This window comes from Centruroides vittatus, unplaced genomic scaffold (assembly GCF_030686945.1).
Source record: "Centruroides vittatus isolate TY-2023 unplaced genomic scaffold, ASM3068694v2 contig_990, whole genome shotgun sequence".
Classification (NCBI taxonomy): Eukaryota; Metazoa; Arthropoda; class Arachnida; order Scorpiones; family Buthidae; genus Centruroides; species Centruroides vittatus.
In genome coordinates, this window is record NW_027122659.1 from 95,866 (window position 1) to 212,504 (window position 116,639).

The following is a 116,639-nucleotide window of genomic DNA, read 5'->3' on the forward strand; positions in this document are numbered from 1 at the left end:
CAAAGGTGCTGGTAGCGCCCACTTTGGGAATCACTGGTCTAGAACTTCTAGACACTAATAGAGGAACACTACAACTTTTAGATACTAGTAGACGAACGCTACAATTTCTAGATTTAACAAACGAGCGCCACACTTTAATCTAGCGGAAATTCCTCGTATAGGTTAAATTGCCACACACAATATAGAGGAGAATATTAAGTACTCGTAACAGCTCAACACTGAAATTATCAAGATACACTTTAAAGCCGGCGATGATAAATTACCTAAAGCAGAGATTTGTCATGAAGTCGTGAATCATAATTACTGCCAGGGAATTCAATCAAAAAGCATGCAATTATTTTTAATAATGAAGTTGCGTAATATCCCGTTCTTTCACCCTTCAGAAAGAGAAAATTTCGTCCATGCTTTGTTATTTACGAAATGTCATCCAAATATTTTCCTTTCTCTTACCTGCTTTTATTGGTGACGTAGTGATACGATTTGGTGTCACAATGACAAGAATAGTAACTTGGAGATGACAACCGTGACGTCAAATTGTAGTGTTATTAAGCCTACAAGACGTAGTATTCTAATAAAGTGACTTTTATCAGATAAAACAATAACAATATCATCCTGCATTCCATTCGAATATAACGTTAAAACTTTTTACTTTCATATACAGTACTGTACTTACACTTGATACATTTCTAATTCGTCTTCCAGTCAGCAGATGGCTGTAGTATCTTTTTAAAATGAATTTACTATTTTTTTTGTGATTTATTTTAAAACTTGATATACGCATTAAATACTCTAATTTTTAAAAATTATATTTAATTAAACAAAATTTTTAATTATATATCTGAAAAACTAAAAAATTTAGACAAATTGTAAGGTGTCGCCATCTGTTGATGACATTAGGAAATAATAAAATTTTGTTTATTACTGGTAATCATGTACAATAAATGAATTTTTTTATTTACTCATTTATAATTAATAATAAAATTTTTTTGTTTTTAAATTATTAAATTTTAAAAATAAAATTTTGCTGTTTCCAAAATCGTGTTCTTCTATTGGCGCTCGTTAGCACGTGAGTGGTTCAATTTTTGGAAAGTGAATGATTATACTCTTAGTTTGATAAAGACTCGGACAGAAAATTTATAAAAAAATTTTTAAAATGTATTTTTTATTAATCTATGAGAAATTTTACATTATTTTTTTAATAACAGATTCTATTTATAGTTATAGATGAGCAACAGATTTTTCCACGAACACGGAGAAAACTTAGGGGCTCGTAGTGGTTCCTATCCATATAAAATTAATGCTATTTTTTACTAAAAGAAAATAAGCCTTATAAGATTATTTTTTTTATTAATAAAGAAACATTTTACGTATTTTATTCGTTCAAGCTAAAGGGGCCCACTAACAAGAGGCAAAGGAGCCCACTAACAAGCAAGAAGCCAAAAAGAAATGGGATAATTCGGGCCCCATACAAGCTGCCAATGGCACAATCTAATTTTTCTTCCTCCTCTTCCTTTATTCAAATTTTTATTTTAAGATTCAAATTTTCCGAAATTTAGGCATTCTATATCCATTTGACATTAGTTAATTAATTAATCTAATATTTTTTAAATTATTTCAATAAATATAAAACTTCATCGTGCATTAAAAAATGTATATTTGCTGAAATAAAAAAGACTTTTTATAAAATATAACATTTTAATATTTTTGATTTTCTTTTTAATTTAAGAAAATTAGGAATAAAAATTTATAAAAATGACTTAAAAAAATTAAATTTTGTATTTAAAAATTACATCGAAATTAAATTTAATAAATATTAATTAAATAATTTTTTATGTTTGTAAGGTGTTTATTATTATTATTATTTATTAAATACATATATAATCATTGGTACTATACGATTTATGTAATTATGTAAATATTATTTTATTTTTAAAAAATTAATAATAATAATCAAATGTATGTCATTATGGCATCGTCACAATGCCAGGCATTGTGACGATGCCATAATGACATACATTCGACCATTTTTTATCATATTTTAATTTAAAAATCACGTGACTTCCGGTCCAGACCAAAAATTGGTATATAGTTAATCGAGGTCTCCAGCCATTAATCTTTATATATTTTCTTTCCGTTTTCGTTCATTTAACTGTACATATCTGCTCTCGATTTTCATCTAATAAACTCCATTCTCGAGAGTAACGAAGGACAGACTGACAGACGGACGAAAGTGGGAATTTATAGGTTTGCAATTTGAAAATTGTAGTCCAATAATAATAATAATAATAATGAATATTTTACTAATTAAATTATTAAATTAAAGTTAAAGTTTTAATTATAATTAAAAGGATTTTTTCTCATATAAATTATACTATAAAAAATATTATAAATAAAAGTTTTAGATGAGAAATAACTAGTTTAAAAGTTGTTTTATCAAATTATTCAAATATTTCCCGAGGTGAGAGAAGTCATCTCAACCTGAATATTTGATTTGTTCTCTTTTTTTCTTCCCTATTTACCTTTTCTTCTCTACTTTTTCCCTGTTCGTAAGTGATTCCTGCTCCCTTCTTTTAATAGAAAAAATTCTCCCAGATTAAAAGAAAATATTGATCCAAACTCAAACTCTTGTTATCTTTGCTTTTATCTTATTACAGATTTTTTATTATTATTAAATACATTTTATTTAACAGAATTAAATCTATAAATTATTTATTTATTGGTACTTCTCCCTCTTACATTAATTTGCTTTTATTGTTTTAATTTAAATATATTAATAAATAAATTGTTTAATGGTTTATCTTCCATTCGCTAGATGGAGATAGACGTTTACACTGGTGTTAAGGTGTAAAATCTGTCATTAATTAAGGGTTTAACAAAAGGAATAACCTAGAAAACGTGAACTAGATTTAAAATATACTTAGTCGAGACGAGTTCATTTTATTCATTCGAGAGTCTACTTAAATATAATTAAATCCGGAAGACAAGTAAAAATTCCCATTACTACTCGATATTCAGCGAAGTATTGTTATTCGTAGTGTGTAATACACACGAATACAATAGCTTGATACACAGGAAATACGAATTGTTTTTCTGATTAATCACTTTTTTATGTGGAAAACTTTATTAGAATGCTCGTGAAGTTGTATTTAATTTAATTATACACTTTGACTTAATTTTATTCAAGAAAACGAACTTGATGTGTAACATACGTTAAAGGTCAAAGTGAAATCGGAATGTCAGAGTTCGGATTACTTTTTTTCTACCCAAGAGAATAGTAATTTTTCTCTCGTGTGAATGCCCCACATCTCGTGAATTAAAATATTTACATTATTTTAATTTGTACATAGACTGGGAGTTAAAAGATCGCCATTTTTTATATAACACTAACATAAATTTTAACATCCATGGCGGCATAATTCAATAAATTTTTATATTTTATAACTTTTTCGTGTGTATCAGAATGAAATTTATTTTTATAAGTCAAATATAATTGAGCTGCAATTTTCAAATTGCATACTTATACGTTTCCATTGTCGTCCGTCTGTCAGTCCGTTCGTCCTTCGTTAATCACGAGAATCGTGTTAGTTAGTTGAAAATCGAGACCAGATACAGATTATAGGGCGGAGGCCCGATTAACTCTATACTAACTTCCGGTCCAGCCCGGAAGTCACGTGGTTTCAATTCAAAGTCTTTATTCTAGTATATTTTAATGTAAATTTGAATAAGTTCTAATTAAATATTTGAGAAATAAGAATTTAATTTTATTTATTTGAAAGCTTGCACAAGCAAATGGAATTTCTATATTTTAAAATTATTATTATTACAAATCGCAGCTTAGAAGTTAATAGCTTCCGTTTAAAGATTGGAGTCACATTAACTTAAAATAATCCTAAAATATTAATTCTAATGACAATTTACTGGTATAAGCATTAAATTCTAGATCAATTATATTTAATCACCTGTAAAGATGAAAGAGGAGGGTGACGTCGTTTTTACATTCCATTAACTCTTCCCCCACTTAATTTTATGTCTAATCTACTCTTATATTTCATAGTTAATGGAAAAATTGTTAAGACGAGAGGCATTCTAATAGATGACACGGAATAAATAAACCAAACTTGGGGTGTAGAAGAGTAACACTTCATTAAAATGAAAACAGGTGTCTTGAATGGATGCAAAATATCTGGTAGTATGCAGTATAATCTTATTCTGGGATAGAGTATGAGAAAAGATATGTGCCAGTTAGCTAAGTTCTTGCCAATTAGGCCAGGTTACAAATCTACCTAAGAGTAAATATGGCAAATTTCCAGATACGATCCGAAACAAGGGATAATTTCAATTGAAGTAGGGCCATAACCCAAGATCAATGGCTGTACATAGTGAAGATGAAATTCGAGATACGGGTGTGTAACTGATACTCTTTTCTTTTCTTCCGGATACACGTAGAATAGGGGAGGGAAAAAATTTGAGATTTATTAACACGTGTGTAAACCCCCCCGAGCACTATTGCCAAAATTTGAACAATGAGTCATAAGATAGAGATTTGTTTTGAGATAGGCGCAGGTTATACAAAATGAAGTAGAAGTCTTTCTTTAAAAATATAAAGAATTACGAAAGATAAGAATGCGCTTCTATTTTTGTTCTTTTGCCTATTGTTTTATTCCGACAGGAGAAAATAACAATTTATTTTGCAATGCTTTGAGCCTTCGAGTTTCGAATTTTTTTTTTTTTTTCCTTTTATTTTTGCATATAAATCCGTTACGAAAAATTCACGCCGTTAAATCATCATAGAGGAAGAAGTATTATTCACTTTATACGAGAAGATCAGCAGCTAACAATACTTGCCGGAAGAAAGTATTTGAGGTTCTGGAAGTGGCAGAACGTTGAGCGAATGAAGAAATAAAAATAAATTCCGACTAAAATTAAGCAGTTTTTGTATATAGACGATTTCCATACTAACCATTATATAAACTACAAAAATACTTCTATAATTCCCCTTGCGTTGAATTGACAGTGATAGCTTCTACTTGTTAATAATCTTGCCAAAAAAAATAAACCGAAAGCTGTTCTTCTTTTTTGACTTCCTGTCTGGAGTTGACGATCTCATTCAATTATTTCCAAAAAAATTCTTTCGTTTTAACCATCAAAACACACGAAATTGTTAAATATTTCGTATAGAATACTCAGTTTAAAGTATATGTATTTAATGTTTGTATAATTCATCATTTACTTCGACACGAATAATTTAATTTCGTGCATTTTATAAGCACAATTAAGGTAAATTCCCGTTCTGCCCTTCGTCATAATGAAGCTATTGGCGATAATAAACCTTACTTTTTATAAAAAAAATTCACGAAAATCGAAGGTGATAAAACGGTATTCTCATATTTCCACATGTAATCCAGCATCTACTATTGTCCACGATATTCTAAATTTAGTTGTCTTGTTCCAATTCCGAAATGGGGTTGAGAAAGAAATTCTTTCTGGGGATCATCTTCGTATTCTCATTGGTTATTTGTTAAACCTTAAATGTCGTTTGAGCCAAATCCCTTTGTCCTATTGGATAGATCAGATTACGTCATACCACGTGATATTAACTACTTCAGTTGTTGAAAATCGGACTTGGTGCTGATCCGTTCCTGGACTATTCTCAACTCCTTCGTTCAGTACAGACGCGCCTAACCTTACAACATGGTGAGTAGCGAACGAACTTTGACCTCGTATTTGTCTAGACGGTGCATGTTAAAGGCACATGCTTTAAACTTCCTCTTCTCTCCTTCCTGTTTCTTTAAATTCTAGTTTTAATTCTTAACTTTTGTTGATAATTTAGTTTCAGAGGGATGAAAGTTGACTTTTGCCTTCGGGCTTCGATGCATTGTAAAAAAGTTTACGTGTAAATTGAAAAATGTCCTTCTAGTCTTTTAATTTTTTTTTTTCTTTTAATTAATTACGACAGAAAGTTTTAACAAAGTTAACTTAAAACAGAGAGAAAATTCAATTCTGGTAATTGGACCTTATAGAATTTCTTGGAAAAGGCAAATTACAGATTTATCAATTCCCGAATTTAATTTTTGAAGGGAAAAATCTGATACTTCCTGTTATTCAGACAAGTCTATCATCGATATAACTTATATAAATTTAGTTTATTCATAGAAAAGTTCAAGAGAATTACAGAAATCATTGTTAGCAATGGGTAAGAATCTCAGAAAAAATTCTTACTCTCATCTTTTAGAAATTAACCGCAAAAAAAGATTTATTTTCAGGTTAATTCAACTATAATTTGCCTCGGTTAGCATTAATTTAAAGTATTTTGAATCTGAAAATAATCAATTAAAGTATTGAGAAAGTTAAGAAAAAACGATCCACAACAGAAGTTACATCAGATTTTCGCTTTAAAATTGAAAGCAAATCTCTTGAAAAAAAAAAATATATATATATATATATATATATATATATATATATATATACATAATACTGTAGAATATATCGTTTAAATTTATAATATTACATGTTTTAATATAAATATTTAAATCATCAGAAGGCAAAGAGCAAAAATGTAAGCAGTAATCAGGCAGTAAATATTCTATGCTAAGAATTAACCTTTATAGTTCTTATTTATAATTATAATTAAGAAAAAAATGATTATTTATTAAGTAAATAATATATTTAATCCCCAAATAATCATTATTTTTAATTATAAAGATGCATATCCGTGTTATATCTTGAAGCTCGTTACAAGTTAGTAAATTCTAACTAAATCAATATTTTTCTTAATAAATAATAAAAGTATAACTTGCTGGATTAGAAAAATGGAAAAATATCAAGATAAAATAGTTAATTAATATAAAAATCGTAGCTTTACAGGGATAAAAATGATCAGGATTCATCAAAACAGATGAAGTGATAAGTTATCAGCATCCATCCCTGAGGTCTAATTACATAATTTACTAACTGGTACAATAATAAATCATCGTAATGTTATACAAATCACGCTTTTCACAAACTTGCTAAGTTGAAAATTAATTATGAAATATCAACACCTACGTATAAGATACGTTAGATGTTGCAGATCTGGATAAATCTGTGTTCCACTTAGTTAATTACTGGCTTTTTGCCATATTTTTCGAATTTACCTTAACATTCATTAATGCATTTATACCGACGATGTCATGTAAATTTTCCATTTAAAAGAAAAATCATTGTCGAAAATGCCATTGTTACAATTATTTTTAAAGTTTTGGAAAGGCCTACGTTGTATGATTCATTAGTGAAAAACTCGAGACACTCTATAAGGAAGACCTTAAGAATGGTGACTTATATTTAGCTCCGTACTGACTTAATAGATAACAAAGGAGATGGGGATGCAGTCGAGCTGAGCTGAATGTTTAAAAATAACTTGGAGTGTGCTGAGTCCGAGGAATGATTCGCACGCCATTTTGGGTGATGCCTGAATTAGATCAAATAGGATCCTGCCTAGAACAGAGTATTTATGGTAGTCTGCCTTTCAACCTCCTGACTTTCACATTCTCTTGTTTTTCTCGACAGAAAATTTGAATTATTATATTTTTAAAAATGTAAAATTATTTTTTATTTTAATAATACTTATTTTAGACTTTTTTTCTATATTTTTAAATTAATGAATTTGACAATTGACACGGTTTTATTTTTACTTGAAACAAGAAGTGGGTGAGGAAAGAATAGATGGAGTTAGAGATAAAACAAATGAAAATTATTAAATATTTAATAATAAAAGTTGTTAAACTGGTTGCCCTTAGATTTAATATACCAGTTACAAGTAGAATATTCTTCTATCTAAATATAGAATCCTTACAATTTCCGTTGGATGTCGCTTTGGTAATTCGACACCCTGTCCCAGCTTCCTCCTCCTTAACATCTACAACAAATATAGGTTTTTTTATTTTTAAACTTTATTCTCTATTTCGCTTATTAATAATCATAAGAATATCCAAATTATAATTAAAACTTTTCAATTATAAAAATCTAAACTTATCCTCCTTCAACCGTTTTCGTTTACGGTAATCCAATTCCTTCTTTATAAAACAGTATTTCACGTTTATTTTGGACCCACAAATATTTGTTTATTTGAAAATTAACTTTTAAAATATTTTAGAGTTTTCACTACTTTATTTCTTTGGAGATATATTCGCAATTTATTAAAACAAGAACATTTCAAATTGCATTTAACTAGCGAGAAAAAGGAGAGGGGGAAATATTAATTAAAATAAAATAAAATATATTTAAATTTTATATTTAATTTAATTTAATTTTAATTTTGTTTTCCTTTTTTTTCAGGGAGACGACGACAAAAAGGAAAAGAAGAAGAAGAGCAAGAAGAAGTCAGAGGAGGAGGAAGCTCCAGCACCAGCAGCGCCCGCTAAAGCATCAACAAAGAAGCGAGCACAGAGATCAACATCAAATGTGTTTGCTATGTTTACACAACATCAAGTCCAGGAATTCAAAGAAGTTAGTTATTTTTCATAGTTTTTTTTTTCCCACCATTATATTATTTCTAGTAACTTAACACGTGTCTATTCATATTCAGGCTTTCCAATTGATCGACCAAGACAAAGATGGTTTTATCTCCAAAAATGACATCAGAGCTACTTTTGATTCGTTAGGTAAATCATTTCATTATGTTATTTTCAAATATTAAAAGGTTTATTTGTCGTCAGAAGTGTTCTTTCTTAATTAAAAATCAAACTGTTAATGTATTCAATTTGATAAAGTAAAACTGAATGTGTTAAGGTTCAGGGTTGTAGAATTACTGTAAATTAAAGTAAAAATATATAAGTGACGATTCTTACCTTTAAAAAATTAACTTTATTATTTCAGGTCGTCTCTGTACTGATCAGGAGTTGGAGTCAATGATTTCTGAAGCTCCCGGTCCCATCAACTTCACCATGTTCCTGACCATTTTCGGTGACAGAATTTCAGGTAAAAATAGAATTAATTATATTAAATTTATTAATAGATATAATATATATTACACATCAAAAATATCAACGATATTACTAATGAATAAAATACTTATATAACAGGTAGCGATGAAGATGAAGTTATCATCAAGGCATTTAATCTGTACGATGAAGGAGATGGAAAGATGAAGGAAGACAAGTATGTAATTGAATTCGTTTTAAATCCCTTAATACAACTGTAAATAAATAATTATAATTAATCATATTCTTATAACGTTACAGGTTACGGCACGATCTGACAACGTGGGGTGAGAAGCTTACACAAGATGAGGTAAATTTTGACGATTTACTCAATTAACTATAATTAAAAGTAAATTAATTCATAATTAAAAATATATTTTTACTTTTTACAGATGGACGATGCCTTGAGTGAAGCTCCCGTTGACAGCAAAGGTTACATTGACATCAAAAAATTCACTGCTCTTCTCACAGGTAGTGCGAAGGACGAAGAAGAGGGTGCATAATTTCCATCACTGTGGTAATTTCCAAATAATACATAACAATTTTTATAAAAAGTTAATTAAAAATAGAAAATTTAATTAAAATTTAAATGTATTTAATTTGTAGAATCGACACCGAGAGCTGCTGAATACATTGTACCATGGAAAATGTCATCCGAAGGCTCCGTCATTGATCATCATGTGGCACATAATATAACTGTCTTCCTATGTACTATCGAGTCTTTTTAAAGTGTAGATTCCTTTTCTTTCTCTTTGTACATGATTCCTTGCACTCTTATGGCGAGCCTTAATGAGTGGTTCATGTAAGCAATGGGTGCCGAAATTTTCTTTTGAATTTTTTTTTTTTTTTTTCTTTCGTTCTTTTCTCCGAAAGACTTTCTGAAAAGCTTAATTTCTTTTACGGCAGATGAATAAAAAATGTTTAAAACTTGAATGTTTTTGTATGTAAATCTTTAAAAATAAAAAAGAGTACACAAACTTTAACAAATAAAAATCAAGAATTTATATATTAATATCAAAACATAATTCAGAATTTAAAAAAACAATTATTATGATTATATTTGAAAATAATAAATAAATAATAATTATTATTATTAAATTACCTTTTCTCTATCAATTTAAAATTCAAAATTTCCTTTGTAAACACTTAACACAATGTCAATTTGAAAATATAATTTTAATGGCGACACAACGGCTTGTGAGTAATACATAAAAATTTACTGTATTTGATATATAAATAATACAGAATATATTTTAAGATTTTAAAGAAATAAATATAAATTCTTTAAACGTTTTAAACCGTTAAAGAATCCAATATTTTGGATTTAAGCCAGAGAGGTCATCCTTGAAATCCTACTCTTTCCTTGCGAAAAAGCTAGCGAAAAAACAAGAATTTAAATTATTAATTATTAAAATACCTGCAAAATTTAAAAATTAATTTTTAGTTTACTCGTTTTAATTCGTTTCTAGAAATGTCTTATTTGGAATATTTAGAATTTAAATCGGTAAAAGAGAATATAAAAATAAATTTATTGTCGGTATTCAGTTTCGTTGACTAAATAAGGAGTTCGATACGTCAAAATGATTACTTCTAGAGCAGAAATCTAATCATTTCGTTTATTTCTAAACCAAATGAACGACAGGAATAGAAGGATAAATATTTGTTTTTATTTTATTTTTGACTCCTTCCTCCTGCGGGCACTAAAGAGGGCCTTTTTTAGTCAAACCCATCGTGGGTTCGGCTAAGTTTATGATGGAGGCAACAGAGGCCTAACGTTTCAGGAAATTCGCGTAGATAGTAAAGAATTTAAGTGAAATTCTTTTAATATTAATTTTATTATTATTATTCAGCGAATTTCTGAAAAATTTTTATTTATATTTAAGAATAGCTACGTGATATGTAAATAAAAAAATAATAATAATTAGTTTACTGATTCCAGAGCAGCTTTTTCTGTAAACCAGTTTAGATCCAAGATGGAAAAATTTATGGTTAAAGTCGGGTTGTAACTCGACACACCCATAAATAGTTGTTTTAAAATGTAATTTCTCCTTTCTTTTAAATTTTACAATAAAATCTTTGTCAAAATATACAGAATAATATTGAATTATCATAAAATTAATTCATTTATAAAACCTGCAAGCATTGGTGTATTCTTGTGTTTCTTATATTCAATATATTAAAAAATTAAATTAAATAATGTTCAATCGTGTGGTCATAGAAGCCTTATAATTTACTCATGAGAAGTTTTGGGTGGTTAGTCTCGAGTTACGTGAGTATTGAGAATACCACGTGGCACTTATCGAGAAGACAACAGTATGGCGTGTTCGGTGTGACCAATCACCGAACGAGTTCCAGACACGTGATATTCTCAACATTCGTATTGTACTCACATAATCACATTATTAATAATAATGGGCAGATTTCAAGCCTTTATATCCACAATGTGGTAATATATAGGAAAATAGGAAATTATAATTTATGGATTATGGATGTGTTAACATCAAGTGGTTGAAAAAAATACGGTTATAAGAACACAGAAAAAGAATAAGATGATAAAATTTTTTAGAGAAAACCAAATCTGTGAATTTTATCATTGAACATATAAATATATTTACATTGAAAAAATTGGGTTTAGAAAATGGCAGCTGGGCACGTTAACAAGCCATGTGACAACTTTCAAGATTACAGTATTTGGCAATGTAAAACTTTTAATATTATCCAGATGTGTTATTAATATCTCTGTGTAGCTAAAGTGTTATTTTTTTATTAATTGTTTGTATTTTCATCACAATAAACCGATATATAAGCTTAATTTTTTAATGTTATTGAATCGAATAGAAATTTAATGTTTATATATAATGTGCCTATTTAATGTGTCTGAGATATCCGAGATTTAAAGAAACTTTTAGCTCGAATATTTTTACACTGTGTGAACACAAGGAAAACTTACTTGCACGGGTTATTACAGGGTCAGATAATGAGAAACAGGAACCGCGAAAATTCCGGATTCTCAGAGATTTTTCATGGGTAGGTTACTCCATAGCCACCTGGCCATCCCGTTTTGGGCCTGGCTAAACCCACAATAGAACAGTGACGCGTTAACACGTGGATAGAAAGGGCAATTGTCTGAGTGCCCCACTAACAGGGGGCCCCCAAACTAATCTTTGACAAGAAAATATTTTCCAAAATTTCCCCCGAATTAAAAAGGCTGAAGTCAACACTGCACGTGGAGCACCTAATTCAATTTTTCCGGGGGCCCCATAAAGTTATAACGCGCCACTGCAATGGAATGGATTAAAATAAACTGTCAGTTTATCTTAAAATTCAAGCTAGGGGTAATCAAGGTTTCAAATTTTATTTTAGATTTTACGTTAGTAACACCTAAATATGAACCAGTTTTCCTTACAAAGTCTTCTCGGGGAGCATCCCCTCGGCAGATCGCCCACTTTGAAATTGTCGTAAACAAATAAACCAAATAAATCAAACCTGTACTTAATGTTTCATTAAAGAAGCCTACTGAATGACTGATTAAACGCCAGACAACAGTATATTCAGGCTAACCCATAAAACACATTTTATTGGTCAGTCTCGGCTCTGCAGAGTATTTCTGAATTATACAATATATAAAATAATTGCATTGGAAAAGACCGTAGAGCAAGATAAGAAATGCGCAATTTAGCCTACAGGGTCATCAGTTAACCGGTAGGCCGGCAATTCTGCCAATTATAGGCAAACGTAGCTCAAAATGGAATCAGTTAGCATGAATTATGAAATGGATTGACCCGTAGACTGATACTTTTTCGTGCCATCATCTGGTTAATTGGCTTCTGAATTAATCGAGTAGAAGAAAATAATTTATTCATGGAAGCAAAGTTAAATCAATTTTACCAAGTCGATTATCTTTTATTCATTCTTAAATTCGCATCACGCAATACTTTCTGACAATCTAACTTTTTTCATGTAAAACATATGGCAAGGCAGTGCCGTCCAGAGGGGGAAGATAGGGAATTTTTTCCCTAAAGCTGAAAAAATTTTAGATGCTCACAATGGTTCCTATATCTATAAAATTTATGTTATTTTTACTAACTAGAAACAAAATGGCTAAAGGGGCAAAAAGAGTCTGCTCTACTTCGGGACCCATACAAGCTCTCGACAGCTTTGAAGAAAAAATAAAAACATTAAAACTATACAATGATATGGCAGCCATTTCGCCAAATAAAGTATAAAAAGACGTTTGCCATAAAATTAAATCACTAGCCTGTCAATGCAAGAAGACTTTCTTTTCTTTCGAATGATTCGGCATATTAAATCAAAATGGCAAGAGAATAAACTGAAGATCAAGTTTTCTTGTTTAATAAGAGAAATATAATAATTAAAATATGGTACAATTAGATAATACATTAAATACTTCCGACTAAATCTCAAAACCTGGCCAAACCTTCGATGTAAAATGCCCTCTTAGAGCCCATAGAATGAAAAATGTTTAAAAAACAATCGGTGATTTGATTTCATAAGTGGTATTACTAAATTAAATTAACATGATAAATAAAATTTAATAGTGTAGAAATAAAAATATTTGCTATTAAGTAAAATTTGAAAATGCTTAATCTTTTAACAGGTCGTTAAACATTGAAATCTGTAGGCGTGTCTCTCGTGTCTTGTTCTCTGTCAACATACGAGAAATATCTATCATTAGATGATAATTCTTTCGTTCCTGTAGAGGATATTAACCGAAATGTGCGCTAATTTCTCTTATATCGAGCATTGCACCTTCTTATATTTGTTTTTTTTTCATTAATATTATATACTACATACATAAACATGCTTTGTTATTCTGGAATGACATCATTTATTATTGTTTTATATATTTTTTTCTTTAAAAACCGTTCCTAATGAAGGAAATTCCTTCAAATATTCAGATAAACTCTGACGGCGTTTAAAATATATTTTTTTAAAACTCTTTCCACCCTATAGGCACAAAGTGGGCCTTTTTAGCATGCCCATTATGGGTTCGGCAGATCTACAAATGGAGCGGCAGAGTGATGAGGAATGGAACCCGAAATATCCGGAAAGACCAACCCCAAAATTTCTGGGGTTATTCGACACTCTCGGATTCTATTCCGGGTGCACAGAACGGTAGGTTGCCACCTTAACAATTCAGCCATCGTGGCAGTCGTGATTTTTGTCCATCTGACATAGTACTCGAGAAAATTTTGAACTGAAATCACGTGAATTCCCGTTTAGCCCGGAAATTTGTATGTAGTTAATCAGACAATGGTAATTTATAGATCTAGAATTTGAAAATTGCAACCCTATATTAAAAGCAATGTGAATTATAAGAACTTTTCTTTATTCGCTTGTCACTCATTCAAAATTATACGTGAGATAAACCAGAACTATAAAAAAAAAGTGATGTAATGAATCACTAACTGAAAGTGAAATGAAAAAATGACGTATAAGATTCAGTTATAAACTGTGCCAAATTGAAGAGAATCTAATCCAAAAGACGTGTATTTTCGGAAAAAGAAAATTTCAATATTAATCTAATTACATATAATTTTTTTAAAAATTACAAATTATATTAATTTTATTAAAAATAATTACACGGAAATTAAATCGAAATATTTTTGACTTCATACAATTTATTTATATTAAATTTCTTTATGGTTTCTTCTACTTTTACGGCCCAAATTCAAGTGTTAATAGAAGAATATGAAAGAGAATTTAATAATAAAATTTATATCTTATTTTAGAATTTATTTTATCGACATTTTATTATAATTTTCTTAATCAAAACCGCGAATAAATTAAGAATAAAATTTCATTACTGGTTTAGAATCTTTTAGAAAAAAGTCCAGCAAAGAATTGTGTAACTTTCCCAGCAAAAAAGTTAAAATTGTGTATGGCGCCATCTGTTACGAGATTTTATTTAAAAACTTTTTATATTATTATTATTATACAACGGTTAAAATCTTAATTTTTAGTGTAGAGATGAATTTTATAAAAAATTCTAAATGCTAAATTCTTCAATAAGACTCACCACACTAGAAATACGAGAGGAGACATGCCTCTATTTCCTCATCCCCTCAACCTTTCACCACCAAAATTTAATGGTTTTAATGGCTCTAATACACAAACTTCCCTTCAAAATTTCAGAAATTTTCGACACAACGCAAAGGAGTTATTAAGCTTCAAATAGGGTGAAAAAAATCATATTACCCACCCACACACACAATATCCACACATACAGAAACCCCCCTACTATTTTGCCATTTCTCAAAATTTTAAGGTCCCCCAAGTCCAAAAAGATCGCAATAATGCAAGGAAAAGTCGAAAGGATAAATATATATAAGGCTATACAGACAAATAAGTAAGATATTTTTAGACATAATGGATAAATAGGGTAGCTTAATATTTCTCCAATAAACCATTAATCTCCTTTATCTACATATAAGGAAAGACCAAAATTTTCCCAGCGCATTATCTAAACGATATACTATTGAACTGAATATACATTATATTGTATTATTACGAAATAAGAATAAAAATCTCACCTAAAAGAAAATATCCACTTTTCTAATTTCTCAATCCAAGCATTCCTTATAATAAAATTCAGCTTTTATCAACCACAAATAAAAATTTAAATTCGAATGATGTAGAATCCTAATGAATGTCTCTTATCATTACGCATCCCTGCAACTAGAAGTGTGTAATTAAATACAAAATTTTTAAGTTTCTCACTAAAATATCAGTCGCCCACACTTTAAAATACTTAAAAAATATGTTACATCTGCACTAAATCGCATTGGTTAGGCAAAAATCCCAAAAATTATTTAAAAAAAAGAAGGGGGGGGTCCTCGAGTGAATCAGAAAATTTATAAATAAATTAAATAAATTCGGTCGTTTTGAGTGAAAATCTGGCTAATTTACTAGGATTTAAACTTCATCTTCCATTGCATTATTAAATTTTAATTCGTTATCCCATTTTTAAAAAAGTATTTAAAATACCTACTGTAAGAATTAATTAAAATTTAATTCCATTCTATTTTTATTTAATTAAATAATATTATAGATTAACAACTCTCGATAGCTGTAATTAATTAATAGAATACGTAGAGGTTTAACGTTATAGCTTTTAGATACTTTTTCTAGCTCTTTTTGTCCTGGGGCCCACTAAGAAGGCCTTTTTAATCATACTCATCGATGGCAGCCAATCTTTCTAAAGACCCACTCTAAAACCCCAACGTGGGCCTGGCTCAACTCATAATGGCTTGCTAAAAAGAGCCCTCTTAGTGCCCACGGGACGAAAAGAGTTCGAAAAAAATCGATTATCCGGCTGCCACATTTCTTTTTATATGTTACGATTTTAGTGAATATAAAGTTTCAAAGAAGTAAAACAAGTAGAAAATTAAATTTAAAATAATCAAATAAAAAAAAAACTTAAAAAAATAATTAGATTTAAATTGTAATTTTTCGCAATTATAATTAAATCGCTTTATAAAATTATAATAAAAATAAAAAATTAAATTACTGTAATTTTCATTATCTTAATTTGGTATAACATAATAATTGCAATTTAAATCTATTTAAAAAAAACCATAAAAATAGCCACAGAAAAATCAGAAATATATTTATTAATAATATTTGTAATTTTAAACCTGTCCAAAACGGAAACCTGCCAAAGCAGAAAACAATATTCGGTACCTTGCGATTCCGGTTTATACAGGTTTACTGTATTTAATAAAATTTAAAAATTAATCGACTGAAGTAACGTCTGTTGAACTAAGACATTGACATCACACTGATGTATTGTTTTACTTTTATTTATTTGTTATTATTATTATTTGTATTTTCAACGTTCCGCATAATAGAATTTACAACTCTATCATTACATTAAACAATTTCCGAAAGCATGCGAGTGTATAGATTGATTTTCAATTTGATGGATAATGTTCTCACGTGACAACTCGTCCTTTGCAAGAAAATCAAAACTAAATTGTTAAAAATTGAGGAAAGAACCTTTCATGCGGAAATTATTACACCGATATAGGAAATTTTGAGACCGAAATAACAAAGGAATTCTATGTCATAATACCGAAATTCTTCGATATATAAAAGGGAAAAGAAAAATAATCTTACCATTAAAAAAGAAACTATTGAATCTTCGTTCCTACGTGCATTTACTAATGAACCTAACACGAAACTTTGACAGAATAAGTATGGTTCTTTCTTGCAGAGTCTTTACACATATAATTGTTATTTGAGTTGGTAAATTTTCCGAATAGTTCATGTTCAATTTTATTCCCGAAAATGTCTGCTTCAGCTGAATTGAAGACATTGAAAATATAAACATAACAGTCGAAAAGTAAAATAAACTCATAAAAGGTGAATATTTATTCTTTCTAAACTAAATTCTTTGATCTTTGCCAAAATAATTCGTGTTTAAAACATATTAGAAATAATAATCGATGTAAAATAAGTGCAAAAAATAAAATAAATTTTGTTGTTTTGGCACTCATTAGTTTCCGTTACAATCACAATATTCTTTCGGGAGCGCGGAATTTTTGACGTCACCCACGGACTAGCCAATGATGTGAACGGAAACAATGATTTTAGAACGTAAATTTCATTTAACAAACGACTTTTAACTCCATATTCGGCAATCGGGGTGTTGTATCAAATGATCTCGTTCGGTACACTCACCGGAAGAAGCGATGAAGCGACCTCTGTTCTTTCACTTAACAAATTCATTTTGGTGGTGGTCAGACGAATACCGGAGCCATGGTACGTACTAAACCTTATATTACATATATTTCAATTAAATTTTCTACCAAAAGCCTACTGTTTCGGACATCTTAATGCCAAATTCGTATTGTCACTAAACTCTTTAAATGTATTTAATCAAATTTCTTGTGTGTATTGTTGGATGAACCGAGTCAATTTTATACCAGTTATACTAAATTATTTTAATATTTAAACGTCAAATATTCGATTAGATGTAGAGCCGTTGCTTTAAACATGTAAACAAAGTTTTGTTTATATGACTCGGTGCTAACTGATGACCGATGAAAATTTCTATAAATAAACTTTTCTCTGTAAATTTGATGTTTTTAACATGTTTTTCTGACTTGTTTATTCAGTTAAAATTCCAGTTTCATTTAAAATGACTATTTTTTTCTTTTATAAAAGTCTCAGAAGACCAAGAGTAAGGGAGAATCTCAGAAAAAGAAGGCTCAAAGAGCAACATCCAACGTATTTGCAATGTTTGAACAGAATCAAATAGTCGAATTTAAAGAGGTACTTATAAAAAAAATGTATTTATATTTTATATAAAATCTCTGGGGGTGATCCATAAAAATAAAAATAAAATATTTATTTATTTTTTTATAAATTTTATTCCTAAAGCCTCTGAGGATCCAACACCCAGATCAACCACCATAAGTACGCCACAGTATTAAATGCTGATAAAATATAAATGAAACTATAAATGTAATGAAATAATGTAGATGTAAAGAGAAAATTTATTCTTCTTAATAAATCATTTTTTTTAAATTAGGATTTTCAGAAATTGGTATGAATGAAAATGCCATCTGGAAATGACATATATTAGCCATACAGTTGCGTGATCTCATCTATTAAAACACCGTTTTTATTGGGTCAAGGGCAGTTCCTGGTTAATAGTGTTATTACTGTATTTAGAGATTTATTCGTGAATATTAATCGCTAATAAAACGGGATTTTAATTATTTATTAAGTAATGTTTTATGTAATTTCATAAATTTTAAAAACAGTTTTTTAATTATTCTAATTTGGGTACGTTAATACGTGTGTCTGAGTCGTTTATTTTAATCTTTAGTGACGCTATCTGATTGAATTTTGGCCTAATTTCTAGCAAAATGTAGGACTTCTATACATTTAGAATAATAAATAGTATTGTGCTCATTCAAACGTGGGCATTGCCATCTTTGTTTAACTTAAGAGATTTGTATTTTCAGGCCTTCCAGCTTATTGATTCCAACAAAGATGGGTTTATTGATAAAAATGACTTAAGAGCAACATTCGATTCTCTCGGTACGAATCAATATGTTAATTAGATTATAAAATTTAAAATTTAATTCAAAATATAAATATTTTTATCCAATAATCTCCAGGAAGAATAGTGAAAGAGGATGATTTGGATGGAATGATAGCAGAAGCAACAGGACCTATTAACTTTACCATGTTCTTAACTATCTTTGGAGAACGTGTTTCAGGTTATAGAATATTATTTTAAATTAAATCTAAATATTTATACACAAAAAATATAATAGTAAAACGATTTTACTGGTATAAATTAGGTTCTGATCCCGAAGACGTGGTTAAACAAGCATTTAAAACATTTGAAACACCCGAAACAGGAAAAGTATCAGAAAATAAGTATGTAAATATAATTATTGTCTTTAGAAATAAGTTAATTTACTCTAACAATAATTAAATATTAGCACTTACGATAAGATTAATTATGATGTAAACAAATGTTTATCATAGTTAAATAATAGGGTCTAAGTATTGATAAGGCATGTTTGCTAGTGTACTGTACATTAGTTAAATTATAGTTAAATATAAACTCTTTGAATATTTAAAGTAAAGAAAGTACAAATTATACTTCGTATCAATCATACAACTGACTAAGATTTATGGCTTATACCTAGGAAATATATATCATCTTACACACACGTAACCTTGTTTCAGTTGAACTTAGTCTCTAGAAGTGAAAAAAAGTTACATTGACTTTGACATTTGATATTTTTTACTGGATAATAACTTCATTATTTCGTAGAACATAAAACATCTCTTGTTGAGGTAATGCATTTCGAGATATAAGTGCTGTAAATGTCAAAGATATACAATTAAACTTTATTTTGAAGTAAAGTCTACTTGAAAAGAAAAGTTAGTAGCTATACCACGTATTTCCTGAATAAAAAATTGTTACATTTTATTATTTTCCACATGTTATATAACAGAGGGAGTGTATGGGGATGGGTCAAAAAACGACCCCCAAGGTTTTTGGACTTAAAACACCTGAAACGTCGAGAAATGAAAAGAAATTCAGGGGTTTTGTCTGCATGTGTGTGTGGGGGGTACGATTTTGTCCACCCACTTTAAAGCTTAATAACTCTTGTGTGTTTTGTCGCAATTTTCTGAAATTTTGCGAGGAAGTTTGGGTATTAGGGGAATTGATTCTATTAAATTCTGAAGGTTAAAGGTCATGAAGAGAGTGCTAAAGAAAAGTCGCTTGTCGTATCTCGAGTAAAGTCGGATTTAATGACGATTTTACTCGTTATTAGCATTTACAAGTTTTATAAAACCCATCCCTACCTCCAAAATTAAGCTTTTTGAAATTTTATAATAATTAAGAATATAAAAATTTCTAAAATAAAATATCATAGTAGTTTTAATGTTTTTGCCAGGAAAATTATACAATTAGTTGCTGTATGTTTTTTTTTTTTTTTTTTTTAATTTTAGAACAATATTAAATTCATTTAATTTTATATTACACTAAATAATCTCGACTAATTATAAACTAAATTATATCAAATAGAGAAAATAAAGTATGAATACACGGGAAAAAATGTTTAATTTCCGTTAATTTATATAATAAAAATTTTAATTAGTTTCGAAATTTTATCTTTGTATAAAAATTAAAGAATTAATGTGCAAAAAATTATTATTTTTCGTTCAAATAGATTAAGAAAAGCTTTAACTACTTGGGGAGAAAAATTATTAGACGAAGAAGTAATTAATTTTTTCTTTTTCTTCTTACAAATTAAAATATTATGGCTTTTTTTCCCTGCATTTTTAAAAGAAATTTCCCTTCTTCATCAGGTTGACGAAGTGTTTCGAGAGGCACCGATTGATAGAAATGGATTAATTGATATCGATTCGTATGTCAAATTAATTTGTGGTTCGGCTCAAGACGAGGAAGAAGCAGCATGAAGTCATTTATGTCATAAATAAATCGAATAATTGTTTAATATGAATTTAATCTTGCAGTGCTCCTGTTATAAAACGTGAAGCTTTGCCAACAAATATTAATTTAATTTTTAAATTATATATTTATTTTTAAGCATTGTTAAATGCTTTTATTACGTTTATATCACTAATATACTTGAATAAATTGAGTTATAAATAAATTAAACCTATATTTACTAATAAAACGAATTTATTTTATCATTTAAATGCACTATAATCTGTATTACGGTGCATCTAAATTATACTGTATTTGGTTTGTAATTTTATTAAATTAACCCAAATATATTACATTTACAATCCTAATAATAAGATAAAAATTAGTATCCGGGTCAAAGGTCATTTCGGGGTTATAAATATTACACTGTATACTAGTAGCGTAACTAGAAGGGTCCGAATTAGAACGTGCGAGCCTAATTCATCCCTGTACCATTACTGTTGTAGATGAATGGTAAACTCGTAGATATTGTTTGTACAGTACATGTATATAAGTTCATTTATCACATACAAATATTTTTCTTGTACTTATTTAATGTTTTCTTCGTTTATTTATATACAAAGGTGCTTTAGCCTCCTCCTAGTTATGTTAACGTCGTGGGCTCCATATCCTTGATTTTGAATAAAAAATATTCTTAATAAATTCTAAATTTAGTATATATTTTTCTCTTAGTGTTCCCATTCTCATAATTTATTCGGCTCTATTAGATCTGAGTACTATGAGCATGATTTATGTTGTCCTAAATCAAGTCTACGATTACGGATTAAACAGTATATCAAACAGTAACTGGAAAATTTCAAGTCTTTCAAAATTAATTATCTTGATAAAGATTATTATACCTTATCACGCCATCAAATTAAAAAGAAAATTCTAAATATAATATACTATATTTAAAGGGAGATTTAGGGATTAAAACTCCAATTACTGAGAGTTTCTCAAATTATTCTATGAATTTATAATCGTTTGTTTCTTAAAACTTTGTAATTAATAATAAATGGAAGTAATAATTCATAAATATTTGGTTTTCATAATTGTAAAGATGTTTAACATAAAAAAAAATACTTTGCAAACTCTTAGAAATAGGGTAGGAAAGAATAAGCACCCTTTATAAATAGTTCCTAAGTTGTAACTGTACTTGTCCTGTAATAGGGAAAATAGTTTTCAGATGAATTATTTGTACTTCTTTTACATTAATAAAAGATAACACGGGCTTTACCACAGTCTAATTTTTTCAAATTTTCCAATTACTAGATTAGAAAATTTGGGAGAATCGGGTAGCAAGTTCATTATCCTGATGAAAAAGTTGATGTTTTATAAAATAAGTTCTAGTTTAGACAGGATAAGTTAATAAACGAGTATTGAAATTGTGTGTTATTGATTTTACATTGAAAGAAAATTCTTGAGATAAAATGGTATGGAATCAAATAGTATTCAAATAGCTTGAAAACGTAAAGTAATTCTTTTTTAAATCGAAATTTTCGAAATTTCTTTTGTGAAAAATACTTTTCTGTCACTTTTCTCTCTTAAAATCTCCCATTATTTACGGCTGAATAACTAGCAAACATAGATTTAACATTTTTCTCAATGATGTCTAAGAGTATGCATCATCAAATCCACTTGAGAGTACGTGCGTACTCTTGAATGCATCTGTCATAATTCAGAAAAAAAAAATCATAGTTTGCAGCACAGCATACTCCAGCAAATCCCTCCAAAACCTAACTAACAAAACAGTTTTCTACCACCAAATAAAACCACATCTTCTACTTTACAGATTAAAGCACGATAAATACAGTCACCCTCTGAACAACGGCCATTGACGGAAACATAAAAAATAGCCGTTGTTAGGAGGTGGTCGTTACTGAAGGTTCGACTGTATTTGAAATGTGCAAGAAAATGTGCAAGAAATGGAAAATATTAAAACAGTATTTTGTAAATTATGTTTACTTCTAAACTGAAACTTTACTTTCAAACAGTATCAGATTAATTTCATTAATAAAATTTTAATAATTTTTAGTACATCCATATTTTATAAAATATATAATAAGAAAAAAATAATAATTTCTATATTTTTAAATATTTCTAACAGAGAATTATATTTTACTGAAACTGAATACAAAATGAATATACAAATTTGCATGGTTCTTTCTACAAACATTTTTCTCTATACAAATTATATTCATGTATAAAATAATAAAGTGTTGCACGTATATATTTATTTGTGATATAGATTATATGCATCTAAAATAAACAAAAAATAGTACAATAAATTATCTAAGAATAATATGCTTTGCATACACTAATATTTTTAAACATTTTTTTACTGAATTAATTCTATAAAACGGAAACCTGTGAATACGGAAAATTTTGACCAGTGTTTTCACTGGGCGCATTAACCTAGTAAATCAGCTAAATGCATAGGCAGACAAATAGCATAGTCCGTTTCATTTGAAACGAACTATGCTATTGAATATATGTAACTATAGTTTATATTAATAAAAATTATATTCTCCACTTATCAATGTTGATAGAAACTATGTTCATAGAAACTACATACTTTATCGACCGAACTCCCAGCCCTACACTAAGAAGGCTTTTTCCATACCCAGGCCCACAATGGGGACGACCAGGGCCTGACAAATTCGGGAGGACAGACCACCTCGATAAATTCCTGGGATGTTCTGACTATCCGGATTCGATTCCGGATCCCTCAGCGCAGTAGTTTGGCTCCTTTCCTCTTCGGCCATTCGACTGTTACTGTATGGAGCCCAGAATATAGTGGGCCTTATTAACATTTACACACGAATCTGTAAACGAGTCATTAAAAAATATCGCGAAGAAAAATTCATTTTTCAATTAAAATATTCGAGAGATAAATGAAGGCATTCATCTAATCAACCTAATCAAGTTACTAGTAACAGTAATAAATTTTCTGAATTGCTTTTATACATTGGCTAAATTAACGTCAACTTGTACTCGGTGTCAATTTGTTACTTAAACAGGATTAAATTGATTTATTCATTAAAAATTGTCAAATTGCACAACCAAGCATTATATAATTCAGTTTTTAAACTTTCGTGTTAATAAAAACACAGCTGTATATATAAACATGTACTGTACAGTAAAACCTGTGTAAACCGGAATCGTACTGTTCCGAATATTTTTTTCTGTTTAGGCAAGTTTCCGTTTTATTCAGGTTTTACTGTATATTCATTGTCTATATATTCATGATAAACAATGGCATGGGCGTCGCAGAAAAGTTTCCAGGGAGGAGTGCAAAGTTTGGAGACATAATTACATCAATACAGTTTTATTTAATTATTTAATTTTGGGAGGGGTTTTAAGACAGACAAAGCCTTACGTGGTCAAAGGTGAAAGTATACATCACGATCACTTTCACGATTACAATTTATGGAACGTTTTACTCAATCCTAAGGGGAGTAAGTGTCCCATTTTTCCCTTCTACGGACCCCATGAATAATGGTAATTAATCACACTTTTCATATATATCCATTATTTAAAGATTTCCTCGTTATATTTTTATGTTTATCAATTTATAAAATTATATAATTTATTTTTATTACTGATTAAAACTTTATACTTTTATTGATGCTGGAGACAAAGTGAAAATGTCATTAATTATTGTATTTCTCATAATTCTTTTTCACAGCATTAAATATATTATAACTCAGTTAATATACAGCGTTTTACAGTTGTAATATGTAATACATTTTACATAGTATACCTATAGATGTGATCTTCGAGAGAAGCTGAGGATTTTATCAGTGGATAATTATCCAATAGGAGCACTAGAAGCGCGCTTAGGGCCTCAAAAATTACAGTAAAAAGATAATATCCCTGTAAACATTTAGTGAACGTTGAAAAACTATAATTTTGCACCCCAGCAAGAACAGTGACGTAACTTGATTTTATTGTCTTTTTTATATTAAAAAAATCACTTTTACATAAAGGGCTTTATAATAAAATTGCGCCTAAGGCCTCAAAGAACATAACCCTCTACTGGATTTTTATGTATTTGTTTAGAAATGAATAGCAAAAAAGCCCTATACACTATGACCCGTACAAACTCTCGAAGGCCCTGTCTATAGAACTTAGGAATCGCATGAAGAAAGATAGAAAACAAAGATTTATTATTATTTTATTTTGCTAACCTCGAAGTTAAGATAGAAATTGCAGTAATTCACATTGCAGTGATGATTGAATGTAGGTTGACAGGTCAATATAGTATTTGCATCATAATATAGGAGAGTTTGGAAGTCGATATTAATTTTAAATTAATAATAATAATAATAATAAAAAGAATTGAAATTTCCCACGAACTTATCACGCTTTCATTAATTTTATTAAATAATAAATAAAATCCGCATATTTCTAAACGACTTTTTCGCTATCTCAATTGTATAATATCGATTGAAAGACACGAAATCCGATAGAAATGTCTGAAATTCGAGATGAATATTTTTGTCCTTGATCTTTTCAAGACATATTCCATCTGAGGATTAAATATACATGGCGTAACAAGACATTTCCTTTTGGAATATTTCTATTTAAACAATTAAACTTTTTTTTTAAGTGTAAATTATATAAAATGGAATAAGTCAAGTTATATATACAATATAAATTCAATTATAAATATATAAATATAATTAAGTATAAATGAGATGCGCGATTATATTTACATAGCAAACATTGATCAAACGGGATGAATTTATATTACGTGTCATTCGATCAAAAATAAGTATTTTAAATATTTAACATACGCGTGAATATAATTTATTAAAGATAAAATTTAATAATTAAATAAAAATTACATTTTCCACGCTTAAAAATCATTTATTTATCTAACTTATTCGTCGCTGGTTCCTCGTTATAAAGGTGAATACATCAATAAATTTTGTGTAATTTTAACGCGAAATTTTATTTTTTGGTAAAATAAATTTAAATATATTTACATAATTAAGTTATAAACCTATTTAAAATTTTAAAATAAGTTTTTTTTTTAAATAAAAAGAAAAAAAAAAGGACAATTGCGTATACGATTTTTTAAATAGTAAATTTAATAGAAATTTCAGTTCAGTATAAAAAAAACCATTTAAATAAATATAAAATTTTAATTTAATTATTTAAAAATTAATATACTACCCCATAAAAACAGGTTTGACTGTACTTTAATAGGGAAGAAGTGACGTCATTTATGGAAAATCACTTATGTCTATGGTACGATAAATTCAATTTTCTTATATATTTAGGTAAATAAATATCTATAAATACTCAGAAATTAATATAAAATGTTTAAAAATTTTTGTCGTATCGATTAAAATTCGCTACCGGATTTTAAATTAATTAATAAAAAAAATATGGAAGAACGGAAAGCCAAGTAAATAAATTTCTATAGATACAGTACTATCTTTAGTTTACACGCGTAAAAAAATTTAGTAACATACTTGAACAGACATAAAAAACATATATAATAATAATAAATAAACGTTCGGAAAGCATCTCGACCTCGACGAAACTTTAATAATTTAACCTTCGACGGTCGCGCCTCAAGAGGCTTTTGCGCGAATTATCAAACCATCAACAAAGATGGAGGAAGGGGTGTTGTTTCCTGTGGTTATCACAATCATTCTTAACTAAAACGGCATATTTATTGATATAAAGTGATAAATGGTCCTTTTGAAGTTTTCTGTTATCGTTCATATCATTAGCGGTGTCTGTGGGGAGAGGTATTTATTACGTTTTCCTATTATAAAACCTTATATCTATAGTAATTAATTAATCATTATTTTTAACTTTTTTATTGTGATTATTCTTCTCTAATAATTGTTTTAAGTGATTTTCGAGTGTTTTAAGTTTATTTTATAATTTTTTTCTTGAGAATTACTCCACACTCGTTCAAATTTTTTGACCTCTGACCCCTGAAATTAATATAAATGATATTTAATTGTGTGGAGTAATTCTTGTTTCCTTTAATGAGAGGAATCGAAACCATTTTAATTGCATTTTATCAGCTGATTTTTAAATTAGTCCATTTCATTTTGTGTTTATCATGTCTATTACAAGTCTCTTGTGTCTATATACTGAAATTATTTCAGTTTTAATTGATTTTTAATCTCCATAATTATTATAAATTAAACTTTTGGAAGTTTATGATGGAGAGTAAAAATTATATAAATGTAAAAAGAATTTGTTTTTTTTACTCTTTCACAAATGTATGATTAAAATTTGTTTCAAATCTCAATTTTTGTTTACATTTTTAACAGTTATCTCGCAGTTTATCGCCTGTGATGTAATTATTTTGTCAGATTTGGTTATTTATTTCTATATAAACTGCATAAACTAACTGTGAATGTAAAAATATAAAAAATTTTTAAAGTAATTTAAGTTCAAAGAGTACGTTAAATGTTTCTCGGTTATTATCTTTAAATTTTTAAATTAGTTCCTTTTTTTTATAAAGTTGAGCAGATGTAATATATCCCTATACAGAATTTGCAATAAATTTTTATTATAATCTGGGTTAATAAAAAGATAGTTTCTTTGTGTTAAATTCTGTTGTAGTATGTTCCGTTTGTATATACATTACTTTATAACTTAAATTTTTATGTTTATATATTTGTTTGATGCTATAGAAGTATTTATAATTTGCAATATTTGGTAAACTTGATGAAACTTTAATAATTTAACTAAAATTTACATATTATTTTTAATATTTTTGGGTTAACCTCAATTTATCAACAAATTAATGTAGAAACAAACAAAATAAATTCATCAAAAAAATACAGAATTGTCAAAGTATTGAACAAATAAAGATAAACAGTACAAATTTAAAAAAAAACTGAACATAAAGATAAAAATAAAAGCTGTTCAGACTCTCCAAAATGTCTTTTTAATGTACAGTACATCAATTTTTATAATATTTAAGTTAAAATAGAACTTTATTTTAAAGAATATAATATTTATAGAATAGATAAAAATATCGATCACAAAGTTTAATAAATTAAGAATTTCAATAAAATATTTTCAGCAATTACTTAAAGAAAAGCATAAAAGAATATTAAGATTAATAATGATTAGTAAATTTTTTTTGAAATTGCTGAAATAACTACAGCATATGGATTCAATTTAAATAAAAGTAGAAGATAATTAAGAAACTTGATACAAATTAGATTTCATAAAAAGAAAAATTATATTATATGAATAGGAATGAGAGAGACAAGAGATTACATGTGTGAATTAGAATAAATTTGTGAAGTGGAATTATTGAGAAATATAGATATATTTGTTTAGATTATTTGCAACTGTGTAATGGCAAATTTGGCTATAGGATTTAATGCTGCTACAAAATATATGATGTGCTTATCTTTAGTTCCAACAAAGTAATCAGATAACGTCTTGACATTTTTAATTAAAAAGCAAATATTTTTGTTACTTTTTTATTTACTTTTCCAGTTTATAAAAATAAATGCATTCTATAATATCTCGTATTTATAATAATTTGAAAAAAAGCATGAAAACTTGTCTCGTAATATTTATATGTTATAGCAGCAATATACATGGTTATTTTTTATTAAAGAGATATGATGGTTTTTAATTTTTTTTGTACAATGCATCAAAACTTTAGTAGTGTTATTTAATAGAAACAATTTTTGAGAAAAACTGCAAAATCACAAGTTATAGAAAAATTGAATTGGATCAGACTGTATGAAGTATTCAACTGTGACAGTTTATTTTGTTGTCGTAAAATGTGTTCAGAAGAATTATTTTATAAATTGAGAAGTATTCTCTAATGTGAAGTTGTATATTGTTTAAATATTTACATCAACGAAGATTCTGTAGTAATGTTATTTAAGTAATTCATAATATTTAACCACAGCAAAATATTAAGGAAGGTATGTAGAAAATAATTTATACTTCAGTCTGCTGAAATCTATACAAAATGTCAGTTTTGAAGATATTAAAATGTCTTGTAACATATTAGAATTTTCAGTTTTCCAGATGCCACTATAGATGGAAATATCTATGATAGACTTATGAATATGATTGTCACTCTTGATAGATCAAAGGAAAAAAATATAGTAGTAAGTAAAGTTTATTGTAATAGGGTATACCTGTTACAAGGGGGAGAATCAGTTGATACCAACATAGTTGATTTTGTTATTTAATAATTATAAAATATTGACGTCTTATAATAATATCTAATTTGTTCAACATTGATATATATTTGCAATACTGCAAACGTATGTATTTGATATATTATATCACATTACATAACTACAAAAATTTTTTTTAAAAATTATACAAATTATCATCAAATTATAATTTTTTCCATGTACAAAATGCTTAGTTAGTATTTCATTGTTGATCTTGTTCGTCGCACGGAGGTTATATCTATTTCGTAACACTAGTGCCTTGCTATAAAACGACACTTATAATTTTTGGGGGATAAAAACCCCTACATCTAGAATAGCACCAACTGCAAGATAATAATTATTATTATTGAATTATCTTCTTATTATTGAATCTTAGCCAGGTGGGGAAATTTAGTGGTAAAAAATTCTGAAACATATCAGTTGCTATATAAGGTTCTGAAATTATATTATACCACACAAGATTTTGACAGATTAGAACAATCTTAAGATAGGCAGAATTCAGAAGAAATATATCAATTATGTACTTGATATAATGACTTCGGTGGTGGAATAGTTGATATTTTTTCGAGCCCCTAACTTAGAAAAAACTTTAATAATGATTATCATAAGGAATAAGTGTAGGTCAAATTTGTTTCAATTTTTCTATTACCATAGTTTTAGCATTTAAACATTCAAACTAACTAAATAAAAAATAAATAAAAATAAATAAAAACTTAATAATAAATAAACTTAAAAAATAAATAAAAACTTTTTTTCAAAAATATTAAGTCACTGCTTTCTTTCTATATGAAAATTAAATATCATCAGTATTATTAATAGTGAAGAAATATACATATTTGTACTCTTAATAGGAATAATAATAATTCTTTTATATAAAATGGCATAGAATATTGTTGAATCCAAAAAAAAATTTATATTCTTTTGTTACCTTGCATTTAATGAAAGCAGCAACATATTTCATACAGATAAAATACATTATTTTGATAAGGAACTGCTCTATTCTTTCAATTTTTATAAAAATTATCAATTAGTTATTGTTGGTAAATGTATTCCATGCTTATCTTCTTAATGAATGGACTGAAAGGAGTTTTAAAAATTTTATTAGAAGCATACCTGCATATAATTAGGTGAGTCACCCTATTGTAATTCCCTATTGTTATATATAACAATAGGGATATGTGTATGTATATGCATATACATACATATATCCTTTATTAATCCATTAGTCAGAATGAAGTTTGCAGGTGGAGATGTGTGTTTTTGTGTCTCATTTCCATAAGGAATTCAGCAAAATTCACGATTTCCATTGCATGCAGTTGATTTGCATAATTTTCTAGATGATTATTCTATATATGAAGCATTTTTATATCTATCAATGACCTTCTGAGATTACTTTTTCTTCTCATAATCATTTTATATGTTCTAACTACAAGTTGAGAAAATGTTTTTTATTTTTTGGGTGTCAAAACAAAAGAATAAAATTTCTAATTTTCAAAATGTGTAAAAATGATTCCATAATGTTAAACTTGAAAAATAATCTATATATTTTTTGAAGAAATCAAAACAGTTTAATATTTCAATGCTTGCTACAATGTAAGGGTCATATTAAGAGGGTATTATATCCAGATATATTTCTACACAGTATATGTAATATAGATTCATATAACAATATAAACAATGCAGAAATGTTTATATATTCATTAACTCAAATTTTAATTAAAATCAAATGCTCTATTGGATTATTGGATTGTTTTAAGGCTAATTTTACTTTTTATTTAATTATTAAAATTAGCCTTAAAAAGTTAGCTCAATAATCCAGTAAATCATTTGGCTTCAATACAGAAATATAAGTATTTTTAGTTTCTGACAAATGTAATTATGTAACAATTGAAAAACTATATGCTGTTTTTGTATATGTTTACATAATTATTCTGAAGATTGAGGTTCCTTTCCAAAAATATATAAAGTAAATATTAAATTTGTTTTACTTTGATTTGTCTTTGAAAAAGTCTGAACCTTATTATCCTTTTATTTTGATCATTCTTTACAATCCATTAAAATATAGCAATTCAACAATATAAAACAGTTTTCAATAAATTTTTCATGTTATCATCAATATTATTTTGTAATTTGATTTTAACTCATTACAAATTCATCAAACAATTTTTTCTTAATCTAAAGTCACCAAGAGTGTGTTTAGAAAATTGAAAGTTTTTACACATCGCACGCACATTGTCATCACAGCTTTTTGCAAAACCATCAGACGTGTGCACACATGCCTTGACTTTTGTTCATCAATCAAGGCTTTAATTGATGTTGTTATAAACTTCTACTTGAACTTTGATCTTAAATGCTGATAAGTTTTCTATAATTTTCTGATTTTGATATAATTATTCTCAGATAACTATTTAGAAAGTTTGGTTTAGAAGCTAAGCAGTTAACTGTTGAAGCATTGACATTAAAATTTTTAAATTTAATTTTTAAAAATTTATTTTAGCATATTATTATTATTACTATTGTGGTGTTCCTAAAGTATATCCTACTTGGTTTATCTACTGGTGCCTAATGCTATGCCAAACCAGGATCAAGGCATAGCTACAGAACATGCTGTTTGTATATGTATTTGTTTATATTTAATTTCTTGACTGTGACATCCGTTTGAATGGCAGCCTTTTGTAGTGTGATGCATGTGCTGTTGTGAAGCCTTAATGTTTCTGGACTTTTGTCTAATGTATGTAGTATTATGTTTGTGCAAAAAGGACTGCAGGTACAATAAATATCTCATTCACTCTCCACAGATACCTTATTTCTTGTGTGAGTTCTATTAACTTTTTCAGTGTGTGTATTTTGTATGTTGTGATTGTTTAGTACAGCTATGTCTATGATGTATGTGATTGTGTTTTGTTTGTTTATGAATGTGATATCTAATCTGTTGTGATGATTTGTTTTGTCTGTGATTATGACATGGTCATAGTGTATTTTCTGTGTTGTTTTCTATGATTGTTTTCTATGACCTGAGGTGTATTTGTAGTATTGTTCCTAGATATATACTAGTTTGTGTTTGTGCGCAAGCTTTTGATGTAGGTTGTTCAAAATGTAGGATGCATCATACTTTTTGAATTCAAAATGCATTCAAAAAGTAAAGCCAATTTATTGAATCTGAAATAACATACAGCAACAGCAATGAAATGAAAAAACAGAAAAATTTTACCAAATTTCACATTTCACATGCATATTACAAGTGCTTAATGTGGGTGCCATTGGTAACATGGTAGATGTCAAAATGGTCAAGTTCACCCATATACATCCTAGTATTTCCATGATATTGATTCCACTGTTTTGGAGATGTATTGTTTCTGGTCATCCAGGTGATATGGTATTCGGGCTAATATACGATGTTCTTGATATATTCCCACAGAAAGAAGTGACAGGGTAATAAATCTGGGGATTATGGAGACCAAAACAGCATTGGGAAATCATCACTTTTGGCATGGCCAGTCTAATGTCCTGGTAGGATGACATTCAAGTTTTGACAAACATCCAAGTGGAATTGTGACCTGCTGAAAGACTTCATTGGGAAGTGCTTTTCCTCCATCTGAGGCATAGGTCATTCTGTTATCATGTCCAGGTAGATGTGGTCAGAGATGATAGGCTCCATAAAAAAGAGGGGAAATGTGCACTTTGCATCTACTCATTGCACGAAAAACATTTACTTTTGGTAAGTCTTGCATGCTCCACAATGGCATATGGGTTTTGTGTGTCCCATATCCTGACACTGACTATTAAGTTTCTGCTCAGGTGGAAAGTAGCCTGTCAATGAAGCTATTCAGTTCTTGTAACTTGTCCTGCATTTCAAAATGCAAAAGTTTTGGCATTTTAGCTTGTTGTCTGGTGTAAGTATCTGCAGGAGCTGTGGTCTGTATTGCTTACATTGTAGACACTTTCATAAGATTTGCCATATTATAGGTTGTGGCACCTGCAGTTGTACACTAGCCCATGTTGTCAATTTTCTGGGACTCCATTCTTATATGGCTTGAATTCTATCTACTGTTTCTTCTGAAAAGTCTGTGGACAGTGTAGATTTTTCCTGGCCATAAGTAGCCAGTGGATCTAACTACTTCCCCCAATACACAATGTGAAGTGCACATTTGCTGAATTTGATCTGAAAGTATTACTGTATATCATGACAGCTATAGTTTGTGTGAATTCTATCACACAAAATTCATTCTCTTGCTTTGATGTTCATATTTTGCACATCTTTCACACCAGCAAAGCATTTCTAAATGAAGCACTATCATGTAGCAAACCATTTCTAAACACTTGCTACAAGGGGTTGCTTCAGCAAAAATAAAGCAGCTTTTATGTCCGCTACATATGCAAAGCAAAAATGGATGCTTGTATGTATAATGTGATATTATGCTGTGAAAATAGAAAAGTTGAAGTGACTGTCGATAAAAACATTATGGAAAGATTAAGAAGGATTAAATTTTCTAAAATGACTCATCTAAAAAATAGGAAAATACTATATCTTAAACATTATTATCCATCTTCTGTCTCTACTTTGTTCATATTTTCAGAAAGAGAAATATTTAATTCTTTATCTTTCTTGTTTTGTTATATAGTAGTTCTTTAACTAAAACACTACTTTTGGCTGTAACAGGAATTAAAGAATAGATTACTTACATATTTACATATTTAGCTCGGCAGAAATCATTCTAAACTATAATTCAGTGACATGTAGTGATAGCTGTTCATGACATCATTTTTGTTACATTCTTGCTATGTAAAGAAATGCAGCTGCAGTTTTGTACCTGATATGACATATAGTTTTGTATAATATTTATGACAAGATCATAAATACAAGAAACTATAGGAAGCATGTTTTGAGACAACACTTGAAGATGATTCTTGTAGGAAAGTCTTGTGTGACAATCTTGAATCCTTCTATTTCTTTGAAGAGGCATCCATGAGTTAGCCAGCAGTTTGACACAGTTCTGTCAATTTGATCTTGGCTGAGATTATTCTTGAACACAGACCTGTTACCTGGACAATATCTGATTTAGTATCATACTGTGAATGTGTAACAACCATTTTCATTTTTTACACCGAAGTAGGTATGTTTATATTTATCATTTAATATACTGGTGGGGGCTTTTAATCTCTTAAAAAAAAAATAATAGACCACTGAAGGAAAATTGAGGAGTGTCACTAGTGCTTAAAAAAAAGAGAATCCAAATGGATAAGACTACCTGATCTGCACACACAAATGCTAAGGAATCTCATTAGCAAATCCGCAAAAGTGGCAAAAAAGCTGAGGAGCAAAGTTTCAAACATGATTCTTGTAAAAATTCAAGAAATCTTTAGTTTACCCAGATAGCAGGCTAGGAAGAAATGTGTTGCTCTGCTTTAAATGAAGAGTAAATCTACCATGCTTGGGATGATTGGAGGTACTCCAATTATGTCTAATGCGATGGGAATAGTTTTGATGATGATAATTCACACTTAAATGAACATAGAATAACCACAATGGAATAGCCATTAAGTTTTTTTTGATTGAAACTAAATCTCCTTCAACTGAGTATTGTCTATATTTTTTCTTTGGCAGTCAAACTTACCTGATATCTGTAGATTGACCACAGTTGCTAAAGAAAACATAGTAATTGCAACTTTCTTGGGTATCCACTTTTTTATGATGCAAAGCACAAGACTGCTATTACTAGCATAATCATTGTTATTGGTATTAGTCAGTGCTAATATTGCAATTTCATATAAAATTTATTGCATTTAATTTGTTTTTCTATTAGGTATACTTTTAAAATTTTTAAATTTAAATGGAATAAAGGTTATAAAAAGGAGTTTATGCAATACTATAAGAATTGATGACCTTTCCATCTGGAATCTGCCAATGTTAATTATATATTTTATGATTCAAAAACAATTTATGGGCTTGTTAATGTGAAGTATAATATGTAACTAAACTGTTTTCTATAATTTCATTCATTTTCTATAATTCTTAATGTTTTCATATCAGGCTTTTCAGTTCAATACTTAAATTTTTATCTTTGGGTCTAATTACCTTGGGGTCACACTGTTAAAATGTTTGAATACCATTGCTATAGAATTATAATATCTAAGAAGATAGTATAAAACATTAACACTCTGGTTATTAGGTTAATGCAAGTAGATATTTATTATAATTCTTTGCAAAATTTACCGGTAATTTTTGAATGCAATTTTATTAATGGTTAAAGAATTTTGCAATGCTTTTAGCTGTAATTTTATGAAAATGGGTAAATAACCAAATCAGTAATATGTAAAGAATGAAAGGAGTACTTTCAAATATTTGTAAAATTAAATAATTTCTTGCATATTATCAATTTGGTTAGTTTATTCATTATAATATTTATATGTAGTAAATAATTTTATTATTAAACATAATTTTTAAAATAGTTATTATGTATATATATATATATATATATATATATATATTTACAATACATTAAGATGCAAAAATTGTCAGTTTTGAGATTTAATCAAATGATACAAGGTTGATAAGATATACAAATTAATCCTTTGAGGTCTCATCTTCCATTTGTAAATAAATGAATAATAGGTGAACTTATGCAATCACATATGTTATCCATATTTCATAAGTTTATTTGTTCTTAGTTTTGTGTTGCCAATGACTGAATAATGAGTAAAATTGTCATTAAGAGCAACCTTACTTGAGATATAACACATGATCCCCCTTTATCTTCCCACCCTATTGATCTTTAACCACCAAAATTTTATAGAATCAGTCCCCCTAATACACAAACCACCCTGCGAAATTTCAGAAATTTTCAACAAAAAGCACAGGAGTTAAGTCTCAAAGAAGGAGAACAAAATACACAAATAAACATCCATACATACAGAAAAAATCTTTGAATTATTTTGCATTTCTCAACATTTCAAGGTCCGAGTCCAACAATGTGAAAATCTTGGGGTCATTTTTTGATTGTTTGCCATACTTTCCCTCTGTTATATATAACAGAGCCAGGAAAGTATAAATGTTAGAGCTTTTTATATGCATTTATATATTACATATATCAATTCTTTTCTACCTAAAATATAAGAAACTATTTAAATCAGTGATGAACAACTATTTCTATATGCTGGACACAAAGAAATTTTATAGGTTTCCAGTGAACTTAGTACTGTGGTTGTATGCCTTATTTTGTATATTGTTGTATATATTATTCTTAGTATTTATTCCATTTTCTTCCTCTTCATTATTTCTTTTGTCTATCACTTCCTAGAAACTTCTTTCTTCCCTAACCCTTCCCTGTTCAAATGGTGGTGACCTAATTAAAAGACAAAGAAAAGGTGGTAGCCTGAGGGCTAAGTGTAGGACAAGAGGTCACTTTTTGGCTTGGACGTTGGACAGATAGGACCAGGGCTGGATTATCGAATAGGCAAAGTAGACAAATGTCTAGGGCCCGTAATTCGGAGGGGCCCGGCTTCAGTGCAGAAGATTTCTCTGTTTGAAAACGAGTTAAAAATTATTTAAGAAATTCGACAGGACAGAAAAGGCTGTATTTAACAATTCTTTGGGGATACTATAGATTACTATCTATGGAATTTCGGGACATTGAATATATATCTGAACTGAGGGGATCGAGACGAGTTCAACGATACCCTACTTTTGGACCGGAGACGAAAAATAACAAAGTTATCATACTTTTTTCCAGCGATCGTGCGATGATAGCGAGTCGCGTCGCTTGCCATTAAAATTGCCTTTAGTAGACGTTTCCCCCTTTTTTTACTTTGTTCAATAATTACCGTGAATCAATAACTAGTGACATTTAGCACATGGCGGCCTGCCGGCGGCTCCCCTCCGGGAGGTCAGTCGGGAGCACGAACAGTTGGAACGGCTGCCATGTTTGCTGCCATAAGTAACATTAACCGAAATGGCAATCGCGCGATGATCAGAAGTCGCGTCGCTCTCTCCACTCTCGTATCGCGTGTTTAACTCTACTGGAGATGACCGTAGTCCGACGTCATGGTTTGCAGACTTTACCGCAAGATGGCAGTACTAGCAACTATGGTGCCGTCTTCGTGAGTGCATTAAAAAAGTATGGTAAGTGAAAAGGTATGATAACTTTTTTATTTTTCGTCTCCGGTCCAAAAATAGGGTACCGTTGAACTCGTCTCGGTCCCCTGAGTTCCAATATATAATCAAAGTTCTGAAATTCCATACATAGTAATCTATAGTACACCCAATTCTTTTCTTACTAAGCTCCACTCGACTAGCCATTACCTGAAAAAAAAAGTCAACAGCCACCCGTGTGTCAGAAGTAATGTACAGTACGCGACGGGATCTCTCGCACCATCTAGAAATATTCCTAGGGCCACGTCTCGTGGTAGTACTGGTGTATGGATGGTTATGATTTTTTTTCTAAATCTAAACTTATACGTCGCGACATCGCATATTCCATATAGCGTTCAAGTTGCTCGAGTGCGAAGATATTACAATTCAATTGTGTTTTATAAAAGAGTTAAAAAGGGTGACACTACAGTGTGACTTGGGGTGACACCACGATATCTGCACCGGGTGTCACCCATGCTAGCTACGCTAATGTCACATTATATAAGATTTGTTTAGAAGCAACTTATTTAAATGGGGCCCCAATTTAAATTTTGTCTAGGGCTCGCTAGAGGCTTAATCCGGCGCTGGATAGGACGTGTTGTGAACACCTCCAGTTTGTTCTGGCATCAACTGGGGGACAAAGGAGACAACAAGCCTAAGCTAGCATTCAAGAGGAATCTGAAATATATCCCGATATAGGGACCTCAAGAAGCTTATTCAGAGAATCGGATAGATGTCTACAATCAACAATTTCTGCAATTCGGAAAGTTGATAATCTAGCAAGCGCCACTATCATCCCAAGATGTTGACACTTTGGATACCCATTCTTTTCTATTATCATATATCCAACTATCCTATTGTCTATCTTTTCTTCTCTCTTTTTTATTTGTATAAGTAGTTTTAAGTATTTAGTCGTAGTTCCTTATTTTTGTACCACGATGAATATTTTTTTGTCGCAAGGTTGCTTAACGATTCTACCCGAGTATCTGCAGGAATTATATGTTAACGGGAAGAACGAGGAGTGTCAGAATTATAAAAGAATCCTGTAAAGAAAATAAACACGGGTGATGAGAACATATGTGTGTTATATTCTCTTGTTGAATCACTCACCACGTGCGTATCTTACAGTACCAACATACTCAGTAAACCAAGTACTAAAACAATCTTTTCACTGGTCAAGTTCAGTTTGAATGTTTATCATCATGAATGTCAGCTTACTTAGGGTCGCATAATAGCACAAGACAGAAAATAGGAAAATAAAATTGTTGCCAAAACCCTAGAGACTGCATATCAGTATCCTGTGAGCTGCAGGTTGTTCATGACTGATCTAAATCACTTTTTTTTATAGTTAACTGTCAGGGTCTGATGCTATTAATCACTATTAAAGTCCATTTAAATGATCAAATGTAGACAAAGAATGGCAGTGACTTCTTTGTTATAGAGCATGTAAACAACTCTAAAACCATTTACATATAAAAATAAATTGGTTCATTGGTACCTTTATCTTTATCATCCATCTGAAACAAAGAGACTCCCCATCATGTAGTGGAATCCTGACCTTTTGGTTGGTTGGGACATTCAACTTAAAAAGAAGGAATCATGAGAAGGAAAAAGAAGACACAATGGGATGAAATGATAAAAGGACTTTCCCAAGTGATTAGTTGTATAGCTCCATGTATGCATGAGTGCTATACAACTAATTAATACAACTAATATTTCCTGTAAATATTCAATCTAAATAAATGAAGTTAGAAGTATAGACTTTTGATTTAGTTGATGTCAGCTCTGCCAAGAGTAGTGTTGCCACCAGTTCAGTTTTCACCTGGACAAGCCGGTTTTTAGATTCGTGGTCCAGATTGATTATTACTTTGTCTGGTTTTTGTAGAAATTGTAAAATTATGATAAGACAAAATAAATTTATAAAAATATTTGCAAGTATTTTATTTTAACAGTTAAACACTTTGACTTCACACCCCCATACTTAGGCTAAGAGTGATAGAAAATGTACTTTTAAAATTCTAACTTGCAAATATTAGGTCTACCAACACAAGTCCCTAACTGGTTTAAAACTGGCATGTGCATTAATCAGTTCTTGGCTGTAAAATGACATTGTGCCAGCCTCGCGTTGTTTCAAATTCAAACCAGTCAAGGACTTGTGTTGGAACAAACCTATTGTCTGGGTGAGCAATTTTGAAAGGTAGCAACATAGCCAAGAGGTAGAGATGTCTAAACTCTTTTGGAAAGAGGGCCAAAATAGGAAGTGTGAAGTCAATCAACCAATTTCCAGAACCTTAAGAAAGACACAATAGAGACAAGGCCAGAAAAACTGCAGAAAGAGCTTTGAGGAAAAACAACATCCTTAGGGGCTGTCCATAAATTACCTAAGGTATTTTGGGGTGGGTGGGGGTCAAGGATTTCTTACAATTTCTTACTCAGGGGTAGGGGGTAATAGATCTTGTCTTACGTAATATATTGTTTTTATTTTTTGATCTTGTTGAGTGGTGGAGTTTTGAATTTGGCTTTAATTTGGTGGTTTCTATTAAGAATGCTCGTTATACTGACACCATCAGATGTGATGTGATAGAATAATAACATTAGCAGACTCACTCTCTACACATTTTTTATCATGGGAGAAAGGCCATACAGGGGTTTCTCACTGTTTTTTTTTATTTGAATAAGTGCACCACTCCTATGGATATATAACACTAAGAATACATAAACCAAAATATATGATACAAAGTAAACAAAAATTAGTATTCGATTTTTAGTGAAAACTAAAATGTAAAACTAGAAATTAGAAATTATAAATAATCTTCTCTTCCATATTTTTTGAACATAATTGTAAAAAGTATCAAACAGTGGCTTCTGAACAAGCTTATCGAGTGGATATGGCCACCTGAAACCAAGTGTAAATATTCCTAATTTCAGAATAAGTCTAACTTCATCATAAATCGGACAATGATAGATCATATGGTGGACGGTGTCTAGGTTTTCTGTACAGCAAACGCAAGAGGCAGTTTCTGTCCGGTTATACATGCTCAGTAAGTAGTTGAGCAGTAGCAAACGTTAAATCTCTAAGTGGTGATGAGAACCTGCATTCAACACTAGTAAAATAATCTTATTCTACCAGTTTTACTGCTCAACTATTGTTGATTTCACTTTTGCATAGCGTTGTCATAAATATAATTTTTAAGGCTGCTGCGTGAGAGAGGGTTTTCGAACACAAACGTTTTCGAAATCGTAATTATATGTGATAACGCACCGTTCTTGGTTTTTTTGTGTGACGTTATTGTTTATTCAGCGCGGTGTGTGATTGATGAGTAAATTTTTATATTTTTAAATTTGTTCACATAGTCTTTTATAAATAATAGTATATATTAATTAACTAATTAATAATTATATATGTTGGACCTAAAGTTTTTAGGGTTTTATTAAAATAATTTATTTTTGTTAAAATCTTTCTATAAAATTATGCCTGAATATTATGTAAGATTGGGAAGGGAAGGGGGGGGATCAAAGAAAATATTACGGTTTCTTACACAGGGGTGGGTGGGAGTCTAGAATGGCCAAAATCGCCCTTACGTAATTTATGGACGGCCCCTTAGTAAATGGAATGGGAATTGTACATGATATGAACTTGAGTTGTTAAATCTTTTTAAAAAAAATTAATAATCTTAAGAACTTTATTCATTAATCATAAAATGAATTTCTTATCCTACCTTGTTAGAAAAATCCTCTGAAAAACTTTGTAGATGAAAATCAAAATCCAGCTTGGAAAACTTTGTTGTAATGTTTTATTTTTATAGAAGAAATATGTAGAAACTAATATGGGAAATTCCATGAAAATAATAGAAAAATATTATTATTTACTATGAAGATAATTTTTTAATCTTCCATACAATAGACAGGCAGTATAAAAAAGTAAATAAGACATTTTAAAAGATTATCATAATCCTTCATTATTTTTAAATTAATATATTGATCTAAAATATATATTATAAATTTATAGATAATGCCAAACAATTGCCAGATTACATCAGGCTATAGTAATACTACTAATTTTTAATTAAAAGTCAAGTACAGTGTAATTTAGCCTAGAGATAGGTGTTAGGTGCCATCTCTTGACATATTTAATAATGGAAGAAAAGAATTGGCTGAAAGTGGAACTGGAATCTGTAACTCCCACTTACTGTGTAGATGTGTTGCCAGTTTTCCAACCCAGATCTCTGTCCAATCTTTATTTCCAGAACTATTAATTTAGATATAACCATACAGGTTACTCATGGCTCCAACTGAAGATGACTCCAGCACCCATAGTCTGTATCTCACTATGGCACTCAGTCTGCTATCTTTTTACCCCAACATGGTGTGTATAGGAAATCCTCATTTATTTGAACTCAGATAGTTTGAAATCATTAGTCTGTAACTGTATTATTTTTCACAGCCAAGATATAGAGATTTACATGTTAAGGAATTTGGTTAGTTCAAAATATGGCTACTTTGAAATTCAAAGTAAAAATTCCATCCAAACCGTGTTATCTCATAAAATATGGCTGGTTTTTGGGATTGCAAGATTTGGCTACAAGAAACAGATTGAGATATTTGTAGGGCTGTAAGCTACAGATATTTCAATCTGATGTTTGGGCAACTTACTATTTTTTGAAAAGTTTAAAAAAAATTTAGGCTACATTTTGAGGAATTCTGATTCTCTTTATAAAACCTATATGGCAACTTGTTAGGTTCTCACCAGACACATGCTGTTTACCTGCAATTTATTTACATTATTATTGTTAATTAATGAAAATAATGTTCGGCATACATAGCTGTATTTTGTTTGCTTAATATATTACATTAGTTATATGGCTTTTGGCATATGTATAAAAATATGTAAATCTTGGATAATTCTAAACTCGATAATTTGAAGTCACAATTTTTTCATCCCTTGAATTTTAAACTAATGAGGATTTTCTGTATATACAATTATAAACATCCAATAATGCCTAGCTCTAGATCAAATTACTTGACTTTTAATTAATAATTAGTAGCATTATTCTAAACCTATGTAATCTCGCAATTGTTTGGCATTAAACTAAAAATTGGGTTATTGGATGTTTATATTTGTATTATTTTATAGGTTAAAATTTTAATGTTTTAAATTACAGAGCATTATTTTATTTTTTTAATAAATTGCAAAATAGCATCAGTAAGCAAAATTTATAAGTATTATTGTCTTATCTACAGATAATCTGTTAAAAAATGATAAGTTACTATAGGTCTGTTTTTGAATACATCAGTACAATCAGATTTAAAGTGTACATAAGATAGAATTATTTTCTGGTTATCTTAAACTTTTTATTTTAGATAAAGAATAATAAAGTTGAGTATTTTTTAATACTGAGATAAGATAAGACTAACAATAAACTTATTTTGTCAAGAATATTGTCAATTTTATGAATAATCTATGAATAGAAGTTACATTTAAAGTGAAATATTCAAGATAAATATCAATTTTATTTGTCATATAATTTCAATATTGTATATTTTTATAGATATAAAATGACAAAGTAATCATTTCATGTAGCATAAATATCTGAGAAAATGTATAAAATTAGATTATTTACAGAAGCATTTTACAATTATCATTATGGCTTTTTATTTAATTATTGTAATTTATTTTATTAAATAAAAGATTTATTTATTTAGTCATTTGTTTTCAGTACTTTATTAAAACATTTTACAGTTAATATTAAATTTTTTTTCTTAATTTTAATACTGTTAAAATGTTCTATTAATAAAATACTTTTGTAGGCTAAGTTTATTTGACACTTGAATTTTCAATTTAATAAAAATAGAATCAAGATAAAACAGTAATTTGATATTGATTCTGGGAAAATTGTTTAAATTGACATACATTTTTAATGTAATTGCTCATAATTGTTATTTTGAAATACTTAAATCTTTAGTTGATATGTTTTATGAGTAAATGACATAAAAAGAACACCTGTGAGCACTTTTCTAACCAAGTTTTATACTTATGACAACCTTACTGAAAAAGTGCGTGCTTTTACGTCATTTAAACAGTTTTCTGAGTTTGATTCTATTAAACTTTTTATGAATATTTATGTAAAAGAAATAAAATATAATCTCATATCGTTTTCATGATAAAATAGAAAAGTTTTATTAAATCTTTTTTTCTTCCTCTGAAAGTGTAGCTGATTAAGAATGATATAATTTTTGTTTTCACTGAAATATGATCAACACTACTGATTAGAAATGCAAAATATAAAATAAACCAAATTTACATTTGGAATTTGTTGTTCTTTCAATTTTACATTAAAATATATATAAATAATTACTAATCCGGTTGTTAATATTTAAATATCTAATTATTGGATTATTCAGGCTATATTTAGACTAGAAACTGATTAAACATATGAAATAATTTTGCATAAAGTTGGCAGTTAGGTTCTGATATTGTACAAAATAGCTTTAATCAAAAGTAGTTTAAAAGTATCTGAAAGAACATTTGACCTAATTTGATTAAACTGTCTACCTTTAGGCCAAATTACTTCATGCAGTCAATTATTAGCCTAAGTGTAATCCATAAACTCAGCAACTAGTTACAATTATATTTAACTTTAGAATTATTACACTTGTATCTTTTTAAATAAAGCAATACTAGTACCATATCTCCTTTTGTAAAATTGTACATGATTTTATAATATGCAACAATAAGAACTGGAGAAACAAATAAATAAAACAAATACCTCTCAACACCCCAGCAATAATTTAATGTAAATAATGTTTTGATTCAGCTTAATGGCTCTTCTTCAGTTGCTCAAATAGAATATAAAGAATGTATTAGGAAATATACAAAATTTACATTAAAAATTATTGACAGAATAGAATATGCTTCATTTAACTGTGGCATTGCAAGAAAAATCTACAAAACAATCAAAAATTGCATGTTAAAATGATATCAAAGTTATCTAAAAATAAAAATACTTAGATTTGACTTATTTGCAAATTAAAAACATTTTACATCATACAATGTCACATTTTGTGTAACAATTTCCATGTACTGGACAATGAATTCACATTCCAATAGACAACACATTCATGGTCTGTGTTTCCTTTGTAAATCTCAAGAATTTCCAATTGTTTTAGGCTAAACACATTATTCACTGGTCTAATGATCTTAGTGTTGTCCAAAATGATCTTCACATTGGATTCCTTAATGTATACTTATTGACAAGTGTTTAGATTGAGGATTCTTAACCAGGGGTCCATGAGCTTAGACTGGAAAAAATTAACTCATTATCTTTATTCTCCCTAACCTTTTACTAAAATCTAATGTTTGTTTCACTTATAAATGTATGTAATAAATGACAGCAGTATTAGCTGTATATGTGGTCACCAATAAAAACAACAGCTATTTTTATATCATATTATAGTTGTTGCATTTCTCAAAATTTGGCATGAAAATTGAAACATGGATCTGTAATCCTTTTTTTTCTGATATAAACTGTATTGCAGATTCTGACTTAACCAAAAATGAACTTATTGATCTGAGGACAAAAAAACTTACTACAGTTAGAGTTTAACTCAAAAATCCTTGGAGATGCACCAAATCCAACTTGCTACACTTTCTTGAAAAGATTAATGACAGACTACAAATATGTAAGACTGCAATTACAATTAGAACAAGAAAACCATACGGAAGTCTACTTTTTAGACATCATCATCACTTTTATAAGGAGTGAAATCCATGCCAGCAAATATCAGAAACTCACTTATCACCCTATTTTTATTTCACACATTTTCAATTGGCTCTTTCAAATTACCTTCTGATCATTAATAGAAAGGTCATTTACATATAGCATGAATATGCATGATACCTTAAAGGAACTTAATTACATTAGGAAATTTGTGTTCCAATATGGATATTGTAACAAATTGATAAATAGTTTGATTGATGCTTTTAAAACATGCAAGATGAAGGAAAGACCACATAAAATATAAAAGAGATTGCATATAACAACAAGGCAGTTTATTCAATACAAATTACTGATGAGAGGCCATAAAATGAAAGTTGCCTGAAATGCATATAACAATCTGTATGTAATCAACCAAAATAAATAAAATTTTACATTTTGGATCATTGAATTACCAATAGAGTTCCTATACAGTTGCAGTTGCTGGATTACAGAATTTTCATTATTTAATAGTCTGAGCCTTGCCTGTAAGTGTAACTCAATATTTTTCAGATTTTACTCAATGACAAGAACCCATGACATTTCCAATTCTTCAGACATTTATTTTATATCTATACAGGACCACCAATTCAACACTAAATTGAAATATATTGGCACATCCACACAGAACCTCAATCATGTTAAGGAACATAAATAGACTAAGAAGAAAGATCTTGACGACATTGCTCTGTTGGCATATGCTAAGGAAGCTAACATGGAGATTGCTTGGGACAATACTGTGATCATTAGACCAGTAAATGATGTAAGTTAGTTGGCCTAAAACAATTGGAAATTCTTAATATTTAGAAAACAAGTGGAAACCATAGATGTGTGATCTCATTATCCACTGCATGGGAAACCATTATACAAAAATGTAACATTGTACAACAAAGTGCAATGTTTTTAATTAGCAAATGTGTATCTTTAGGTATTTTTATTTCATTTTAACATCCAGTTTTGGGTGTTTTGTGGGTTTTTCTTATGATTGCACAGTTAAATGTGGCATATTCTATTCTGTCAAAATTTTTAAAATTTAAATTTTATGTATATTCTAATATGTTCTTTTTTTGTATTCTATTTGAGCAGCTGAAGAACATCCATTAAGCTAGATTGAAAACATTATTGATTACATTAATTGCTGGAGTGTTATAAGGTATTTGTATCATTTATTTATACATTTATCTTAGTTTACAAATAAATGTAAAAATGTACAGTACATTTATTTGTCTTCTGTCATAATCATATATATTGACTTTAGAAATGATTTAATATATTATTGGTTTGTATTTTAATTGAATTATTTTATTAATACTTTATAATCAGTTACAATATGGCCTGTATGTTGGGTTGCCAGGTACCTTCTTATTTCAATGGACTATCCTTTATTTTCACTTTTCATTGCCTTTGTTTTGTAATGGCTGTGATAGATTTCCCCACAGTCATATGCCTAGCTTTTTATATTAATCCATATCTTTTCTCAACAAAGCTATGATTTAGCATTAAATATTTTAAATTCTAAATTAAACTAAAATTTGCAAATATTTATATTCAACATAAAAACTAATTTTTGTTGGTAAATCAAATTCTAAAAATATAAATAGAATGTTTGTTTATTAACTAAAAAATTATTCAGGTTTTTTTTTTGGTAGAACAGCATAGATGAAAGTTGGAGAATGGTAACATTAAATCATTTTTTAAGTGTCCTTTAATCCAACCATAGAATTTTGGCAATTGTATCTCTATATATCACGAATCTCTCATTCACTTATGCTGTCTGGTTAACAGAATGAATACATAATCATTTAAATTAAATCTGTTTATGCATATCTTTAATACATTTAATACTTTCCTTTGTAGAATTTTTTGCATTCATATTTAGTAATTTTCAGTTTTTAAAAATATCTTAGTTTTAAAGTATAGTTTAAACTGAACTCTTTTATTTTTGTTTTGGTGTCAGGACTTGGCGAATTTATAGACATTTGGCAAATTCATCTAGGTAATCCATAATCTTTACAGAGATGCATTTCGGGCTTACGAACTCTTTTAAATAAATCTTTAAGAAATTATGAGTTTTTTGAATAACTCTTTATTTTAAAAAAGTTATAAAATGTTTTATGAACAGATCTGAAAATGCTTATGTAATAATTTCTTTTAACACGTAAAAACACGTAAACAGATAATGAAAATCTTCTTTACTCGCCATGTCCAATCACCAGGAACAAACTATTCCCCACGGCGGAGATGACCTTTCTTTAGAGGCTACACCTTTGCCAAATTATGGCGAGTAAAGAAGATTTTCATTATCTGTTTGTGTGTTTTTACGTGTTAATACTGTATTTCTGCCAGCCCTATTTTATGAACAAAATAATTTCTTTCATTATGTATTGCATTGACTTAAAACTTTTTTGTTTGTTTTTGCACTATAGAAAGTTTAAAGCTCAAAATGTATATTTCAATAAGATGGACATTTAAAAACATATATATATGTAATGAAATCAATTAGTTTTAATAAACAGTTTTAACTACATATATACAGAATACAGGAAAGAACATCATATTTGGCTTCTGTTAGTTATTTCTGGTTAATGAATATTGTATCTGACAAAGAAGAACATGATTGCTTCCTAAATCTATTTTACACCCTTGATTTTGTCTTTACAGATTATAAACTATAACTTAATGTGTAACACACAATGTTATAAGCTTTATCAATGTCCCAAGAACCCAATGTATTGATAATTATTCAACCATCAACTAAATTAATCAGGCAGAATTGTCGTTCTAATCATGTAATTTCTATTTAATATTTGTAGCATAATTTCTACCTGATTCATTTGGCTGATGGTTGGATGGTTATAAGCTATTTTATTAATTAAAATTACAGATAAGTTATAAAATCTGTACCAAAAATTTGATTCATTTTTGACTACCACCACATATATTCAGTAGATTCTTGATAATTCTAACTCAGTTAATTTGAATTTCCACTTAATTGGAACTGGACGCTAGTCCCCATCTGATTTCTATTTAAATCAATGTAAAATTCTCTTGTTAATTTGAACTCGATAGTCTGCCTTTTGTTTATTTGAATCAAGAATGCGTGTTAGCAGATTAACATTTTTCCACTTTTGAAATTTAAAATTAATAAATTAATTTTGAAAAAATCAATTTACAAATAAGTTAATAAATTAAACTTTATTTCAAATCAGTTAGCACACAATTAGGATGGTTTACAGTCATCCTTTAGTGCTTGCTTATCATGGATTCTTGTGATTTTCTTTATTCAATTGAGTGCTCTACTGTATCTTTGTTCTATATTTCTCATTGATTAAACATTATTCTGTTTCCATGTAGTGTTAATGTCTTGTTAAAATCATTTCTTATTTTGCTCTGTTCTATAGCATGTGAAAAACAGTCTCTTTTTAATTCAAACTGTTTAGGTCATCCCTCTGAGTTCAAATTTACAAGTTACTCTATACACACACACACACACACACAACTTTCAAAGTTAATATTTTCAATACTTTAATGTTTTTAGTGTTGTTTATTAATATAATAGATTAGTATCATATAATCATAGATGTAATCTTGATGGATTGTTTTATTTTTATGATTGTTGATTGAAATTTTCAGAATAGAAAAATATTTAAGATGAAAAGCTTTTTTTTATATCTTTTGATTATTTTAATTTAAAACTTCCATAATATTTATGAACTGTTAAAAGAGATATATATTTAATAATGCATCTGATAGCATTCAATCTAAAAACAGTTTTCAATCAATTTTATAAAGACTGTGATAGATACAATTTGCATGATCAACCATTCATTAATTCAGAATTCTTAAGGATATAAAATATAAAAATTATTGTAAATTTATGATTGGTTTTTTTTTTTAAATATTGTTATATCATTGGCATCTGATTTTTAATTTTCTAAATAGAAAATTTTAAAAAGATTAAATTTCTATTGTATATGCACAATTTGTATATTGTATTTTAAATTCTGTTATTTTTTTAAGTTGGAAATAAACAAAGAATAAAGTTAGTTGTAGAACTTTAATTCTGACTAATAAAAATTTTGTGTTACAAGAAACTGGATTTTTCCAATGACTTTTTTACTTTCATCATTATTTTCTGGAAGCATGAAATTTTGTTAATTTTTTTCATTTTCATGTAAAATACTACAAAAATATTTGATTCAATACAACAGCTAATCCACTAATTTGTATCTCAGATATAACTTAATACAGTTATATCTTTATCTTTAAACTGTATGATAACAGAGAATGTCTATTTTTATATGTAATGCTGCTACATATTTTATAATTTGTTTAAGAAGGGATAAATTAGATTTGAAACTTACAATCTAATTTATATTGTAAGTAACTATATTTTATTTTGAATTGATGTTCCTGATGATGTGATGACGACTATATATTATTTGAAAGATTTTTTTGTTTTTCCTGTTATGTTAAAGCACTTCTTATTATTCATTATTTTGGATAGAGAATCTTATACAGTATAACTTCTGATTTCCTGCTATTCAAGACTGCTTTTTAAAAAGATAAATATATTTTAATCAGAGTGAAAGTGTGTTCTTATTCATCAGAATGTAACTGAATGATATCAATATTTGAAGTGAAAAAAAAATTTGTACTAATAAATTTGAATACTTTTTTGAAAGATTATATTTGCATTTTTTATGTTTTATTAGGTCATGATATCAATTTTTAAAGATGCTCTTAAATTTTTGTTTTTGTTTAAATAATTAGATATGGACTAGTGCTTAAAGGAAATGATTTATTTGCAGAATTTTAATCGTTTATGTCATAAGTAGGTTAAAGAAGAATAAATTATTAGAATTTTCTAAGATTAGAAGAAAATGTGTGCAGTAAAATACATAATTAAATATTTTCATTTGATTATCTTAAAAGAAGAGAAAAAATTGAATTTTTACAGTATTATTTGAACCTTAATCTAAAATTATAATTATAACACACCACTGAATTTTAACTTTAAACAGAACTTTAAATCTGACGTTTTAGGAATCCAAGTTTTTAGGTTTAAAATATTTGTCATCTTTAATAAATTCAATAATTGATTTTGTGTTGTCTTTTATTATAAAATTAAATAATTATTATATATGTTAAAGATGACACAAATTTTAAATAGAATGTTAAAAGGGTGTAGCATTATATTTGCAAGTTTATAAATCTGATTTTTAAGCGGTTGAAGTACGTTTGTTTCTTTACCCTTTGCCAAATTGTGACAAGATAAAGTCATACTATAATAGATTTTTCTCAGAATTTAAAACTGATATCAAAAGATCTTATTATAAATAATACATTTATCTTATAAAATGATCAAAATTGGTTAAATTCAGAATCAAATTTTTAAGTTCTAAAAAGAAAATAAATTTTATTTTCATAAGTAGCTATGAGTAAAGGAGAAATGTTATCAGATTTTTATTTCGATCAGCTTCAGCTATCATGAGCTGAAGTTTGAAATTGTTTCAATGTTATCATGAACATTTAAAACAATGACAAGATGCAGTGTTCCTGAATTGGTCTGAGTAAAGATCCAAAAACATTTAAGCTTTAGTTTTCTTAAATAGCTATATTTTCTTGAAACACAAAATAGTACCAAGCCTTACAGGAATTCCTTATCAACTTTTTTATAAATATTTTCTAGGCATTTACTGTTAAATTATTCAGTAGAAGAATATGATTGTGAATATGACTGACTGATTGATTGATTAATTATAATTAAATAAATTTCTTTTTTCTTATATTTGATTTATTATTATAAATATTTTATTTGTACTAAGACAAGTCTTGTTGCAGGGGGTTATTACATGAGTGATTTATAAATTTACAACAGTTGGTTAACAATTATTCCAATTCACATTATTTTTCTTGAATACAATAAATAAAATTACATTAAATATACAGTAATTCATATAAATTTTTGTTTACATTTAAATATTTTGTTTTGTTTAGTTAGATATATGATTAACAATATTTTATATCAATTAATTTCATAAATACATAAGTTATTAGTTATTTGATTAAAGAAGTTATTTATTCTATATGTTTGATTTATCATTAGATTATTTAATTTAGCTGTATAATTTTGATTTGTGCGTACTATTTTCATCATATCATATTTTTGACGGTATTTTGCAAATCTATAGCAATCCTTTAAAAGATCGATCAATGAATATTCTTCAGAGTTATACCCATTAACATTGGTTCTTAGAAAAGTCCATATAGGTATTATTAATAAACAATGAATATTCATTAAGTCTAATTCGAATTAATGGTCTTTTTATTTTCATATTAGTATTTGCAGTTATAATAGTTGAAACTGAAGGAATATTTAACGTATTTATATACCATGGATGGTAAGAAAATTGAGTAAAAGATTTTGGTCCTTAATTATGGATTGAGAGAAAGCATATTTCATCATTAATGTATATCCATGTTCCAGTCTGCTTCTAAGTTATCAAATATTTTACTTGAAATTCCAAATATTTGCAATAAATTATTGAATTTATTTTGCCACAGATTTTTATTATTTCTTGAGTCATTATTTTGTTTTAACATAGCTTGACGAATAAATCTGATATTGTCTTCATTAACATTTTTAAATCTATAATTGAATTTGATTAGTCTCTTTAAATAGAACAGAAATAGTTGATATCTATTTATTTTACTTCGTAATGCATAGCCTGGAACAGTTCTTTCTACTTTAAACAATTTGCATAGAAAAATGACATGAAATTTTTCTAAATTGTATAACAAATCCATAGCCCATATAGGGCTAGTGTAATATATTGACAGGATTATTAAAGAATTAAAAAGTTTCATATGTAGTTTTAGATTAGAGATTTTTAATGATGAACATAAATAAATAGCATTATCTATTAAAGTATTTATTTTGATAGATAGATTTTTCAAGTGCTGTTGAAAATTACAATTCCAGTTAAATGTTACTCCTAAATATTTTATATCGTTTACTAACATAAGAGGTTGTTCATTTAAGAAAAATGACTATACAGTCAAACCTGTTTTTATGCGGGGGATAGGGACCGCATTAAAAAAAACGCATTAAAAAAAAACCTCACGAAACTTCACGAATGGCTGTAAATAATAGTTTTCGCGACACAATTAAAAAATATTTTTTTATGCGGTCAACAGGGACCGCATAAAAAAAAGTCTCACATAGAAAATAACTCAAAACCGTACGAAATAAAATTTATTGACAACAGATGTCAGCACTTGACTGCATCGTCTGGTCTATCGTCTGTTTTACATATTTTTGTCCAGGTGGTGTTTTGTTGACTTAAAAAGTAAATTATTTCATTTTTCGCATATTCATGCAATAATATTACTATAATAAGTGCATTTTATGCTATAATAAGTTTATTTAGCTATAATAAGTCAACGTAAGACATGACGAATCGCACGAGACTAGTCGCCAACTATACCGCACAAATTAAAAATTCGCATTAAAAAAATCGCACATAAAAAGAGCGCATAAAAACAGGTTTGACTGTATTTGGTTTATTACTGTATGTGTATTAATGTCTTCCATTCAGTGGCGTAGCGCAGTGGGGGTGGCAGGGGCGGCCCGCCCCGGGCGGCACTTTTAGGGGGCAGCATTTTTTTACAATGAATAATAATAATATCTTGTAAAAATTTGAACCATTTCATTTCATATTTTTGTCGCACCTACGATTCAGACTGATTAAAATGAGCACGGAATTTTTCATTACGTATTCTGTGACGAAACTCAGGAATCCCCTTTTTTAAATGAATGTATAATAATGACATCTTGCTCATTGTAGCGACTGACAACACCATCTGTACTGACTTGTAGGGATTCCCCGTATTTTATTTAAGGGGGCTGCAAAATTTTCCTTTGCCCCGGGCAGCTGACACTCACGCTACGCCACTGCTTCCATTAATCTGTGTAATCTCTAATTCTAGAAATATTGTTAAGTTTTTTGAAAACTATTAATCATATCTAGATATATAAAATTTTTATCAAAGGAAAGATTTTTATTTTCTTTCACTTATGAAATTAGAAACTCTAAAGATATAATATTCTTATTAGTGATTTATGCAATTACATCAATTGTATTTTTGTAAACTTCTTCCGAATTTAACTCTTTACATATATGTTTTCAATGAAAATTACTTTATGTGTATTGTTTTGTGACAAATACAATTTTTTAATAAGTTTATAAATTTAAAAATTAGAGTAAAATTATAATAGTTTCTTTTTTATGATAGTATTATAATTTCTTTATTTTTAATTTTAGGTCTGCAGACTCTGAAACATAAAAATGATCAATGCCTGCTTCTGTTGTTGAAGTGGAATCATTGCCAAAAACGTTACCATCAAATAAAAGTTCATCAGTAACATCTATAAATGTAAATAATTTACAGAGTAATTCTCTTGATAAAAAATGCTCTGAAAGCACTTATAAGGCCACTGAATGCAATAATGCTAGTGCAGCAATACCACATCAAATTTACGAAGTTTCTCCAGATGGTAAATCTACTCTTGATAATGTTTTAGATAGTATACCATTAGTTTATAATCCTTCCACAAGACAAATACATTTACAAGATAGCTGTGTTGTTAGCAATGGGCATTTCTCCATACACTTAGACAATGGAAAGGTATCTCAAATGGGGGATGATTTTCCCAAAACAAGGGAAACTGTTCAGCATTTTATGGCCACGGAAGCATGCGAAATTGTCAATACCTGCAATGAAAGCAATAAAAATGAAGACATATCAATTTCAACATTTACTACCGTTGGGGATAGTGATAAAGATGACGACTGTGTTAAGGAAAATGCAAGACATTCCCCAGTCTGTTTATTTACATCTCAGACAGATGCATCCTCATTTACCAGTGCTTCATCTGTAAGTACAGGCACAGAATTTTCACTTGGTGTTGCAGAATCTTATGGAGATAATAAAACACCATTGTATAATTCTTGTGATAATTTAGACATTGCAAGTGATGATATATATAAAGGTGCAAAACCAAAGAAACGTGGATTCTCCAGCATTTTTTCTAGGTATTATTTATAAATATTTATTTTAATGCTATTAGAAATAAAAATTTAGTAATTAAGATTAAATAAATATCACTTTGCAATATGAAATTTAATATCTAATGGATAACTAAATTTCATATTGCAATAAATATATTTGTAATTTCTTTCTGTTTCTGCTGTGAATGAACTCATTGCAAAAAATAGTACTATCAAACAAAACAGTTTAATTGTGTCTACAAATAAAAATGATTTACAGAGTAATCAAATAATTCAGCAAATTTAAAATAGCATAAATTTTACCATTATTTTCCAAATTTGTTTCATATCATTATGGTTTTTGAATTAGCATTGTGTTTGTTTGTGTTTGTGTGATCAGTAGATTTAAAGAATATTTTATTCTGATCAGCAGCATCAGTTTTTGAATAACAGCTATTCCAATATCTCGCAAAAAATGGAAAAAGAAATTTGATAGATAAGGTTAAAATTAGTCTAAATTTCTTTATATCTACATATTTAATTAGCCAAGTTATGGCTAGAATTTGGCATTATCATTTGCTATAAGGTCTCTTATTTTTGAATGTAATGAGTATTGTAAATCTTACAACAAATATAGAAATTTGAATAATTTTTTCATAAGCAGTGATGTAATAGTGAACTGTGGTCTGCTTAAATTAGAAAGAAGGGTTTAAGCATAGAAAAAAAATATATAATTTATAATGTTCTATTAAATATATTTATTCAGTGTCTTCCATTTTATTTTGCTATTAGATCTTATAAATTACAATTCAAAAAGTAAAAAAAATAAGAAAACTTTATATTGATATATTAGTCTAAGGTAGTATAACTGGAAATGCATTCTCGTGGTATGCAAGAGTTGTGGAGCTGCTCTTTTTTTTTTACAGAACTTCATAAATTAAAAATTATTTATAATTATTAAATTTATCAAGGGATGGCAGCCTAACTGTTTACCTATAGCAAGTTACTTTATAATTATTAAAATTATCCTTAATATAGCGTAATAATCTGGTAGTTTGGCTTTAATTAAAAAATTGGGTTATGGATTGAACATTAATTTTTGTCTATATATGATCATGTATATTTCAGAAACATGATTATTTCCATTAAGGTGCATGAGATACTAGAGATGTATTGAGCATATAATGACATTGTGCCCAAAATGTCTCTAAATATCTCATATACTTTAATGGAAATTATCATGTTTCTGAAACTATATAGGAAATAGGAATTAATTCAAGGATAGGAAATAGAGAAATAATTTAATTTTCTAATAGTGATGTGAATTTCAGATATTAAGTTAAAATTTATTAAGCTTTACTGCTTAATAACATATTTAGTATTCTATTTCAGAAGCTTTATTCTTTTTAGTAAAAAAGATCATAAATTTGTTGTAATATGCACAGAATTAAATACAAATGAACACAGCTAATTAATATTTAACGGTGAAGAAAAATTTTTTACTTCAAGTTTTTTTTTTTATAAAAACAAGAGTAACAAGTTATTTATTAAATAACTAAACAAAGTAACTACTTAGTTCAGAAAATCAATATTAAAAGAAACAATTTTCATTAAGTATCTGATATTTCTATCTTACAACCGGTCAATGAATAATTAGAAAGATGTATATTTGAAATTATACTGCAGAAAAAGAGTGGAATTTCCTGCATTAGAACAAAATTCTTAAATTATCTAGAACACACAATTTTTTAAAAAAGAAAATGCCTGTTGTGGAAATTTAGATAATTGATGTTGTTTTTAAAAAAGATGTATATTTAATTTATTTTAGCTGAAATTCCTTAATTTTATATTAAAAATTTTATTTTAATATAAAGTATTGTAAATATTGGCATAAGATGCTAACACATCTCCAGATTTTTCAAATTATTGAAATAAAACTAATAGAAACAATAAATCAAAATTATTTTAGTTATGCTGGATAGTTAATTTAAAATATCTTCTAAGTTTTTTAATTTTTGTTTGATTAAATATAATTCTCAAATTGTAAAATGTTTATCATCTAATGCTACTAAATATTTTGCATCAATGACTGTAAATTTTTTTGGGAACTTTCAGTCAAGTTGTAGCTATCTCTACTTCTATCAGCATTTCAGTATCTATCTTATAGATACTGAATATCAAATTTTGTGGGAATAAAAGTTGATCTACTACATACATTTAATCAATATAGTACAAATACAAAGAGAGAGAAAAAAAAACAAAAGTGTATTCAATGTTGCGATGTGGTTTGTACAGTACATTTATAAGTTAAAATGTCATTTTTAATTGTTAATTTTTTTGCACTAGTCAAAAAGTTTATAAATTATTGATTTTCATGTTTGATTGTACCATACTTGGCATTGAAATTTATCAATAGTTAAAAAAATGAAAGCCTTTTCTAAATTAAATTATTAGATTTTGTCATACAAGATAGATATATAGATGAATGAATGAAATTGTTAAATTTTTAATTTTCATGTTCTTATTAGATAAAATGATTGAAGTTAGATTGAAATTTTGTAGCTAATTAATTTTTTAAAATCAATAGTATAAAAGCCATCGTCTGTGTGTGTGTTTATGTATGTTATATTCATTTTATGTTCTGATAGCAGGTATAAGCTACTTATTTTGTGGAAATATTAGCTATAGAATAAACGTTTTATCGATTTTGGATCTGTGATCACACTTATGTTGTAGTGACATAGGTAGCCACATGACATTCATGCTCAATGAGGAAATTTCCTTTAAGTTGCATTTTTAAATATTTTGACAAGTGGAGTATTTTAAACTATCTTCATCAAATTTAAAATGTAAACTTTAAAATAAGAAAGTCACATTGTGTTACTTCTATATATAACAAATTTTTAAAAAAATCTTACTATAGTGACCACATGATGTTCTATTATCCAATTGGAAGTTATGATCTAACAAGCTTGTTATTTAGAAAGTGTTATCACTCATCTAACCAATGTACAGTACATACAATTAATCTTTGTTTATCAACGTGGAATTAAAAAGACTTGCTACTTTGTCATAAAAAAAAGGTGCCTAGGGGAAAGTGTAAGAGTAAAATTGGCCAGGTAAATTCTACATCTAAAATAATAAAAATAACTGAGATCCCTGAAGGCTGTGAAGTCTGACTTGAGCAATATCAAGTAAGAATGGCTTTGTCAAGGACTGAAGAAAAAGCGTCATGTCAAGCTTGACTTGAAGCTCTTCTCAATCTTTCAATCTCTACTTTCTCATAAATACTATTCCATCATGCTTGATGGTTAAATTTCTAGTTAAATAAGAATTTTTCATTACAAAGGCAAATTACTAATTGTCATTATTTAAAAAAGGTTTAAATATTTTATATGTTAATTTGAAATATGATTATTGTGTTTGGTAAACACCAAAGTTCAGTTCAAAAAGTTCCCAGAAAGAAGTTATTATTTATAAACAGAATGCTATATTTATAATTAATTGATGCAAGTGTAAACTTGTTGAGACTTATTTTATCGGGTGTTCATGCCTAGCCCCATCAGACACTTTTATTCCTAAATTTTAAAATGATATTAAAGGCACTTGTTGGCAATTGCTAGATCAAGTGAAATGTTTTGTAGTGCAGTGATTAGAATCAAAGAATACCAGTTTCTACCAGAAGGGCTTAAAAGGTGGGGATACCATATGTAAAAATGAGTTAACTTAATGGAACATACATTGAAAAATAAATTGCTAAATTCAATTTGCTGTCTTTTTATTTTCATTTTCAGCTACTTTTTGAATGTCCTGTATATTTCCAAAATATCAAGTCGAAAAAGAATTTTCTTCATCCTTGGATTAAGCACATTTCTCTAGCCATTCTTTGGAAATATAATTTATTTTATTAAAATTTAAAAAAACTACTTCATTCATTAGTGATTTTGTGAAAATATAAAAATGCAAGATTTACAGTTTTAAAACTTAAAACAAATATTAAATGTAGTCTATCCTAACAAAGTATTTTAATTATTTTTGAAGTAAAATGAAATTTTAAAATGAAAAGTTAACTTTTAAATTGCGTTAATTTAAAAATATTAAATTAACACAAATTAATTAAACGCTTATGATTATATTTTTAGAACTTTACTTCCTTGGAAAACAAAAGAAACGAAAGAGCAGATTTCACCCGAGGATGATCAAGGAGAATCTCGATGTCCTTCTGCATGTTCTGCCAATAGTAGACATAGTGAAGAATGTGTGGCTAGTTCTACAACCGCTTTAATATTAGAAAATAGGCCTACGTAAGTAGTAATAAATGAAGAAAGTACACCTGTATTAGTGTACGTACATAGATTGTGCAATTTAGAATTTAATTATTTCTCTTGAATTAAATATCTAATAATAAAACTGAACAAGTTTAGTTTGATATAACAATCAAATTTAATTGTAGTCTTATTGATTATATGATTGTCTTTTGTAATATAACAACAAACTTGCATAATAAAATAAATTATATATTATAATTTGATATATATTTTTTCCCTCTTGCATAATGAATAAGATTTGTTCTATAATAATTAAAAGAATACATTTAATTTTAAATTTGAACTTTTTAAATTAACATAAAACTGTGAGACTGTTCTTTAGAATTATCCTATAATAGATTGCAATTTATATTTTTCTGAAACTATTCTATTGAATTTTATTGTCCAACGTATTTCTGGAAAGTTGCTGTCTAATCATGACATAAACAGAAATAGTTGTTTCAATATTATGAATAATTGTCGTTAAGATAAACTGGATACTATTCAACATTGTCTTGATTAATAAGTAGAAGTATCTAACTATAATGTCAATGTTAATATCTGAAAAATATCAAATTTCTAAATTTTTTTAAGTTTGTAATATTGTGATGCTGCAATATTTTTGATACCATTCAAGAGTTTTTACTGCAATCACTATAGACATGAATGACATAACTAGAAAAGTGAAAGATTGCTTCATTTAAAGAAATTGTTATAAGTGAAATTATAGCTTAATCTTTCATTAAGAAAAAATTCTACTAATTATAATGAATGTTTTGATGATTTGATTAACTATATTAAATTGATAAAATATATTTTTTATCCATGTATTAGATTTTTATTTTTTACATAACTGGTCAGATTTTCATAGATGTATTTTCTCCTCTCAACAGTGATTAACGATTGTATAAAAATAGTGTTTCTGGTCTAAATCATAGAATACAAGAATATCTTAATTTTAATAAATCTTATTTATCTTGTGTATTTTATGAGGTTTAAACTATCAATGGTGACACACTTACTAAATAATTAAATTATCTTAGCTTATAACAATTATTTTTTAAAAATATTTTTCGTCTGTTGCTATCATATTTTCTAGTTTAAAAGTGTCTGCTTTCACTATGTAAGTGAAAATAATTTTACCAATAGTTAGAAAATGTCAAGCACACTTTACAATGTAAAGTTCAGTTGACAATTTCTTTCATTTATTTTATATATATATATATATATATATATATATATTATAATTATGAATAACAGTGATATGTTTCAGAATCAGCTATTGTCTTATTGTCTAATACTCATAAAACTGCATTTTAATTTCACATGTAATCATTACAGGTTTTCATATATGTATGTAAATATTTAAAATTGTGCTTGTGCTTATGCATTATATATTGAACAGTATATTTAATTTATTAATGCAGTTTGTTAATTTAAAATTAAACATGATTTATATTTTATAGCCGTTCAGTATTATTAAAATTTCAAAATAGTACAAATTAAAAATGCGGAGTAGATTTTTAAAATTTATTTACAATATGCATGATGATTAAGATGATTGAGTTTCAATAGACTAAATGAATAATGAATGTTTGGCTGTTTCATACTCAATTTAAGTTGTTTAGAAATTTGATACAGTAATAATTTTTATTTATGGTAATGCAACATATCTTATTCTTTGCCAAATCTGGCTTTTTGTAAATTTAAAAACTGACCATTTACCCAGTGGAAACCCAAAGGGGCGGCAAAAGGCCCGAACCAAACAAAGCGTCCTAAAGGACCCTAACACCAAGGAATACGGACCTTCTCTTTATGAGAAGGCAACACCAATTGCGAATAGAAACCCACTCTCCAAAAAGGAACGGGGGAAGAGAGGAGAGAACCCGCCAATAAAAGACGCCTACGTCATTAACCAATAAAACCTTTTTCTTTATATTTGGCAGACAACGAAACAAAAGCAAAAAACAAACACCAAGAGATCCCATAGCGGAGGCGTCAGAAACATGGAACTTGGAGGAATTAGATGTAGACGCAGCCTACGAACTCTTCGGGTGGCGTGACGAAGAAGCAGATGGAAAGTTTTGAGTGAACCCAACTGCCGTGCGGCACGCCATTGCACGGATTAGGAGTGCCCCAACACGGCGTACCCAGAGATGCTAGTCCTGTCCCTGCAGGGAGACCCCGAGTTAAAACGAGAGGTGGAGGAAGCAGCAAGCTACGCGGCACGACGAGCAGACTACCTCTAGGAGAGGAGACTCCTGGCCCAGAGCGGCCAAAATCTCGGGGAAGTGAAAGGACAGGAGCCTCCGAGACCAGAGGACCAGGGAGCTTTTCCCCCTGGGACCCCGCAAGGAGTAGGAAGAGGCCACGAGATGCGGGAGCTCTCTCAACGGTTCTTGCGGGAGTGGGAACAGACCCGAGAAATTCTCCAGGAACGGGACCAAATACGCCCAGCAGCGGGAAGAGCCAGAGGCTGGTCTCCAAACCTGCGGTGAAACAATTGCGGGGCGGGGACACCCCAGGGACAGGAGAGGGCGAAGAAGACCGAAGGTCCCAACTCCTGTGTTCTGCAATCCGTATTTTCATTTCTTTCTGTTTCTTTACCATTTTGTAATCTTCCGTATTGTACTCTGTAAATTTGTTCGTCCGTATATATGTCTTTATATTAAACCTTGTTTATTGCTATATGGTCCATCTAACAACTAATACAAAAACTGATCTGTCACGAACGAGAACGGAGACGGTGGTCGACAGAAGTAAACAGAACCCGTCGGGGAGAGGGAAAATTGGATCACTACTTCCGGCAAGGTGGAGATCGAACTGACAGCCAAGCTGCCAGGTAAAATGTTGCTAAGAATTAAGCAACATTTTTAAAAGGTCGGGAGCCCTGTGAAGATCCTAAAATCGTGTCGGGATTTTGATTGTTTATAAGATTGCTACATCGGGAAATTTCGGAAGGTCAATCGGAGCGAGAACGCGTGTCGAGCTACAAATTCGACTGATGTAAAGCATTTCTTCTAAAGCAAATGCAGTGCAGTAATAAACAACGAAGGGGATGTCGTGGTGCTCGTACAGAAGAGCCGGGATGTAAACAATTAACAAAAAGGAGAGAAAGAAGAGAGACATATGGTCAAGGACACCTGTTAGACCATGTGAGCCCAGGACCATCTCGAAAGGGGGGCGGCCACAGAACGTTTGGCTGATTGGTTCGGCCAGATGTCTGCGAGGGGGGCAAACAGTGTAAATTATGTGAGTAGCTGTCAACGTTCAGGCGCCGTCCCCGGCCAAACTTGGTTTTTGTCTTGCTTAGAAACAAGAGACTGACTAATCGAGAAAAGGAAAAAGGGACCCAAGACCAATCAAGAGGGAAAGATTCAAGGGAAAATTGTATAAAAGATCGAATCAAGATCGAAAGGGGAGACGACGGAGCTTTCTACCAGGAAGTGAACGACGGGACTCCAAACAGCCACCTACTCTTTCACCAACGTCTGTCACCGATCCCTCGGACTCTTCTGCCTGACTGCCTCGGGGTTTCACCGACGACTCCGACAGCACTCCCCGATCGCCGCCATCCGGAGCTCCCTTTGCCGCAGACGATCTAGATCGCAACACATATTGTTCTTTGTAAGTTTGCTTTGATGTTAAAATAAACGGTTATTGTAAGACACTTGTCATCTTTACCTCTGCCACCACCACCTACGTACGATCGGTTCCTGGGTTTTTCCTGATGCGCAATTAACTAACTAATTGCCCCCATATGTTGGCAGCTTATACTTGTTTACTAATTTACCTGTTAAATAAGTAAATTAGCAAACTCATATTTCTATGCTATCATTAAATTTATTAATAGTTGTTAACAATGAGTCTCCATTTTCAAAAAAAAAAGTTTAATTTATCCAAAGACACATTAATTAACAATGAATGACTTGGAAGTTGTTGAAGTGAAGTATTTGCGACAAACTCTGAGTCAGAATGGAAAAGTCCAAGGAGTAGGCATATATCTGATTTCCAGCAAGAAGTTAATGTAAGTTTTAACACAACTGCAACATCTCCAACTCAGCTAAATAGAATTTTTTCAATTTTCTTTAATTTTTCATATTTATTTATGCTATTAGAAACTTCGCAAAAATAAAATAAAAATATACTGTAAAATCAAATGAGAGGACATTTAAATATAGCATTAATAGAATGAAAATAAAAACAATCCAATAAAAATATTGAGATGTGGTCTCAGGACAGGCGTGGAATATGAACTTGTAAATTGGGATAAAACTACAATCCCACTTGCTCTTTATGAGCTTCTTTGTGCTAGAGTATTCATATCCAATATAACTTAAAATTATTATGTTATTTTTTCTTAAAAACTGTCTATGATCAAGAATTTCTGATTAATACATACATGTTATATGTATTAATATGTATAATACATATTAATACATATAACATTAATACATATATCACAAACTTTTATTTTAAATATGAAATGTAATTCAAGGTAATGAAAGATGGACATTTGCCTTTTCTTGTCTTTTGTTGTTAGTATTTCTAGTACAAGAAATATTGAATGAGAATCTTGAGTAAGAATTTTGGAATGCATTTTTCCCAAATAAAAGTTTTGTAATTCGATGCTTTTTTATAATAATACTTAATTCTTATACTATAAATTTTCCTTTTTATATATTACAAAAAATCATTATATTCCGAAAAGTGGAAAGTAGTTTAGCATTTTTAGATTTAAAACTTTTAGTTTTGTATGATACTAACAATTAAGTACTTTCTCAATTAAATTTTTTAATATTCTGATCATAGATTTTAAAATATATATTTTTTGTCTGATATTTAATTTTTTTATGGAATATTTAAACTTACCAAAAATAAAACAAGTTTATATAAATAAGCTACATAAAACATTCTTGGGTTTTTTTAATAAAATATATGTAATGATAATATAATTGTGAGATATATCATGATGAGATTCATTTTTCATTTCAATTTTATTTAGATTTATTTACACTTTTGTGAATTATTTTAATAGTAATCTTCCTGCAAAACATCCTGAAGAAGAAAGTCGACACAAGTTGGAATATGAAGAAATGGTTAAAGCTGCAAGGAAAAAAGGTAATTAAAAAATCATTGAGTTGCAATAAGTTTACAGTTTGGTTAAATTGGCAGTTTTCAGCCAAGTTCTATAGACAATAATGTAAATTTATTTTGGTTAACTCAAAACTACCACATGAATTGACAGATTGGTCATGTCCCAGCTACCTAATGTTAATACTTGTTTTTTTACTACAGACAAGTTGATATTTTAACAAATTATAATTTAATAATCACTTTGATATAAATTGACATAACTTTTGTTTTAGACAAAATTTATGTCAATTTAGACTGGCTTTTTATGGTTAATAAAAAATAAATGTGTTATTTCCATAGTAAGTGAAAATAATTCTCCTATGATGTCAAAATAAAGTATATTTTAATATAATTATTCATGTGAAAGTACTGCAGTCATGCATACAAAATGGCGGTTTGTTAGTGGAAATCTATTAGGTTTCTTGTCAAGGTAGTTACACCTTGTAAACATTGTTTTATAACAGAAATGAAAGAAAATTTTTTTCTGCCCTACTAGACTTAAACTTTTTCTCTCTAGGCTACGATTTTCAAGAATATTTTTCTAGTGGCTGTAAAAATAGTCGCATCATTTGACTAGACTAGTTGGTAGTTACATAAATGGCTATAGGATATAGCTAGTGGCTACAAATAAATTTAAGGAAATGAAATTTTAAAATGCTTGTAAACAATTGTTTGTCTTATCATTGAATCTCTCTTTTATAAAAGTCTATATAATAATTATGCTGCACATAAATTAATTTTTATGTTGAGATTTAATAAAATACTTTGATATTTATGAAAAAATTTTCCAGTAGTCATACAGAAATATCATAGTGGTTGCATTTGAAAGCTACTGCTTTTAGACAAAAGGCAGCATCAAAGTTTTAAGTTTTATTGCATTCACATTTGGTTCATTGTTGTTGATGAAACAAAGGGTTATTAATTAATTATTGGCATCTTTGAACCTAGATGCAGCCAGTTATGTAAGAACAAAAGTGATTTTGTGAAAGTCACTCTTATTCTTGACCATAAAGACTCTGTGATCAAACTTTTTCATTTCTTTTTAGTGAAAATAAAAATAAGCAAACAAAAATTAACTACTCTAAGAGAAAAATGTGAGATTATAATAAAATTTTAAAATTCCAAAACTTTAGACTGAGTATGCTAATAGAAATATTGCCAGATTGATAGTTTTAGGAATGCTGAAATAAAAAAAGTTGCTTCCTAAACATACCATGGAACTATCTCTAAAACAACAAAAGAAATCACTGTATGAAGAAATCAAGGATCCCTATACAGTGACTATGTTCCTATTTCTAGTGCCATTTTAAAAGAAAAGGTTCTAGAAATTGCTAAAGGATTGAAAATTAATGAATTTAATAACCCTCTTCATTCTCATTCCAACCAATTTCCAACCATCTTTGATTCTAATTAAGAATGAAAGATGGTTGGAACAATTTAAAGTTTGTCATAGTATGACTTTTAAAAAGTGTGTGGGGGAAAAAAACTTGTTAATGAAAACAATATTAAAATATGGAAATAAACAGTCTTTCAAGAGGTTAAAATATTATACAAATCAAGTGACATTTTCAATCAGAAAAAAACAGCATCATTCAAAAACAAACCCTGCCATGGAGGAAAAACATCAAAAATTACTGTATATGTTACAGTTGTACTAGTGCAAACATGGATGTTGTAATTAAAAAGTCACAATACTCAAGATGTTTTGAGGAAGTTAAAAATTTTCTAGTACCCTGTAAGGCTAATGCAAATTCATGATGCCGAATGACTTCTGCAATTTGGACCAAAATTTTGTGTAAGTATGACTATTGCTAACAGGTTGCTAAAGAGAAAATACATGTTGCATTTATTGTTGACAATTGTCCTACTCATGAAAAACTTTTTAGGACTATAAACAACAGAAATGTTGACTTTTCTTCTGAACATAATAGCATTCAACCTTAAGACCAAGGTATTAACTGATCTTTTAAGTATAGTTACTAAAAAAATTCTTTCTCAAAATTATTCATGCAGCTAAAAGTAGACATGAGTGTGAGTGTGATATTTCTTTTGGATTTGCTCCATTACATTAACTCTTCTTGAAAAAAGATTACTGTTTTAAGTATTAGCAAATTGTTTTACACATGCAGGGTTTATTTTATCAGAATTTCAGGAGGATGAAGATCTGGATAATGATGAGTTTAACACATCAGATGATATGCTGAAATGATGTAAATAATTGAAAAAAATTAAGAGATATTGATGCTTCAGAGCAGTGGTGCCCAAACTTTTCAGTTTGAAGACCAAATTGCACGTAAGTCATAGGTAGATGAGCCATAAATATATTGTTTATTCACATGTGTAGTAAAAGTAAGCCTGTTTCCGTCATTTATAAGTGATGTGTCAAATATATTTTCAGGCTAGATTTGGTGGTCTCAGTTTTGGCACCACTGCCACAGAGTATATACCCAAATAGACAAGTGCATAGATATTAGCTCAATTGAAGAAATTCAGGATACTATTGCAAAATTTCAGAGCTACAAACACAAAGTGAGGACTGAGGAAGAGAAGGAAAATGAAATACATACTCTGAATATAACTAAAACTGAGACCCTTAAGGCATTGCAGATCATCCAGTATAGAATGTTAACATTTTTTGGGATTTAACTGTTATCAAAAACAGAATTGAAAAGATTTCATCTTCCAAACAAACAGAACCTATTTTTCTCTTTGAGATTAATTATTGAAAGAAAACTGTTTGCTTTGTTGGAATGGGATCTACATTGTTTGAATTTTTATTTTTATATTTGTATTTGTACTGTCATTTTATTTCAATTACAATGAAGTCATATTTACTTAATTGATAACATTCTTTTAATTAATAGATTACATTGTTTTACATTTGGTTCCATGTAAATTGAATAAAGAATAAAAGTAAATCATCATTTGTTAACTTGCTAATCATACAGTGGACCCATAATGAAATTCATTCATTTAGCAGAGAGATTTACAAATGAAACCTTTTATAACAAGTAAATGGCTTAATCTGTTCTATACCTAAAAAGTACTGAACAAGTAAAAACAACTATTAAAAGATGAAAAATAACATAAAATCTTAAAATGTTATAATATGAATACAGGCATAATATGCTATATATTAAATTTATATAAAAGATAAAAAATACACAAAAGAATTTCACTACTAACAAATTTCTAAAAAAATTTGTTAGTCTGATTTTTCCATTAGTTGATGAATATATTAGGGTCTGTAGGACCTATTTTGTTAGCCAGTTTTTTCTGTTAGTTGATCCAACAGTTAAGCACAGGGATCCACTGTAATCATACATAATAATAATAATAATAATCATTTTAATTTCAAAATTGCATTATCTTTTGTTTTAATTGAGAACTAATATCACAACATTTTAATCTGAAAAAGCTGCTGCTGTTATTTTCTTATCACTTCAGTTTACTCAACACATCAGATAAGTCAGTTTTTCAGATCACATGGGGTGTCAACTTCAGTTGTTGTTTGTACTATTTAAGTTACTTTTGCAATTTATTTCCTGTACACACACACTAATCTAATTATAATATTGGATAGAGTTAGATAACCTAAATAAATAGGACTTAACAATTCGGGGGCTTATCACACCAAGGCCGACAGAAAGAAGGACTAGATCTTTAATAAAAAAGTTAGTCTTTAATAATCATATTCAAATTTAGGTAATGCATATTTACTTAAATTTGAATATGATTATTAAAGACTAACTTTTTTTATTAAAGATCTAGTCCTTCTTTCTGTCGGCCTTGATGTGATAAGCCCCCGAATTGTTAAGTCCTATTTATTTAGGTTATCTAACTCTATCCAATTTATAGTCGTGGGCTAAAAGCGTTGTTTATTATTATAATTATAATATATTAATCAAATTAACATATGTTGTTTAAAAAATGTAGTCATTAATATAATAAAAACTGTGGTTTGAATATGATTTGTTATTTACTAATTTTCTGGGAAATCTGATTAGATAAACATTCCAAATATTTTAACATTAGTTTATTGGTATTTTAGATATTGTTTGTTTACTGTACTTAAAAATCAAAGTTCAAGTTTTTATTTATTTTAATTGTTAAAATAAAAAATAGTATATTTTAATACATTTTAAGAGCAAAATATAGTAATTAATGTAAAATTATAATTAAAATTTAATGTAATTAAATGAAATAAATTGAGTTAAAATAAAATAAAAAGTATTAAAGAAATAAATACATGTTAATGATGATGATGATGATAGATTTTTTTAAGTTTCTTGTATCAGAAAGTTAGAAAATAATATAATTCTATTAAAATAATTTTTTCATTTAACAACAATTTTTTTAAAAAAATTTTAAATAACTCAACTTCACTATTGATGGATGTATTGTTCCTGTTTTATTTCAAGATTGACTTATTTTTTGCTTGATGCAACAACTAACAGGATGACATTGTTCTATAATCTTGGTTTTCAACAGTTTTGTAGAAAGCTATATAAAATATTTTTTCTTAAGTCTTTGAGTAGATTCTACTTTGGGCAGTTATAAAATGTTATCCTTGTCATTCTTAATCATCATCTTTACTGTAGTAGTTCTTTCAGGTGTTAATCTGTAAGTAGTCTCTCAGTAAAGTTATTGTGACATAAGTTGCAAGCTTTTGGTCTTTATTCTGAATGTTATACTTCTATTATGTTTTTTTCTTCTTTATCTTCTGTTGAATTAATAAATAGTTATAAAAGCAGTCACCAGAGATGTAGTATTTATAAGGAAATCTTACATTTGAGGCATTGGATTTTTTGAGCTATTAGCTGGTGTTTAAGCTACTACTAAATAAATACATTGGAAAACATAAGTGCCTTTAATATAAATATTACTAAAAACTGTTCTGCAGAAAATAAATTTTACTTTTTGTATAACTAATATACGGTGGAATCTCTCTTAACAAGCAATGTTTCACATAATGAGTGACAAGGAGAGGGGTAGTCCCAGATTGTGTGCATGCTCCATCAGTTTGTGTTTAGCACTCATTCTGCTAGCATCTTAGTGTCGCTTGTGATCACACATTTTTCCAAACTTTTGTTCACACACATTACGTATAAACATCGACAGTCATAGCCCGTTATATAATAAACACGTCAAACGATATGCCAAATTCTTGGGCTATGTAAAAGCTATAATTAAATATTAGAAATTGAGTAATTTGACTAGAGATAGGTAGTTATGCTGCCATCTCGTACTAAATTTAATGACCAATTCCTAATTAAATTTTTAAAGTGTCTAAATTAAAAATTAATTATTTATAATTATTAAATTTAATACTAGATGGCAGCATAACTGTCTACTGGTAGTCAAATTAATTAATTTTTATTATTTAATTATAGCCTATACACAGCCCAAGAATTTGGCATGTCGTTTAGCGTCTTTATCAGACATATTATCCGTGATTTTTTTTTTTTTTTTTCTGCAAATAGAATTTGCATTCCAGATTGGTTCATTCCATGCTAGAAGAAAAGATGAAGATGATTCACGCTCCTTAAGAATGTATATTGTATAATTTTCTTTGAATAAATGTTATACATAAAATATTTGAGTATTTTTTCCAGCATGGAATGCATTATCATATTTTATATTAATTTCTGTGGGAAAAACTGTTTTGCTTAACAAGTGTTTTGCATTACGAGTAAGATTCTGAAATGAATTATGCTCATTAAGTGAGATTCCGCTGTAAAATCTGTGTGTAATCATGTGAACAGTGATAATTCTGTAGTTTTGTATTTAGAAACATTGATTGTGATTTAACTTTTAGTATAGTTTTCCATATCTTCTCTCTACTTTTAAATTATTTTACTGTCCACAAATTTTCATTGTAGAGATCTTTTATAAGACAGAGAAGAAAGAAATATATAGAAAACACACATTTTTTGTAATATAAAATAAAAGTTATTTAAATATTAAACATAAAAAAATAATTTAAAAAATATAGCATGTGTATAAATGCTGTAAATAAAGTTAGCAAGTTTTACTGGACTTAATAAATCAGTTTTATAATACATCATTGTAGCAATGTATTTCATCATAGAGTAAAGGACAGTATTAATTATATAAATAATTAATACTTAATTTGCTTTATATATTGTAAATAACACTTACTTCATTTGTAAGTACAAATAACAAGCTGACTGCTAGTTTAGATCCCTTAACTTTTGTTTTCACAAGTAAAATTTGACAACAAGAAATTGAATGTATGAGGTTCAAATAACATAACTGGCATTTTCAAGTGAAATTTTTTGACTGATTACTTAGCAAGATGTTCACTTAATTGAAGTATTTGCTAAGAGAGGTTTTACTTTTACAAATGTTTTTGTAATATAATGAGCAATTGGTAACAATTTGCTTCACAGAAGGGATGGTAAAATGTTATAAGTAAAACATGCTTGCCCTGTGTCTTAGAAACTGAATGTGGCAATACATGATATCAGTAATGAATCTGAAAAATAAATTTGTTTCCTTGTTTAACTGAAAATTATGAATTAACATGACTTGATGCAATGAAATTTTAAATCTATTTCAAATACTTAAGTATTCATTCTGCAATATTAAGAAGGAAGTCAAAATTTAAAAAAATATATTATAAGAATTGAGCATCAGTGGCACTTTTACCATTTTAAAGAAAATATGTTAGCAAAATATTGCTTTTTCTTAAAATTTTCGTACTTTTTCATTTTTTACTTTTCAGCTGTTATATATAACAGAGAAAAGTATGGCAATCAGTCAAAAATTGTCTCCAAGATTTTTATGTTTTTGTTGTTGGGAGCCTTGTAACATTTTTATATTTATGAAAAAATGTTTGTCATAAATACTTAGGATAAATAATAAAATACTGAAAAGTACAGAAGAAAAGCTTATCCTATCAAACCATATTCTATAACACTGTAGGACAAAGTGATGATAATGTGAACAGATTTGTAACCATATTCAAAAAATTTTTCTTGAAATAATAGTTTCTTACTACTACTACATATTTTTTATTTTCAGTAAAACTACTTGTTTAGCAGACTTTAAAACATTCCTGGAGGCATTATGATTTTTTTTTATTAGTGATAAATTTTAGAAAACTTTTTTTTTGTTATTTCTCAGTAACAAATAGTGTAGTAGAATTGAAAATTTACATATTTTGTAAATAAAAATATTTGTCGTATAATTTCAGAATTATAATATTTAAAAATTTGTTTAGATATAGAAAAATAAATTGTAGCATTATAAAATACTTATTATTAGCATTGTTGCCTAACATATGGTGAAATTATACAAGTACATTATGATCAATACTTTTTGTTTTTATTTTAAAGGTATTGTAAAGTTTGGCATCTTCAATTCATTTAAGGACTTCTTACATCAAGGAGAAGGAATGTGCAAAAACTAGAGGATGAAAATTGTTTTTTGGATATTTATTGTAACAAATCACAAAAACATGGTAATTCAATGATCAAATTTGTGTTACAATAAATATCTGAAAAAACAGTTGCCATCCACTAGTTTTATGCATTCTTTCTCCTTGAAGTAAGAATCCTTAAATGAATTAGGGTTCTCATAAACATTATTAAAGTGCACTTGTATAAGTATCATAAAAAAAATCAGTAAATTTAATAAATGCATAAACATTCTTCATATTATATCATAAACGTTCTATTGTTTCTGTATAAATTTATACTAACATCTCATAATTGAGACAGACATCAAAATAATCATAAGAATAACTGCTACAATCATAAGATGTTATCTCATGGAGATTTTATTTTTTTATTTTTTGCAAAATATTTTAGTTTTAATTAAGATAATCAAATAGTGATTAATTATGTTTACATTTCTGATTTTATTATTTATTTAAAATATTTATAACATTATATTTGATTTTAATTAAATGATTATTTTATAAAGAACTATTAGATGCTAAAATAAAGAGAAAACAACTTCAACAGCAATATAAATTGGAGGACCAATTAATTCAAGCCACTAAAACATGGAATAATGAAGTCTTACCACATTGGGATTCTTTGTAAGTCGACTTTTCTTTTTAAATAATTGAAGCTAATGTCTTAATATTTATAAATCTTCAACCAAAAACCTAATAACCGGTGCAAGTCCAATTAAATTTCATGGCAAACGTTTTCGGACACCTCACTGTGACCTTTCTCAAGCCTTCTTGTCTTCTTAAAATGATTTTCGAACAATCGAACTCTTATTTCCGCTACGCACGTGCCAACCGAATAAATTGAAAAATCAAAAAACTCAAATTCAAACCGTTCAACTATCTTCCGTAGAATTCCAAACAAATAAAGCTTCAACTGAAAACACTAATCTTTTGCTATTTACAAATTCCTAAACTGCTCCACCCTTCCTCTAAAAAGCGATCACGCAAGCAGTTCTATGTCGATGCCATACGCTGCAAATTTTACAAACTTCAAAGAAATGCTCCTCCATTCCTTCAATAAAAAGATCTTCAGCCACTTTCCTTTCTTTTACTCCGTCCTGTCTTTATGCAGTAGGGCCTGCCAAGCCATCGATAACTTCATCTCATCCTTTGCATTTATGGGCTGTGATGTTTGGAAGGCCTTATAAATCTCCATTTGTTCCAACCATCGAATTTGATTAGCATGCTTAGTGGTAGCCAGTAGCTTCGCGGCGTTGAAGTCCGGGATGATTTCCGGATCTGTTGTGTGTATCCTGGATTTTGCTATTTGGTATCGGAACAGTATCAGAAATCATCCCGGAAGTCCAGGATGATTTCCGATACCATTGTGTGTATCCCGTTTTTTGCTATTTGAATGCCTAGGCATTCAAATAGCAAAAAAACGGGATACACACAACGGTATACAGGAAGGCAGCAGGCAGCTCAAGTTACATACCTGCGGACTCTCGTGACCCGTTTGGGTATAAGATGGCTGCATTCAGGTCCCTGATTAAAAGGGCGCACACCCACAGCACCATCCAGGAAGCATTACGGAATGAATTGGAATACTTGCAGGAGGTGGCACAAGAGCACGGGTACAGCAGATTGGTACAGCAACTAGTAAGGAATTATGTAAATGGTGCCAGTCCTGTTCCACCGGATAATGGGAATAATGAAAAAACAGCGAATAATATTGTACCCCTTTCGTACAACCCGATCTTGGCACCTTTATATAGAAAAATTGCAAAAAGACAATGGTTTGACATAGCGTACAGGAGATGCCCGTCTATGCTGCAACTACTACGGAATGATAAGGATAGACCAAATAGGGACAAACTTTCTGGGGTATATACTATCCCACTAACGGATAATAGATGCAATAAGGAATTAGTATACATTGGATCCACCAAAACAGTGGTGGAAGTAAGATGGAAGGAGCACCAGAAGGACATTGCATACGGGAGAGCTACCACCTCATTATCGATTTATGCATCCGATCCGGAAATCATCCCGGACTTCAACGCCGCGAAGCTACTGGCTACCACTAAGCATGCTAATCAAATTCGATGGTTGGAACAAATGGAGATTTATAAGGCCTTCCAAACATCACAGCCCATAAATGCAAAGGATGAGATGAAGTTATCGATGGCTTGGCAGGCCCTACTGCATAAAGACAGGACGGAGTAAAAGAAAGGAAAGTGGCTGAAGATCTTTTTATTGAAGGAATGGAGGAGCATTTCTTTGAAGTTTGTAAAATTTGCAGCGTATGGCATCGACATAGAACTGCTTGCGTGATCGCTTTTTAGAGGAAGGGTGGAGCAGTTTAGGAATTTGTAAATAGCAAAAGATTAGTGTTTTCAGTTGAAGCTTTATTTGTTTGGAATTCTACGGAAGATAGTTGAACGGTTTGAATTTGAGTTTTTTGATTTTTCAATTTATTCGGTTGGCATGTGCGTAGCGGAAATAAGAGTTCGATTGTTCGAAAATCATTTTAAGAAGACAAGAAGGCTTGAGAAAGGTCACAGTGAGGTGTCCGAAAACGTTTGCCATGAAATTTAATTGGACTTGCACCGGTTATTAGGTTTTTGGTTGAAGATTTATTTATAATCCGGTGTTTTTTAGGAGTTTATTAGTCTTAATGTTTAAACATTTTTAATAAAAATAGCTTTATATATGGTAGACTCTCAATTTAATGGACAAAAAATTTATTCACTGAAGAAAGAATTTAGGACATTTTTTTATTTGTAAAGAAAATAGTCATCATCATCTATTATAGTACATCTCCCTACTTCAAGATACTCTGACACCACATCAGTACATTGACAGCATTCTTCAGTCAATTGTACTGCCTGTGATGTCATGCTTTCTGGGACTATTTATCAGCATGATAATGCAAGACAAGGAAATCTGATCAATGTCTTTGTGATGAGATTCATACTTTTCCATCACTAGCCAGATTTCTACACATCTTGCTAATTAATCATGTGAAGGAGATACTAGGAATGAAGCTTCAAATCATCTGGCAGCATCTGTCACAGGACATTAGATTGCTGTTTGATTCCACACCAAGCTATATATTGGCCTTCATTGTTACGAGAGAATATTTTATTATCATGTGACTATTATGTTGCATTTTGTACTCTAATTAAAAGAACTTTAAATAAAACATCAACTGCACATCGCGATAAATAAACAATAATGTCCACCAAAAACCAAGATCTTTAAAGCCCATCAATAGTAATTTCATAGTATATTTTACATAAACTGATGTTAGAAGTTAAAACCAGAAAATATAACAGACATATAACTTGGAACTTTAAATTATTTGTGAAGAAAACACCATTATATACATTTATTAAGTTGTCTAAAGAAGATTTATAATATGAATCAATAATAGTGTAAGCCAAATTTACCAGTGTTTAAAATAAATTTAAGATATATGATAAGATAGCCCTGTATTGTTTATACTGATTGTCACTTGACTTCAATTACAGTTGGACTCCCATATTATGAAGTCTTATATAATGAATTTTTATTTTCAACAAATTTTTCTGAGGAATTTTGAAAATGTCTTTTTTTTATGTATGGTGCATTTTTAATTTAATATAATATAATGAGTTCTCTATTTTTTCCATAGATAATTTGTTATACAGAAATTCAACTGTATTAGTTTTAATATCTCTAATTCACAATTCGCAACACTTTTAAACTGTAGGATTCTTTTTACATTAGATGACAGCTTATCTTAAAGTACTGTACATGTACATACAAGTAAGCATAACATGTTGCCATTATTTTTGATTTGTTTACAGTTTTATTCATAACGATTTTGCCATAATTTAATCTTCATAATTAGCATGTTTTGGCTATTAATAATAATTTTTAATTTATGATGAATATTTCATTCAGATTTTTTAAATTTGATATATTTGTATTTTCTTGATTTTGAGGATAATAATAAAAATTAATTATTAAATTTAACAGAGCAATATATTTGTAGGAAAGATGCCAAGAAAACTCGTGAATTATGGTGGAAGGGTTTGCCCCCAAGTGTTCGAGGAAAAGTATGGCAACATGCCATTGGTAATGATTTAAACATAACAGAAGAGCTTTATGATATTTGTGTTAGTCGTTCAAAGGAAAAAATATGGATATCAGAATCTCATTCGGATACAGGTAGAATAAAAATTACTTTAGTTTAATAAATTTATTTACTTAAGTTTTTAAATAAATTACTTTTATTTATAAATTTAATTTTTTTTTTTAAATTTTGTATTGTGTTAAAATATACAATCTAAAAAAACAAGTGCATTTCAGGTTAATTTTCATCAAAGATTATTATTTTATGAAAACTCAAGGTTTTATATGATATTAAATGATACAAGTGAGCTTAAATTTTGAAATGTACAATAGCTAAAGAACATTTTACTATCGACTATTTTAATATGCATTATTTGATATTAAGATCAGGACTGACATTTCAGTGATTATAAACAGATAAAATAATTATGATTTATTTAAAATGCATTTATATTTTCTACGTGCATAAATATTTTGTTTAGACTTGAAATATTATGACACTTCAAATTAATTATGATCATTTCTTTCCAATTTCATGTTTACTTGATACAAAATATTATAACCACAAAGTTCATATTGTAGCAATTTGAATTATAATTTATGCCAAATGTTTTTGCTGACTGAGTTTATATAGACAATGATGATATGTTAATTTCCTAATACTTAATTAAAATGATCTTCAGGTTAATGATAAAAATTGACTCAAAAACTAATCTTATTATTTTAAACTTATCTTGTCTACTAGTACTTTATCAATTAACATCACTTATTATACTAGATTTATGGATGCAGCAATTAGGTCTTACAGATCAGAAATAATAATGTTTGTTTAAATCACCTGAACACATACACTTGAACATTGTGTTTTGGATTGGTTTGTCCCTCATCAGCAGGCATTTAAAAGACATTTTCTACAATTAAAATAAATTTTATTAAATCATAAACAAACATAAAATTCCCAACAATAAAACAATAAAATTCTTACAAATTCTGGATTTTAAACACATTCCTAATTCCAAGCATATTCAAAATCAATATTAATCAAATAATTCCGTACACATTCCTGTTTTTTTTTTTTTAAACATAAATAATTAAATAAAATAAATTTTTTAGTTTAAAACTTACCCCAAAACTTACATCATTGATTTTTCACATTCACTTAAACTTCACCCCAATCCTTCCTTTTATATGTCCCCTCTTCTTTTCTGTCAATGATTCCTCTTTGTGATTGGTGTATCTCGCTTCCAGTATTTTTATTTATTCTATCCGTTTGTTTAATTATATTGATGTGTTCATATAATTGTTTTTATAATTATTTATAGTCCTCTATGTGGACGTTATTTATTAATAGGACATTATACTGGTGTTTAAGGATTGGCACAGTAATGAGAGTTAATTCAGGAAAAATTTCTTTATTATATCACCTGTAGTAGCAATATCCGTACACATATTACACGTGTTTCGGGCTAGCATGCCCCTCATCAGCAGTATTACCACTAAGCACTATAATTAACAATAAAACAAATCAGTTACAATATAATCTAAAATATTCCAAATTAATAAAATACAATTTAAAAACCTACTATAAATACATATTCCAATTCTGAGTATGAATGGATATTTCTTGTTCAAGAAATATCCACGTAGATGACTATAAATAATAATAGAATTTTAAGGACAGTAAGGCTTTTCTAATTAATTGTCTTTATAATTATTTTCCTCTTTTTTCCTTATTTTTACGGTATTCAAATCAATTTTGCAACCTTCTGAATTAGTGTTCAGCCACTGCTGAATTTGCATATGTTTTCTTAATTGCTCGAATATGTTCACTTAATCTTATTTTTTATTTTTGTTTTGTTTCACCAATATATGTTTTTTTTGAGTTACAACTACTGTTAAGTGAATACACCACAACTTTTTTTTCTGATATGTTGTATTTTTCTTCGTTTCTATAACACAGATATTTTTTAGCTGCATCCATAAATCCAGTATAATAAATCCTGTTAATTGATAAAGTACTAGTAGACAGATAAGTTTAAATTAAGTTAAGGACACAAAGGCACATTAATCCTTACCCCCAACATCTAGTTTATGTTTTTGTGATCCCTCCTAAGGCAACATAGGTCAGTCAGGCAATATTATTTTAAAATTTCACCAAAAATCAAATTATCATTATATCTATATGAAAAAAAAATCACGTACATTTATTAATATCTTTAGTTTTAAATACAATATTTTAAAACACATTTTATTAGAAAAATTTATAAGAAAAAAAATAATATATATCAGAACTGACACACAAACTTGATAATTTGTAACATTTTGTGAAAATTAGCATTGTCTAGTTACTTAGTAGTTTGCTGGCACTGAGCCAGGAAGACATAGAATATTGTTTTGTACAATTCGATATAAAACTTATGCATGTATGTTTATTCATTGTGAAATTATTGCACATTATATCAAACATGTGTTTGAAATCAAAATTTTATTCTGCTATCAACTAATATAATGAACTAATATACTTTATTCACTTCATATCGAACAAGATTATATATTTTTGTAATAAACATATGATTATTAGTAGCAATACATGTAACATTTGCAGATATTTTCGATTAAAATAAAAAAATATATAAAATATCAGAACTGAAGACCACAACTTGAATATTTATAACACGTTGACTTATTATAGCTAAATAAATTTATTATAGCATAAATGAACTTATTATAGTAATATTATTGCATGAATATGCTAAAAATGAAGTAAAAAATTACCAGAAAGCAATAAATTAAGAAAAAAAAAGCATTAATTAAAATTTTTTAAGTCAACAAAACACCACCTGGACAAAAATATGTAAAACAGACAATAGACAACACGATGCCGTCAAGTGCTGACATCTGTTGTTGGTAAATTTTACAAAAATCTATATTTACCAAGGTAACGATGAATCGGTACCCTCGAAGTTTTGCTTAACAAGCCAGGGTACCGATCGATCGGTACCTTCGGGGGTTAATTCATCTTATTATTGTTGCTGTATTAATATATGTTATGTAATAAGATAAATACAAAAATAACAATACATTTTAAAATGTAAATTGTGTTGAAACATTATTTGCTATTTAAATAATTTTTATCTGACAAAAATTAACATTAGAATTTTCCACTTCAATTTTCCATTAGCAAATGCCAAAGGAAAAGAAGGTGCTGCAGAATTTATTAAACTAGATGTGTCCCGTACGTTTCCACAGTTGGGAATATTTCAAGAGGTAATTTTGATTTTAAGTTCTTATAAAAAATTTTAAGTTTGATTTCATAGTTGAAAAAAATTACCTAATGAAACAAGTTGAGATGATATTAATTCTACAAGGATCTGAAATTATATGAAACATTTAACATTTTTGAGATCTAAAAGTAAATAAATATATACACACTTACTAAAAATTTCAGAATTTTTTTGTTTGCACAATGTTCTATAATTATTATAAATTATTAATTTTATTGTTTCATTTCTATTCTGTATGGTATGCAGTAGTCGCGGGATCGTGTCCCCACTCTAGGCTGATTTTTTTTTCTCCCAGAATTTTATGAATTAAAAATTAATTAATTTATAATTATTAAATTTATCAGAAGATGAGGCATAACTGTCTATCTCTAGCCAAATTACTCTAATTATTAAAATTAGCCTTAATATAGCCTGATAATCTAGTAATTCTTTTGGCTTTACTAAAATTCAACACCTTAATCAAGTTTTTGTATGCATAATAAAATACGTAAATGAATAGTTAGATACTACATCTTAATTCATAATCATGAAATTTTAAATAAAATAATTTTATTTTATTAATGGCTTATATTCAAACTAATTACATAAAAAAGTGACTAATTATCAGTCATTATAGACATCAACATAACTTGTCTCGAATGTGACTCTAAAAAATTATAAATAGAATTTATTAATTATTTTATTCACTTTTATTATTAAATGAATAGAATAAGTCACTTGCTAATTTAATAGTAGTAACAATAAATATCAACCCTTGTTTTGAAAATAAAGAAATTAATAAAATAAATATGTAATTACTGAAAAAACCAGCAAAAATTCACTTTGAAACGAACGTTTTCTACTGTCTTCAACGGTCATCATCAGGTTCAATTCCAAAAATTCAAAAAACACATTTTGAAGTTGTGCGCATGCTCGAAGTAGCACGCTAACAAATTAGTTGTGTAACTGGTTTCCTGTTTTAAGAAATTTCGATGTATATATAAAATCCGCAGACAAACTTGATGTAGATCAATTATACGTCAAAATATGCCCTCCACGCAGTCGCCAATGAGTTCGTTTTTTTTTTTTTTTTTTTTTTTTTAAATTGATGGCCATTCCCTTCTTGAATGCTTTAAATATCTCCAGCTGTTCTAGGTATTTTACACTGGCCTGGTGCTCACACCATTGTATTAAACGTGCATTATCAAAGTCCACCCTGACATCGTCATCAAGGGCAAAAGAAGCCAAAGTCGTAGTGGAAAGGCATTTTTGAATGGAGTATTTGTGCTCCTTGATCTTTGTTTTTAGGCAGTGTGTGGTGTAGCACCGATATATTCGCCTGGACAGTTCACCCTATGATCATAAATAGGGATAGAATATATTCCTGGGGTACTATTTCGATCAAATCTGTCCTTATCGTTTCTTAAACAAGAGAAAATAGTCTGCAATCTCCTGTAAGCAGTTCTTTTACTTGTATAGTGGGCTATTTGTTTGTAGGTGTTGGTAAGGATCTTGTTGTAAGTAATAGGAAGAAAGGACAGGTTTCCCGGAAGTTCCACATCTGTAGGTTGTTCATGACGTACTACCAGTTCATTAATTAGGCGCATAGGGTAACCATGCTGCCTAGCTACACTTGAAATATATTCCAGCTCAATTCTCCTATCCTCAGCCATTGAACAATGGGTGTAAGCCCTTCTTACTAGGGTCTTAAAAGCAGAGATCTTGTAACTAAAAGGATCGTGTGATTTCGCATGTATGAAAAGTGGAGCATACGAGTTCTTATAGAATACCTTAGTTCTTAACCAATCCTGTTGTAACTCAATGTCAATGTTGAAAAAATGCACATTGGTGGAGCTCTGTTGTTCTACCCACAATGAGAGGCCATAAGCGTTATCATTAAAAACTTCAATGAACGCTGCCAAGTCTGGTTTCCTCCTCCAAATAATCAACACATCATCAACGTATCTAGCGTATAATATTTTCTACCGTTGAAGATGGTAGAAAACATTTGTTTTCGAAGTGAATTTTTGCTGGTTTTTTCAGTAATTATGTATTTATTGAATTCTTTCACCAGTAGTATTGTGGTGATTGTGTAAAGAAATGAAATTTAAAATTGAGAAAATTTTACAAAACAAAGATTAAACACTGAGATTTATGAAAACACACACAATCTAAACTTGAAATAAATTGTTAAATTTATGATGAAACTAATACCTCCATCTTGATGTCCTTTGAGGTCTAATACTTTTGGTTCAAAGAATTTTTTGTAGAATGCGTATTTTTGAGTTATTTCAGTGAATGATTAAAATAGAACACACTATATGCAGTATATCAGTGGTTTCCAACTTATTTTAATTGTGGAACTCCTTTCACCTTGACAAAAAGTTTTGAAACCCTGATGATTTTTACTGCCTGTAAATAAAACAAAAAAAGAAATCTCAAGTAGTTTATTGAACATCCAAATAATGGCTTATGAAGTAAATAATAGTAATAAAAAAAAGTAAATAATAATAATTCAAACTGATGGTTAATGTGAAAGATTAATTTATGCAAATAATTTTGTCAGTGAAAATGGTTGGAACTCAATTAGCAGGAGAATCGAATGCATTGAATTTTTTTCACAAATTGCTAGCAGCAACATACTTGTATCTCACTTCAATTCTTGTTCTGTTAGAATCAATGGATGTTATTTTCCACTAATGTGAACCATGTAGAAATCTGTGTATAGCTTTCCTTTTCCTACAGAATTTTAATAAAATTAAGTTTAAAATATACTAAGGGTTCTGCCATAATTTTTAAAACTTAAGATTCTGCAGAACACAAGTCGTGAATCATTAATATTTAGCTAATTTAACCAAAATTATCACATAATTAGCAAATTTAAAGGATAAATGTCAGCCAATCATTATACTTATTTAATGACTAATATTGTTGGTTTGCCAATGGGGGTTTTGAGTATTCATCCTTTGGTCAAGCCAAGCTGGATGAGCAGTGTGGATGAATATGTAGGAATGGGGTCATACATACAAGTCTCCTTCAAAAGTCAACCTGTTTATTATAAACATTCAAAAGGAACTTACAGTTCTGAAGTAAATTAGGAGAATTTTTGTAAGTCCAGAAAGATTATTGTCCCTCGGCATGTCCTTTGGTGAGATAGATGACCAAGGCAGTGTTGATCCGGAATGTGGAGCCAAGATGGAGTTTAGTTAGAGCTGGAACCAATCCTCAGAGATCTCGATCAAGAAGATGAAGCAGAAACATGAGCACAAAATAAAGTTTAAAACTCCTGTGGATCTTAAGTGGCTGCAAGGAAGAAAGGCAGATAGGAGAGAGCAGAAGTGAACAATTGACGGGAAAAAGCCCTTTGTCTTTGATTCTGCTGTTTATATGGGGTTTTAGCTGTCTAAAAGCATTCTGATTGGGTTAGAACTTTCTCCCTCACTTTCCAATTGAACACCCTTCCATTTTTGGATGTAACAAAACTCAGATTAAAGCACAAGAAAGATTGATCGTCTACTTAACTTATAATTTGATACAGTATCTTATTTTGACTCCATCCAAGAATTGTTTATTGACCACTGTCTGTGTTTTTTTTTTTTTTTTTTTTTTAAGCTATTATGTTTTGATATTAGCGAGGTTGTGGCTGAAGTTTTCATCTCCAAAATATGAACATTGCATGTCAAGCGCCGCTATCTTGTAAGCAGCACACGACATTCGACGTTTGCATTTTAGAGATGAAAACTTTCGCTCCAACCTCACTATTAGGACAATCAATAATTTTAATGATTTTGTTATGACATTCTCCCATCCATAAATCTAAAACTTATTTATCTAAAGTTCATTTTATTTTACTGATATGTATTTTGTATTTATGACCGCTCGTGTCAGGATTTACCGTTCCAAGCGAGCACCTGTAAATTCTCGTTGTCTACACTCATCTCACACACACAACCTTCATTACTATTTTAACTTTTCTGGACATGCTTACAATATCTATTATTATTATTATTATTATTATTTTTTTTTTTTTTGTTGACTATTTCTTCTTGTTATGATGCTGTTTATTCTATACATTCTTTCGTTAATAATTTCTGTTACTTTCACATTTTTTCAATCTCTATGTATATTGGTTCGAACCTGATCTGGAACCTCACAATATATAAACCAGTCATTAAAATAAGTATACTCAAAAATGAATTGGTACAATCTAGAAATTGTGCTGGGAATAATCCTGAAGTTTACTTATAGGACTAAGACACTTAATGCAAATTTAACACAGTTATTTAAAAAGTTATAAGTTACAAGTAGTTATCTTTCTTTTCTTTTTAAGAAGTAGTAATTAAATTTTCAAACCATGTTTTTGTTTTCAGGGAGGTCCTTATTATAGTGTTCTGCAAAGTATGCTGGGTGCTTATGTAATTTATCGTCCAGATATTGGATATGTATGTGATGGTCATTCAATTATTTATATTTATGTACAGAATACAGTTAACATGTTATAATTTATTATGAAAATTATTAATAGTAGTTTAACTCTGATTTAGGTACAGGGTATGTCTTTCATTGCTGCCATGTTACTTTTGAATATGGATGCAGTTGATGCATTCATCTGTTTTGCCAATTTATTAAACCGGCCATGCCAACTGGCATTTTTCAGAGTGGAACAACACATGGTGAGTTATAAAATTAATGCATTAATTTCAGTATTATTAAAGTATATATTTATTTAGTCTTAATAATACTTAATTTATTATTATATATCAATGTAGCATTGTTGTACAGTAGCAGCTTTATTTATATATGCACATTTATTTATTACTGTTTAAGATTTGAATTTGATATTTTTAACTACTCATTTCTTTAAGGAAAATTAAACTAAATAAATACTTAATATACTAATATTTTATAAATATTAATGGTGTGTGTAAAATTTGAAGTCAGCAGCTTTAAATAATGTAAGGTTTTATATCTTCTAATATAAGATAATGTAAAATATCCAGTTAGTACTATAGGAAGACTAAAAAGAAAATAAAAACAACTGTATTGTGTAGGAAGACTAAAAAAATTTTCCATTATTATAAGTATTTTCAATTAGTTTGTTAAAGAATATAACAAACTTTTTGCCTTGAAAGTTAACACAACTTCTAAGAAATCGAATGTTCGTACAACAATTCACTTATTTTCAAGCAATTTAAATTATAAAGCTAAATGATTGGCAGATTATATTAGGGTATATTAATGCTACTATTAATAATTGTCATGTAATTTGACCTAGATATAGGCCTTAGGTACAATCTCTCGATAAAATATTAATTTAATCATAATTATTAAATTTATCAAGAGATGGCACCTAATGCCTGTGTCTAGGCCAAATTACTTAACATTTGATTAATAATAGTATCATTAATATAGCCCGATATAATCTGACAATCATTTGGCTTTAACACTAATAATTGAGTTTCTAGATGTTGGAAATTTAAATTTTAAATATAATCATTTAATTATTAAATAACAATATGTCTAAAAGTTGTAGCTTTTTAGATATAAATAACCTATAGATACCAATTAAAATAAATAACTGAAGATTTTTATTTAAAGAATGAAAGCCTTGTAGACATTATAAAAAAAATTTATTTGTAAATGATATATCATCATAATTGTTTGGTGATTATTGAAACCAATCTGAGTGTGTTTAAATCAGTATCTGTGTATATTTTTAAGTAAAACTGTTTAGTTATATTTTTATTTACAATATATTATTGACTTCTTCAGTTGTAATTTTATGCAATATAAAATTTAATAAAAATAATTTTATATATTTAGCTAAAAGTTATAACAATTGTAAAAAATTACCTAAGTTTTATTTATTATTCTGTATTTTTGTATCATTATATTAGATGACAGCATACTATTCTATGTATGAAGAATTTTTCAAGGAAAATTTAGGAGCTCTTTTCAATCATTTTGATAAGCAGGGATTAAGTTCTGACTTGTATCTTGTAGATTGGTAAGTTTATTAGTTTAATAAGCTTTCATTATTGAGAATTAATAATATAGAATTAAAAATTAATTTTATAATTTGCAATGAATATGCATGAATATCTATTTTAGGATTTATACGCTCTTCAGTCGATCTTTGCCACTCGACGTAGCTTGTAGAGTATGGGATGTGTTTCTCAGAGATGGAGAAGAATTTCTTTTCAGAACAGCATTAGGTAAAAATATCTCATTAATATTAATTCTAAAAAATATGATGATAAATATCAAACATGTTGTTATCTACAGTTTTGATGAAAAAGTAATTTTTCCACTATCTTATTCTTACTTCTCTGTTATACATAACAGAGTGAGGAAAGTATAGCAGTTGGTCAAAAAATGACCACTCCAAGATTTTTACATTTTTGGACTTGGGGACTGTGTAACATCAAGAAATGCAAAAGAATTTGAAAGTTTCTTTATGTATAGGTGTTAGTGTGTGTGGGGGGCATGATTTTTGTTCACCCAATTTGAAACTTAACTCCCATGCTTTTGTTGAAAAGTTCTAAAATTTTCCAAGGAGGGTTGTGTATTGGAGATTGATGCTATCAACCACCTTCACTCTAGAGTAAGTTCTGCACTTACCTTTTGTTTTAAAATGTTCGTATCTCAGGCTTCTTGGAAGTTTTATGACCAAAGTGTCATCTACCTTCCTTTCTGAGTATCCCCTTCAACAAGATACTGGAATCGGAAATAACAGTTATGCTAACACTTTCAGTGCCACCTTTGTTTTGGTCATGTTGGGCAAGTTAGTACATCACTCTCCCACGAGTAATTTTGTTTTTTTTTCCATTTGAAGTAGTACGATTCTAATTGCAAAGTGATATTGTATATACATACTATCATAAAACATGATGAAATGCTTCAGAAATGGTTTGATGAGTCTGAGGAAGAAAATGTAGGCTCCCTCCTTGCAGACAATGAAAAGTGATGATCTTTATATGAAAATCCTGGAGATGTTGAGAAAGAAACCAGATCCTCCACAGGCAACATCAGAATCAATAGAAAAGTATGCATATTGCCCAAAAAAGAATATGAACACTGTGTCCAAGAGTGTAAAATGTAGCCTACTGCACTGATCTGCAGATACCACATAATAAAAATCTGCAAACTATGCCATTTTAAAAATCCAGACAAAACAAATTCAGAACTTGAATAGAAATTATAATTAAATTTAACAATATCCATATATTTTGTATCAACTGGATATATTACAACAACAAAAAACACATCTTTAAAAATCCAGCAATGAAATTTACTAAATAATGATGTTTTCAATCAGTTTGTTATTTATTTATTTTGAATTCTTGTTGTCACTTTTCTTTAAATTTTGTATTTTTACGTTATATTTTATTGTAACTGAAGATGATCAGTTAAACTGATCAAAAACGTTATTATTTAGTAAATTTCATTGCTGGATTTTTAAAGGTTTTTTTGTTGTTTTAAATTTAACAATAATTTCAGATATCATATTTCTGTTTTTATCGATCTGATTAATCTGATCAGATATTAATTTCTGTTTCTGAATCAAAATTACTTTTAATGTATTCTAACTGAAGTAAAGTAACGTAAACATTAAACTGTGTATTATTCATAACAAAAGTTCCTCATCTAAGTAAAATTTCTCAACACAAATCATTAAGAATACAAAAATATGTAGGGTGAGTGTGGTGCTCACTCTTGAGTAATGGCATTACAATTTCAACTGCGAGTAGTGCCAAGTTAAATTTTGGTGGTTAAAGGTTGATGGGTGGGGAGTTAAGAGGGCCGTTGTGTCATATTTTGAGTAGGGTCGGACTTAAAGATTTTATTTGTTATTAGCATTTACAGATTTTTATAAAACCCATCCTTACCCTCAAAATTAAGCTTTTTGCTATTTTATAATAATAATTTTATTAAAAAACTTTTTATATAATTATCATAAGTGATGCCATATGCAGTTTTAAAAATTGTGCCAGGAAAGTTAAGCGACTCATTGCTGGATTTTTTTTATATGCAAAATTTTATGAAGTTTAATTCATTTTTGAATTTTGATTTTATTTTTACATATAACATTTTAATTAACCATACAAAACTTTTCAGAATGAGTAAATTTTTGGATGGTTATTTATTGATATGTATTACATACACACACATTTATATATATATATATGTATGTATGTAGGCATATGTGTGTAGAAAATTACATCATACATTCACACAATTAACTACTTAAGAGTTGTCACAAATGTGTTAGTATTGCCAGTATTTTAGGAACTGAAATCACAGAAAATTGTAGTAGAAGTTACATAATTTATTTAGCACTCCATAAACATTGCTCTATCACATCTCTATACATAATATATGAACAGTTTAGTATTCAAACATGCTATTGTCTAGTGATGAAAACATTAGCATCAAAACTACTGTAACTCTACTGGACATCTACTTTGGAGTAAGAACTAATTAAATGGTCAGAAACTTTAAATATGTTTCTGCAGTTTTGCTTATATTCTCAATGTTTCTTGCCCCTTCAAAGCTAAAAGGGAAATTTTAAAATAAGTTGAAGTTAAAAAATGCACTGGACACTGTACTCTGGAATTTCTCAATCAACATTACTGACATTAGCATCTAAATATGCATCTCAATAGTGCATGTAAATTTTTAAAAACTTGTCACAAATTTATTTCAACTTAACCAAAAAGTTCAAATTAACCTGTCAGCTGCGCACTTGATAATCCGAAACAACACTGCTGTTGCGTACAGGTTTTGTGGTTTTTACAGTGGTTTTTCAATTTGCGATATCTCGCTTAAAAATTGTAGTAGATATAATCTGTTTTCGGTTTTCTATCACATACATATTACACTTTACGATTGTTAACTTCAAAATATTATGTATGTTTAAAAAAATTAATAAAATTTAAGATTTTAAAATATTAAAAAAAATCGTTTTTTTATAAATATTCCATTAATTTGTTACATACGTTAGTTAGACATGTCTATTTTCTGCCAAATAAAAAAACCAGCTTTCTAAATCAACGTAGAGAAATAATACGGCCTATAGATTATAACGCCGATCGGCGTGGGGGGTGGTGGCCTTTCTAAATCTAGGTTAATACACTTTTATTATTGATGATGTGTATTTGATTCTATTTATACGTTATTTAAACTATTGTACTAATAGTAGACTATAATAAGCGATTATTACTTTATTATATTAATGACTACACATGTATATCTTATGTATTACGGAAGTACCACCATAATTGGAAGTACTTTGTTTTTGAAAGATTTATGGCTGAATGGTTTAAAAAACAAGCTTATTTGTTAAATAGGATAAATATACATAAAAATTTATTAAATTCATGCTAAAAATAGATAAGAATAACAATTTATAATTGTTTGTTTATATTTGTAGCTGACAATGTAGCTCAAAGTTGGTATAACTTTTTCCAAGAAAGTTTCCACCCCACAAACCCAAGTCGATGCTTATTGGTCAAAGGATAGTCATTTAGCTATAATATACCAATTAGAACTTAACGGGCAAGCTAACTAGGATTTTATTGTCAAATGAACAAAAGAAGGGTCTCCCATAGACTTAACATGGAATAGAGGAGTTTTGTGCTTAAATTTAAAAATACAGGGTAGTAACAAATATCTTATTCGTTGAAACAGACTTAGTCTATGTAGATAAAAGCCAATCAGTGCTTAAATCGCCACCAACTAGTTAATTACTGAAAAAAAATTGACACTTACTCCAACTGGAGTACTCTGCAACAGTTTAACGAAAACCGGTTACTCCAATAGCAGTACTCTGCAAACAACTGGTTAAAGAGAAATTTTTTACATTACTTTTGGAGGAGGTTCACTGAACTGGAGGAAAGTATTTCACAATATACTTTCACTGTAATTGTTGTGCCCAGTTTCACAAAAACTATAAAAGCATACTTTTTGGACCCAGAGCACATTTGCCATAAACTTTCAGGCAGATTGACTTTGCTCAAACTTTTTGTGAATTTGAATGATGCTACTATATACATTGGTATAAAAAAATTCATATTTCATTACCAGTCACAATGTGGGGAAAAAATTTTGTCTTCCTCTTTTTGATAGCAATCCAAAAGTACATGTGCAGATGTCATTCTGTGGGTTCTGTGAGCATTGATCAACATTTTCAGTAACCACCTTGCACACAGTTTGCAATGGCCTAAAGTTTCAGTAATAATTTAGAACAATATTGTCCAAGAAATGTCGAAAGTCTCTGGCAAAAGTATTAATTGTGAAGTGTCGATTTTCTCACACTTGTAATTTATGTGCTCATCAAGAATGTTGGTCTGGACTCTAGGCATACCACTCTGCTCTTAATTGTGAACATTTGTATGGCCTTTCTTAAATTCATGGCACTATTTTCATACTTTTACTTTGCTCATTACTGTAGGCCTGGAAATTTCACACAGTTCACAGGAATTTCAGAAATATGATGACGTACTTCACAAATGCAGAATTGTGATCCCCCGTTATCATTACGCACTAACACAAAAATAACCAACTGCAGACTGGTGAAAGTATGATTGCTAGAAGCCCATAGTACCAGTTGATGCTACTGCACAAGAATGATCTGACTGCTGTAACCATTTGGTGCCCCTTTTTTTTAGAATAGGCCTTGTTTTACTATCTTCCTTTATCCATTATTGTGTAACATGTTACTTCTAGATATGATACTCATTGTGTATTCAAATAAAGCATTTTTGGTATTGCTCAATAATTTTGCAATTGGACTTTGTATCATATATGTGATAAAAAAAAAATTTAGAAGTCATTTGATCTAAAATTTCATTCAAATCTGAATATGTGACTGTTCAAATTTAGTAGTCTGTTATTGATGATGATTATTATTATGTATGAAATGGTCTATATTGATATAAATTTAAGTTTGAAAAAGAAGAAAAATGATTATTTCATTTAACATTCTGTATGAGAAATAAAGTTAAATAAATATCTATTTTTTGTTAAATAAAATCTCATTAGACATTATCCACACATTAGAACTTTGATTATTTGAATTGATTCATTTTGTAGGTGATTTGGATAAGTGGATTAACACGTAAATAATAAAATTACAGGGGTAACGGCACATTGTTGTAAACGTACCGTATTTATTTATTCATTGTTTTGCGAGTAGCACCCTACCGATCATTTGGATCTGTCAAAGCAAACAAGTGTCACTGATTATACACTCTTGTGACATAAGAGAATGATGTCAGTGGGAAAGAGAGAGAGAGGAGGGATAAAGATGGTTCAGATAATTGGACATTCAGTTAATTGGCATTTGGATAATCAGAGTTACTGTAGTAATTAATAAAATGTGATTTAAGATGTTTACGTATTCTGTAGCATTCTGTGTCAAGAGTGATTCCATCAAAATTGGATTATTTTAAAATTTTAATGGAGACTTTAAATTAAATAAAATTTAAGTGTGTTAATTTTGTGTGATTTATGAATTTATATTCTTAGATATACTTTCCATTAGAACTTTAAAAATTATCCATCCACTTGTAACTGTTGGATTGTTTAACAGTTTGAGTAAACAGATGTTACAGTTCTTTCTAGTAAATTTGGATGAAAATTTTCTCTATTTTATGTAATGATGTAATGTCAATAATGTAATGATTGAACGAATGATGATACGAAAATGTTAAATTTATTGTTCATGATAATTCAAGTACAATATTTGTAGACTTAGATAAATAAAATATTATAGAATGGTAAATAAGTTAAACTAATATTTAACTAGATTATAAACATACTCATTTTGTAAATATACAACTGTTTAATTATAAAATTAATCTCTCTCTCTCTGTCAAGCATATTCTAACATAGAGAACAATTACATTCTGTATTTTCACATTAACAGTTCTTGCTTAATATGCAGTATTAAAATACATAATTTATATACATTAAGATGTTAGAAAGTGAATTTAGTTTTACTAATTGTTAGTATCATTTTAATGTAATAATTTTTTTAATAAAAAAGTAATTAATATTGTTCAATTATTCTAATAGTAGGTAGCTATATTACTCTGCATTATATTTAATTTGATTTTAAATAGTTTGATTATAGAATTAGAAATGTTGAATGCCTCTAATAACTTTATCAAAAACATTAAAAAAATGTATAGAAACCATTTAAAATTTTCAAAGGCTATGTATAAAATCGTATACATAGCAGTTGTGATATAATTAATTATATGTATATAAATAATCTTGCAGTATTTTAGGATATCCCGGATAAACCAGATATTCAAATTCAGATACTCTTTAATCGTAATAGGCAAAACATGTTACAAAGATGAATATCAAGATTGTTTACATAATTGTGATAAATTAAAAGATTATTTTTAAGAAATTTATTTATATTTCTAAATTCTATGCAAATTGCTTTTAGATCATTTTACTTGAAGAATTTATGCATTGTAGTATTTGTTGTTTAATATTTTAAATGTAAATGATTAATGTGTTTTATGACACAGAATATTTTCCATATCATCATCTTTAATGTAATTAGTAGTAATAATAATAATAATTGTTTATTAATTAATTCTTAATGACTTAATCCTTACTTAGGAATTATTAATTTTTAATTAAGAGTTAATATTTAATTTTTGATCTCTTGTTAACTTTATTAACAATTAAGAAATAGTATGAAAACTTTTATATTTATATTAAAATAATAATAATATATTATGAGTTATGATTTAATATATCAGAAAATTATGCTTAAGTAATTGTCTTTTTTTTTTTTTTTTGTTTTAGGCATTCTTCATATGTATGAAGACATCCTTCTGAATCTTGATTTTATTCATCTTGCTCAGTTCCTTACTAAATTGCCAGATTATATTAACTCCGAACAATTATTCAACTCCATTAAAATGATTAAAATGACAATAAACAAAAAATCCTTTATCAATATCTTGCAAAAGCATCGAGATGCCATTCCCGGAAGATGATGAGCAAATTTGCTTACAATCATCATTCCATATACATAAATATAAATAAAAAGTAAATAAATATATATACATATATGTATCTACATACACAAACACACAAATATACATATATATATGTATATTTATTTATTATATATAAATATATATATATATACTCATTAATTTTTTTTACAAAATGTATCTTACGATACGGAACATTAGTTGTAGATATTATTTTTTTCATCTTAATATTACTTTAAAATCCGAACAACAGACGATATCAAATGTAAATTAGGAACGTTTTGCAGCTCTTAAATCAATAAAGAACAAATTATTTGACAGGAAAACTTAATTGGTATTCCACTAAGTGGAAAAATATTGTTATATTATAAATTACGTGAAAAACTATTTCTAAATTTCTGTACGGTAAATAAAATTTTTTAATTACTCTTCAATTATATTGATATGTGATCATAATAAAAAGAATTGTTGCTTTATTTGTTTCATATAAATTTATATTTTTTATTTGAAATTAAAATATGTATAGAAATATATTATTTAATATTAAATGATTTGAATCAAGTATCTATACAGATAAAAATAAAATGAAATTCTGATTGTTGTTACTTTTTTATAATTATTTCATAAAATCAATTCGATATCACTATAAAAGTCCTCATTTATTATTAAATCTTGCATAGATTCATACAGTTAAAGTACTTATGGGTATTCATGAGGCGCATTTTTCCTATTGCGTCTCTAGAAATATTTTTTCAATTAAAAATTAATGTTTTATAGTAATGCATTAGTATTTAAAGTTTTTTAAAAAAGTCTATTTCATCATTTAAAAACTCTAAATCATGCATTAAAGAATCTATTTTAAGAAGAATTTTAAATATGTTAACTCTTTAAAAGCTATAACCATAAAAAAATACTAGTTTTTGGAACTTTTATTTCATCCAAACTTGAAAAATGTATTTGTGATTATAATATTCTATAATACACTATCTTGGCTTTGTTGCCATTGTAGTCTGTTGTTATATTTATTGTTGACATTTCCATTATCAATATTTCATATTTTTACTATTTGTAGTTATGTTTAGTTAGCGAACATTCTCAATGGATTCATTATTAACACGTATTCAGTAGATATTTGAAGAAGCTAATGCTGATTGACGGAGGATTAATGAAAGATGACAGCAAATTTTTGTATTGTCTTTGAAGCAGATTTAGTGCCAATGTACATACCTCGGAGAATTAAAACTTTTTAATTGCTGGGTTAATTAAAATATCACAGTTAATAATTCGTTGTGAAATAAGTTTTAAAAAACATACATTTATTCTGTCCTGTCTTATTCAAAATAAGCATAATTAAAATTTAATTAATTTATTTAACTTTAATAATAAAATTCTTAAGAAACAATTTTTCAAATGTAAAATTTCATTCTAATTAAATCATGTTTTGTAAATTACTACTTTGCAACTATATATAATTAAATTTTGTATTTTAATTTTTCAGTAAATATTTTTTCATGTAGAAGATAATTCTGTTTGGTTTGTTTTGTTTTTTACAATAGGTAGCTGTGTATAAGTAGAATATATTTTCAAAGCCATGAATTTTTTCAATATTAAAACTGGTAAGTAGGCTTTTCTTTACAGCTTTTCCTAACACTAGAATTACTACAATTTTTTTTATAATAATATGACCGACATCAGTCTCAATTAAGGTAATTTTCCGATCATATTACGAGTGCAAACATCTTTTAAATTTTAGCAAGAATATTATATTTCCTCCGTTATTAACACGAGACGCTACTTTAATTCCGCGTTAAGTCACGGCAGAATTTAAGAATATTTTAACAATAGACTAATATTCATACGAAATTCCATCAAATAACCAATGTCCTCTTGTCAATTTTGAACTTTTTCTTTAAAAAGCATTTTTTTTTATCATGCAAAGGAAGTCCCATCTCGAATTATGCGGTCAAACTATTGTCATTTATTCAATACAAGTAGAAGTAATGGAGGTTGGGTTGGCTTTTTACAAATTGAAGTAGATGGAAGGAAGAAAAGAAACAATTTCATAGACTTTTTGACCTCTTCCAATAGTTGAGATAATTCTATAACTAGGTTTTTTTTATTATTGCTTGTAGTTCTTAATAGTGCAGAAGTAAGATGCTTTTTCTAAAAGCTAATGTGCACTTTAATAAATTCTTTGTAAAGAAGTTGAAATTTGCAAAAGTATTTATGCAGAATTTTTAAGTATTTATAAAAATATCTTCTGCAAATTATTAAATGGATAGCAAAAATTTGTATTTTCTACCCGTTCATTGAACTTTAATAAGCTTTTATAAATTAAAATATGACAGTTTATTCTTCCTGTTTTATGAAATTTATTGAACTTTAAATGCAAAAGTTTAGTCTTCAACTCTCTAAATATAATTTATTATTATAAATACATAAATTTGTGTATATAACTGGCAATTTTTACTACTAAAACTGGCTCGTGTTGAATTTTTATAATAGTAATTTGAGTCATTATGTAAAGAAGAAAAAGAAAAATACATTTATTTCTTCCCTCATTCAAGTAGTAATATAAATTTAAATATGCATATTTTCTCCTTCCATTTGAAACATATATTTAGCATTTTCTTTTAAAAATTGTAAATTTTATATTATTTCAATTTTGATGGAAATCCTAGAAATTCCAATATTCTACATTCAGATAAATTATGGAAAAGGGAGAGGGGAGAGGCTTGCAATAACAGCTTACCTAGCACCTTTAAAATTTTACTTTTTGCCTTACTGAAGCAATTTAATATCTTCGAATTACATAAATTATGTAATATTTACAAGAAATTTATTATTATTTTTAAAATAACTTGAAGCAGAAATTTAAAAATTAAATAATAAGCTCATAAACTACTATAAAATGACAAGATAAAGCTAATGCTGTAATGAAGATAGCCCACAACTTTATTCGTTATAAAATTAAATTAAAACTAGGAATAAACATAAAAATTCATATGAAACTTATCTATATTTTATCTCGTTTCCTCTAGTCTGATAATTTAAGCAAAGCCACATTATTAAAGTGGAATAAGCTGGGTTTAACTGGAAATAACTCGTGAAATTTTAACTTTCTATTAAAGATTTTATCGTGAAATTAACCGGATTATCGGCGAATGTATTTAATTCCTTATTTTATTATTGAATTATAAAATTAACAAAAATTCGGGTTTTTTTTAAATGCGATTTTCAAAACTGCCAAGTGTTACAAGCATCTATTAAAATTACTACTGCTAAATTAAGTTACGAAGTATTGGACTTAAATTTCCTGTAATATATATAAATTCTTTATAGTAATCATTAACAGGGTCGACAGGAGGGATTTGAACCCTTTGTAACACCTAAATAGGGGGCCAGTTTCCCATAAAAGTCCTCCCTGGAGGCACCATCCCTTCGCCCACGTGTCGCGCTTCCATAATCGAATAAACGAAACACGAACGTTCTGTAGAAGGACCCGGGCCGGATTCTTAAGATAAATTGATTTTCTAGACCTAAAATTTTAATTATTAAGTCATTTCAAGCGCTTAAAGGGAAGGAGGGAAACAATATGATAAACCGAGAGCGTTAATTCAGAAGAAAATATGGGGGTCTAGGGCCTGTGATCACTCTCCACCACTCCTAACCTTATTAAATACCGAAAAAAAGAATTAAAATTAATTAATATAAATGGAATATTAATACGAATTTTATTCCCACTATTAAACTTTAAATATAATTAAATCCGTAGATTCCTATCTGATTTAACCGGATTTTTAATATAAAAGGAAGCATTTTCGGGATCTGTACTTTCAATATATTAAGCCGGAGGTTAGATTCTTTTTTTAACTCCTTTTTTAATCAAGAATCGTTGTTTGCACGGCAGGCACGTCTGGCCGCAGCAACAAGTTCTGACTTTATATTCCTGGTTCGGCCGTTTCTTGCCGCATCACAGATTCCTAACACACCTTTTTCTCATACTACGAATTCCGGTATGATGATCCTCTTGGAATAATTTTAACGCTTAACTTACTCGCGTGACCAGCTGCCATTTCTTATCTACTTTACTGGATTATCTCTTGGAGGATCCTACTTAAAATCCGCATATCTTTATGTTTTAAGTCTGTTCTGTAACATTTTAATCGCCATGGCTTACATCGGACTTAAATTATTGATTTTAAAAACACAGAATCGCGATGACCCAGGCGTACAAAACAAGATAAGGATTTATTCTAATCCTATTTTTATTTACCGTATGCTGATGATGCTAAATCTTAAAATTAAATTATATTAAATGTTCTTTTATATTTTAATGTATTAATTTTATATTTGCGATACGTTTTTTCTTAGGGGATCCAAGACGGATTCTCCGATGCTCGCCCTTTATCTACGGATGGCATCCAAAGACGAATGTGTGATTAAAACCCCAATATGGCCTGCGATTCAATTGAAAGTCGTGTTAAATTAAAACTAATCAACTAACCATAAAAGTTCATCCCCGGGCGAGGATTAGTTTTTATTTTATGTCCGAGTTAATGCTTTTTATTGGCTAACAAATCCAGAATGGTTAAAACTCGTTCTTTGCCATTATTTTAAGCCGAAAACTACGTCATAAATTATACTAAACAAAGAATTAAATCTAGCGGCTGATGTCTTAATTAAACTGTCAATAAAATCATAAAGATTTAAAATTCTTAAGAAAAAATTGCATTAAAAAAAGTCATTCGTGGCTCGCTGCTAAGGATTTCGTATGGATTTTTGTGTGCATACAAAGGATATACAAATATTATACATAAAATACTTTATTGGAATTGATCAGTGTAGGGAAATCTATTAGAATACGTGGCGTAGGATGGGGACCATCATCGATCCTTCAAGATTTATCAAAGTAAAAATGACAAGTTTGTATGGCAGCGGGATGAAACTCTGGAGCCGTGGGAATTTAAAGTTAAGACATTCATTAAATTTAATACGTGACAGACTTTGTGATGTGAAAATTTTGTTTATATCGCTCGAATTTTCCGCATAATTTTCAAATTTCTACTTGACTGTCTCGCAGCGCGTGGAAAGACCCCGTGACGTTATCCATTAGTCGAGGATTTCGCGAACTATCGGTTGAGGAACGAAACATTAGGATCCGTGCAAGACAATTGGACACATTCTTAGGACTCGACCCTATAATCTGAAGCATCGAACCAAGTTTCATTTAATTCCATTTCCCCAGAGTAATGGTTACAACTCTGTTAATTAGGGCTTTCTACAGCTCGCCAAAGCCTAAATTCGTTAAATACGGTGCCATGTTTGTTCAATGGAAGAAAAGGGCTGTAAGATATTCCAATCAACCTTCCGGCATTAATATTCATTAAGTTCAATTCTCTTTTAAAATATATGCTAATCGAGTTAGGTAATTATAATTAAGAGTCGTTGGTATTACGCGCGTGTTGTTGATAAATTTACATTTTGTGGTAAAAAAAATCGAGTTGAATCGCATTGAAATATGAAGTTATTTTTAATCTGCGATTTTAAAAATTTCGCTTCCGAGAAATCTTACGGACAGGTTTACGAACGGACTAGATAATTCTTTTTGTATGGCCAAGATTGCGCGTAATACGCCAGGTTAAAGTATTGAAACTCGAAAGATTAGCTGATTAAAGTATATTTAAATTAAGATGTGATCAATCGAATAGTTCGTCGTGCGTGATATTTTTAGAAAAACAAAAAGCTTTTCTACTTTTTTTTCCTTTATTTCTTCCATTTTCGACAAATTGGGTATTATATCCCAAGGCAACGGCTTTTTAAATTGAAAAGTAAAGTATAATATTTATTTCTTAAATAGTTTATCCGAAGATATTAGTAAATGTCATTTCGATTATTCGTTAAAATATTACTCTGCTATATCATAGAAAATACCTTTAATAGTTGTATAGGCTCTCTCTCTTTAAATTGCATACTAAAAATATATATTTTTTAAAAAATAAAATTGAAATTTTTTCGAGGTATTATCTATTTTATTAATATTTTAAAATCGATCTAATAATCAATTCACTCGACGGCTTACAATCAAAAATCGATGTCAAAAGCAAATTCCTAATAAACTGTTGCCGCATTTATTCCAATACACAACCAACTCCAATCAAATACATCAATATTTTCTTTTCTAAACTTCAATTTTAAGTAAAAATCTCCAGCATCGACGATCGATACGTGGCCCTTCATCTTATAACAACAATACATTTAATGATATTTGGGGAACACACCCTTCTCCAGACTGAAGAAGGGAGGAGAGAAGGCCCAAGTAGGGTAATCTGCGGAAAATACAGTCGAACCTGCAAACAACGGCTATTTTACGCTCTCGTTGGTAGGTCGGGCTTTGTTTATATACTCGTTTTTAAGTTTAAAAACGAAAAAAATTCGGATGACATTTTAATAATCAAAACTTCCACGTATTATTAACCCATAATTATCAAAAATGAAGGAAAACAACAGGCGAAACATGAATAAAACAAAAGAAAGGTTGGATAAAATGACATAAGAGAAGAAGAGGTGTTAGAAAAGTTTATATCGAAATTACATTGATGATTCACAGGAGAACAAAATCAATAAGACAGATTTGCAAGTGTATACAAAGAGATAGAACCTGTATAAAACAGAACAAATATTGATACACACGAATGAATAGCCTTACAATCGATATCCTAATATACAGGTTTATTGTTTTACGTGTTAAAAATTTCAAACCTTCACAAACAAATACAGTAAATACTTAAAGTTTTGTGCGCTTTCCGAAACTGCATATATTTTTATTTTATTTTAATTTTATGATTAATGTTTTCATATGTACGAGAGATTTCTTCAAGAGGGGAACTTATCTAGAAAAAAAAAAATATATATATATGTGCTGCAAGTATTTATACGTGATACATAATTGGTTTATATAAGAGTGATATATAACCTGTTCATTATCGATCCGATCTCGATTTATATTTATTAAAGTCTACGTTTACTCAAAGTACATTTTAGAGTTATTGCTTAAAGCTTTAAAAAATTAATTAATTTTAATATTTTATAGGAGATTTTTTTCTCGAGATTAATTTTTTAAAGAGGAGTTTAAAATGAAGAAAGATTATTATTATTGTAGTTGATATAAATTATTTTTAATTTGTTTTCGTTTTTTTTTTCCTCGGGTGTAAATCGTTACTTTACTTAATTTTAAAGAAATTTGAGCTTGTAAATTTAACAAAATAAATTATAATTTTTTGTGATGTTTAAGTGTATATAAATGAAGCGAAAGTACTTGTGTTTTCACTATTAGGAGAGGAAAGTATGGCCATTGGTCAAAAGACCCCAAAGACTTCTGCATTTTAAAACTCGGGGGGGCTTGAAACGTCGAGAAATGCAAAAGAAGTTGGAGGGGGATTTCTTCTGTATGTATGGATGCTTGTGTGTAGGAGACAGGATTTTGTTTACCTAGTTTGAAGCTTAATAACTCCCGTGCCTTTTATCGAAATTATTTGAAATTTTGCAGGAAAGTTTGTATATTAGGGGCGCCGATGCTATTAATTTTTGGTGATTAAAGGTCGACGGGTTGAGGAGATAGAAGGATTCGTACTTAATGAAGATTTTACTCCCTATTAGCAATTACAATGTTTTATAAAACACTTCTTTGCCCTTCTTTCTCTACTATAAAACAAAAATAAACTTTTTGTCATTATATAATAATTAATAATGTAAAACGTATTAAAATAGAATCTCGTAACAGATGGCACCACACACAATTTTAACTTTTTTAAAAATTTTAACACACCTTTTTGCCGGGAAAGTAATGCAACTCGTTGCTGGAATATTTTTAAAATTGTGTCCCGGGTGGTCCTGTTTTATTCGAAAAAATTAAATTTATAACTTGAGATATATATAACTGGAAATTTTTACAATTTCATCTCACGGGAAGAGCTAAACAGGTAAATTGAATCTTTATAACTGGACATTTTATTCACAAATGAAACTAAAAAATATTCTTTATATAACTCGATTTACCTTTTAAAAGACTCGAATAAAGAATAATTTCTCATTTAAAATCCCTTAACGATGTCCGAAACTCCCGAATTACCCGAACAGTTTCTTATATTTAACAGTAATATATCACACTTAATATGAAGTTTCCTTTATGGAAAAGGTAAGTAATTAATTTTAAAGAAGTAAGAGAAAATGGAAAAGGAAATTGCAAAAAATATAATAAAAGTTTATAAGAATTTCTTTTTTTCTACTTTTTTTGTAATTTAAACTCGATAAGATTTTAATGGAAAGGAGGTTTTTGTAAAGGAAAGTTTAATGAAAACAACCCGAATACAACGGAATAAACAAATTATTACATAGAAACATTGCATTATTCTCTTCTTATTTGTACTTATTTCATCGGGTTTTTTTCCTTTATTTTTTCTGTTTTTTTTTTTATTTTAAATTTCTGCGAAGAATGAAAACTGAAAATTTTTCTGTCATTATCGATTTAGCAGAAATGCTTAGAAATTCCTAGAAATTAAATGTCAATACTACAATTTCTGTCATTTTTTTTCAGTTCGAGTTCCGTTGTTAAAAAATAAAAACTAAATAAATAAAAAATAAAAAAAGGAGCAAAGAGGTGTGTGTATACACTTTCTAATTTCACAGAAGGAGCGTTATTTTTATCGATTTACTTGACCGAAATTCTGTATAGAAAAATTATTGTGTTGTTTAGAAACGTTTATTTTTTTCTAATTTTCTTTTTATTTTTTAATTAATTCGTTAACTTTAACGACATTTTTATAACTGGAGATATAAACAACAGAAGCTTTTCTTTCTCGAGGTGAGAGATAGAAAAAAATGACTCGCCAATTTTTAAGAGAAACTCGATGAATTTCGGGTAATTAACTTTCTTACAATGGAATTTCTTTTCGAAAACATTGCGAGTTATTATAATTAAAGTGCTTCAAAGTTTAATAAATATATATATTTTGTGTACAGATCTGTTTATTGGGCTGCAATTTCCAAATTTCAGACTTGTACATTTCCACCCTAGAGAACGGAGTTAGAAGAAAATCGAGACCATATATGGAAAGCTAAATAGCTGACGAGCAAAAATTATTGTGACATCATCTTAATTTTTAATCATTTTCTTAATTTATTTAATTTAAAATATATGATCTTTATTTCAATTTATTTAATTAATAGTAGTCTCGCCCCTGTACATCATACTTTTCCTGATAACAAGTCGTACAGGTCATCTATTTAGCTCTGTTGTGGAGAAAATTTTTGAAATGAAATCACGTGTCTTCCGGTTCCTATATAGTTAATCAGGACCTCCTCTCCCTAATCTTTCCATGTCTTGTCTCGAATTTCATATATTTAACACCGTTCTCGATATTAAGGAAGGACAGAAGGACGAGTGAGAATTTATAAGTGTACAATTTTTTCAAATTTCAGCCCAAAAATCGAGACCAGATATGGAAAGATTAGGGGACGGAGTCCCGGTTAACCATATACGAACTATATATTTAAATTAAATTTTGCAGCCGGGTATTGTGACGTGACAACAATTCGATTTTTTCAATTAAAACCATTTAGTTTTCTGTTTGGATTTGGATTTTTATTTACCCCAATGAAACACCTACCAACTTAAATTATTCAGTTTTGCTACCTAAATGAATAATTTAACACGAATATTTAAAGAAAAATTCGGTTTAATAACCTTTACTCTATAGAATCTTAGCGATAATAAAAATCAATATCGGATCGCATCCTTAACTTTTACGTACGTATTCAAGGGACTAAAAATATAAAATAATAATAGTACAATGAAGCAGCGATCAATAAGTTCGTATATTTTACTCTATAATAAAATATGTAGTGTACTAGAGGCGTAAAAGAAAGGCGAATAGACATTAATGCGTGGATATAACAGTAAAAACATCCACAAAGCTATCAAGATAAGCTGTGTGAAGGGGAAACATACGCGACGTTTTGTATGTTGCCCTTTCAAAATGCATTTATATCCCTGGTGACATTTCGAAAATAAAAAAATAAAGAAGAAAAATGTCATTTCTCCAGTAGAATTCATGTGTTAATCGGCTCCTTTAGTAAATGTTAATAACCATCCATCCATCGAGTCTCCGTCCATTTTAATCTGAATTGAGCGTATGTTTACTATATATATATATATATATATAATACCTTTACAAAAAATAAGAAAAATGATACAGGAGATTATAAAAATTCTATTTTTATAGAATTAATCTTTCTAATATCATTTGATGAAGCAAAAAGAACAGGCTTTTAAGGTTGTCGGCAATGTTTCCCTGTTCATCAATCGATTACGATGTTCAAATTCAATAAATAAATTTACACTAAACGTTAGAGAGGGGAATATAAACAAATGATCACACTCAAAATGTGTTCGTATTAAGTGAAAATATCATTATTATTATTATTATTATTAAATATACAATTCAATAGGCGTTATTCTCGATAGGCATTCTCTTTGAAGTTTCCATTTGAAACTAAGGAAAACAACCTTGTTTGTTTGGATTTGATTTGTGAAATTGAAAATATTTTAAGAGGAAATAAGTAAATAAATAACAAAAATAACATTCCATCGTTATGTGTAGAAACGATGTGGCTAATCCCGTATGTTTTATTCGAAAAGTTTACATTTATAAACAATTCCATCGTTGTTTCTGTGTCTAAGCACATAATATTCAGTACACCTAAGAGGTGTCATTACCATTATGCAACTTATACACATGTATAAACAATATCTAATGGTTTACTCTTCATCTAGTATGCTAGTATCTACATCCATAATGGTACAGGGGTGAAGTAGGCTCGAAAGTGCTAATTCAACCCCCCTAATATCGGTAGTAGACAATATTTTATTTTTAAAAAACAAACGAAACGAGCAATTATTTATTTTGTCATCGTCACAATTCCGTGCTGCAAATTTTAATTTATTTCATTTAAAATATATGTTCTCGATTTCAAATTAGTATTGGCTTGCCTCTGTACATCTTACTTTTCCTGATAACAACAGAGTCGTGCCGGTCATCTATGTAACTCCGTTCTGGGGAAATAGTTTGAATTGAAATCACGTGACTTCCGGTCCAAACCAGACGTTCGTATATAGTTAATTGAAGCCTCCAACTTCTATGCTATTCATATCTGGTTTCGACTTTCATCTATCTAACACCGTTCTCGATTAGTCATAAATCCAAGCCCAATTACTTATAAATCTAGCTCATAGTTAATGTAATATTTAATAATGTCACCCCTTTATAAAATACTAATTGTATTATTAAACTCGAGTCAAAATAATTGGTTAGAACAGAAATTTGTTGGATAAATTATACGTTGGAGTATTATTTTAGTTTTTTTTCATAACTCAAAACAACTTTATAATTTATTATAAAAATTTATTAACAGTGAATATTTATGACATTTCTATTTTATTTGGATGTTTTTTTATTCGCCCGCCTTTAGAAATTAATCAAAAGAATCCAATTTAAAGGAACACGAAAGAAAAAATATATATTTTACAGGCGTAATATATCACATGAGAACTTATTAAGTCTGTAATTCAACATTAAATAATTTCGAGTAAAGAATTTTTTTAATCAAAGTTATTTGTGATTTTTTTACATTATTCAACTTAAACACTTTGACATTAATACTTTCATTCGATAAAATTATGGAGTTTCCTTACATAACTATATGTTGTCTACGTGATATGTCAAGTAGGGGAACACTGTTATTTTGTTAATGGTGGACCGTAATGGGGGTCTCCTACCTCATAATCGCATAAAAGATCTACATGAAGTGGATTTAGGTCGTTTCTGTTGTGGAATTTTTTAATATAATTCGAGTGTTTTTTATAATATTTTAAATTCTAAAATATATATTTAATTCTTCGTGTTTTTCTGTGTCTTTTTGGCTAAAAACTTATGGAGAATATAGCCTTATTGCTCCTGAAATTCGTTATTTATTTATTTTTTTTTTAATTGTCCGCTTCTGTGCCTCTTGAGTTTCCAAAATGTTCTCTGGAGCACGTTATTTTTACACTTTCTGTCCTATAGGCGCTAAGAGGGCCTTTTTTTCCTATATCCAGGTCCACAATGAGGAGGGTTGAATAGTGAGGAACGGGCCAGACTTTTTCTATGTTTTTTGACAGTTCGAGTTCGATTCTGGATTCCTCTTGACCATCTCGCATCCCTATGAAATATTCCTCAAATCTTTTATTAAAAAGGTTAGTAGGGTGGTGATAATTGCGTCACGTTCTTTGCCCTTAAAAAACGAATATTAATTGAATATTATATAATTATTTAACAACATTTATAAATACAAAAAAAACCATCAATAACAATTCATGCGTGATAAATAACTTTTTAGGTATATTACGTTACAGACAGACATAAAAACAGCCACTTCGTCATAGAAAATGTGATTATCTACTGTCAGGACGAGAAAAACATTTCTTCACATTTGATTGGTATTATTTTTTAATCATTCTGACAAGAAAATGTGTTTTTAATAATCGATTGTGGAGGAGTCTTCTTTTAAAATATGTCAAAAACTGTGAATAGTTGTCCGATTATTCTTTTGTATTCTTAGAAAAAATTCAATTAAAATTAGTCGAATTTATTTATAAGTTTATTTTCTTCACTCCTTACGAGTGGATAAATATTATTGAATTGTTAGTCGTGGGTTCGTACCCGTCGACAAGCCGCCGCGAAAGTGTTTTCTGTATATTCTTCACGTGTCTAACAGCTAAATTGAAGTCAGTTTCCGGTAGAAAGTACTACGAGGAGGCACCCTTTTTGGCAGATTGCCCACGTGTTACGTTATCATAACCCATTAAATCAAACCTTTATTGACACTGAAAGTGATTTTCAAGGTCAAAAAAGATCACGGATAAACAAAAAATTGTTTTCTTTCTTCGTTTATCAGTTATATAGAAGGGGTCTTAAGGTAAACTCAAGATTTCATTTAAAACTTAATAAAAATAAAACTGTTTTCTTATCTACGTTCGATGACCATGTGAAATCTATCCAGGAGTCCGCAAACTACAGATTAAGAGAACCCCTGCTCTAGGAGAAACCACTGTTACGACCAGATCTTTGTCTTCCTGTGTTGTGTCTTTATATGTTTCTTGGTCATGCAGTTAATGACCATTTAGATTGTAGATTAAACTTAATTATGTTTTTCCTATTTAATTCACCAAATAATTATATTTAAGAACTAAATATTGTTAAAATTAATTTATTACATATAAATCTACATCAATATTGGTGTTTCCGGGCATAAAATTCATTATATTGATATTATGTACTTTATTGAATTTTTTATTGGTATTTAACAAACTTCTTAATTGCATTCTACATTCTGAATTGATTAAAATTATGTTTGTTTTTTTATAATAATAAACTGTCCTTTTTTTAAATTTGGTTATTTAATTAAATTTTCTTAATTTACTGAAAAATAAATAATTAAATTAACTAAATTTTAAGAAAGGAATAGAAAATAAAAATGAATTTTTAACGCAAGGTAAATTATAAATAGAAAGTAATTAAAATTATGAATTTTAACTGGAGAATTGTTAATACAGAAGAATATTAAGAGTCTAAAAATATATGAAATATTATAATATGTATATACATATACACGAGCAATTATTTGTAATTAATTGGGTTGCAATTTGTAATTAATTTAATTTAAAATATATGCTCTCTGCTTCAAATTAGTAGCGCCTTTCCCCTGTAAATCATACTTTTCCTATTAGCAGCAGAGTCATGCCGTCATCTATCTAACTCCTTTTGAGGAAAATTTTTGAATTGAAATCATGTGACTTCTGGTTTGCATCGGAAGTTCGTATATAGTTGATCAGGGTCTCCTGCCCCTAATCTTTCTATATCTGTTCTCGGCTTTCACCTAACTCCGTTCTCGAAATTAAGGAAGGACAGACATTGACGAAAAATGGGGGGAATTTATAGATCTAGTGTTTTAAAATTGCAGCCCAATTTAAAAATTATTATGTGGCTTTATCAGGTTTAGATTTGCGCGTAAGCTTAACAAGCTGCAATTTAGGGCCTGGTGTTATGAACTTATGAACTTATAGATTAGAGCCCACCGGCGGCTGAGTAGATAAAACCATTGCAACCTCATATTTCAGGACTGGACGAACCAAAATTTCTTAAACTTGACAGGATTATTTATATATATGGAACATTTATGCTGTTAAATTTTGGTGGTTATAAGGTGAAGGGGTAGGGAAAACAGGAGGTTATGTGTCATATCTCGAATAGGATTGCTTTAATGAAAGTTTTACTGATTATTAGCATTTACCATAAAATTTCTTTTAAAAACTCGCCCCTGTCTCAAAAATAAGCATTTTATCTTTTTACAATAATTAATAATATAAAAATTATTTTTAATAAAATCTTATAATAGATGGTTCTACACATAACTTTGACTTTTTTAAATTATGAGTGCCGAGAAAATCGTGCATCATTTTTTGGTGGTAGGGAAAGGCCACAAGTCTGAGTCCTACCCTCAGCTTCCTATAGAGTACTCATATAATATAATCAATTACATACAGTAAATAATTTTTATAATTGATTTTATCCGCGAAAATTCTCCCCTACTCCATTATTAAATTATTATTTTTTGAAATAAACATTTGGAATATTTCGTTCATTAAGATAACGTGGGAGACATTTTCAAGAAAAAAAAATGTATTAGCTTATTCTTTAAATAGCTATTTTAACTAAGGTTGAAGCTAGGCAATATGTAAGATGTTATTTCGTGTGCCATGTGCTTCTCCGGATATAGTTTACTTAACGATTTCACACTTGGCCGACTTACTATGTAAATATTTGGTTTAAAATTGACTCGATTTTTCAGAATGTGGTTATTTAATAGTAACTTCTGATGTTATTTAAATTTATTCCTTTTTTAAAAGTTTAGATGTATATACAGGGCCTAGGTATTTATATATAAAAGAAGTAGAATTCGACTTATAAAGTTTACCAGCAAAAATTATTGTGACATCTTCACAATTTTTAATCATATTCTTAATTTATTTCTTTTAAAATATTTAAAAAACAATAATCTTTAAAAAATTGTAAAATTTCTTAAAAATAAACGAGTTTGTAAAAATAACTCTTTTCTATCCGACTTCGAAAAGAGTTATTTTTACAAACTCGTTTATTTTTAAGAAATTTTACAATTTTTTAAAGATTATTGTTTTTTAAATATACAATAACCGATCCCATTGCTTGATATTTGTTTAACATCTTTTTTTTCTTTTAAAATATATGCTCTTGATCTCAAATTAGGAGTGTCTTGCCCCTGTACATCATACTTTTCCTAGTAACAGCAGAGTCGTACCGGTAATCTATCTTTGTTCTGGGAATATTTTTGAATTGAAAACACTTGACTTTTGGTCAAAATCGGAAGTTCGTATATAGTTAATCCTCCTGTCTTCAGCTTTCCATATCTGGTTTCGTCTTTCATCAACCTAACAACGTTTTTTAGATTAAAGAAGGGCAGACATACGGACGACAGTAGAATTTGTAGATCTACAACTTTTTCAGAAACTCACGCGATTACACGAACCGTCTTGAGACCTTCAACACCTTTTATAGGTTTAATAATATTAATGAAAACAATTATTTCCCATCGATTTATCACCTTAATCCTGGAAATTTTATAATAGACAATATTAATGACATTACTGGTGTTGAAAACACTCGAAACGTCATTATTTCTAACAGCTAATTTGTCTTTCTTATTTTAATCTTTTTATTGCCGGCCATGACAAATACCAGAAGATTACATTCACACTGTATCTAATCTTAACAATGTACAATAACACCATGTTCAATAGTTGAACTTATCTCGTTCCCCTTTCGTCCTGTAATACGTTGCATTTGGTTTATCTGTCGCTGACAACGTAGTAATGGCCTAAACCATCGGATTCAGACCATGACATGCCGGTCGATATTCGCTGCTGTCACACACATACCTAACATTTAACACACTGCTATGCTTCAATAAATGGATTTATAAATATAAAGAAGTAGAATTACTATAAGGAATGTGACATCTCCGCCATTTTTTTTCGTGTGGACAAAAAAAAGCATTAACTTCGACGATTTTGTCATAAACGATTACAGCTTTCTGACATATGAAATGAGCGGAAGATCGTAAAATTTCTTATTTAAAATGCAAAAAAAAACAATTGAAATCATATTGTTTAACGTTAAGAAAACTCAAAATTCATTTTTCACGCCATTTTCTTGCTTAATATTTAAAAGAAAATCGAATTTATTCCTCCATTTTTTGAATTATAAACGAGATTTGTCGTATAAATAATGACTTTTTTAATGTTTTTCTGTAGAAAATTTATTATTTTAATTCACATTAAACCTTCAATTTATTTATTTATTACTTAACAATAAACAGAATGTAGAGTATATATAAATAAATGGAAATTTTATTTCAAACTTTCTGGTTAGATGTTAAATATTAAAATAGTTTTTATATAAATAAATATAGAAAATTTTGACCCTCCGGGTTTTTTTGGATTCCACCACGTTTCAGTCACCTGATACAGGGGGAAATACAAACAATTCTGTACGTATATCTATATATGTTAGCCTGTATTTTGTTTTACATCTCAGGAACCCGTGGACCAAACGTTTTGAAATTTGGCAGGAATACATCTGTATACGGGGAATTGACGGTGTTTTATTTTCGAGATTATAAGTCGAGGGAGTGTGAAGATTGAGGGGGATGGAGGTAGTGGATCGAATGATGGAAAAGTCCCCCTTGCCAGCTTTTTTAATAAAAAGAAATAACAATTTATACATCTGTTTAGCATAACTTTTTGATATTAGAGAAAAGATTTCCCTTTCTATTGATGTTGCATAATGAAGTGTTTTGATAAAAATCACTCAAGCATTGATTTCAGTGAATAATTTTATGCATTTGGTTATTTAAATCTTTCCTGGATGACGTTTGCTGAGATTAATAAATTCAATTTTTGATTTTTTTATATATATTCTGGAATTCTTTTTAATTTTGATTTTTGTCTTCATTTTAATTTTGCTGTTTATCTTTTCTGTAATACTTTTAAAAAAAGAAAGTCTGAAAATTATAATTATTTACTTAACTAATAGACGATTTTAATTAAACATTTAAGAAGTTAATTAAACTTTCGGTCTGTTATTTTTCTTTTGTTTTCAATAAAATTCTGAAACGGAAGAATAAAAATAACGAGCAATTACTTATTGTGATTTCGTCACAATGCCAGACTGCAGTTTTTTATCATAATTTTTAATTAATTTAATTTAAAATATATGCTTTCGATCTTAAATTAGTAGTGGTTTGCCCCTGTACATCATACTTTTCCTGTTAACAAACGAATCTTGCCGGTCATCTATGTAACTCCGTTTAAGGGGAAATTTTTGAATTAAAATTACATGACTTCCGGTCCAGATTGGACGTTCGTATATAGTTAATCGGGGCTCTGTCCCCTATTATTTCCGTATCCGGTCTCAATTTTCATCTATCTAACTCAATTCTCAAGATTGGAGAAGGAAAAACAAACGGATAGGCTGACGACAGTGGCCTGAAATTTGAAAATTCAGACAAATTACGTTTTCTAAGTAAAAAGATCCGAAATAAATAAATGCGTATGGTGCTAATAAATTCGCTTATTCGGGGTGTTAAACAGTATTTACGATTCTGGTGCATATTTTAAACACATATCGGGAGCCATCCACGTTTTAGTCTTTGAAAAGATAAAAGAAAAAACAAATATATAAAATTTACTAGTAAAAATGTATACAGTTTTATACATTTATCCTCGGGGAAGCTGCGTAAAATTCAATTCTCTACTAGAAATTTATATTGAGATTTTCGAAAAGAAGAGCCCGGGAGTATGTTTTACAGGACAAATAAAATAGAATGTTTTCTAAAAATAAAAAGAAATGTCGCAGAGAATTGGCTTAACTTAGTTAAAGTCGATCAGTAAAACTGCCCATCGTGTTCTGTTGGAACTGATAGTTAGACTTTATCTGTTAAAAAACGATTGATGCTCGTTTTACACGAACGTAAGTGACTAGACGTTGGTGGGAGAGAGGGAGGAGACGAAGACGTAGGGAGAAGCTAACTTATCGAACTATTAACGCGTCGTAATACAAAATGGCAACTGCAACAATTAAAGTGACAAGCTAGGCATTATCTAAGTTGTATCGTTGAAGCTTAAAGAATATCCTGCAGCGAATCTTATTGGGACAAAGTAATCCTTCTATTCATACTCATCCATCTTTGACTTAAGATTTCGTGTCTCGAGTCTTTCCGACTGGAATTTGCTGACAACGAACAACCATAGTAGATGACCCTTGAGAAACCAGGCCTTTCCACTCTGTTAACTTGTCCCATTTTATCAGATGGAATCAATTGGCTGCGTTAGCAAATCGTTACACGTCAGTTAACGTCAAAGTTTTGACGTATCGATCGGTATCTAGTCGTAATTATAATCCATTATAACGCCTATAAGCCAATAGAGATTTTTTATTAGAGTAAGGAGTTTCAGGTTCGTTCGGCTTCTGCCATATTTTTCTACGTTTGGGAAGAGAAATTTCTAATAATTTCTACAATATACAATTAGGGTCTATTAATATCTGGTCTAGATTTCTCTATCTAGACCAGATATGGAAAGCTTAGGGTCCAGAGACCCGATTAACTCTATCAGGGATGGAGATCCCTGAACTGTGTCCGGACAGAAAGTCACGTGGTTTTTCTTTTAATTAAAAGATAATTAGGCATTTCAGCCTGGCATTGTGACGATGTGACGAAGAAATAATTGCTTTGTTGTATAAAACAATTATATTAATAGAAGTGAAATTTTTTTGTAGAGTAATCGCAACATTTACACATATTTTGTAATTATATAATAAAGTAAATGAGTATTAATTAAATTAAATTAATAATTATTAAACGTTTATAAATTCACTAGCAAATAGCCACGAATTAACTAAATTATGGACATAATTACCGAGGTATTTTAAATCATTTAAACCATTCTCCGAATTCAAATATGTAGAGTTAAGGTATTTATATCGTTTTCACTTAGCTGAATGTTTTTAATAACGTTTACTTAATGAAATCTTATTATTTTAAGTAAGAAAGGAGTATTAATGCTGGCTTTTATCCTTTAAAAACGAAGAAAAATTCTATATAAGTTAATTTTATGTAAATTTTCTATTAACACCTTCCAGAATTTTACACATTATAATTTTATACTCCAACATCGTCTACCGGGAATCACGTTTTAACAATTTCCAACATTTTAAAGGTTAATTTCGCTTCTCGTATGGAAAAGCTTGTGTATAATTATAATTTTTAAAGATAAGTTGAAGTATTTCGTCTATTTTAATAAAATAAAATTTAACGATTCGGCATTAATTGGATCATAAATCATTTCAATGTTGTAACATGGACCAGGGTTTAATCATTATCAATAAAAAATGGAGCCCGTCAGATAATAAAGCAATTTTGGACATTTTCCAAATTAAGATTGTGTAAAACAGTTATAAATTTTCTTAAATATGATTTTAATGAGCTTATATAACTTTTATCTTTCCTTGTGGATAAGGAAGACTAAAAACACGTTACGTCTGCCACACTGTCATGGGAATTTCCTATCTGTTAACTGTTAAATACTTATTTCTCGAACTTAGTGAACTAAATAAATGCTTTTCCGGGTTAAAGTGTGTATTATTTTTCCAGTTTTAACCAAAAATAACCACAAAAAACAACTTAAAAATGAAAGAATTTCTTATTTTATTTTATTTTCTTTTTTTCTAAGTGGCTGGAAGGATATAAATGCAATTGGTTGTGAAAATTCTGTTGGAGTTTATCAGCTTATTGTTTCGACAAGCTGCAGTGTATGGTACTTGCAGATATTATATTTCAAGAACTTCAGTTAAGCGCGAATTCATTGGTAAATACATGTCAAGAATCTTAACGTTCACCTGTATTTGACAGATGTCCAGAATGGAAGCAGCGAGGTAAAGACTCGAGTAGAGAAAACGAAGAAGGCCATATAGATTCTAGTAACTGTTAAACTGCTTCATTTTATGTAAGAGAGAAACCTCTATCGAACCGCAAACGTATCTAGTGGAAGATTGTCAGATAGAAGCAATGCTACAGCCTATTGTAACTACTAAAATTGGACGCTCGAGGGTTGTAATACATTGTATAATGCGCAGAGCCGGGCAAACTCTCTTCCAAGTTGTTTTCAAATTCGTATAAATTTCCAAAGCGCTCGATTACCTTTCCACTTCAATTGTTTACGTAATTCGATAAAGGATTTACCTTAAAACGTGAAAAACGTTTAAATTCCAACTTAGGATCATTCGTACGGAATCGAAAAACTTAAATTTTAACCTTTCGAGTTAATCCTGTAAAAGAAAATTAACTTTTTAGCTAGGAGGGACGAACACAGATGTATTTTTAGCAATTTTCTTCGGGACAATTATCAAAAAGCGAGTAGAGAAAGTTGGTCAACAGATCCCAATGCTTTCAACTTAACAAAGTAAATTGATATTTTAATGGATTAGATATGAATATAAATTTTAACTCATAAAATATGGATTCTTGCATTTAACGATTAATCAATACTTACAAAGGCAATAGTTCTGAGAACTCGATAAAAGTTTACTCTCGAATACTAGATAAACTTGGAATCTAGGAGACTATCGAGTGCTTTGAATGGAATAGTATTTTGTTCTGATGTAAGTGCTGTAAAGTATTCGTCCTGCAAAGGAATGCTCCTCCGTATCCATTAGCGATTTTTTTATAGTACTATAGATTTCTCTGTATAGCTTTTCATATATAAAAGTTTTTCGGGATAGAAGGTTGGATTTGAGAAAAAATATATTATTTCTACAAAGTGACACGGTGCTGAAAATAAAACAAACAACTTTCGATCGTGTAGTTCTGAAAGTGCCGTTTAATCCTATTAGTGAAATATATATATTTTGATCCCGATTTTCTCCGGAAAGAAAAATATAACTAATGAAAATTTCGATGGATAAAATGGAATTTGTGTCAAATAAAATTCTATCCCCTTTTAAGTATATTCATCTTTTCTGTTAACGCATTACTACGGTAATGTAAATATTGAATTCTACGTGTACGTACGCCCTTTTCTTTTAATATTCGGCAATATAAAATTTCATTCTATTAGCCGATATTAAGAAATTTATATGAAGTATCAGAGCTTATGCCTCCAATTTTATTGGCAAATGTTATAAAAGTGTTCAATTTTCGGGAAGTAAATGAGCAATTTAAGGGCTTTTTAAAATTGTAAAATGGATTTTAAATCTCTATACAACATAAAAATATAATTAAATAAAATATAAATAAATAAAATTATAAAACATTTTAATATCCTGGTTTCTTACGACGTGACGAATTATTGAAAATATAAGACGTTGTATACTGTTAAAAACAGCTTAGTATTGGACCAGGAGTAGAGAGAGCCCTTTTACTCCTTAGGGTACCTTTTGCCTTATTCTTGAACGAATGAAATACGTAAAAAAGTTTCTTTATTAATAAATAGAAGAGTTAAAAATTTATTTTTGTTAGTATAACCTTAATTTACAGGGGTAGAAAGCACTACAAGCCTTTCTGACCATGCGGAAAAATCCTCAGCTTCCTCCCCACTCGATCACCCTGGTTAAAAATAACGTTAATAGACGTAATGTAATTTATGTTTCTTAATAAAATAATAAGGATTTTATTATGTTTTCTTTTCTCGTTTAGTAATGGTTTAAATTATCTTTCTGTAAGATAGCCGCCATTTTGTTTTAGACAAGAGTCGTTTTAGTTGCGAGTTCATATTTGAAAGAGAATTTTTCACGCTATGTACGATGCACTGAAACAAAGCGAAAGCAGAAATAAAAGGAGAAACCATCGACAAATCGATATCTCAATTTTGAAAATTTTGGACAAGAGACGATTTGAAAATAAAGTCGTAAATAAAATAACCTTAAAAGATGATTGCGAATAAATTTAAAATACTGAAATACAGAACGAAAAATATAGAAATTTGGTATTTGGTTTTTGCTTTCCCAGCAATTGTAAGTAAGGAAACATCTCCAATCAATCTTCCTAATCCTTTGTTTGAGTGATATCTTACCTATGTCTTGTCATACACTAGACATGTAAGAAATCATTTAATGTTCATAAAAACATAAGAATGCCTTTGTTATTTTTATATTTATTAATAATTATATTTCAAAAGAGGATCAGGAAGAAAATCTTAAACGAATGAACCCTAAATCCTTCCTTATCGTATTTTTTAATCACAATTTTCAGTCATATTTTTAATTGATTTAATTTGAAACATATATGCTCTCGATTTTAATAGTGTCTTGCTCCTGTACATCATACTTTTCCTGATAACAAAAGAGTCATGCCGGTCATCTAATTCCGTTCACGGGAAAATTTTTAAATTGAAATCACATGACCTTTGTTCCAGACCGGAAGTTTGTATATAGTTAATCGGGGCAATTACTACCTGGTAACCCCCTCCAGTAATATTAATATATTAATTAATTTATTTTATATTTTAATATATATATAAAAATTTTCGATATATTTCTACCAATAAGAGTAAAAGTAAAAATTGTTTTTAGGTGGTGAAAATTTTTATTATAGAGCAACAGCAATAACAACTGAGGAAAGGACAGTTAGTTTGCAGTGTTATTTCCCTTACATTTAACAATTAAAGTAACAGCGATTTGAAACGGCATTACAGTTAACAACATCATAAAACGAAGGAAGAAACTTATTAAATCTTTATAAATCGCCATTCTTCCATACATCCGTTGCCATAAAGACACTCGCCTATTACATCGATTAAAATAATGACAGATTCTAATCAAACCGACCATCCTAACTTCAATTACTAGACTTACCACTCCTCCGTTAATCGATATTTTCCTGTTCGAATTAAACATCAGCAAATGCATTTAACTACTTATCCCATTCGATAATTGTTCTGACTCTCCAATTTTCCTCCTTGCTTCTTATTTACCTTTAGCAGAAAAAAAGGAAAAACGAAAAGAAAAAATATATATATTTTTCTTTCACCTGTCTTTTCTTATTTCGCCTCTTTCTCCCATGCAATATAGATGATAATATCAAAAAGTTTTGCTGTAAAACATCAACATTTCACTAATATTTGAAATTCTATAAGTTTCTCTATATTAAAAGGAAATATATAATACTTTCGACTGTTTGCGAATATTCCATTTTCCATCAGAAAATGTGTATTTTAAATCAACATATTTTCGCATTGAATTTGATTTGAACACCTTATTGATTTACCGCCTAATGTACGTTTCGGAATTTTTTTTTACCTTATAGAATATGCCTACTTATACGAGAAAAATAATGCCGAGATTTTATATATTTTTAATTTAATTTAATTATAACTTACACGAAACCCTAAGCTACAACTTACAGGGCCCTTTCCCTTAACTTACTGCTCTGGCCCTAAGCTATAACGTAACAGGCCCTTTCCTTCAACTAAATAATACTAGGCCCTTTTTAACGTATGTGCAAATCGCCCAGAATATATAACATAAAAAATTTACAAGAAAAAAAATCAAATTTATTATAATTTCCGTATTATTACAAATGCAACCAACATCTCTTCATTTTTTATTCAACAAGAGCATAAAATTGCCATTATCTTCGAAGATAAATCACTTTTACATTTAAAATAGAAAACAAAGAGTGCCATTAACCGTTACGTTATTTACCAGCGTTACGAAGTAAAATTTACTCAAGTTACGTTAGCGCACGTAACAATAAAGTTTCTGTAAGATACTACGCTGTATACCCCTTCTTTTTCTTTAACTTCTTTCTAATATATTGTTACTAAGAAGAGAAAATAAAGGAGAAGTCACCTCCGAATGGGAACCGTAACCGGACCCTCCTAATGGAAGCGTGACTGGCTTTCGTGGTGCCACCCGAGTAGTTATTTGTAGATAAATGTCTGTATTTTTTTGGTATTTGTGAGTTTTTTCGGCCGTGTTCGCTGTTGATTATAGTACTTTCGAATACTTTATTATGCTTTATTATAACAATTTCAAGTAAATTCTCTTTCTTTGTAACTTTTCGACTGTACACTTTACACTTTATTACATTTTTAACAACTTTTTTTTAATATTATTATAAATTTTATGCTATTTTTGCTTGTAATATCGACTTAATTTCAACATCACAATTATATTAATACTTTCCCGGCTGTTACACAGTATATAACACAGGGTAAGTATGCGATCAGTATAAAAATGACCCACCCCAAAAATTTCTATATTTTTGGATTCTGTGGGCTTTGAAACGTCGAGAAATTAAAAAAGGGGGTTTTCTGTATGTATGGATGTTAGCGTGTGTGAAGGTATCACGATTTCATTCACTCAATTTAAAGCTTAATAACTTGTGTGTCTTTTGTCAAAAATTTCTGAAATTTTGCAGGGACGTTTGTGTATTAGGAGGGTTAATGCTATTAAATTTTGGTGGTTAAAGGTGGAAAGGGTGGGGAGATATAGAGGATTGTATCTCGAGCTACGTCCAACTGAATAAAGATTTTACTCGTTGTTCGCATTTATAATTTTTATAAAACTAATTCTTACTCTCAGAATTAAAATTTTTGTCATTCTACAATAATTAATAATATAAAAAATTGTTTAAAAAATAAAATCTCGTAACAGATGATGCCACACATGTCGCCGGAAAAGTCACGCAACTCGTCTCTGGATATTTAAAAATATATCTTCGCAAGATTAAACCCGAATGCAATAAAAGCGGAATAATAAATGAATCAATGCCAATTTACTTCCAATAAATGATCATTTTAATATCCTTCGGAAAGTTTAATAATCTTTCCTTTCTGATTTATTCTCTAACTAAACTTCAATTTATCTCCGTCGGACATAATACAAACCAAAAACTAGAGTCACTACTTAATTTTAATGCCTAATATATATATATTTCTTTTTTTATTTAAATATCAAATTTCTAGCGTAAATAACCGTAAAGAATAAAAGGGGAGGTGGTCTGAGGACGATACGTTACTTATTATATTAAATTTCTTGTGTAAATATTCGAATGGGAGGAGGATTTCCTCTTGTGCAAGACGGTAACAAAACTAGTGACGTTTTATAGACTCGT

The 116,639-nt window shown here is 28.9% G+C and overlaps 3 protein-coding genes across 5 annotated transcripts; all 3 read left to right on the top strand.

Annotated features, from left to right (window-relative positions):
• Positions 1 to 5,549: 5,549 nt before the first annotated feature.
• Positions 5,550 to 9,890, top strand: LOC136986076 (myosin regulatory light chain 2-like). The gene is made up of 8 exons (XM_067283533.1): positions 5,550 to 5,694; positions 8,314 to 8,484; positions 8,564 to 8,639; positions 8,854 to 8,955; positions 9,060 to 9,135; positions 9,219 to 9,267; positions 9,350 to 9,474; positions 9,564 to 9,890. The coding sequence occupies exons 1-7, from the start codon at positions 5,692 to 5,694 to the stop codon at positions 9,458 to 9,460; spliced, it is 588 nt and encodes a 195-aa protein (XP_067139634.1). The 5' UTR covers positions 5,550 to 5,691; the 3' UTR covers positions 9,461 to 9,474; positions 9,564 to 9,890.
• Positions 9,891 to 17,614: 7,724 nt separating this feature from the next.
• LOC136986081 (myosin regulatory light chain sqh-like) lies at positions 17,615 to 20,977 on the top strand. Its single transcript, XM_067283536.1, has 7 exons — positions 17,615 to 17,741; positions 18,147 to 18,254; positions 18,953 to 19,028; positions 19,109 to 19,210; positions 19,295 to 19,373; positions 20,684 to 20,732; positions 20,823 to 20,977. Exons 1-7 carry the CDS (start codon positions 17,739 to 17,741, stop codon positions 20,931 to 20,933), a joined length of 528 nt encoding a protein of 175 aa, XP_067139637.1. The 5' UTR covers positions 17,615 to 17,738; the 3' UTR covers positions 20,934 to 20,977.
• A 5,556-nt stretch (positions 20,978 to 26,533) lies between these two features.
• On the top strand, positions 26,534 to 91,901 carry LOC136986082 (TBC1 domain family member 14-like). Of its 3 annotated transcripts, none has more exons than XM_067283540.1 (12): positions 26,534 to 26,708; positions 53,342 to 54,112; positions 58,210 to 58,371; positions 63,413 to 63,495; positions 71,470 to 71,578; positions 74,973 to 75,148; positions 78,234 to 78,319; positions 82,686 to 82,757; positions 82,860 to 82,988; positions 84,213 to 84,322; positions 84,427 to 84,530; positions 91,144 to 91,901. In XM_067283540.1, the coding sequence occupies exons 2-12, from the start codon at positions 53,373 to 53,375 to the stop codon at positions 91,335 to 91,337; spliced, it is 1,965 nt and encodes a 654-aa protein (XP_067139641.1). In that variant the 5' UTR covers positions 26,534 to 26,708; positions 53,342 to 53,372; the 3' UTR covers positions 91,338 to 91,901. The 3 variants fall into 3 exon arrangements, with proteins under 3 accessions (XP_067139641.1, XP_067139638.1, XP_067139639.1); XM_067283537.1 differs by having other exon boundaries at positions 26,535 to 26,708; positions 71,461 to 71,578; XM_067283538.1 differs by lacking the exon at positions 26,534 to 26,708 and adding an exon at positions 46,052 to 46,167 and having other exon boundaries at positions 71,461 to 71,578.
• The last annotated feature ends 24,738 nt before the right edge of the window (positions 91,902 to 116,639 follow it).

Coding starts and splice junctions, on each gene's coding strand:
- LOC136986076 (XM_067283533.1), top strand. Junction 8,640..8,853: donor AGCTACTTTTGATTCGTTAG/GTAAATCATTTC, acceptor TTATTATTTCAG/GTCGTCTCTGTACTGATCAG. Junction 9,268..9,349: donor AGAAGCTTACACAAGATGAG/GTAAATTTTGAC, acceptor TACTTTTTACAG/ATGGACGATGCCTTGAGTGA.
- LOC136986081 (XM_067283536.1), top strand. Junction 19,029..19,108: donor AGCAACATTCGATTCTCTCG/GTACGAATCAAT, acceptor AATAATCTCCAG/GAAGAATAGTGAAAGAGGAT. Junction 19,374..20,683: donor GGAAAAGTATCAGAAAATAA/GTATGTAAATAT, acceptor TCGTTCAAATAG/ATTAAGAAAAGCTTTAACTA.
- LOC136986082 (XM_067283537.1), top strand. CDS start 53,373: ATGCCTGCTTCTGTTGTTGAAGTGGAATCATTGCCAAAAACGTTACCA. Junction 58,372..63,412: donor ATATTAGAAAATAGGCCTAC/GTAAGTAGTAAT, acceptor TTATTTTAATAG/TAATCTTCCTGCAAAACATC. Junction 82,989..84,212: donor TCAGAGTGGAACAACACATG/GTGAGTTATAAA, acceptor TCATTATATTAG/ATGACAGCATACTATTCTAT.